General features: G+C 40.0%; 1 protein-coding gene across 1 annotated transcript; it reads right to left on the reverse strand.

Moving 5' to 3' along the window:
• Nucleotides 1–60,348: 60,348 nt before the first annotated feature.
• Nucleotides 60,349–119,444, reverse strand: LOC108176237 (uncharacterized). Its single transcript, XM_089325251.1, has 4 exons — nucleotides 118,741–119,444; nucleotides 69,249–69,375; nucleotides 68,912–69,004; nucleotides 60,349–65,080 (listed from the first exon to the last, which is right to left on the reverse strand). The coding sequence occupies exons 1-4, from the start codon at nucleotides 118,765–118,767 to the stop codon at nucleotides 61,824–61,826; spliced, it is 3,504 nt and encodes a 1,167-aa protein (XP_089181377.1). The 5' UTR covers nucleotides 118,768–119,444; the 3' UTR covers nucleotides 60,349–61,823.
• Between the last annotated feature and the right edge of the window lie 9,205 nt (nucleotides 119,445–128,649).

The raw sequence follows: 128,649 nt of genomic DNA on the forward strand, positions 1-128,649 counted from the left end.
TAATCATTGTCCAGTTCTACGGCAGAGAGAGGTCCTAGGAGGGGGTTGTGCTGCTGGGAGATTCTTTCTCCACAGAATTCTGCACCCCTCAGAAGCCATAAGAAGATGAGTGCAGGGCAGGCATGCAGAGATGGGGAAGGTGGTGAGGGCTCTGGAGGCTGTGGTCCCATCTTGCTACTGGCACAGCGCTTCCCTCAGCTCCTCTGTCCATAGTTTCAGGGCTGGGCTGGCACCTGGACTCCACAAGTCTTGAACCTTCCTGGCAGGGACTTTTTGGCCCAGGAGTCCGGGAGTCATCTCTGGGCAGCTGTGTGGTGGTAGCCTCGCATTTTCCCTGATAGTGCAGTGGGGACCAGATGATCACTAGAGAGAATCCAGGCTGCGTGATGGGGTTCATGCAGGTGAGGGGCTGTCATTTATGTGGTGCCTGGCTCCTCTTTTCTTCCCAGGGTGACCTGATTCCCCAAGTTTTCGGAATACATTGGAAGCAAGGTCTCAGTCCCAGACCTTGATCTCTCAGAATAGCTGTGTCTGGGATCTGACCTCATTTTATGTTGCCAACATAAGTTCCATAGACTAGGTAACTACAGTAAATTCTCATCCACCATTAGCTGCAGACAGGCATTAATCTAAACTCTGATCCAGAGATTAGCCATTTTTTGAATATGATAAAATGTGTGGGGTTTTGCTTCTGATTTCTTCTTTTTTAAAAAAATATTTTGACTTTCATTATTTTTGTGGTCTTTCATTTCTTAATTAATTTTTATTGCCAAATAGTATGCCATTATAAAAGATATACTGAACTCTGTTTTTCTTGCACATTAGTATTTGGGTTGCTTTCATGGTTGGCTTTCATGAATATTGCTGCAGTGAGCCATTATGGGCATATAAATTTTGTATCTTTTAATGGCCTACCTGGGAGATAACCTGCTGAGGCCATAAATAGTCCCATGTAGAACATGCTGAAAAACTGTCAAATTATTTTTCATAATGCCTGCACTATTTTATTTAGGTATATGATGGTTTCATGTTCTTAATGTCCCTGTCAACATTTATCCATGACTGAATCAGTCATTTTACTATATATGAATTTATATCTTCCTGAAGATTTGATTGCATTTCAAATGACTACTATTTTTTGCTGTATTAAAATTAAATCTCTTACTGAAATCACTGCTTTGTTTTAAAAATTGCATGTTCTTATATTTTGTATTTTTTCAAATATGAAATCCAAGTTTTTTTAATTTTTCTTAGTGGTATTTTCAGTTTGATGCTACATTGAATGTTAATGCTAATTGTACTTTCATAATGTTTATTTATGATACACAGAAATATATTTGATACTTATATCTTTATTTTATAATCTGAACGTCACTGAGTTTTACTTTGGCATTTTTGTGAATACCTCAGAATGTCTTTTGCTTGCAAGATATGTCTTAGGTGTTACAAATCATGTTTGTCCTCTTGTATGCAATCTGGAATTTTTTCTTTGTGTGTGTGTGTGTGTGTGTGAGTGTGATTTTCACAAGTTGTATGAAAAAAAAAATTCTCCACAGTCAAGACAAGTGCTATTCAAAGTCATGAAATCTTAAAATGTTAATTCTACTTCTATAGATTACCATTTAGGTGTTCTATTAGTTATCAAATATCAGAGATTTTATTTGTCCTTTTGGGGCTGGCTTATATCACTAAGTATGATGTTTTCCAATTACATCCATTTTGTTCCAACTGAAAGGATTCCGTTTTTTTTAACTGCTGTGTAGTAAGTGTTCTGTGGTGTACATACCCCATAATTTATTTCATCTTTAGTTGATGGACATTTGAATAGATTGCATATCTTATCTGTTATGAATTGAGCTGCAATAAATATGGGGGTACAGGTACTCTTGCATATGTAAATTTCATTCCCTCTGGATAAAAATCCCAGGAGAAGAATGGCTGGGTTATATGGTAGTTCTATATTCATGTTACTGAGGTATCTTGATACTGTCTTCCAGAGTGGCTATACCAGTTTACAATTCCACCCACAGTGGATTAGAATACCTTTTTCTCCACATTCTCACCAGAATTTGTTGTTTGTTGATTTCTGTATAAAAGCCATTCATATGTGGGTGAACTGAAACTTCATTGTGGTTTTGATTGTATTTTCCTGATAGCTAGTGAATGTGACCATTTTTTCATGTGTCTATTGGCCATTTGGATTTCCCATTTTGAAAAATGACTGTTTAACTGGGTTTTGTGTTTTGCTGTTGTGGTGTTTCCTGATCTGTTTGTAGATTCTGGTTATTAATCCTTTATCAATGGCATGGTTTGCAAATAATTTCTTCCATTCTGTTGGTGGCCTATTCACTTTGCTGAGTGTGTGTTTTGTTTGTTTGTTTGTTTGTTTGTTTGTTTGTTTGTTTTTGCAGTGCAGAAATTACATCTCAAATTGATGTGATCCCATTTGGCAATTTTGGTTTTGATTTGCTGAGCATCTGGGGTCTTTTCCAAGAACTCTTGGTCTATGCCAGTGCCTTGTAGGGTTTCCCAAAGAATTATTTAATAATATGATGATATTGAGTCATAGATTTAGGTCATTAATACATTTTGAGTGGATTTTTTTGTAGAGAGTAAGGTAATATTCGTGTTTCATACTTCTGCATGTGGAATCCCAGATTTCCCAGTACCATTTGTTGAAGAGAATATCCTTGTCCCAGGGATTGATTTTAGCTCCTTTGTCAAAGATAATTTGGTTGTAGATGTGTGGATTGATTTTTGGAGTTTCTATTCTGATTAATTGGCCTGTCCATCCTGCAAATTCTTGGATGTTTTGATTATAAATGTCATGCAGTATATCTTGCGTCATAGAAGGAGTTTAGCAGGATTCCCTCTTTCAATTTTTTTGAATAGGTTTAGAAGAATTGGAGTTTTTTCTTTAAATGTCTGGTAGAATTCAGCAGTAAAGCCATCAGTCCTGTGCTTTTTTTTGTTGGGAGGGTCTTTATTACTGATTCAATTTCTATCTTGTTTTTTTTGGTCTGTTTAGGTTTTCTGTGTCCTCATGGTTCAATTTAGGTAAGTTGTATGAGTCCAGAAAATTAACCATTTCTTCTAGGTTTCCTGATTAGTTGGCATACTGTTCTTTGTGGTAATTGCTAATGATTCTTTTTATTTCTATGGTATCCACTGTTACATTTCCTTTTCCAGTTCTACTTTTATTTCTTTGTATTCGTCCTCTTTTTTGGTTAATTGGGCCAGTGTTGTTTCAATTTTGTTTATTTTTTCAAAAAACCTGCTTTTCATTTTGCTGATCTTTTGTATTCTTTTTTGGGTTTCAGTTTTGTTTATTTTTTTTCTCTAGTTTTAAGGGTTTTTTTCCTCCTACTAATTTTGGGTTGTTTTATGGTTGCTTTTCTAGGACCTTGAGATGCATTGATAGCTCATTTATTTGGTTCCTTTCCAATATATTTCTTTTTTTAAGATTTATTTATTTATTTGAAAGGCAGGGTTACAGAGAGGCAGAGTCAGAGAGAGAGAGAGGTCTTCCATTTGCTGGTTCACTCCCCAGTTGGCCGCAAAGGCTGGAGCTGCTCTGATCCAAAGCCAGGAGCCAAAAGCCAGAAGCTTCCTCCAGGTCTCCCACATGGGTGCAGGAGCCCAAGCACTTGGGCCATCTTCTACTGCTTTCCCAGGTCATAGCAGAGATCTGGATCAGAAGAGGAGCAGCCAGGACTAGAATTGGTGCCCAAATGGGATGCCGATGCTTCAGGCCAGGGCATTAACCCACTGCACCACAGTGCTGGCCCCTCCAATTTCTTGAAGTAGTGACCAGTTGCTATAAACTTTCCTCTTAACACTTCTTTTGCTGTATCCCAGAAGTTTTCATATATTGTATTGTCATCTTTATTCATTTCAGAAATTTTTTTTCTATTTTTATTTCTTCAGTGACCCACTTTCATTCAGGATCATATTGTCCAGTCTCCATGTGTTTGCATGTGGTCTAGAGATGCTTGAGTGGTTGATTTCCAGCTTCATTCCTTTGTGGTTATAGAAGAAGCATAGTATGATTTCAGTTTTTTTGAATTTGCTGAGACTTGCTTTGTGGCCTAGTATGTGGTCTATCCTAGAGAAAGTTGCATGCACTAGTGAGGAGAATGTATGTTCTGCATCTGTAGGATGAAAAATTCTGTTGGAACTGATGCTGGGGCATAGCAGGTAAAGCTGCCACCTGCAGTGCCAGCATCCCATACGGGCACTGGTTTGAATCTAGGCTGCTCCACTTCTGATCCAGCTCTGTTATAACCTGGGAAAGCAGTGAAAATGACCCAAGTCCTTGGGCCCCTGAACCCTCATGGGAGACCCGGAAGAAGCTCCTGGCTTTGGATCGGCACAGCTCAGGGCATTCCAGACAATTGATGAGTGAACCAGCAGATGGAAGCTCTCTCTGTCTCTCTCTCTCTGTCTCTCTCCTTCTCCTTTTCTGTGTGTAATTCTTTCACATAAGTAAATAAATCTAAAATGAAAAGTTCCGTAGATATCTGTTAGATTCTTTTGTTCTATAGCGTCTATTAGCTCTGTTGTTTCTTGCTGATTTTCAATCTGGTTGATTAGTTCTTTGCTTCAAGTAGAGTGTTAAAGACCCCATTACTATTGTATTGGGGTTTATGGCTCCCTTTAAATCCATTAACAGTAGTCACATATTCCTGTTGAATTGACACCTTCTTTGTCTCTTTAAATTTTTTTATGTTAAAGTCTATTTTGTATGATATTAGGATGGCTATACCATCTGTTAACATGGAATAACTTTTTTCATCTGTTTACTTTCAGTCTGCATGTGTTTTTGTTTGGGGGATGTGTTTCTTATATGCAGCAATTAGATGGGTTTTGTTTTTTAATCCATTCAGCCACTCTGTATCTTTTAACCAGAGAGTTGAGGCCATATACATTCAAGGTGAATATTGATAAGTAACAACTTGGCCCTGCCATTTTTCCATAAATATTCATATTGTTTACTTTGGCTTTCCTTTAAACTTTTACTTGGAGATTTTCTGGTTTCACCTTTTGTAGCGATGGCTATGTTTCTGTGTATAGCATACCCTAAAGCATATTTTTTATGGCTTAGGGGCAGTGACAAACTCTTGATTTCTGATTGTTATTAAAGTTCTTTATTTCACCTTTATTCGTAAGTGAGAGCTTTGCTGAGTATAGTATTCTGGGTTGACAATTTTTTTTGCTTAAGACTTGGAATACATCTTGACATTCTCTCTTAGCCTGTAGGGTTACTGATGAGAAGTCTGATGTGAGTCTAATTGGAGATCTTCTGAAAGTAAATTGGTGTTTCTCTGGTGCACATTTTACAATCTTTTTTATGTTTTACTGTGAAGAGTTTGACTACAATATGTCATGGTGAAGATCTTTTCTGGTCATGTCCATTAGGAGCTCTGTGTGTTTCCTGTACTTGGACATCCCTTCCTTTCTCTAAATTAGGGAAGTTTTCTGTAATTATTTCATTAAATAGGCCTTCTAATCCATTCTCTATTTTTAAACCTTCAGAAATTTGTAAAGGCTGTATGTTGGGAGATTTGATAGTATCAAATCTCTGATACTGTTTTTAGCTTTTTAATTTCTTCTTCCTTTTTTTCTTTTTTTCTGACTGTAAATTTTCCAGAGACTTGTCTTCTAATTTGTATATTCTTTCTTCTGCCTCATCAAGTCTATTCCACTGCCTCATTGAGAGGCTTTCCACTGTATTTATTTTTGTCCCTTGAATTCTTCATATCCAATAATTAATTTGATTTCATTTTAAAATCTCAATTTCATGGGGAAACTTTTTTGTCATGTTTGGATATTAGTTCATGAATTTGTTCTTGATTAATTACAGTTCTATGATTAATTTTTTGAATTCCCTTTCTGCTATTTCTTCCATCTATTCTTCACATTCTATTATTTAAGAGTTTTGTTCTTTTGAGATCCTCATGTTGTCTTCCATATTCTTGTTTCTTGAATTGTTTCATTTATTATTAGGCATTTGTGGTGATACTTGTTAGTTGTTTTTTTTTTCCTCTGTGATGTCTTTTATATTTGGACTCTGCTTCTTTGGCTTAGAAGAGTGTTCTTTCAGTGAATACCTAGAGTTGAATGCTGGGTGTGGTCAGGGAGTTCTGCACAGTGTTTCAAGTGAAGGGAGTGTCCAGGGTGACACCCAAGTTAAGTGTGGTAAATCTCTTTTTTTTATATGAAGGAAGATTTGTCCTGCTCTGTTGCCATATTCTTATGCTCACCTCCTCTCCTCAAAGGGGACCAATGCCTGTGCATGAGCCCCAGTGGGCTCATCCTTGCTGCCACAAGAACAACACAAAGAATCTAAGCAGTCCTCCCTGTGAACATGTATTCTGCAGCAATGACCCTCACCAGAAAATAAGGTAGCTATGAGCATGTAGAGCCACCCACATTAATGCCCAAAGTCTCAGTCACAGCCTGCAGCCTCCCACACAGCCACAGTGTATTCACAGGCCTGTCACCCAAGGATCCCACAGTCATGTTCATCCAGCACCCTGTCTGACCTGAAATTGGAATAATAGTTATTAGAGACTCTTAATTATGGGGGTGGGCTAAAGAATGGTTAGATAAGGAATATCAAAATATAGAATAAATAAATTTTAATGTTTCACAGCACAGTGGGTGACTAGAGCTTATAATGAGGTATTTTGTATTTAGTTTTATGAAAAAAGATATATTAATATGACAAAATGGATTCATGGCAATGATTATAGCATGGGGAAAGTGGTATATGATAATGTGCATGATAAAATCATAAATCAGTATTTATAACTATACACAAATAATATGTCCATGCAATTTTTATACTGTTTCTATATTACCTTCTGTTGTCAGGGACATCAAACAAAGTCCACTATAATCAATGAAATCAAATTGAGGAGTCTTTAGTAGCCAGCTGGTGGCTGTCCTGCTCACAGAACAAGTCCAGAGAAGATAGCCCTGAGTTGCATTTTTTGGGGAATTATTTTTTGACAGGCAGAGTTAGTGAGAGAGAGACAGAGAGAAAGGTTTTCTTTTTCCATTGGTTCACCCCCCAAATGGCCACTATGGCTGGCACACTGTGCCAATCTGAAGCCAGGAACCAGGTGCTTCCTTCTAGTCTCCCATGTGGGTGCAGGACTGAAGGACTTGGCCATCTTCCACTGCCTTCCTGGGCCACAGCAGAGAGTTGGACTGGAAGAGGAGCAACCAGGACAGAATCCAGCACCCCAACTGGGACTAGACCCAGGGTGCTGGCGCCGCAGGTGGAGGATTAGCCTTGTAAGCCATGGCGCCAGTGGGGGAATTTTCAAAGGCAAAAACTACTGTCTGGCAAGCAAGCAAGCAGTTGTACAGAAGCCAAAAACATGCTGGTTACAGGCATATAAACAAACCACACTCAGGTATTATATCTATCCTATGGAAAAATTTTCTTAAGTCATTCTGTCCCAAATTTCCTAAGTTTCCAATTTTTTAAGTCACCCTGTAACATTCCCCACTGGTTTTATTTGGGAGTCAAGTCATCAATTCTTCTTGGTTTAGGAACTACATTGTGTTCTAAGTATCATAAACTTAACTGCTTTTAGTTGGCTAAAACATATTGGGCCCAGCAATTCATAACACAAGGGCCTATTAGTAACCTGTGTATTATTAGAATCAGTGGACATGCCAGTTCTGATTGGAGAAATGTTAACTAGGGTGTACAAGAGAGTAAACTTCTTTTTTGACAGGCAGAGTTAGTGAGAGAGAGAGACAGAGAGAAAGGTCTTCCTTTTCTGTTGGTTCACCCCCCAAAAATGGCCACTACTGCTGGTGTGCTGTGCTGATCTGAAGCCAGGAGCCAGGTGCTTCCTCCTGGTCTCCCATGTGGGTACAGGGCCCATGCACTTGGGCCATCCTCCACTGCCTTCCCGGGCCACAGCAGAGAGCTGGACTGGAAGAGGAGCAACCGGGACAGAATCTGGTGTCCCAACGAGGACTAGAACCTGGGGTGCCAGTGCTACAGATGGAGGATTAGCCTAGTGAGCTGTGGCAGTTTTGGCTCACCTCTATATATATCTTTATTATGCTAATATAAGTTAATCCTAGCAGTATGAATTTATGGCTATCTGGATTGTCTTTATCATTGTAAAATAATTAAATCCCTTGAAAAATTTTTTTAAACTTTTATTTAATGAATATAAATTTCCAAAGTACGGCTTATGGATTACAATGGCTTCCCCCCCATAACGTCCCTCCCACCCACAACCCTCCCCTTTCCCACTCCCTCTCCCCTTCCATTCACATCAAGATTCATTTTCAATTATCTTAATATACAGAAAATCAGCTTAGTATACATTAAGTATGGATTTCAACAGTTTGCTCCCACACAGAAACATAAAGTGAAAAATAATAGATGATTTTTTTTAAATGATGATGAAATCAGAGCAGGCCTATTGTCATGTTTAATCCCAGTGAGAGTCAAGTTGGAAATTGATAATTTCTTTTTTTTTTTTACAGAGGATCAGTTTAGTATGCATTAAGTAAGGATTTCAACAGTTTGCACCCCCATAGAAACACAAAGTGAAATATATTGTTTGAGTACGAGTTATAGCATTGAATCTCAATGCACAGCACATTAAGGACAGAGATCCTACATGAGGAGTAAGTGCACAGTGACTCCTGTTGTTGACTTTACCAATTGACACTCCTGTCTATGGCATCAGTAATCTCCCTATGCTCCAGTCATGAGTTTCCAAGGCTATGGAAGCCCTCTGAGTTCTCCGACTTTTATCTTGTTTAGACAAGGTCATAGTCAAAGTGGAGGTTCTCTTGAAATTTTTAATTATTTCCCTGGGGATATTCATGAACACAGTTTTCCAGAACCATCTTAGAAAAGACTGAGCATTAACCATTTTCTGGTAAGATAATTTTTCCCTGAGGCCAGCACTGTGGCGTATTTGGTAAAGCTGCCATCAGCAGTGCCAAAATCCCATATGGGTGGCAGTTTGAGAACCTGGCTCCTCTACTTCTGATCCAGCTCTCTGCTATGGCCTGGGAAAGCAGTGGAAGTTGGCCCAAGTCCTTGGGCCCCTGCACCCACTTGGGAAACCCAAAGGAAGCTCCTGACTCCTGACTTCAGACTGGCGCAGCTCTGACCGTTGTGACCAATTGTGGAGTGAACCAGTGGATGAAAGACCTCTCTCTCTCTGCCTCTCTTTCTCTCTGTGTGTAACTCTTTCAAATAAATAAATAAATAAATCTGGATTTTTATAGGACCATTAATTTACTGTTGATATTTGGAAGTTTCAATAGAGTACTTCTATATTTTGACATCTTTCCATCATGGTAATTTAGAAAGTAGCAAGATATCTGTTTCACTTACATTTTGCAATTTCTTATCTTATTTTCATTTGTAATATATTTGCAGAAGACTATTTTGTGGTAAATTTCCTTATATGTGCTTGTTATTCTATTATTCCTCCTAAAAATTACTAATTTCTCAAATAATCACTGTTTTAATTCATTACATATGCACCCATTCTTTTTGTTTGTTCTTTGAATATTTAAATGTAACCTATGCATATATAAATATAGTATAAGGCAACTCTAACTCTAGGGTAACTGTAGTCATTTTGGTTGTTTTTTGTGAAGTAATCAATACCCTGAAAAATCTGTATTCATCCTGGAAATGTCATGTATACAGTTTTGCAAGTGCCACACTAGGCCAGTCTGATAATTCACCATTTTAAAGAAACAGGATTTTTTTTTAGTTTTTCTGGATGTTTATTTACAATGAAGTTTTTTTTTTTTGCTTAATATCAGATATTTATTCCTTAGCTTCCTACTATTACTAAAATCTACTCTATAAGTGGCTCCTCATACAGTTTCCATTTCATAGAAATTCTGTCCTGTAATAGTTAACTTTGAAATGTCCAGTGCTGGGGATGAGAATGCTTCAAGCATAGCTTGGGATCATGAGATCCCAGGGGCCACCATTTTAAGGTTGTTCTCCCCACCCCCAGCTGCCACACAAACAGCTGCAAGTAACACAGGAAGCATTTCTGCAAGGCCATCCAGGTTGAACAGAGAGCACCACACTTGATTCAAATTACACGTTCAGTACTATACCGTACACATCCCGCATTACACATGCTTAAAATAATGTAAGTATGCATAGTGACATAATGAGTCTCACTTTGAAAGTAAATTATTAGCAGGCAAATACATATTTAAAACTCCTAAATAACACCATTTTTTTCTGAAGTTAACAGTGTTGCACATGGACTGCTGCAGAAGTCCTGGGCATGCAGAAAGAGGCGGAGAGAATAATCATGTGTTAACATGGATGTAGGAAGTGTTCCAGCCAAATCTTATTCTAAAGATGCCCCTGCAAAACCAGAGCCAGTTTCCAGGCTGAATGGGGTTCTAAGGGATGGAACTGTGCTTTCACATAGGCAGGTGTATGCACTCTAATTCCCAGGGTAACTTCAGCCTCTGGGGGCAGAGAAGCTGGCAACCCCTTGCTCAAATGTGTCTGTCAACCCTTGGAATTCCACACAGGTCTGCAGGGCTGTGCTGGGCTGATGGAAATCCTTTTGACCTGGTAGACCCAGAGGCACCACAGCTATAGTTTGGCAGTAACCTCCAGCTATTGCAGCTTTCAGACTAAATGTATAATTCAGACTTCCCCCAGGAGAATGCTTACCAATTAAATACGTTTGTATTTGTTTGTGATTTTAAAATTATATACAAAATAGCAAAGTTTGTAACTAATAGCACCATAAAAACATGCATGATGATAGAAAATAAAATAATAAAATGAATTCTTTTTGAATCAGAGCAATGTTTCCTGCCACTAATGTCAACAAAGTAAATCATTTTAACTGAATTTGGGGGAAATTAGATAACTTTCTGGAGCAAAAATATTCTTGTAGGGAAAATATAACCAAATTGGATCATGTATGAATACATGTATACATATGCAAGGGCAATTTTAAAAGGTGGTGGCAAATGGAAGTAAAAGCTGTGTTTATTTTGATTGAAATCCAAATTGAAAACCAAATGTTAAAACTCATGCAAATAAGTTGTTCTTCAAAAAGTTCATGAAAAATGCAATCAAGAAAAATACCATTCATGGGTTCAACAATATTTTAACAAAATAAACTTCTCTTTTGTTTTCCATAAACTTTTTGATGTATCCTCATATAAATATAATTATATAATTATATATTTATATATACACTTTTATTACACATCAGAGTGAAAAAGTGTAGGTATTCATACAGCTCCCTCTTCAGAATAGTTGCAGGCTTTCAAGTAATGTAAAACTATTTACAGACAGAAAATCAGGGGCAAAAGAAGGCATCTAACTCTTATTGATGGGTCAACTGGGTTTCAAAAATCAGAGGACAGTACTGTGTATGTATTAGGACAGTAGAGCATACATGAACACCTGAGAAATAAGATAGCTACAGTTTTGAAGCATCTCTTCCTGTTATCTGATTTTAAAAGGAATGCCCATCCCCCTGGAAAGAAGAGGGTCAGTTAGTGAAATGCAAACAGATGTTGCCCTTGGCTGTCCATTTGCTTGGCATATTAAGTTAATTTTTGACATCCTTTTTTACAGATTTATTTATTTATCTGAAAGTCAGAGTTACACAGAGAAAGAAGGAGAGGCAGAAAGAGAGTATTCCATCTGCTGGTTCACTTCCCAGGTGGCCACAATAGCCAGAGTATGCTGATCTGAAGCCAGGAGCCAGGAAATTCTTCTGGGTCTCCCACATGGGTGCAGGGGCCCAAGGACTTGGGCCATCTTCACAACCACTATACCCTGGACATGACCTCTAAGCTTGGGCTCAAAACATACCCACCACTTATCCAGGGGAAACCCTCCAAGACCAGCAAAAAAAAAGCTACCATCAAAGTAAGAACTACTAAAACCAACTGAAACTGTTGAGACTGAATATCTAAATAGTGGAAATGCAAATGAGGCTGCCAATGGTGCAAAAGAAATGAGAGCTCCTAAACACTTTAATTCTAAGATGTTAAGCAAAGCAATCATCCCATCACTAGACAGAAGTAAGGAAGGTAAGGAAAAAGGAAGTTCTTGGACCAGTTTACACAAAAGGCCCTCTGCCATTATTGATTCTAAACTTGCTTGGGGGAAGGGTGGTAGACAGGAAATGGGGCATGTTTAAGCCCAGAACACATTGTCTATTTTTTAAGTTATTATTTGATAGATAAAGAGAGACAGAAATATCTTCCTTCCATTGGTTCACTCCCCCAAATGGCCACCATGGCCAGAGCTACACTGATCTGAAGCCAGGATCCAGGTGTCTCCTCCTGGTCTCCTATGCAGGTGCAGGGACCCAAGCACTGGGCCATCCTCCACTGCCCTCCTGAGCCACAACAGAGAGCTGGATTGGAAAAGGAGCAACTGGGACTAGATCCCAGTGCCCATATGGGATGCTGGCACTGCAGGTGGAGGATTAATCAAGTGAGCCATGGTGCCAGCCCCACATTGTCTACTATTAAGGTATATTTATTGTAACATTTTTATTTATTGGAAAGGCTGAGTGACAGAGACAAAGAGAACTTGCATACACTTGATCACTTTCCCAGATGCCTAAAACAACCAGGCTTGAGTCAGTCCAAATCCTGAGGCATAGAACCCTATCTGATCTTCCCACTTGGGTGTCAGGGATCCAAATGTTGATCCATCACTTTCTGTCTCCAGGGTGTACATTTTCAGGGAGCTGGATCAGAAACACAGGTGGGACTTCACCCCAGGCACTCCAATATAGTATGCAGGTATTCCTATTGGTGGTTTAATATGCTATACCACAACACCTGCCCCCAGGACACATTATATTTGAGTGAGATTTTTAATCAAACATCAAAATGAGAATATTAATAAATTAAGATTTTAAAATGTTAAGGCCAGAGCTGTGGTACAGCAAGTTAAGCCACTGTCTGCAGCACCAGGATCCCTAAATGGCACTGGTTTCAGTCCCAGCTACTCCATTTCTGTTCCAACTCCCTGCTAATGTGCCTGGGAAAGCAACAGAGGATGCTCCAAGTGCTTGGGCCCCTGACCCCATGTGGGAGCTGCACCAATCCAAAGCCAGGAGCCTCTTCCAGGTCTGCCATGTGCGTGCAGGGGCCCAAGAACTTGGTCCATTTTTTACTGCTTTCCCAGGCCATAACAGAGAGATGGATTGGAATTGTAGCAGCTGGGGCTTCAATTGGAGCCCATATGGGATCCTGGCTGTGTAGGCGGCACCTTCAACTACTATACCCCATATTAGACTTTAAGGCAAAAGATGCCACTAAAAATAAACAGGAAATATGAAGTAGCAAAATGATCATCCAATATGTATTAAATATGTAGTTATATATGTATATATATTTAACAAAGCTTTTTAAAATTAAATAAAATGGACAAAAATATATGGACAAATAAACCATAAAACAACAGTGCTCCAAGATGCCAATATCCATCTTTCAATAATGGAAGTACTACTACCAAAAAAGCCTGAAAAGGATATAGAAAATTTACACTCTATAACAATAAAGTGTTTATCTTATACCATTCAATAATGCATTGCATTTGAGTATGTATGCAACATTTGCCAGAGAAGATTGTTTACTAGATCATGTAATAGCCTAAATAAAGTTGAAAGGATTTAAACCATAAAATATTTCCTCTGGCCATGAGGGATTTCAATTGAAAAATTAGGGATGAGTTGCCTGGTAGTTAAGATATCATTTGGTATGCCCATTGTATATTATATTACCTAGGTTCAAGTCTTGGCTCTGTTTCCCTTTCCAGTTCCCACCAATGTGAATGCTGAGAAAAAGCAGTTAGTAGCTCAAGCACTTTGGTCCTTGCCAGTTATGTGAGGAACCTGGATTGAGTTCAGTATGGCTTGAAAAGGCTCAGCTGTTACAGGCATTTGAAGAGCAAACCAGCAGATGGATAACACTACCCATGTTTCTGGCTCCCAAAGAAAACAACTTTTGAAAGCCTGAAAATCAAAAACAAAAGGACATTTGAGAGGTCGGAAAATACATGAAAAATCAGTAGCATATCCCTCAGTATCCAGTGGGTCACAGAAGAAATCACAATGGAATTAAGAATTTGCAGCCATTTGGGGAGTGAATCAGCAGATGGAAGTACAAACACTCCTTTTTTTCCCTCTCTCCCTCTTGCTCTCACTCTCTCTCTAATTATGACTTATAAATAAATAAATAAATAAATAAATAAATAAATAAATTAAATATTTTAAAGGCACAATGAGGGGCCGGCACTGTGGCATAGTGGGTAAAACCACTGCCTGCCATGCCAGCATAGCCTTTATGGATGCTGATTCAAGTCCAGGCTGTCTACTTCTGATCCAGCTCTATGCTATGGCCTGGGAAAGTAGTAGAAGATGGCCCAAGTCCTTGGGCCCCTGAACCCATGTGGAAGACCTGGAAGAAGTTCCTGGCTCCTGGCTTTGGATCAGTGCAGCTCCAACCATTGCAGCAGTCATTGAGGGAGTGAATCAGTGGATGGAAGACACCCCCCGCCCATGTAACTCAAATATATAAATAAATCTTTTTTTAAAAAAGGCCATGTTGAACAGAAGACATCCTAGGAAAAAAATTTTTTCCTAAGGATCAAGATCAAAATGAACATACAAGCTGGTTATCAACACCATCACAACATGCAATGTCTGTTGCCACTTCAATGCCACCTTCACTTGTGGTCACTACCAAGGGTTTGAACACACTGTGACTCCCTAGACAGCACCTACTACGTCCAAGCTGCCTGACAAAGTACTTAGTGATGCTACAGAGGAGGAAAAATTATTCAGAGAAATCTGTGTATTCTAAACAGTAAGAAAAATCAAACTATGCTAGAACCATGATATTCCAATATCTGGTATCCCCTATTGATTCAAATTTTGTGTTTGAGACAAGCCATAAATTATGGAAAATTCTAACACAGTAATAGTGGGAAACCTAGTACTATTGCTGGATTTACATATATCAGTTTTTAAGGTTTTTATTTATTTATTTATTTGAAAGGCAGAGTAAAGGTTAATGAAGATCTTCCTTCCATTGGTACACTCCCCAGATGGCTGCAACAGCCATGGCTAGGCCAGACTGAAGCCAGAAGCCCAGAGCTCCCTCCAGGTCTCTGACATGGGTACAGGGGCCCAAGTATTTGGGCCATCTTATGCTGCTTTTCCCAAGCCATTATATATTTTTCTAAGAAAATTTCATATATTTTCTTTGCTTTTGAGGACAGCTTCTGGAGTGATTGGATTTCTTTGAAGTCTTCACAAGCCAGCAAGAAGTCTGTTTTCTTCTCAAAATTGGGGCTTTTAAAGATTTGTTTAAAAGGCCCAATGAGAGAGAGAGAGAGAGAAAGAGACTCCCCAAATGACCACACCAGCCAGGGATGAGATAGTCTGAAACAACAGTCATGAGCTTTCTCTGGGTCTCCCACATGGATGCAGGGGCACAAGTACTTAGCAAATCCTCCACTGCTTTATAACTGGCACCCATATTGGGTGCTGGCATCACAGGCAGAGGCTTAACCCACTATACTATAATGCCAGTCTAAAGAAAGCTGTAAAGTTTTCCAAGGAAATGAGTTTAAATCTTTTCTTGACTAATCGAATTGCCTAGAACCTCTAGTGCAATGTTGCATAGAAGTGGTAATAGGAAACATCCCTACTTTGTTCTAATGAATTACATCCTTATAAATGCATTGAGATGTGTTTGAAATCTAGAATATAGTGTGTATTTTTGGGAAATCAGATGGCATTCAAATTTCTCTTCAACATTTATTTTGTTGAATGATTCTTTTCCTTGCAGTTCTGTTCATGTTTGGCTACATATATTTTGAAGGTTTGTTATTAGTAGCATGAATGCTTAAGAATATTATGATCTCATAATTAACTGCCCCCTTTATAACTGACAAATACACTCAGCATTAATCATATCCTTTCTTTTGAAACTGATGCTGCCCTACACTGATAAGATCTCTTCTGACTAGTGTTAGCAGATGGTCCTTTACTTTTAACACATAAATGTTTAATACATACTCATTCTGAGTACACACATTTGTGTCTTGTTTTATATTCATTCTGCAGAGCTGTAAATTTAGGGGTGTTTTCAAAACATTTACACTTAATCATATTATTTATATGTTTGGATTTAAGTCTTAATATTTCATTACTTCTTTTGTATTTTATCATAAACTACTTTTGGTACACTTCTTGTTTTTTGTTGATATTTGTGGGTGCTTGGAATAGCTCCTTTTTGTTATTCTGGTGGGTGATTTATACTTATGGAACATGCGCTAATGTTTATCTTATCATAATCTACCTTCAAATGATTTCATAACATTCACAATCTGATTTTTGAGTTTAGTACAGGGAAGGAACATATATGATGAATCTGAAGCACCAAACTCATTTAAAATGTGGCTCTATTATTCTTGGTCAAATGTATCCAAGCAGAAAATTATTTTATTGTAGCTTTAAATTGAGCAAACACACATATACATATGCACCATACATTCAAAATGCAAATACACAATTAGCAAACCCCAATCCATTTATCAAAGTGCATCAGTGTAAGAGCTTACGATTACTGCCATAGAACAGTCCCTTTCTTTAAATTTAACCTAGAGATTTATTTTTTACCAAAATGACACACAGTTTATATCTTTTTTGCAAAATATGCAGGTACCATCAGAAAGCACAATTTAGTTAATAAGTTACACTATCTAGGTAATTGGGTAAGAAATGTCTTATTCATCAAATTAAACAGGAATTGAACCTAGTTTGAGTTACCTCTCTAGAGAAATAGAAGAGTTTCAATAAAATTAAATGTATACAATTTTATTTCAAATACATTGTGAGTTATATCTAAATGTGTACACTACAACATAATACATAATTGACAGATACTTGAATACTTTTATATAGGAAAATGTGAATAGATAATAATAATAATCACTAACATTTATTTTATATAAGAAAATGTTTTCAGCATTATATTTCCAGGAAAAAATGAGATTGCTCCTATTATGTTAACTTTAAAGAATATGGAACTGAGGCAAGAAAAGGTAAGTAACTGGTTTGCCCAAGGATATATAATCATGAGGTTGCAAAGCTTCAGACTTGGTGTGATCTGAATGAAAGCTATTTTTTTTAATTCAACATTTGGTCTATTTCATATATCCATTAAAAGGATATTTTTAAATATATTTTTATTTTTCCCCCAAAGAAACTTTATTTAAGGAACAAAAAAATCATGCATTTTTAAGTAGAACTTTAGAAATACAGTGATTCTTCCCACCACACCCACCCTCTCACCCACTCTCCCACACTTCCTCCTCCTCTGTCTCCCATTCCCAGTCCCATTCCCCACTAAGATCCATTTTTGATTAACTTTATACACAGAAGACCAACTCTATACTAAGTAGAGAGTTCAACAATTTACATGAAAAAAACAACTGTTCCTCAATGGCTGAGACAATAGCTATTCAAAGTCATTGTATCTTAAAGTTAATTTGATTTTTTTTCCTTTTTAAGAAACTTAACTTTAAAGAAGCACACAAGAATGATATATATTTTGCGAGCACTTTCACATAATAATAATAATACAACTCTTTGGGGACAGAGGTCCTGCCCGAGAAGTTAGTGCACAGTGACTCTGATTGTTAATTTAATAATTAACACTCTTATGTATGACATCAATGATCATTCAAGGCTATTTTTTAATTTTTATTTATTTTTTAATGAATAAAAATTTCTTAAGTACAACATTAGGAATAGGAAGCCTTTTGAATCCACCAATGCCACCAGTATTTAGACAAAGCCATAAGCGAAGTGGAAGTTCTCTCCACCTTTCCAGAGAAAAGTACCTCCTTCTTTGATGACCACCTCTTTCCAATGGGGTCTCACCCACTGAGGTCCTCTATGTAGGACATTTTTTTGCCACAGTGTCTTGGCTTTCCATGCCTGAAATGCTCTCCTGGCTTTTAAGCCAGACCAGAATGCCTTAAGGGCTGATTCTGAGGTCAGAGTTCTATTTAAAGTGATTGTCATTCTATGAGTCTGGTGTGTGGATTGCTTCTCATGTTGGAGCACTCACTCCTTTTTACTTCTATTCTTACCTGACATTCTATCCTAGCCATAATATCACTTTAACACTTAAGATGGAATTTTAGGGGCTGGCACTCTGGAGCAGCAGGTTAAAGTTCTGTCCTGAAGTGCCAGCATCCCATGTGGGTACCAGTTCCAGTCCTGGCTGCTCATCTTCAGATCCAACTCTCTGCTATGGCCTGGGATAGCAGTAAAAGATGGCCCAAGTCCTTGCACCCCTGTACCTGCACTTCAGATCAGTGTAGCTCTGGCTTTTGTGGCCATCTGGGGAGTGAATCAGGGGATGGAAGACCTTTCTCTCTGTCTCTACCTCTCTCTGTAACTTTGTCTTTCATATAAATAAAATAAATATTTTTTTAAAAAAAGAGGGTATTTTTGCCAGGCATCTCAGGGTATTTGGGGTCCTATGGCAAGATTTTAATTGTACCCTTAGAAGTAAGTTCATAGGAGTATATGCAGAACTACACAGCTTTACAGTTACAACATTCAATTACAACTTTAAGAACATGAAGATTCTTCCCACCATGCTTGCCCTCCCACTCATACTCACACCCCACTTCCTCATCCCTCTTTTATTCCCACCCTTATTTTTTACTGAGATCTTAATATCAAATAACACTTTCTGATAAACCTATGAAAACTGCAGATGAACTTTGCTCAAAAGCAAATAAAGGGTCTGACACTGTGGCATAGCAAGTAAAGTTGCTTGCCTCCAGAGCCAGCATCCCATATGGTGTTGGTTCAAGTCCAGCTGCTCCACTTCTGATCCAGCTCTCTGCTATGGCCTGTGAAAGCAGTAGAAGATGGCCCAAGTCCTTGGGATCCTGAACCCCTGAAGGAGACCCAGAAGAAGCTCCTGGCCCCTGGCTTTGGATCACTGCAGCTCCAGCCATTGTGGACACCTGGGGAGTGAATCAGTGGATGAATGACCTCTCTCTCTCTCTGCCTCTGCCTTTCTGTAACTCTGCCTTTCAAATAAAGAAGTAAATCTTAAAAAAAAAAAAAAGAAACAAGTACTCAGAACCAGCATGTGGCATAGTGGGTTGTCGCTCCCCATCTTCGTGGAGGAACGACACAGGACCCTGCGCTGTTCTTTTGTCTGCTCAGCCCTTCCTGGGTTTGCTGCTGGTTCTTCCCGGGTTGGCTACCGACCCTTCCACCTCCGTGGAATGGCGGTTCCCCCTAGCCACTTTCCCCACTTCCGCGGGGGAGCGGCACACCGCCGGCCGGCTCTCTCCGGGGCTGCACAGGTGTTCCTTCAGATGTTCCCGGTGCATGTTGTCTCTCTCCTCCTTTATAGTCCTCTTCCACCAATCCCAACTCTGCTACCCACACGCTGAGTACACTGCTCTCCTCCAATCAGGAGCAGGTCCTACAGTTTATTGGTTGAACTGGAGGCAGCTGTGTAGAAGCTGTTACTCTCTTCTCAGTGCCATATTGTGGGAGAGCAGATGCATAGAATAAGTCTTAATTCCAGTAACAGTCTAGTCCGAGTTGCTCCCAGTTGCTCCCCACAGTGGGTAAAGCCACAATCTTCAAATTTAGCAAAGATATGCCTTGTTAGATGAGTGTACTTTGTGTAGTTCTTCATGTCAGTGTATACAATTTAGAAATTGATTACAGCAGAAAACACATATGAATGTGTATTTTAGAAAACTTGTCCTTTAGAAAAATTTTAGACCTACAGAGCTAAAGAAAAAAAAGGTACAAATGTGAATTTTTGAATAAAAATATAGCTTTCATGAATGCATGGTGTTATAAACCATACTAATATATCACTGAGAACAAAAAATAAATTGGACTGTCTTATTTTTTTATTTGAAATCTAGGGACAAAACATCCTTTACTTTTCCTGCAGAGGAGGTAAATTGTGTTGTGATATCAAACTCATTCAAAGTTTAGATACCACAGGGGCAAGTTGTTTGCTCTAATGGCAACAAATCTGTTTGATCATTTACTCCATATATTCCACTACCTTTAAATAATAATACATGTAATAGTATATCATGAAGAAAATATATTTATGCCTAAAAATACAAGTTCAACTTTACAAACTGTTAAACAAAACTTAAAATTGTATGTTTTTCATATTCTGACGTAGAACATTATTCTTTCCTTCCCAATAAAAATGTGTTACAGTTTAATGTTTTCAGAATAATGAAAGTATATAAAGTGAAATACATTTTAAGGAGAGAATTCATAATGTTCATTTTGAACCACTTATAATGTTCATTTTGAAACACACTTTTCACTTCTTTGCATTTTAAAATTGCAACATGATCTATATATAAATATTTTCATCTATCCTTACTGGTTATTGCAAATTACCACCTACCAGAATTAATTGCTTCCCAACCACTTACAATTTATTTCTTCACTTCAAATAAAAATAGTTGATTATATCTCTTGAGGAAACAAGTAAATAAAATAACTTGGCATCATTTTAAAAAATTACAAAATTAAAGTCCATAAGAACTCTAAAACCACAGCAGAAATATTCTATAAACATGTACTCATGCATATTGTTCTTACAATAAATTCATACCCATGTCATATGAGTGGAATTCCTTGCTCAATATCAAAATTTTCACATTCTTCTCATTATTCACTTTAATACAGTGACTGTAGCTGGACCCAAGAAATTCTTTTTTATGATTTATTGACTTATGTGAAAGGCAGAGTTACAGAGAGGCAAAGGTGGAAGTGGTGGGAGAGAGGTCTTCTATCTGCTGGTACACTCCCCAGGTGGCTGCAATGGTGGGAGATGCACTCATCTGAAGCGAGTAGCCAGGAGCTTCTTCCAGGTCTCCCATGTGGGTGCACGGGCCCAAGGATTTGGGCCATTTTCTACTGCTTTCCCAGGCCATAGCAGATAGTTGGATTGGAAGGGGAGCAGCCAGGTCTCAAACCACCACCCACCCATGTGGGATGCCAGCACTGCAGGCAACAGCTTTACCTGCTGTGCCACAATGGTGGCCCCACACAAGTGATTTTCTACAATTAAAAGAAGAAATTTGGGTATGATCACTTTTCTAGCCTTCTTGTTTTTTTGGGGGAAGAGTATTTGAATTTAGACTGACAAGGATTCAGCCCACTCCACAAAGAAAAATGCCTAAATATTAGAGCATTGCTCCTGACCTCTCCTCAGTTGTTCCTCTATATGGGATTTCTTAATGTCTTACATGATTGGAGATATGGGAAGGAGTAATTGAGCTACCACACCACATTTTGTTGTACTTAGGATGTTTTTAGGATGCCTACAAATGAACATGAGTTCTTGTCTGCCCTCATTTATACTGTAAATTTAGCAGAAAATCTGTGCTCTGTTAGTGACTAGGTAAGCATATAAGGTACTGCAGCAACAGAAGAGAGTCTTTTTTGCTAAGCACCAAGACTAATAACTCTGTGGGCTATAAAGCTCACATTTCCTTCCATGTCTAGTTTTGAATCATTCAGAATGCAGAGAAAGTAGGAATGTAAGTTATGAACACTCTTCACTGCCACAAATTTTATGATACTCATGAGTTTATATTCATGAATGACTTAAAATTTAAACAAAAATACCATAGTAAATTTTGAGGGATTCATCAATATCTACATTTCTAATTAAAGTACACATCTATAATTTTATCTACTTACACATGATTTGACAGAAATTATTTATCTGGGATGGGTATTTAACAATGCCTTTTATAATTTTAATGTTGTATAAAAAATTAATCCTTGAAACCCTTGTGAAGTTGATGATAAAAACATGTTTACCAAAAAATTAAATACCTTGGAAAAATTTAACTAAAGATGTGAAATTAAAAAAATTAAAGAAAAAAAAAGTATAACACAAAAATTGGAAAAATCTTCCATGTTTGTGGATTGGAAGAATTAATATCATCAAAATGTTCAAACTAGCCAAAGAAATTTATAGATTCAATGAGATCCCAGTAAAAATACCAAGGACATTATTCTCAGATTTGTATAGAAACACTAGAGAACCCAAATAGCTAAAGCAATTTTAAACAACAAAAATAAAGTCAGAGTCATCACAATACTAGATTTCAAGATGTACTACATGGCGGTTATAAACAAAACAGCCTAGAAGTAGCACAAAAATAGACATGTACACCAAAGAAACAAAATATAAACCACAGAAGATAATCCATGCATCCACAATAAATTAACAAGCTGAAAATCAATCCCTGAAGAAAGGACTGTCTCTTTAACAAATGGTGCTGGAGAATTTGGACCTCTACATTCAGAAGTATGAAATAAGACCTGTATTAACACCCTATACAAAATAAACTCACAATTGATCAAGGATCTACATCTATGACCTGATATTATCAAATTACTAGAGGAAACCATTGGGGAAACTCTGCAAGACATTGGCATAGGCAAAGATGTCTTGGAAAAGACCCCAGAAGCACAGGGAATGAAAGAAGAAAGAGCCAAAAGCAAAGAAGCTTCTGTGTTGCAAAGAAAACATTCAGCAGCAAAGTGAACGTACAGAACGGAAGAATATAGTTGTACTCTATATAATTGATAAAGGGTTAATATCCAATATCTATAAAGACCTGAAGGGACTCAACTACAATAAAACAATGTAGTTAACAAATGTGCTAAGGACATGAACAGAAATTTTTCAAAGGATGCAATATAAATGACTGAGAGACACATGCAAAGATGCTCAGTATCTCTAACCATCAGGGAAATGCAAAGAAAACCACCATGAAGTTTCATTTCATCCCAGTTAGAATGTCTATTATCCAAAAACCAAAAAATGATAAATGCTGGTAAGGACGTGGGGGAAAAAGTTACCCTAATACACTGTTGGGAAGAACGTAAAGTGGTACAACCATTATGGAAGACAGTAAGGATGTTCCTCAGAAATCTGAAAGTACATCTACTACATGAAATCAGATGAAATCAGCCTACAGGAGTTATTTGTACCCCTCACATTTATTGCAGCTCGATTAAAAATAGCTAAGATATGAAATCAAGTCAGATTTCTATTAACTGATAACTGGGTAAAGAAAATGAGTAGCATGGAATACTACCCAGTCATAAAAAAGAATGAAATCCTGTCTTTGCAATGAATGGATGCAACTGGAAAACATGATGCTTATTGAAATAAGCCATTCAAGAAACACAAATATCATGTTTCCCCTATTATATGCTATTAACATAGGATACAAATGAATGCAATGGACATATGATTTGATTATTGTTTTTTTACCCTTGTATATATTCTAGTGAAACTGTGGTATTTGTACTTTTTACTTTCTGAATATTATGGTTAGTGCTGCACTACATCTGAGATTATAAGGGAAGTTATGAAATTAAGTTTTTTCAAGTTTATAATTTTGCAAAAATTAAAGAAAGAAAAGAAGGGTGAAGAAGGATTGAAGGAGAGAGAGATAGAGGGAACTACGGTTATCTTCTTAGAATTGTACCTAAGAAATACATGAAATCTGTTCTAAACTTAAACATCTCCAGCCAGCTGATCTTCAAAAAAGTGCTAAGAATATACACTGCAGAAAGGACAGTCTTTTCAATAAATGGTGCTTGCAATATTGAATACCCACATGCAGAAGATTTAAACTTGCTCTTATCTCTCCTCATTTACCAAAAAAATGAACTCAAGAGTGTTCATTTACCCTAATCATTAAGATACTAGTGTCTCATATCAAAGTATCTGAGCTAGATACCAAGTTCTGACTTCTGACTCCAGTTGCCTGCTAATGCAGATGCTGGGAGGGAGTCGTGATAACTCAAACTCTGGGTTCCTTCTACCACAAGGGAGAGCTGGATTGAATTCCACACTACTGATTTCTGTTTGGCCCAGTCCTGGCCTTTGTGGGCATATGTGGAGTCAATCAACATGAGAGCACTCTCTATCTGTCTCTTTCTCTATGTCTCATTGCTCTCAAATAAATACTCTTTAAAATTAATTAAAGATGATTTAAAGACTTAAATGTAAGACCTGACTATTTGGAGAAAATGCTTCAGGACATTTGAATGCACAAGAATTATGGGGATTAGACACCAAAGGGCAGCAAGGAAAAAAAATAGTCAATTGGAAATTTTTCAAGTTAAAAAGCTTCAGCACAGCAAATAAAATAATCAACACAGCAGCCAACCTATGAAATTGGAGAAAATATTTGCAAACTAGACATCTAGTAAGGGATGAACAGCCAGAATATATATTTATAAATATGTATATATATTAAAGAAATTTTAACAACTCAACAAAAAATGAGGAAATTTTAAAACTGGTAATAGAGCTAAATGCTCATTTGTCAAAGAAGACATACAAATGGCCAACAAGTACAGGAAAAAATGCTCAGCATCACTAATCAACAGGGAAACACAAATAAAAACCACAATTAGATACCAAGTTACTTCAGTTAGAATGCCTATTATCAAAAAGACAAAACAGTGACTGGTATTGTCGCACAGCAGGTTAAACCATGTCCTATGACACTGACATCCCATATGAGCAACAGTTCAAGTCCGTGTTCCATCCAGTTCTCTGCTAATGAGCCTCAGGAAGCAGCAGAGGTTGACTCAAGTACTTGGTCCACTGCCACCCTCATGGGAGACCCAGATGAAGTTCCAGGCTTCTGGATTCAGTCTGGCACAGAAACAGCCATTGTGGTCATTTGTGGAGTGAACCAGCAGATGAAAGATTCTGTGTGTCTGTGTGTGTGTATGTGTCTTTATAATTCTTCCTTTCGAATAAACAAGTCAATCTTATAAAAAATACATGTTTGAAGCCAGCACCATGGCTCACTAGGCTAATCCTCTGCCTGTGGTGCTGGTACTCTGGGTTCTAGTCCCAGTTGGGGCACCAGTTCTTCCCTGGTTGGTTGCTCCTCTTCCAGGCCAGCTCTCTGCTGTAGCCCGAGAAGGAAGTAGACGATGGCCCAAGTGCTTGGGCCCTACACCTGCATGGGAGACCAGGAGGAAGCACCTGGATAGGCACAGCACGCCAGCCATGGTGGCCATTTGGGGTTGAACCAATGGATGGAAGACCTTTCTCTCTGTCTCTCTCACTAACTCTGCCTGTCAAAAAAAAATTCATGCTTGATGGAATTGCATGCAAAATTTAACAAAAACTTGTAAAACTCAGGAACAAGAAAACAAATGCAATTTAAATATTGAAAGTGGGCTGGCACTGTGTTATAGCAGGTAAAGGCACCACCTGCAGTGCAGACATCCCATATGGGCTCCAGTTTGAGTCTTGACCATTCCACTTCTGATACAGCTCTCTGCCATGGCCTGGGAAAGCAGTAGAAGATGGCACAAGTGCTTGGACCCCTGCATCCATGTGGGAAACCCGCAAGAAGCTCCTGGCTCCTGGCTTTAGATTGGGACAGCTCTGGCTGTTGCAGCCATCTGGGGAATGAACCAGTGATTGAAAGACACCTCTTCTCTTCTCTTCTCTTCTCTTCTCTTCTCTTCTCTTCTCTTCTCTTCTCTCTCTCTCTCTCTCTCTCTCTCTCTCTCTCTCTGCCTATGCATGACATGGCCAATTTCAGTTTCATGAAAACTGAGGAACTCAATAGCAAAACCTGCCCAATTCAGTAAGAGGTGGAGCTCACTTGTGCTTTTCATTCCTTCCCAGCAGATGTCTCCCAGACTAGTTTCCATTACAGAGAAGATTCCTTCTTTGCAACATTTTATGTTTTCAAGTGGGAAAGCTGCTTTCATTTTACAACCACAATGCTCTTGGCAAGGGCCTGTAATGGGAGGATTGAAGAAATGCTGAGATCCCTTTCAATGCCAGCTCAGTAAAGTAGAATAAACAGGAAATCAGATGTCATTTAAGGAATTTTTTCCCAAATGTACAAGGTTTTATATATATATAATATATTTTATTATATTTATATAATTATATATTATATAATATTCACTATAATATTATATCAATATATTATATAATATTTATTTTATTTTATTATATATATAAAATAAAAGAACAAGCACTTGCCAAAAACAAATACAATGCCAATCTTTTTTGCAAGTTTAAATATTTCTTTTATAAATAATCTACTTTGAATTAAAAAGTTAACAAAAAAGGTGTGAGATCAATCACAGAGATTCCCAGAGAGCTACATTATTAAAATACTCTAGAAATCTCAACCTATTTACTGAAGCTTATTTTTTATTTTTTTTAACTTTTATTTAATGAATATAATTTCCAAAGTACAGCTTATGGATTACAATGGCTTCCCCCTCATAACGTCCCTCCCACCCCCCACTCTCTCTCCCCTTCCATTCACATCAAGATTCATTTTCAATTCTCTTTATATACAGAAGATCAGTTTAGTATATATTAAGTAAAGATTTCAACAGTTTGCACCCACACAGAAACACAAAGTGAAAAATACTGTTTGAGTACTAGTTACAGCATTAAATGACAATGTGCAGCACATTAAGGACAGAGATCCTACATGAGGAGTAAGTGCACAGTGACTCCTATTGTTGACTTAACAAATTGACATTCTTGTTTATGGCCTCAGTAATCACCCTAGGCTCTTGTCATGAGTTGCCAAGGCTATGGAAGCTTTTTGAGTTCGCTGACCCTGATCATATTTGGACAAGGTCATAGTCCAAGTGGAAGTTCTCTCCTCCCTTCAGAGAAAGGTACCTCCTTCTTTGATGACCCGTTCTTTCCACTGGGATTTCACTCGCAGTGATCTTTCATTTAGTTTTTTTTTTTTTTTCTTTTCCTGAGTGTCTTGGCTTTCCATGCCTGAAATACTCTCATGGGCTTTTCAGCCAGATCCACATGCCTTAAGGGCTGATATGAGTCTGCTGTGTATCCTGCTTCCCATGTTGGATCGTTCTCTCCCTTTTTTATTCTATCAGTTTGTATTTGCAGACACTAGTCTTGTTTATGTGATGCCTTTGACTCATAGTCCTATCATTATGATCAATTGTGAACAGAAATTGATCACTTAGTGCCAATCTTAAGTGATTTGGAGTGCTAGTTTGTTGTGTTTCATATCTCAGCATATCAATTATATTCTTTTGTATGCATCAAATATTACATAAGAATGTAAAATGTTTAGTCTTTACAAAAGAGAAGTAAATATAAGAAAAGTAAATATTACTAATATGCAGGAGTACATATATATTATTTGCAAATGGTTCAAAGCTTACAAGGCCCATTATTAATGGGATAACCACACATGTGAATTATGGCTTAGCAACATAGAGTGTAAAGGAAGTTACATATTATATTAAAAACGCACGTGCAAATGCATACCTGTCTCTCTCAAGTGCTCAGCATACACTGCCTCAGAAGCAGGAGGCATGAAGCTGTAGCAGTTTGAATATACACAGCATACTGAAATCTCTCAAGCATAAAAACTGCACCTAATTTGCCATAATAGTTTCTTTCTTCAAGTATTTGGATCTGAACTCAAGCAAAGAAAATAATGAACACCAATGATTTTCATACTATGAAAATAGAAAGAGGTTAATAGTTGAAAAAATCTTGAAAAATATGGAGTTTATGAGAATGAAAAATGCATTTCATAAAAAAGGCCATCGCGGATCTATTTCATCGTGGCTCTATGTTTCTTTTTTTAATTTAAGATCTCTCTCTTTTTCTTCTCCCTCCCTCTTTGTAACTCTGCCTTTTTTTTTTTTTTTTTTGACAGGCAGAGTGGACAGTGAGAGAGAGAGCCAGAGAGGAAGCTCTTCCTTTGCCCTTGGTTCACCCTCCAATGGCCGCTGCCAGCACGCTGTGGCTGGCGCACCGCACTGATCCGAAGGCAAGAGCCAGGTGCTTATCCTGCTGGTCTCCCATGTGGGTTCAGGGCCCAAGCACTTGGGCCATCCTCCACTGCACTCCCGGGCCACAGCAGTGAGCTGGCCTGGAAGAGGGGCAACCGGGACAGAATCCAGTGCCCCAACTGGGACTAGAACCTGGTGTGCTGGTGCCACAAGGTGGAGGATTAGCCTACTGAGCCACGGCACTGGCCCTCTGCCTTTCAATTAAATAAGTAAACCAATCTTTAAAAAAAGATGGACAGATATGGCTGCACATACCCAAAGGAATAGATACACAAAGGGAGAACATTGGATACATGCACTCTCCAAGTGCAGGATTTGACTGGTACTGAACAATCAGTGGTAGGATGACAGCTGTACTGCAGTTATTTTCAGATCAGTGGCAACCCTCATTTCCACAATCCAACTTGCAAAAGTTAGAATTTAGAATTCTCTTTTCCCACTCAAGGATTACCTGAGCCACATGTACTGAAAAGGAACTAAGAGGGAGGATCTTCAAGCACATGTAGTCATCATTCAATTTTAAAGCCAGAGCTTTAAATGCTAAGGTTAGTCTGAATGATATCAGGCCATTTTAGCTTCTTAGGGAACATATTCTATATCTTTATTTTTTAAGAAAGATTTTATTTAAGAAATATAAATTTCATAGGTACAACTTTTGGAATATAGCAATTCTTCCCCTCATATCCACCCTCCCACTCCCAGGTCATCCCACCTCCTACTGTTTCTCCCATACCATTCATCATTAAGATTAACTTTTAATTATCTTTATATAAAGAAGATCAACTCTATACTAAGTAAAGATTTTAACAGTTTGCACCCACACAAACACACAAAGTATAAAGTACTGTTTGAAGACAAGTTTTACCATTAATTCTCATCATACAATTCATTAAGGACAGAGGTTCTACATGTGGAGCAAGTGCACAGTGACTCCTGTTGTTGATTTAAAAATAGACACTCTTATTTATGATGTCAGTGATCACCTGAGGCTCTTGTAATAAGCTGGCAAGGTTATGGAAGCCTTTTGAGTCCACAAACTCCATCAGTATTTAGACAAGGCCATAAGCAAAGTGGAAGTTCTCTCCCCCTTAAGAGAAAAGTATGTCCTTCTTTGATGGCCCCTTCTTTCTACTGGGATCTCACAGAGATCCTTCATGTAGATCATTTTTTTGCCACAGTGTCTTGGTTTTCCATGCCTGAAATGCTCTCATTGGATTTTCAGCAGCTCTATGTTTTTAAGAATTATAATTCTTGGGGCCAGCACTGTGGCACAGTGGGTTAATGCCCTGGCCTGAAGTGCTGGCATCCCATATGGGTGCCGATTTAGGTCTCAGTTGCTCTACTTCCAATCCAGCTCTATGCTGTGGCCTGGGAAAGCAGCAGAAGATGGGGCAAGTTCTTGGGCCCTTGCACCTGTTGGGAGACCAGAGGAAGCTCCTGGCTCCTGGCTTCAGATTGGCACAGCTCCAGCTGCAGCGGCCATCTGGAGAGTGAACAAGCGGATAGAAGAACCTTTTTCTCTGTTTCTCCTTCTCAGTGTCTGTAACCCTAACTCTCAATTAAATAAAATCTTTAAAAAAGAAAGAATTATAATTCTCTATACACCCATGCAAGTAAAGCCAGAACAAGCCTGTGACAACATCTGAGAACATTTGTACTATGAGGTTCCTGAGTTAAAGGAATTTAAGTAAATAGGTGTGATTGGATTCCAATGAATCTTTATTTACAAAAAGAGGTGTATTTGGCCTACAGGAACTACTAATGTGGTGAATCTTCCTTTTTCAGAATATCTTGCATGCATGTCATTACCCACTTTATGGATACCATTGTGTGCCACACCACATTTTTCAAGGGGGTATTCAAATAAAACTTTCAAATCTTTAATTACAAAATAAGGTTTCTTTCTGCTTTTTTCTATCATTTTTAAGTAATTCAAAATTTAAATATGATTAAGAAATTTTATACTTGACTGGGTAGAACTACCAAGTCTTTAAGCTTTTCAAACATTTTATGGTATCTACAAATCTAAGCAAGATGATAAATAGTATACATAATACATATTTGGGAATTTTGAAGAAGTCGTTTTATTCTTTAGCTTTAGATATGCATCATTTAGTACCTTGATCTGCCTTTTACTGCTATATATTCATTTCATAGTTTAAAAGCTTTGAAGTATTGCCAATATAATTTGTAACCATTATTTAAGGATTAGAAAACTCAGATAAAGTAAAATTAGATTGTGTATGATTACATCACTCAGCAATGATGACTGTGAAAGGACTGTCTTTACGCATTGTCTCAAATATCCTTTTCCTTTACTCCTGAACTGATTCCAGTAATTTCCACTCCCCTGACCATTCAAAATTTGTTCTCTCCAGGTTGACAGTTATTTTTATAAAATTAGAGGTCATCGGCCGGTGCCGTGGCTCAATAGGCTAATCCTCCGCCTAGCGGCACCAGCACACCAGGTTCTAGTCCTGGTCGGGGCACCGGATTCTGTCCCGGTTGCCCCTCTTCCAGGCCAGCTCTCTGCTGTGGCCAGGGAGTGCAGTGGAGGATGGCCCAAGTGCTTGGGCCCTGAACCCACATGGGAGACCAGGATAAGCACCTGGCTCTTGCCTTTGGATCAGCATGGTGCGCCAGCCACAGCGAGCCAGCCGCGGCTGCCATTGGAGGGTGAACCAATGGCAAAAGGAATACCTTTCTCTCTGTCTCTCTCTCTCACTGTCCACTCTGCCTGTCAAAAAATAAATAAATAAAATTAGAGGTCATTTCTTCAATGTTATTTTATATAACCTGCCAGCAGTATTGTTCTCAACATAAAAATCTTCTCCAAAATTGCTTCCTCATTTGTCTTCCAAAATATTTGCATCTAGGGAGTGATTTTAGCTCATTTGTCAAATGTTAGTTGGTTGTCAATGTGTGTGTTCATTTCTGGGGTTTCTATTCTGTCCCATTTGTTTACATGTCTATTTTTGTTCCAGTACTAAGCTGTTTTGATTACAGCAGACCTCAATTATGTCTTGGAATCTGGTATTCTGATGCCTCCAGCTTCATTTCTGCTTAAGATTGAGTAATTGGGATCTTCTTTCTTTCCATATGAACTTTAAAATCAGTATTTTCTATAATTGTGAAGAATGTCCTTGGTATTTTGATTAGGATTGCTTTGACTCAATCAATTACTTGGGGTAGTATGGACATTTTGATGATATTACTTTTTCCATTCTATGAACGTGAGAGATTTTTTTTCCAGTTTCATGTCCTTTGTTTCTTTAATTAAGGTTTTGTAATTTTCATTGTAGAGATCTTTCACATTCTTGATTAAATTTATCCCAAGGGTCTTTACTTATTTATTTATTTATTTATTTTGCTATTGTGAATGGGCCTAATCTTACAGTTCTTTCTCAGGCAAAGAATTGTTCATGTATAAGAATGACACTGGTTTTTGTGTGTTGATATTATATCCTACAAATTTTCTTAATTCTCTTATGAGTTCTAATAGTCTCTTAGTGAAGTATTTTGGTTCCTGTATATAAAGGATTATATTATCTGCAAACAGGGATAATTGGAATTTCTCCTTTCCAATTTGTATCACTTTAATTTGTTTTTTTGCCTAATGCCTGACTAAAACTTCCAGAAGTATACTGAAAAAGAATAATGAAAATGATCATCTTTGGTTCCAGACTTAATGAAATTCCTCACAGCTTTGCCTCATTCAAAATGATGCTGCCTATGGTTTAGTCATATATTGCTTTGATTTGTCAAGGTATGCTTCTTATATCCTGAATTTTAAAGGTTTTTATCATGAAAGGATGTCATTTTATCAAATGGTTCTCTGCATCTATAGAGAAAATCAAATGTATTTATTCTTCATTTTATTGATTTTAAATAACATATTTATTTGCATATGTTGAACTACCCCTGAATCCCTTGAATAAATTCTACTTTGTGTCTTATTGATGTATTATTGATGATTTTATTGATGTATTTCATACCATTTTGTTGAGGATTTTTGAATCTATGTCCATTACGGATATCAGTGTATAGTTCTTATTTATTGCATCTCTGTGCTTTTGTAATTGAGCTAATCCTTGTCTCAAAGAATAGATTTGGATTGATTTTATCCCTTTCAATTGTTTTGAATAATTTAAGAATGGGGATCAGTTCTTCCTTCAAAGTTTGATAAAATTCAGCTGCTTCTGGGCTGGCACTGGGGCATAGAATGTCAAGCTTCCACCTGCAATTTCTGCATCCCATATGGGTGCTGGTTCAAGCCTCAGCTGCTCCACTTCCAATCCACCTTTGTTCTAATGCACCTTGGGCCCTTCCACCCATGTGAGAGACCCAGAAGGAGTTCTGTGCTCTTGAATTTGACCTGGCCCAGCCCTGACCATTACAGCCATTTGGGGAGAGAAACAGCAGACTGAAAATCACTTTCTCTGTCTCTCTTCCTCTCCCCCATCTCTGTCTTTTAAATAAATAAATAAATAAATAAATATTTTAGAAATTAATTCAGTCTCTTCTATAAATGATGATTGGAAAGTTGGATTTCCACTGCTGTAGTTCAAAATCGAACCTATATCTTACTCCCTATACAAGAATCAACTCACAATGGATCAAGGATCTAAACCTCATACGTGAAACCATCACATTACTGGTGAACAACATAGGGGAAAAGCTATTGGCCTAGGCAATAAATTCTTGAATAAGATAGCAGAAGCACAAGTAATAAAACAAACACCAATAGACTAATGTGATTACATCAATCTAAGAAATTGTTTCATGAACCGGCCGGCACCGCGGCTCAATAGGCTAATCCTCCGCCTAGTGGTGCCGGCACACCGGGTTCTATTCCCAGTCAGGGTGCCAGATTCTGTCCTGGTTGCTCCTCTTCCAGGCCAGCTCTCTGCTGTGGCCTGGCAGTGCAGTGGAGGATGGCCCAAGTGCTTGGGTCCTGCACCCCATGGGAGACCAAGATAAGCACCTGGCTCCTGCCTTCAGATCAGCATGGTGCGCCAGCCACAGCGTGCTGGTTACAGTGGCCATTTGGGGGGTGAACCAACAGAAGGAAGACCTTTTTCTCTGTCTCTCTCATTGTCTATAACTCTCTCTGTGTGTGTCTCTTTCTCTCTCTCACTGTCTACTCTGCCTGGCAAAAAATAGATAAATAAATAAATAAATAAATACTTGCACTGTGGAACTCAGCACAGCAACTGCAGAAGCTGCCATTAACTAAAGTAGGGAAGACTACCTAAGGGACAGGTATGAGAAAGAATAACATTGGTAATATTTTGGACCTGTTGGGATTTAAATACACAATAGATAATCAAAGAGAAGTCTCAAGTAGACAGTGTGATATACCAATCTGAAATTAAGGAGGGGTTCCTGGACTGTAGATACAAATTAGGAAACCATTAGTACAAACAAGGTTATACAAATCATTAGAAAGGATATCAAAGATTGAGCTCTACAGCACTTCTATATTTAAAAAGGAGGAGATGAGAAATAAAAACAGACTATGATGAGTACACTAGAAAAGCAATAGGAAAACTAGGTGAGTGATAGTTTTCATGCTTATTTCAGAATATGTATGGTTGATAATGAGCAGCTTTTGCCATTTTTTATTTTGGATGATAGCCACTCTAACTGGGGTGAGGTGACACCACACTGTAATTGTTATTTGCATTTCCCTGATAGCAGTGATCCTGGAATTTTTTCATCTGTCTTTTGCCCCTCCCCTTTTTTAAGGATTTCTTTGTTTATTTCAAAGTCAGAGTTACACAGAGAGACAAGGAGAGGGAGAGAGAGAGAGAGAGAGAGAGAGAGAGAGAGAGAGAGAGGTCTTCCATCCACTGGTACACTCTCCAAATGGCTGCAATGGCTGGAGCTGAGCCAGTATGGAGGTAGGAGCCAGAAGGTTCTTCTGGGTCTCCCACGTGGGTTCAGGGGCCCAAGGACTTGGGCCATTTCTACTGCTTTCCCAGGCCACAGCAGAGAGCTGGGTCAGAAGTGGAGCAGCCAGGACTTGAACAAACACCCATATGGAATACTGGTACTGCAGGTGGTGGCTTTACCTGCTATGCCACAGTACTGGCCCCATGTTGGCCCTTTTTATTTCATCCTTTGAAAATGCTGTTTATGCCCTTGGCACATTTTTAACTGGATTATTTTGTTGTTGTTGAGTTTCTGCAACTCCTTATACATTCTTGATATTAATCATTTATAGGATGCATTTTTTCAAATATTTTCTCTCATTGTTTTGATTACCTCTTCACTTTGTTAATTATTTCCTTTTTCGTGAAACAATTTCTTTTTTTTTTTTGACAGGCAGAGTGGACAGTGAGAGAGAGAGAGACAGAGAGAAAGGTCTTCCTTTGCCATTGGTTCACCCTCCATTAAAATGCGAATATGGTTTACTGCCCTTGTCTATCCTCTTGAAGAACAGTGATTTTCTTACTTGATATCTATTGAATTTTTTACTTAGTGGAATTTTAAAGGTATGTCATTGCAAAAATTAAAAGAAAATTTAAGAAAAGAAGGAAGAGGGAGGATGGGAGCAAGGGCGAGAGATAGGGTTGGTGAGAAGTATTACTATGCTCCTAAATCTGTACATATGAAATACATGGAATTTGTTCACCTGATGTAAATAAAAAATTAAAAAAGAATTCTGTTTAGAACTTCAATTTCTTTATAGTTCATGGTTAGATGTGATTCTTTATTAAATGGCTCAGAAATAGAATTGCTTTCATTTTTTAAATTTGGAAGGCATAGAGACAAAGAGATAGGAATGTAATGAAAGAGCTAAACTCTTCATGTCCACTCCATGAGTGCCTAAACACTTGGGGTTAGGTCAGCAGAAAAGGCATTCAATCAAGGTCTCCTAGGTTGGTAGCAAGAGCAGTTATCTGTCTCCCAGGGTCTGGATTATCAGGAAGCTTGAGTCAGGTTCTAGAGCCAGAAATGAAACCCAGGTACTCTGACATGGGATGCAGGCATCTTAACTGCTAGGTTACATACCTGCTCCACAAATGAAATATTCTAGCACAATTGAACATTGAAATGCTGAACTGAAAGTTGACCTATCATAAATTTATGTGATAATAAACAGAAACACTAAGGACATGCTGAATATAATATAGCCATTTGTTTCCCTCCCTAGGACTCCTGGAAAAGGATGACATGAGGCAGCTGTGGGAATCTCTTTGGTGTAGACACTTGAGAATTAACTTTTTTTTATTGGAAAGACAGTACTGGGTTATGCTGCAAATTTGGGCTTTAGGTTTTGTAATTCACTTTCATGAAATTAATTTTATTTTCTGTTTAGAGTCCTGATGGTTTCTTGTAGTAATAATTATTCCTTTTTATGCAGAAGTGTAAGTTTACTTACTTAGAGCTTTGAATGTAGTAAATTATTCAAAGGAAATAGCTGCTGTCGAGAGCAGTGCATTTTTAGTAATAATGTCTATTACTGTATGAGTGTCTCTAGAGTAGTTGCCACAGACTTGGTGTTCTTTTCCTTTTGAGAATTACCCTAACAGTTGCCTTGGAAACCCCAGGAGGCCAATGAAGTGATCCTAACCACCCCCAAACTTAGAGAAAGCAAATGAGGACATTGATTTCATCCTGGAAGGTCTTTACTTGTGGTGAAGAAATGAGCAGAACTCATCCTACACTTTGGTTATTAACATCTGTTTTGTTTAGATAATTCTGATTTCACAAGCTGGGAATTTGTACAACTGTTGTGTGTGCATGTATATTTTGCTGCATCAAAGTAGCTGCTATATGTTATTCAGATTTGATTTTTTTATATTCTTAGTTATACTGTACGATTTGTGTCTAGTAAAATCTGATTCTTGCGTCACATGCATTTGGGATTGTCTTTTAATAAAGAAATAAGAATTTTAATTACTGTTTTCTGAAGGCCAACTTCATATGTATTTAAATTTCATAGTAACTCTGCAAAGTCGGTGTTTTATCTCTGCAGATGAGGAGACAGATGCTGAGGAGCAAGATAATTGGCTCAAAGTCTTGTTACAGACTAACATATTGTAGGACCTGGATTGGAACCAAGACTGGTGAGTTAAGTACATGTTGTCTCTACTACTCAAACCTGAATTACACACTTCTCCATATTTCTTTTTATTGTGCCTTGTCTTCACTCAAGTTTGGCTTACCAGTCTCTCTGGTCCATCCAGCTACAGAAGCTGGGGATGTTGAAGTAGGGCTTGGGGATAGGGTATAGGCTTCAGTGCTGCTGACCAGGGTAGGGGCCAGCCAATGAATGATGATGGCTACAGTTCAGCTAGGGGGGAAGTATGGCATCTGTTTGATGGCTGACATTACCAAGAAGGCACCAGACCCCGGACAGATGCTTCATGAGGTGGAGAACATACTTCAAGCATCATGTTGAAAAATGTGTTTCTCTTCTTGTCTCATTGGAGTCAGCCTAACTGGATTCTTTAGCTGTCTTTTCTTCCTGGGGCATCTCAGTTTCTGGGAAGCTTGTCTCTGAATTTTGGAAAGCAAGAACTTTTGGTGTGGACCATCACTCTTTCAGCTAGGGTTGGCTTTTGCTGGTTCAGAGCTTGCACTCTTGTCCAAACTCTTTTCTTCCTCAAACTGCCAGCTGCCTCCATGAAAAAAGGAAAAAATAGCAGCACCCTAAGTTCATTTTCTTATTCATTCCATGATACTATGTTATCTCTTTGTCCTAATGTAGTAAGTAGCTGATCTAATAATCTAACAAATTTTAATTGGCTAATGCAAATGTGTTAGAGGAAGACCTGACCTTTTTTTTAATAGGGAACTCTATGCTGTCTGTCTTGATCCAACTCCTTGGTGACATTAGCCATGAGAATTTTAATCTACAGGCTCTGGGAAGACACAAAACTCATGAAGTGTGGGATTGCTCTTGTCTTTTTTTTTTTCAGTGCCTGTTTGTTGAAGGACGTAACAGTGACTGTTGAATGACAGAGTGGCTGTTTTTGGAGGTAGAAGCACACAAGTATCTGAAAAACAGCATCTAAACAGGAGATGAAGTGATTTGCTCTTCACATTAGTTGGCAGGTGCATTCTTTTTCAGAGAGTGAAGATGATACAGAATCCAAGTTAGAGAGGGCAGTTTGTAAGGGAGGGAGGTGCGGTCGGGAAAATGAGCTTAGGGTGAAGCCTTTCTAATAGTATTCTCACAAGCATGCATCCAGTAAAAGCAATTTGAAAGATGAAATTTAGCCATCCCTTAGCGTTATGTATATGACAGTGTCATTGACCCTGTTATCATAAACAGCTATGATTTTTCAGGGTGCTGTATAATAGTTTTTTATACTCTAGGGAAAATGAGAAGACTTGGTATATGTACTTTAGAAAATAAAATATTGCCGGCGCCGCGGCTCACTGGGCTAATCCTCCTCCTTGCGGCGCCGGCACACCGGGTTCTAGTCCCGGTCGGGGCGCCGGATTCTGTCCCGGTTGTCCCTCTTCCAGGCCAGCCCTCTGCTGTGGCCAGGGAGTGCAGTGGAGGATGGCCCAGGTGCTTGGGCCCTGCACCCCATGGGAGACCAGGAAAAGCACCTGGCTCCTGGCTCCTGCCATCGGATCAGCGCGGTGCGCCGGCCGCAGCGCGCCGGCCGCGGCGGCCATTGGAGGGTGAACCAATGGCAAAGGAAGACCTTTCTCTCTGTCTCTCTCTCTCACTGTCCACTCTGCCTGTCAAAAAAAAAAAAAAAGAAAAGAAAATATTGGCAATCTATACAGATTATCATTTTTATTATAAAATTTAAGATTTAAAAGCCATGTTTCTTTCCACTGTGACTATTATGGACATTCATTGGTTGTTCAATAAGTATTTGTTGAACCCAATAATAAACAATTGAACAGATGAGTAAAAGCCTATTGATGAATTTCTTGAGAAAAAATAAATCAAGGATTGGATTAAGATGGAGGAACAGAGGGAGCTTACTGTTGTAGAAGATAGTATGAAAAAAGTGGAGAGAGTACAGTCTCAAGGAAGAGTTAGGGAAAAAATGGCAGAGGAAACTCCACACAAATTAGAGGGACACTATGGACCATGTGCAGGGTGCAGACATGCACAACTCAGAAACCCAGCAGCCAAGAACCTCAGCGGCAGCTCAGGAAGTGAGACCAGACTGGAGCAACCCAAGCCACTGGTGATAAAGTTGCAGAAAGATCCTGGGGGGAATCCAGCTAGGAGCCCTAGGTAGGACAGTGTACCTGCCATGTTTCTGTCTCCCTGACCACCCTGAAACTGGAATTCTGTAACAAGCTGATAGAGAGCAGGCATCATTTTGGACATATGTAATAGATGCACCAGTGTCTGCACACCCAGCAAACAGCAGAGCAGAGAAACTTGAATTTGGTGGGGAGAACTGATGGGGGGCTGGATGCTCATGACTGTGGGAGGCTTGTGTGCTGGGACTGTGAGAACACTGATGCTGTGTGGGAGGGCTCAAGGTGTGGCTGGGACTTTGGGCAGTCACTGTGGGAAGTTGCATGTACTCAGGGCTCGCTGATAACCTGGTGAGGATCACTGGATATCTGTCTCCCACATATGTGCCAGGGGGTCAGAATATGTGTGGAATCCACTGCTGCTTTCCCAGGAGCATTAACATAACTGGTTTAGAAGTGTAGCAGCCAGAATTCAAATCAGCACTCATATAGAATCCCAGTAGTGTAGGAGATGGCTCAACCCATTATTTTTTTTTAACTTTTATGTAATGAATATAAATTTCCAAAGTACGACTTATGGATTACAATGGCTTCTCCCCCATAACGTCCCTCCCACCCGCAACCCTCCCCTTTCCTACTCCCTCTCCCATTCCATTCACATCAAGATTCATTTTTGATTCTCTTTATATACAGAAGATCCATTTACCATACATTAAGTAAAGATTTCAACAGTTTGCTCCCACACAGAACCATAAAGTGAAAAATAATAGATGATTTTTTAAATGATGATGAAATCAGATCAGACCTATTGTCATATTTAATCCCAGTGAGAGTCAAGTTGGGAATTGATAATTTCTTTTTTTTTTTTACAGAAGATCAGTTTAGTATGCATTAAGTAAAGATTTCAACAGTCTGTACCCCCATAGAAACACAAAGTGAAAATACTGTTTGAGTACGAGTTATAGCATTAAATCTCAATGAACAGCACATTAAGGACAGAGATCCTACATGAGGAGTAAGTGCACAGTGACTCCTGTTGTTGACTTTACAAATTGACACTCCTGTTTACGGCATCAGTAATCTCCCTATGCTCCAGTCATGAGTTTCCAAGGCTATGGAAGCCTTTTGAGTTCTCCGACTCTTATCTTGTTTAGACAAGGTCATAGTCAAAGTGGAGGTTCTCTCCTCCCTTCAGAGAAAGGTACCTCCTTCTTTGAAGACCTGTTCTTTCCACTGGGATCTCACTCACAGAGATCTTTCATTGATGGTTTTGTTTGTTTGTTTGTTTGTTTGTTTTTTTCCAGAGTGTCTTGGCTTTCCATGCCTGAAATACTCTCATGGGCTTTTCAGCCAGATCCGAATATGCCTTTAGGGCTGATTCTGAGGCCAGAGTGCTGTTTAGGACATCTGCCATTCCATGAGTCTGCTGAGTATCTCGCTTCCCATGTGGGATCACTCTCCCCTTTATTTGTTCTATCGGTTAGTATTAGCAGGTACTAGACTTGTTTATGTGCTCCCTTTGACTCTTAGTCCTTTCATTATGATCAATTGTGAACTGAAATTGATCACTTGGACTAGTGAGATGGCATTGGTACAAGCCACCTTGATGGGATTGAATTGGAGTCCCCTGGTATGTTTCTAACTCTACCAATTGGGGCAAGTCAGCTTGAGCATGTCCCAAATTGTACATCTCTTTCCTCTCTTCTTCCCACTCTTATGTTTAACAGGGATCACATTTCAGTTAAATTTCAACACTTAAGAATAACTGTGTATTAATTACAGAATTAAACCAGTCATATTAAGTAGAACAGACAAAAAAAAAAAACTACTAAGAGGGATAATGTATTAAGTTGTTCATTAACAGTCAGGGCTATGCTGATCAAATCACCATTTCTCATAGTGTCCATTTCACTTCAGGAGGTTTCCTTTTTGGTGTTCAGTCAGTTGTCACCGATCAGGGAGAACATATGGTATTTGTCCCTTTGGGACTGGCTTACTTCACTCAGCATGATGTGTTCCAGATTCCTCCATTTTGTTGCAAATGACTGGATTTTGTTGTTTCTTACTGCGGTATAGTATTCTAAAGAGTACATATCCCATAATTTCTTTATCCAGTCTACTGTTGATGGGCATTTGGGTTCGTTCCAGGTCTTGGCTATTGTGAATTGTGCTGCAATAAACATTAGGGTACAGACTGCTTTTTTGTTTGCCAGGTTTCTGAGGAATCTCCAGACTGACTTCCATAGTGGCTTGACCAGTTTGCATTCCCACCAACAGTGGGTTAGTGTCCCTTTTTCCCCACACCCTCACCAGCATCTGTTGTTGGTAGATTTCTGTATGTGAGCCATTCTAACTGGGGTGAGGTGAAACCTCATTGTGGTTTTGATTTGCATTTCCCTGATGGCTAGTGATCTTGAACATTTTTTCATGTGCCTGTTGGCCATTTGGATTTCCTCTTTTGAAAAATGTCTATTGAGGTCCTTGGCCCATCTCTTAAGTTGGTTGTTTGTTTTGTTTTAGTGGAGTTTCTTGATCTCAACCCATTATTAAACAACAGCTGCCTCTCCTGTCTTCTGTGGTGAACTATTTCTAACATGCTTACTATTTTAGAATTAAGGGTTGTTTTGTTGGCATCTTATGTATTGCACTATAAAATTTAATTTATCAGGTATATTTTTCCTTTTTCTTTTTTTTAAAAAGATTTATTTATTTACTTGAAAGTCAGAGTTACACAGAGCGAGAAGAAGAGGCAGAGAGAGATAGGTCTTCCAACTGCTAATTCACTCCCCAGTTGGCTGCAATGGGCAGAACTGTGCCTATCCAAAGCCAGGAGCCAAGCATTTCCTCCGGATCTCCCATGAGGGTACAGGGGGCCAAGGATTTGGGTCATCTACTACTGTTTTACCAGGCTATAGCAGAGAGCTGAATCAGAAGTTGAGTAACTGGTACTCAAACTGGTGCATATATGGGATGCTGGTACTCTAGGCAGAAGCTTTACCCACTATGCCAAAGAGCTGGTCTCATAGTATATTTTTCAAGGATTTTTTTTTGCTTTGACTTTCATTCTTTAAACAGCATTTTGAAAAGAAGTTTTTTGGGGCCATGCTATGGCATAGTGGGTAAAGCTGCTGCCTGCAGTGCCAGCATTCCATATGGGTATGAATTTGAGTCCTGGCTGCTCCACTTCTGATCAAGCTCACTGCTATAGCCAGGGAAAGCAGTAGAAGATGGCCCAAGTGCTTGGGTTCCTGCACCCACATGGGAAATCCAGAAGAATCTATTGGCTCCTGACTTCAGATCAGCCCAGCTCTGGTCATGGTGGCCATCTGGGGAGTGAACCAGCAGATGGATGATCTCTCTCTCTCTCTGCATCTGCCACTCTGTAATTCTGCCTTTCAAATAAATAAATGAGTCTTGAAGAAAAAGAAGTTTTAGACTTTGATTAAGTGTAAATTATCCCTCTACTCAATTATAGATTTTAATTTTTTCTTGTATCTAGGAAATCTTTGCCTAAATTAAAGTAAAAAAAATTTCTTCTATGATTTTTCTTTCTGGAAGTATTGTAGTTTTCAGTACTACAGTTAGATCTGTGGCATATTTTCTTTTCAATTTTGTAAATAGAAGCTATTTTATTGGAAATTAGTATCTCCTTGTGCTAACACCAAGTGTTGAAAATGCTATACTTTCTCCCCTGCACTGCAATAGTGCCTCTGTAGAAAACCTGTTCACTGTGTTTGGATCTTCTCTGGAACCTCTTTTGTGTTCCAGTCATCTGGCTTTCTGTATGACAACAGCACACTTTAGATTAGTATAAATTTATAACACTTAAAAATCATCCCTTTGATTTTATTATTTTTCAGAGTTATTTTGGCTCTCCTAGATTCTTTGCATTTTCATATGCACTTATATTAGCTTGTTACTTTAAAAATAACCAGGTTGCTAAATGAAAGATCTCTGTGAGTGAGATGCCAGCAAAAAGAATGGGCCATCAAAGGAGATACCATTCTCTGAAGGGAGGAGAGAACTTCCACTTTGATTATGGCCTTATCTAAATAAGGTTTGAATTTGTGAACTCAAGAGGCTTGCATAGCCTTGGCAGCTCGAGATAAGAGCCTTGGGTGATTACTGACATCATAAATAAGACTGTCAATTGTTAAATCAACAATGGGAATCACTGTGCACCTGTTTCCCATGTAGAATCTCTGTCCTCAATGTGTTGTACTATGTGAATTAATGGTAAAACTACTACAAAGGCTGGCGCCATGGCTCACTGGGTTGATCCTCTGCCTGTGGCACCAGCACACTGGGTTCTAGTCCCAATTGGGGTACTGGCTCTGTCCTGGTTGCTCCTCTTCCAGTCCAGCTCTCTGCTCTGGCCCAGGAAGGCAATGGAGGATGCCCAAGTGCTTGGGCCCTGCAACTGCATGGGAGACCAGGAGGAAGCACCTGGCTCCTGGCTTGGATTGGAGCAGTGTACCGGCTGTAGTGGTCATTTGGGGGGTGAACCAATGGAAGAAGTACTGTCTTTTTTGTTTTGTTTTGTTTTGTTTTGTTTTTTAACTTTTATTTAATGAATATAAATTTCCAAAGTACGACTTATGGATTACAATGGCTTCCCCCCCATACCGTCCCTCCCACCCACAACCCTCCCCTTTCCCACACCCTCTCCCCTTCCATTCACATCAAGATTCATTTTTTATTATCTTAATATACAGATCAGCTTAGTATACATTAAGTAAAGATTTCAACAGTTTGCTCCCACACAGAAACATAAAGTGAAAAATAATAGATGATTTTTTTAAATGATGATGAGATCAGATCAGACCTACGGTCATGTTTAATCCCAGTGAGAGTCAAGTTGGGAATTGATAATTTCTTTTTTTTTTAACAGAAGATCAGTTTAGTATGCATTAAGTAAAAATTTCAACAGTTTGCACCCCCATAGAAAAACAAAGTGAAAATACTGTTTGAGTACGAGTTATAGCATTGAATCTCAATGCACAGCACATTAAGGACAGAGATCCTACATGAGGAGTAAGTGTACAGTGACTCCTGTTGTTGACTTTACCAATTGACACTCCTGTCTATAACATCAGTAATCTCCCTATGCTCCAGTCATGAGTTTCCAAGGCTATGGAAGCCTTTTGAGTTCTCCGACTCTTATCCTGTTTAGACAAGGTCATAGTCAAAGTGGAGGTTCTCTCCTCCCTTCAGAGAAAGGTACCTCCTACTTTCAAGACCTGTTCTTTCCACTGGGATCTCACTCACAGAGATCTTTTGCCAGAGTGTCTTGGCTTTCCATGCCTGAAATACTCTCATGGGCTTTTCAGCCAGATCCGAATGCCTTTAGGGCTGATTCTGAGGCCAGAGTGCTATTTAGGACCTCTGCCATTCTATGAGTCTGCTGAGTATCTCACTTCCCATGTTGGATCACTCTCCCCTTTATTTATTCTATCAGTTAGTGTTAGCAGGTACTAGACTTGTTTATGTGCTCCCTTTGACTCTTAGTCCTTTCATTATGATCAATTGTGAACTGAAATTGATCACTTGGACTAGTGAGATGGCATTGGTACAAGCCACCTTGATGGGATTGAATTGGAATCCCCTGGTATGTTTCTAACTCTACCATTTGGGGCAAGTCAGCTTGAGCATGTCCCAAATTATACATCTCGTCCCTCTCTTATTCCCACTCTTATGTTTAACAGGGATCACATTTCAGTTAATTTTCAACACTTAAGAATAACTGTATATTAATTACAGAATTAAACCAGTCATATTAAGTAGAACAGACAAAAAAAAATTACTAAGAGGGATAATGTATTAAGTTGTTCATTAACAGTCAGGGCTATGCTGATCAAGTCACAGTTTCCCATAGTGTCCATTTCACTTCAACAGTTTTCCTTTTTGGTGTTCAGTCAGTTGTCACCAATCAGGGAGAACATATGGTATTTGTCCCTTTGGGACTGGCTTATTTCACTCAGCATGATGTGTTCCAGATTCCTCCATTTTGTTGCAAATGACTGGATTTCGTTGTTTCTTACTGAGGTATAGTATTCTAAAGAGTACATATCCCATAATTTCTTTATCCAGTCTACCGTTGATGGGCATTTAGGTTGGTTCCAGGTCTTAGCTATTGTGAATTGAGCTGCAATAAACATTAGGGTGCAGACCGCTTTTTTGTTTGCCAATTTAAATTCCTTTGGGTAAATTCCAAGGAGTGGGATGGCTGGGTCGAACGGTAGGGTTATCTTCAGGTTTCTGAGGAATCTCCAGATTGACTTCCATAGTGGCTTGACCAGTTTGCATTCCCACCAACAGTGGGTTAGTGTCCCTTTTTCCCCACATCCTCGCCAGCATCTGTTGTTGGTAGATTTCTGCATGTGAGCCATTCTAACCGGGGTAAGGTGAAACTTCATTGTGGTTTTGATTTGCATTTCCCTGATTGCTAGTGATCTTGAACATTTTTTCATGTGCCTGCTGGCCATTTGGATTTCCTCTTTTGAAAAATGTCTATTGAGGTCCTTGGCCCATCTCTTAAGTGGGTTGTTGGTTTTGTTGTTGTGGAGTTTCTTGATCTCTGTAGATTCTGGTTATTAACCCTTTATCTGTTGCATAGTTTGCAAATATTTTTTCCCATTCTGTCGGTTGTCTCTTCACTCTCCTGACTGTTTCTTTTGCAGTACAGAAACTTCTCAATTTGATGCAATCCCAATAGTTGATTTTGGCTTTGACTGCCTGTGCCTCCCGGGTCTTTTCCAGAAATTCTTTGCCTGTGCCAATATCTTGAAGGGTTTCTCCAATGTTCTCTAGTAACTTGATAGTGTCAGGTCATAGATTTAGGTCTTTAATCCATGTTGAGTGGATTTTTGTGTAAGGTGTAAGGTAGGGGTCTTGCTTCATGCTTCTGCACGTGGAAATCCAATTTTCCCAGCACCATTTATTGAATAGACTGTCCTTGCTCCAGGAATTAGTTTTAGATCCTTGATCAAATATAAGTTGGCTGTAGATGTTTGGGTTGACTTCTGGTGTTTCAATTCTGTTCCATTGGTCTATCCATCTGTTTCTGTACCAGTAGCATGCTGTTTTGATTACAACTGCCCTGTAGTATGTCCTGAAATCTGGTATTGTGATGCCTCCGGCTTTGTTTTTGTTGTACAAGATTGCTTTAGCTATTCGAGGTCTCTTGTGCCTCCATATAAATTTCAGCACCATTTTTTCCAGATCTGAGAAGAAGGTCTTCGGTATCTTGATTGGTATTGCATTGAATCTATAAATTGCTTTTGGGAGAATGGACATTTTGATGATATTGATTCTTCCAATCCATGAGCATGGAAGATTTTTCCATTTCTTGGTATCCTCTTCTATTTCTTTCTTTAAGGTTTTGTAATTTTCATCATAGAGATCTTTAACGTCTTTGGTTAAGTTTATTCCAAGGTATTTGATTGTTTTTGTAGCTATTGTGAATGGGATTGATCTTAGAAGTTCTTTCTCAGCCATGGTGTTGCTTGTGTATACAAAGGCTGTTGATTTTTGTGCATTGATTTTATGTCCTGCCACTTTGCCAAACTCCTCTATGAGTTCCAATAGTCTCTTAGTAGAGTTCTTTGGGTCCCCTAAATAAAGAATCATGTCATCTGCAAAGAGGGATAGTTTGACTTCTTCCTTCCCAATTTGTATCCCTTTAATTTCTTTTTCTTGCCTAATAGCTCTGGCTAGAACCTCCAGAACTATATTGAATAGCAGTGGTGAGAGTGGGCATCCCTGTCTGGTATCAGATTTCAGTGGAAATGCTTCCAGCTTTTCCCCATTCAATAGGATGTTGGCTGTGGGTTTTTCATAGATTGCTTTGATTGTATTGAGGAATGTTCCTTCCAAACCCAGTCTGCTTAGAGTTTTCATCATGAACGGGTGTTGTATTTTATCAAATGCCTTCTCGGCATCTATTGAGATAATCATATGGTTTTTCTTCTGCAGTCTGTTAATGTGGTGTATCACATTGATTGTCTTGCGCACATTAAACCATCCCTGCATACGAGGGATAAATCCCACTTGGTCTGGGTGGATGATCTTTCTGATGTGTTGTTGCATTCTATTGGCGAGAATTTTATTGAGGATTTTTACATCTATGTTCATCAGGGATATTGGTCTGTAATTCTCTTTCAGTGCTGCATCTTTTTTCGGCTTAGGAATTAAGGTGATGTTGGCTTCATAGAAAGAATTTGGGAGGATTCCCTCTTCTTCGATGGTTCTGCATAGTCTGAGAAGACTTGGAGTTAGTTCTTCTTTAAATGTCTGGTAGAATTCAGCAGTGAATCCATCTGGTCCTGGGCTTTTCTTTGTTGGGAGAAGAAGTCCTTTCAGTTGGATAATGTTTGCATTATGGATTAGTCCAGATGTATTCTTCCTCTTTGTCTTTTGAAAAGTGTGTAGAATTACATTAGTTTTTCCAACTTTTTCTCCAGTTTTATTGACGTCTTCATCCTATCACAATGAAATTGATTATGAAAACAGGCTGGTGTTCAGACATCGGGACAGACAAGTGCTTTTGGGTGCTTGGCTCAGGGGCAGTGGTGTGGCTTCTTTATGTTGACACTATCCTTGCTGACAGAGGCCATGCCATGCACTGAGCAGTGCTGTGGGGCCTGCTTTGCCATGTCTGAGATTAATTCTAGGCAGCCAAAGGATGAGCCAAGTTTTGCATGGAGCTAAGGCCTCACAGCTAGCATGATTCACGTAGTAACTAGTCCTGAAGTGAGAAATCCTCTGCCTGCAACAGGAAGTCCACCAGAGGCACACTCACTGTCCTCTGTGAGACATGGGGAACTCCTGGCCACACTGCCATGGGTCCTTGCCCCTTGTAGAGACTCCAGCTCCAGGCTCCACTTCTGTCACTGTGGGACTGTCCTTGTTCTCTGCAGTGATGCTGGCAACCCAGTTTCCAGTAACAGAGAATGGGGAGCCATGCCGGGGTCATGCTGAGGTCAAGGTGGTCAAAGTCAGAGGGGCCTGTGGGTCCATGCAGGAGGTGCTGCAGATCCTCAGGCTACATTTTACTGATTTTCAAGTGCAAATGATCTATGGCCTGACCAGAGTCACTCCATTTTGTTCCTGATTGTCCTCTATTTGTTTCTAACCAGTCCCACAACTGCTAGCTACTCAAAACTAATCTTCTGAGAGGTTTTTTGTAAGCTTATTTACATTAAGTACTGGGAAACTTGTTAATATCCCCAAGATAAGCATAATGTTGCTTGCTCTAGCTCCTGTAACAAATGCTTGGCTTTGTAATTAACTTCAACAAGATATGGTTTTGGCCTTTAGAAGCTTAACCTTGAGCTCCTTCAGGGCAGTATGATTTGGAGAGCACACGCCCCTGTGCAGCCACTGGCTTTTAGAAATAAAAGGCTCCATAATTAGGCCCTGAGACTTCAGCACTTCTTAATATTTCTGAAATTAATAATCTGTGTGGGTTCTTGCCATGAATTCAGAGACAAATTCTGAATACTGGCTCAAATAGACCAGATGATAAGCTGAGTTTTTAAGCTTTTATTCAGTGAGAGAAACACATAGGAGAGTGAGGGCTCTATCTAAAGGAGAAAGGAAAGTCTAGAAATTAAGTAGGGGCCATACCAAGCAGGGAGCAGGCCAAGAGCTGTGGACTTGTCCTGTGAGGCCCACACCATCGGGGAGAGTGAGGCAATGGTGTTCTTCCACAGGAAGCACCGGGGACAGGCTTCAGTGTACATGTCCACCTTTATTAATGACCATGTACACTTTCAAAGGGCAGGCAGAAGGGGCGTAACTAATTCAGGGCAACCCTAACTCTTTAGGAAAGAACCAACACTGGCACCAATATGCATCTCCAACTAGCTTGAAGGTCTCATAGTTAGGATAACTTTCCAGGTGGGCCTGGACCACCTGCAGCAACAGTTTCCCTAATTAGCAGAAGGTGGGGGTGGGAGAAAATGTGCCTGAGGCTCCCACCTCCCACCATCAAAAAGGCTAGCCACATGGGCTAGGCAGAAAGTCTCACAGGATCACCCACATCTCCCCCCTTTGTTTTAGGGCAAGTGTGACTCTGCTTAGCGTGGCACAGCAACAAGCCGCAGCCCACAATAAGCTTTAAATTAAATTGAAGAACGCCTAGCATGGGGATTAAGGGCAGGGAGGAAAAGAAGGGCAAAGGGAAAAAGGCCAGGCCCACCATGTTTCAGGCCTTTGTAATTGGCAGGCGGTGCACAGGTATGGGAAAGCAGGGGCATGAGATCACACGGGGGCTGGGGACAGTGTGATGAGGGCGTAGCCTTCCAGCTCTTGTCTGATGATATATGACTGCCTGCACAATCCCCCCTTCAGAGACTCCATTCCCTTAATCCTAGGGATGTTAAAGGATGTAGAATCATCACATCTTCTATAGCTGCTTCCTGTTTATGAGGGATGTAGTGCAGGCCCTGCCTGTCCTTGGTTTGGAAGTCTCTGCCTATCTCATCTAACAAATTCTCTTTGTGAACTGGAGCAATCTTGGTCACCACCAATGTCTGTGTCCCCTGTATGGTCAGTGACTCCCAGAAGTTGTTGAGTTCTGGAACATATAAGTTTGTTAATTAGTATGAGCAAAACTGGAACATCACCAATTGTAAATGGAGTGCCCCTTTAAGATGAAAAGACCACATCCTACAGACTCCCAGATAGTGGGTGGTGATACATTATAAACCCATTTAGCTTGAGTATAGAGAATTATATTAGAAGAACATATTAGGAGTTTTTTTTTAACTTTTATGTAATTAATATAAATTTTCAAAGTACAGCTTATGGATTACAATGGCTTCCCCACCCATAATGTCCCTCCCACCCGCAACCCTCCCCTTTCCCACCCCCTCTCCCCTTCCATTCACATCAAGATTCATTTTCAATTCTCTTTATATACAGAAGGTCAGTTTAGCATACATTAAGTAAAGATTTCAACAGTTTGCTCCCCCATAGAAACACAAAGTGAAATATACTGTTTGAGTACTAGTTATAGCATTAAATCACAATGTACAGCACACTAAGGACAAAGATCCTACATGAGGAGTAAGTGCACAGTGACTCCTGCTGTTGACTTAACAAATAGACACTCTTGTTTATGGCCTCAGTAATCACCCTAGGCTCTTGTCATGAGCTGCCAAGGCTATGGAAGCCCCCTGAGTTCACGGACTCTGATCATATTTAGACAAGGCCATGGTCAAAGTGGAAGTTCTCTCCTCCCTTCAGAGAAAGGTACCTCCTTCTTTGATGACCAGTACTTTCCACTGGGATCTCACTCGCAGAGATCTTTCATTTAGGTTTTTTTTTTTTCCCCCAGAGTGTCTTGGCTTTCTATGCCTGAAATACTCTCCTGGGCTTTTCAGCCGGATCCGCATGCCTTAAGGGCTGATTCTGAGGCCAGAGTGCTGTTTAGGACATCTGCCATTCTATGGGTCTGCTGTGTATCTCACTTCCCATGTTGGATCGTTCTCTCCCTTTTTTATTCTATCAGCTAGTATTTGGAGACACTATTCTTGTTTCTATGATCCCTTTGGTTCTTAGTCCTATCATTATGATCAATTGTGAACAGAAATTGATCACTGGGACTAGTGAGATGGCATTGGTACATGCCACCTTGATGGGATTGAATTCGAATCCCCTGGTATGTTTCTAACTCTACCGCTTGAGGTAAGTCAGCTTGAGCATGTCCTGAATTGCACATCTCTTCCCTCTCTTATTCCCACTTATATTTAACAGTGATCACTTTTCAGTTAAGTTTCAGCACTTAAGAAGAATTGTGTATTGATTACAGTATTCAACTAAAAGTATTAAGTAGAACAAACAAGAAAAAATACTAAGAGGGATAACATATCAAGTTGCTCATCAACAGTCAGGGTGAGGGCTGATCAAGTCACCGTTTCTCATAGTGTTCATTTCACTTTAACAGGTTTCCTTTTTGGTGCTCAGTTAGTTGTCATTAATCAGGGAGAACATATGGTGTTTGTCCCTTTGGGATTGGCTTATTTCACTCAGCATAATGTTTTCCAAATTCCCAACAGGGATCACTTTTCAGTTAAAATTTAAACACCTAAGAATAATTGTGTGTTAATCACATTAGGAGTTTTATTGTTAATAACAGAGAGAATCAAAGAGGCAGGTACACCATGCCTGCCTTCAGGAGCAGTACTCTTGAGGTGAGGAAAGCAAAGGCTTTACTTTTCTTTTTGCTTAAGTTCTCTGGCTTACAGGAATAATCAGGCATGTCTTTTGAGTACACCTGTGAGGACTTGAGAGGTAGACATTTAATCCTAATTTTACTGAGGTAGTCATGTTCAGTAGCACCTGGTAAGGTCCCTTCCATTTAAGCTGTAGCCCATCTGAAGAGGATCTTTCTATGAATGGCTTGTTCAGGGAAAGGTGCTGAAGTTGGTTTGTAGAGGGTCAGCTTTCAGAGACTGGGTCCAGGGTTTGGCATTTCAGGCTGCTATCCACACAGGCTGCAGAGTAATCTCTGGAAAGCACAAGCAAAATGTTTGCCCATCATTATGAGGGGATCAGGCCCCTTCCATTGTTGGGTGGTTGGGTCCCTCCATCAAACCAGAGGCAATTGGGTTGCACCTGTGAAAGGTCTCCAGTGTCTCACTGCTGGTTGCTCTCCAGGGGGTGAGACCTGTAAGAACTTTACGGTGAAAGGAGCAAAGTTAACACACTGATAGTGGGGGTACCGTACTCTCCCCTCTGTTTTTTAATCATAGTCTTAAGGTCCTGCATGGGAAATTAGTGCACAGTGACTCCTATGGTTAATTTCACAATTCACACTCTTTTGTGTGCTGTCAGTGATCACCCAAGGCTCTTGACATGAGCTGTCTAGGCTATGGAAGCCTTCTGAATCCACAAACTCCATCAATATTTAGAGAAGGCTGTAAGCAAAGTGACAGTGCTCCCTTTGAAGAGAGTACATCCTTCTTTGATGACCACTTCTTTCCACAGGAGTCTCACCCAGGGAGACTATTCATGTATGCACACCTTTTTGCACAAGTGTCCTAACTTTCCACACCTGAAATGCTCTTTTGGGCTTTTTAGCCAGACCAGAATGCCTTTAGGGATGACTCTGAGGTCATTGAGTGTTACTAAGAGCAATTGCCATTCTATGAGTCTGCTGTATGGACTGCTTCCCATGTTGAAGCATTTACTCCTCTTTAATTCTATTAATTCTATTGATATGATCACTTTAACAATTAGTGCCTCCTATATGACCAATCTAAAACTTAATGGAATCAAATACAGTCACTTTTAAACTTAATCATATATATATATATATATAAATATGTTAAAACTTAAGATGTCACTTTCACCATCTAGCCCAAGGGGATTTGGGATCCCATGGTGAAGTAAATCCAGCTGCGAAATTATGATTTAAGCTCTCATTTTGGCTATGTTGTTACACAGAATATGTTAGTCACTCCTTTCATAAGATCTAAAAATCAAACTACATCTTGAGGAATCCCTCAGGATAGAGTCAGTGTCCCATCTTAAAGAGAATAGAGAAATGTGGGAGCAAGTCAGGCTTGCCAGAATTCCCACTGACAATGTCAAATGGACTCTTAGCAAGTGGTTTTAACCATTAAATAATAGCTTATAAAATATTTACTGTAGGTCCAATGCCTTCTATAAATTTTAAGAATACATGTTTTTAAATATATCTTAAATATCTAACATGATGTGGCTTGTTTAAACAGCAAACAGAAACATAAAACATTTTTTAGTTTCTTTCTATCGACAAATTTAAAACATTTGACAAAGAGATTCAGGTCACATGAATCAAATGTATCTTCAATTAATTTTAACTATTAAATTTATGAGCAATCTTTCCTTTATAAACCAATTAAGACAGAGCTCAAAATAAATTTTCCCATATAGACATACAATATGTACACACACATAACACAACATACAAGGTAGAACAATAAAGAAGTTTTAGTAATAGTTTCCTAAAATCTTTAGCTTTTTTTTATTACCAACCAATTAAAATTACTTTCTGTTCTTGGTCAACTTGATTAACCATACTTTCTTCCAGTTGGAACCTGTAGTGCATTATTCACTTCATCTGTTTACAGAACAATTCAAAACTACTGAATTCAATAGAAGTGGCTGGGAAAAAATCCATCAGAACCTATAGGAGGGCAGCTAAACACAGAACCAACAATGTTTTAGTTTAGAGCAGCAAATCTGATATACAAAACTGTGGATGAGAAAAGACTTTAAATAGCTATGTCTAACATGATAAACTCATTAACCAACAAGAGGCATTTGCTTACTTTACACAGTATTTTCAAAAGTACCTGTAGGATTTTACAAAACATTTAATTCTTTTAGGCCTCTGGGCCTTTCTCATTAAGATAACCATCATGTCTAGTAACACAAGATCATTAGACTTTTTAACTTTCAGACATTTGTATCAGTGGCATTTTATATTATCAAAACTTAAAATTTAGCATGACTTCACATTTTAACAATGCCTGTAATATAACCTAAATAGCCTGATTGATTAGCTGGTGTCTCTTCAAGATGAGAGACATATATCCTTTGACATTTCCAGAAACCTAACTGGAAATATCAAAGTCCAAATTATTTGGAACTTTGATTTTTTTAAATGCCTGTAAAAGATGACAAGATGTCTTAAAATATCTGGTTAAAATAAGATCCTTAACATCATGACAAAGTATAGACCAGATTTGATCAACTCATAACTCCTTTAAAACTCAGTTATTTTAAACAATTAGAACTTAAGAGGCATTAAGAGAACATAATAGATTACTTTAAAATAACACAAAATCTGTCTCCTTGGTTGTTCAAAAGTCAGAAATAAAACCTTAAATTTAAGACCTGGTGCATTGAATCAAATCCCATAATTTGGAACAGTTTTAAGAGTCAGAACTAGGGAAGAAAGAATAGCACCTGCATGGGAGACCAGGAGGAAGCACCTGGCTCCTGGTTTCAGATCAGCACAGCATGCTGGCTGCAGCGCGCCAGCCATAGTGGCCATTTGGGGGGTGAACCAATGGAAGGAAGACTTTCTCTCTGTCTCTCTCTCTCTCACTGCCTAACTCTGCCTGTCAAAAAAAAATCAACAAATGACAAAACTGATGAGAATGTGGAAAAAAGTTACCCTGGTCCACTGTTGGTGGGAATGTAAACTGGTACAAGCCACTGTGAAAGACCGTATGGAGATATCTTACAAATCTGATTATAGACCTACCATTTGATCCAGTCATCCCACTCCTTGGAATTTACCCAAACCAAAAGGAATTAGAATATGCAAGAGTTATCTATAACCCCATGTTCATTGCAGCACAATTCACAATAGCTGAGATCTGGGAAGAATCCAGATATCAATCAATTGTTGACTTGATAAGAAAATTATGGTATATACACACTATGGCATACTACTCAGTTATTAAAAAAAAAAGGAAAGAAAAAGAAACCCTGTCTTTTGCAACAAGATAGAGGAAACTGGAAACCATTATACTTAGTAAAATAAGTGAGTCTGCGAAAGACAGATATCATGTTTTCCCTGATCTGAGGTAGCTAATAGAGTACCTAAAATGTAATGTATTGGAGTTAGATACACATTTTGAGATTTGATGATTGTTTAGAGCCCTTGTCTCTTCCATTGAGGAACAGTGATTTTTTTTTAATTTATTTTTTTGCTTCATACTATTTGCTGACTTGTTGAACTCTTACTTAGTATAGGGTTAACTATACAATCATTAAGTAAACTGAAAACAGATTTTGTAAAAGTTAAGTGGGAATGTGAGAGGGAAGAGGAGAAAGGGTTGGAGTGTGTGTGGGAGGGAGGGTATCGGGGGAAGTGTCACTTACATTCATTAGTCTGTATATATGAAATATATCAAACTTATATTAAATAAAATTTTAAAAGGAAGTAAATATTTAAAATTCAAAAAATTTATACCAATAACAAGGAGAATTTTAAAGGTGTTTATATATAATATATATGTGTGTGTTTATGACATTACAATATAAATGTACATATATATAATTTGCAATATAAATATATAGAGAGCAACATTTTGAAATTTTTATAATGTATTTATCATCAGAAAAGAATAGCTCAGATTTCTGTAATAATCCAGTTTCTGATTACAAGAATGAAGAGTAAGCCACCAAGTTGTAGCTCATAAGCTGTTTCTCTGTGTCTCCAAGTCTACCAACCTCTAAAATTAAATAAACATACATAATTCTGGGATAGAAATCACATTAAGATCCCACTATTTTCCCGCATAATTTTCAGAAAATATGCTAGTATCTAGACACACAGTGGCAAATTTATCTATGTATAAAATATATGTATATTATGTTACATATATTCATATATATATATATATATATATATATATTACATTGAGGAGGAAGAATTATTACCCTTGGCTAAAATGGCCCTGAGACACTGTGTACCTGACAGTTTCCAGGGCAACTTACAGAATGTTGGGGGTGATGATGATCTTACAATAAAAGTGAAATCACCATGGCCACAGATTCACAGAGCTAGGATTGGCCTAGAATAAAATATTTGTGCAAAAGAGTGACTCCAGTGAATTTAAAAATTTACTTAAATTTTCATAATTAAAGGTTAATTTCAAGTTCCATGAATGTCTGTAAGGCGAAGAATGAAATCTCCTGCTAATGAGTGATGGAACTGGCCCTAAATTGTTCTCATATACTGTGAAAATAAAATTTGTACATCTTCCAGAATTTGATGGCCTTACAATGTTAAAGTAAATCATGGTAGACTGAAGTTCCCTGCACTAGAATTGGCATAAATTACGTTATTATTTATTGAGGTGGTAATAATAAATTTGAATCAACATGAAAAATAGAGAAATGTATTCAATATATTGACAGTTGTGTGTACAAATGGTAAATTTAGTAGAAGCAGGAATAAGGTTACAAGGCGATGTAACAGATATTAATAAAAATAGCCCTAAATACACATTTAAATACAGAAAATTTGTGCTCTCTTAAATCAAAGAAAGCTTATGCCATTGAATTCAGTAATTTTAAAACCAAGATAAAATTGTCTTGATCCAATGCATGGAAATTTTAAAGAGAATGACAATTTTGATTCTCGAAATATAAAGAAGCTATAAAAAAAGTGTCCTTGAAAGTGTAAAAGAATGTAATGTTCTAAAATTATTTGATAGGCCATAAAGATGGAGGTTGCTAAGACAACTTGAACATTATTTAGTGCATTCATGATATGAAAATGTAAGTGCCCAAAAGAATCATCATTCCTTGGCAGTGCTAAGATTGCTGTCCATGTGGATATTGACATACTCAGATGAAATTAATAAAATGAAAGACAAAAAATAGAAACCTGATGCACATGGAAGTTAAAACTTTGCCTTGCTGTTAGTAACAATGTGTATTTTAATGTGAGCCATAACTAAAAAATATGTGGATGAATATTTGGTGAAAAAACAGTCCAGAATAAACTGGAAAAATTACAGTATGATACAGACTTACAGTTTGGAAAATTTCCACAATCAGAAAATAATTTACAGTTCCAGGAGCATCTAGAAACATTAAGAAATGTATCCTATGCTGATGACCATGATGGTGCTGGCACTGCAATGTACTCAAATCCTATATGCATGACAGTTGCTTGGACAACTTCCAGCATTTAGAGTGAGTTGATGACCACACAATTATAAATCAAACCATGGTACCCATCATTTCCCTGTTAGGAATGTCACAAATCGGGTTATTCATTACACATGCAGGTGATAGTAGTAAATGACAAAATAAATATGCATTCCATGGAAGGCATTTAATTTTGATTATATGGTGTATAAATTAGTAATTTGGCAGAAACAGAGTCACAATCATAGAGAGATGGGCTAATAATTGGATGGTAGAGTAGGGAGGGAGCTTACTGCTCTAGCCCAGGAGAAGATAGTTTTAAAAAAGTGGAAATAGAGTAGTCTCAGGGAAGAGTTAGGGAAAAAATGACAGAGGAAATTCTACTGACCTGAGAGGGACATGGTGGACCCACATGGAGGGCATGGTGCCCACTGCTCATGACTCCAACAGCTGAGAACCTATGCACTCGAACTGGAAAGTGAGGTGAGACAAAACCACAGTAGCCTGAGCCACCAGCAAAAATGTGGCAGGAACCTAGAGGGAATGAGGCTTAAATATCTGAGGGAAAGTGTGCCAGCCAAACTAGAGGAGAGAAAAAAAAGGGACAGTACAGACACATTTCTCTCTCTCCAATCACCTCAAAAGGCATGCAATCTGATAGAGCAGGAGCCATTTTGGACATACATAACATCTGTGCCAGCTTGTGTCTACACCAAGCAAGCAGCCAAGTGGAGACTCCTGATGCTGGTAGGGAAAAATAACAGGAAACTAGGAACTTGTGACTGTGTGAAACTTCTGAAGCAGGACTGTGAAAAAATAAAAAACTGAGGGTGTGTGGGAAGATTTGCAGTGTGACTGGGACTTTGAGCACTCTCAGTGGGAGAGGCCACAAGCTTGGGGGTTCCTGGTTACCTGATGAGAGACATTTCTGGAGAATCTGAATTTATACTGAGGACTACACAGATCCTTTGTGTGGTTCTTTGGACAGAGCAGACAAATATTATACCTACTGGGGCTAGTACTCAGGCACTGGTCTCCATTGAGGAGAAGAGCCCAACTGAGCAGAATATACTTCCCTTCTGATTAAAAAAAAGGAAAAATAAGACTTAACATGCCAAACTTGGGTGTGTCACCTGAGGCACACCCTTAACCCTGGAGACTGAAGAGTTCTCTGGCCACATCCACTACAAGCCTCCAGAGATTCAGTGAAAGCAGAAAGACCACTTATCTACAGTACAAAAATAAATCCACCACAGTGGAATAAAAAAGAAGAAATCTTGCTGGTCTGGACAAGTGGTGGCAAATTCTTTCAATTTCTGTTTGTTATGAAAGGTCTTTATTTCACCTTCATTCACAAATGAGAGCTTTGCAGGATATAATAATCTGGGATGACAGCTTTATTCTCTTAGGACTTGGGCTAGATTTTGCCATTTTCTCTTAGCCTGCAGGGTTTCTGATGAGAAGTCTGCTGTGAGTCTAATTGGAGATCCTCTGAGAGTAATCTGATGTTTCTCTCTTATGCATTTTAGAATCTTCTCTTTTTGTTTCATTGTGGCAGTTTGATTACAATGTGTCATGGCAAGGTTGTTTTCTGATCATGTCTATTCAAAGTTCTGTGTGCTTCCTGTACTTGGATGTCTCTTTCTTTTTCCAAACCCGGAAAGTTTTCTGCTAGTATTTCACTAAAAATGCCTTCTAATCCTTTCTCTCTCACCATGCCTGCAGGAACTCCTAGAACCAGAATGTTGGTCTTATTTTTTTTTTTATAGTATCCTGTAGATTCCCAACAGTCTTTTTTAGATTTCTAATCTCCTGTTCTTGTGTTTGGTTTGACTGTATACTTTCCTGTACTCTGTCTACTAAGTCTGGTATTCTCTCTTCTGCCTCACTGATTCTGTTTTTAAGGCTCTCCACTGCATATTTTATTTGTTGTATTGAATTCTTCATTTCATTTTGATTTCTTTTTAATATCTCAGTTTCATGTTCTGTTGAATTCTTCATTTCATCTTGATTCCTCCTGATAATTTTTATTTCATGGGAGATATTTTCTTTCATGTCCTTCATGGATTTCAGTAGTTTGTGCATTTGCTTTTGATTACTTCTATGTAACCTTATGACCAAATTTTTGAGTTCTATTTCTTGCATTTCTTCTCTCATCATCTTCATGACCTAGTATTGGAATGTCATGTTCTTTTGGGAGCATGATGATGTTTTCCTTATTCTTGCTTCTTGGATTTTTGCATTTGTGGAAATACTCATCTTTTTTTTTTTTTTTTCTGGCAGTTTTTATCATTGTATTATGACTGTAGATAAATGGACTTTCTGCTTTCACTGAATCTCTAGAGGCTTGTAGTGGGTGTGGCCAGAGAGCTCTGTTCAGTTTTCAAGGGTAAAGGGTATGCCTAAGGTGACACATCCAGGTTTGGCATGGTAAATCTTTTTTGAATCAGAAGGGAGTTATATTCTGTTCAGCTGAGTTCTTCTCTTCAATGGAGACCAGTGCCTGAGTACTAAATCAAGTGGTATAATATTCACTATGTCCCAAGAACCACATAAGGATCTGTGCTCTCAATGTGGGACCTCTGTCCTTAGTGAGAATTAACAGTAAATCTAGTCTTCAAACACCTGTTTAGCTGGGAGCCTAGGAAAAAGTGCTCAGGCAAGTAATAATGTGAAAAATTAGTTCTAAGTAATATGAAAGATAACCCAGACAAAACAGCAGTCCAGCAAATCATTCAACCTCACTGAAACTACCAGCAGCTACATCATTCATTTTCTATTAAATCTGTTTATAATAAGATTTAATTTGATGAACACTTGCAAGAAACTGTGGGGACTTAAACAGGGATGAAGAGCTATTTCTTATGGGTAGTGATGGAGTTGAAATGGATTAGTTGCACAGCTATTATCTAGATGGGAAATAAAAGAGCTACTGCAGCTAGATGCATCATAGCATTTGTAGCGCTGTTATCATGGGATAGCCAAGCAACCTAGGAAAAGTGTTCCTCCTGAAGGTATCCTGAGGAACTAACTGAATGTAAATCAGATTTATATTAATCCAGAAAGGACTTTCTAAATTGGAAGGAATAAAAATACACATTTTCAATAAAAATGAGGGCCACCTGCAGGAGCAGGGAATAATGCAACAAAAAAAGGTTGTAAAAAATTATGTTAAATTAATACAAAAATGTACTACAGGGGCCAGCACTGTGTCACAGCAGGTTAATGCCCTGACCTGAAGTGCTGGCATCCCATATGGGTGCTGGTTCGAGACCCGGCTGCTCCACTTCCAATCTAGCTCTCTGCTATGGCCTGAGAAATAGTAGAAGGCCCAAGTGCTTGGGTCCCTGCACCTACATGGGAGATCTGGAGGAAGCTCCTGGTTTTGGATCAGCACAGTTCTGGCCATTGTGGCCAATTGGGGAGTGAACCATTGGATGGAAAATTCTCTCTCTCTGCTTCTGCTCTTTCTGTGTAACTCTGACTTTCAAATAAATAAATCTTTTTTTAAAAAAATACTACATTTATGCTCCTGCTTCTCTATTGCAATGGGTACCACATGGATAGACTTCATTCTATGTTCTTGTTTCAAGGCAATTAGGAATAGGATGAAAAAGTGTAGAAAAGTGGCATCATGAATGAAAAAGGCATTATGCACTCAGTAATACAGGAAAATTCAGATGAGTGTTGCAACTTATAGGGTTTGAGGTTGTCCCTTAAAAGAATGAGGGTAATGTGTGTGGCAACATCTACTTGCATATTCAAATAGACCTTGGGTAGTGGAGTCTAATCCAGATGTGCACACAGATAAGTTGAAATTTCTCATGGGTATATAGGTCACCGCACACTCATTCCCTTGTGTTGCACACAACACTTATTATCCAGGGCCAGGGTACACTATTATGGCTGGAACATGTGTCACTTGATATGCCTATGGTCACATCACTGGTTTGCACTACAATAATGAGGGGAAAGAATCCTGGGTGGCCAAAAAAGCAGCTATAAAACAAGTAACTTTGTAATTGATGAAGATGGTATTCCAAATAACTGTTGAAATAACTGTTACTCAACTTTTAAATATTTATTAACAAAATTTACACAAGAGAGCACAGTTCAGTTCATATACTTGATTCCACTCAGAATAATGAGAAACCAAAAGTTCCGGTTGAATAAGAGAAAAATTTCTGAAGAGCGGTTAACCACTCTCTGTCACAATTCATAATGAAAACTGCCCAATACTCACTAAGGTGTGATTCCACCAAAGAATTCTTCCAAACAAGTTATATTTCAGGGACTTCTCTCTGCAATCTTGCTATGTTTTGTGGAAGTTTGCCTAATAATAAAGGTATTTCCTATTACAATAAATCATAGGATTTTTTCTTTCTGTGAGTTGTCAGGTAACCATTGACAGGTGACATATGGTACATGACTTTTCTATGCATGTATGTTTTCTCATTTTGGAGTCTTCATGTGAATTGATTAATGGCAGAAAAATTTTTTCACATTCATTAAATTGACATTTTACTGTATGAATTCTCTGGTGTTAGTTGATGTTTAATTTCTTTTTTTTTAAGATTTTTATTTATTTGACAGGTAGAGCTATGGACAGTGAGAGAGACAGAGATAAAGGTCTTCCTTCTGTTGGTTCACACCTCAAATGGCCACAGTGGCCAGAGCTGCACTGATCTGAAGCCAGGAGCCAGGTGCTTCTTCCTAGTCTTCCTTGTGGGTGCAGAGGCCCAAGCACTTGGGCTGTCTTCTATTGCTTTCCCAGGCCACAGTAGAGAGCTGGATTGAAGAGGGGCAGCTGGGACTAGAACTCGCACCCATATGGGATGCCAGCATAGCAGGTGGAGGATTAACCTATTGCTCCACGGCGCCGGCCTGATGTTTAATTTCTGGCTATGGTTTTTTGAGTTCTATTGCACTTGAAGGATATCGCCTTTCTTGAGTTGCATATTTATGCAAACCTGAATTCTATGAAAATATACTTCCACATTCATTACACTCCTAAGAAACCACTTGTGTGAATTTTCTGATGTATAATGCCATTTCTGACAAATGGCTTTTTGTCACACTGATAATATTTCTGAACTTCTTCATTTTCTTTAACAATTTGTGTTATTTATTTGAAAGTCAGAGTAAGAGAGAGACAGGGAAGCAGAAAGAGGTCTTCCATCTGCTAGTTCACTCCCCAGATGGATGCAGTGGCTGGAACTGCAGTGATCCAAAGCCAGGAGTCAGGAGCTTCTTCTGGGTCTCCCATGTGGGTGCAGGGCCATCTTCTACTGCTTTCCCAGGCCATAGCAGAGAGCTGGATCAGAAGAGGAGCAACTGGGACTAGAACCAGTGCCCACATGGTATGCCAGCATTTCAGGACAGGGCTTTAACCTACTGTGCCACAGCGCTGGTCCCAACCTTTCTTCCTTATGGGAGTGCCTATTGTATGGGATGTAATTTCCAGCAAAAGGCTCTGTCACATGGTTATGTTGACTTTGGAAAAAGTCCTTCACATTCATTATATCCTTAAGTTCTCTCCCTTGTTTGATCTACATGTTATGAGGCATTCCTTCTGAAAAAAGGCTTTCCCACATTTATTACAAGATTTCCACTATGTAATAAATTCTCTGATGTTATATTGTGTGATTTTGGCAGAGTTTTCCAACATTCATTCCATTCATAAGGTTTCTCCCCCATGTGAATTCTGATGTTTTATGAGGTGTTACTTATGGATAAAGGCATTATATCCAAAGTGTTTTCCCCCATATGAATTAGATGATGTGCAATGAGGGCTGAATTATGGGGAAAAGCTTTCCAAGTCATTATGTCCAAAAGGTTTCTCTTCATGTGCATTTTCTGATGCATTCTGAGATGTGACTTATTGCCAAGGGCTTTTCTACAGTCATTGCATTCATGAAGTTTCTCCCTGGTGTGAATTCTGTGGTGTAATATGAGCTATGATTTATAACATGATTTATAAAGGTTTTTCCACACTTACTAGATTCATAAGGTTTCTGCCCTGTGTGAACTGTTTTGATATGAGTATAACTTATAGAAAAAGGCTTTTCTGCAGTCATTATTTATGAGGTTTCTCCCCTGTGTGAATTCGCTGGTGCACGATGAGGTGTGACTTTTGTCCAAAGGTTTTCCACAGTCATTACATTTATGAGGTTTCTCCCCTGTGTGAATTCGCTGATGTTTCCTGAGGCCTGACTTGTATCCGAAGGCTTTTCCACAGTCATTACATTTATGAGGTTTCTCCCCTGTGTGCATTCGCTGGTGCATGATGAGGTGTGACTTATGTCCAAAGGCTTTTCCACAGTCATTACATTTATGAGGTTTCTCCCCTGTGTGAATTTGCTGGTGTATGATGAGGTCTGGCTTTGATCCAAAGGCTTTTCCACAGTCATTACATTTATGAGGTTTCTCCCCTGTGTGAATTCGCTGATGTTTCCTGAGGCCTGACTTGTATCCGAAGGCTTTTCCACAGTCATTACATTTATGAGGTTTCTCCCCTGTGTGAATTCGCTGATGTTTCCTGAGGCCTGACTTGTATCCGAAGGCTTTTCCACAGTCATTACATTTATGAGGTTTCTCCCCTGTGTGCATTCGCTGGTGTATGAGGAGGGATGACTTGCGTCCAAAGGCTTTTCCACAGTCATTACATTTATGAGGTTTCTCCCCTGTGTGAATTCGCTGATGTATGAGCAGGGCTGACATTTGTCCAAAGGCTTTTCCACAGTCATTACATTTATGAGGTTTCTCCCCCATGTGAATTTGCTGGTGTCTGATGAGGTCTGAGTTTTGTCCAAAGGCTTTTCCACAGTCATTACATTTATGAGGTTTCTCCCCCATGTGAATTTGCTGATGTTTCCTGAGGCCTGACTTGTGTCCAAAGGCTTTTCCACATTCATTACATTTATGAGGTTTCTCCCCTGTGTGAATTCGCTGGTGTATGATGAGGTCTGGCTTTCGTCCAAAGGCTTTTCCACAGTCATTACATTTATGAGGTTTCTCCCCCGTGTGAATTCGCTGATGTTTCCTGAGGCCTGACTTGTGTCCGAAGGCTTTTCCACAGTCATTACATTTATGAGGTTTCTCCCCTGTGTGCATTCGCTGGTGTATGAGGAGGGATGACTTGCGTCCAAAGGCTTTTCCACAGTCATTACATTTATGAGGTTTCTGCCCTGTGTGAATTTGCTGGTGTATGATGAGGCCTGACTTGTATCCAAAGGCTTTTCCACAGTCATTACATTTATGAGGTTTCTCCCCTGTGTGCATTCGCTGGTGTATGAGGAGGGATGACTTGCGTCCAAAGGCTTTTCCACAGTCATTACATTTATGAGGTTTCTCCCCTGTGTGAATTCGCTGATGTATGAGCAGGGCTGACATTTGTCCAAAGGCTTTTCCACAGTCATTACATTTATGAGGTTTCTCCCCTGTGTGAATTTGCTGGTGTCTGATGAGGTCTGAGTTTTGTCCGAAGGCTTTTCCACAGTCATTACATTTATGCGGTTTCTCCCCCGTGTGAATTTGCTGATGTTTCCTGAGGCCTGACTTGTGTCTGAAGGCTTTTCCACAGTCATTACATTTATGAGGTTTCTCCCCTGTGTGAATTTGCTGGTGTATGATGAGGTCTGGCTTTTGTCCGAAGGCTTTTCCACAGTCATTACATTTATGAGGTTTCTCCCCTGTGTGAATTCGCTGGTGTATGAGGAGGGATGACTTGTGTCCAAAGGCTTTTCCACAGTCATTACATTTATGAGGTTTCTCCCCCATGTGAATTTGCTGGTGTCTGATGAGGTCTGGCCTTCTTCCAAAGGCTTTTCCACAGTCATTACATTTATGAGGTTTCTCCCCCGTGTGAATTCGCTGGTGTATGATGAGGTCTGGCTTTGGTCCAAAGGCTTTTCCACAGTCATTACATTTATGAGGTTTCTCCCCTGTGTGAATTCGCTGGTGTATGAGGAGGGATGACTTGTGTCCAAAGGCTTTTCCACAGTCATTACATTTATGAGGTTTCTCCCCCATGTGAATTTGCTGGTGTATGATGAGGTCTGGCTTTCGTCCAAAGGCTTTTCCACAGTCATTACATTTATGAGGTTTCTCCCCTGTGTGAATTCGCTGGTGTATGAGGAGGGCTGACTTTTGTCCGAAGGCTTTTCCACAGTCATTACATTTATGAGGTTTCTCCCCTGTGTGAATTTGCTGGTGGATGATGAGGTCTGGCTTTCGTCCAAAGGCTTTTCCACAGTCATTACATTTATGAGGTTTCTCCCCTGTGTGAATTTGCTGGTGTATGAGGAGGGATGACTTGTGTCCAAAGGCTTTTCCACAGTCATTACATTTATGAGGTTTCTGCCCTGTGTGAATTCGCTGGTGTATGAGGAGGGATGACTTGCGTCCAAAGGCTTTTCCACAGTCATTACATTTATGAGGTTTCTCCCCTGTGTGAATTCTCTGGTGTACTATGAGGTCTGACTTCCACAGAAAGCCTTTTCCACATTGAAGGCATTTATAAAGTTTCTCTCCTGTGTGAATTCGCTGATGGTTTATGAGGTATGACTTCTGTGCTTTTCCACAGTCATTACATTCAGAAGGTGAATTAAAACTGAGTGATTTTCCACAAGGTTTACATGTGTAAACTTTTTCCCTTGTATTTAGTCTCTGGTTTATTACAAGATGTGACTGGTGAATGACAGGTTCAACATACATAATGTACTTATAAAATTTCTTTCTTGTGTGAGTTTGTTGATGCATATTGAGGCTAGAATTTTCATGGATAGCTTTTTCTATTTGTGTTGCTTTTCCAAAAGTGACAGTTGACTTATTATGGTTTTCTGCCATATGAACCCTCTCAGATTTACAGAACATCTTTCTTGTGAAGACTTTTGCTTGTCCAGTGAGTCCAAATGGCTGCTTCATGATGTGAATATTGTCAAGCTGACTAAGAGGCTCACAGAACTGGAGAGATTTTCCAGGTATCTTAGTGTTATCAAATTTCTCTCCAGCCTGTAGTTGATCAGGCCCACTGGGGGGATACACAGTGTGACATTTATTGCATTCCTCAGGCTTCAGTCCTGAATAGATTCCCTTTTTAATAATCAGTGTTGGAACATGGCTTGAATTTAAACTAAGTGTTTTTCTTAATTCAATTCTCTTGAGAGCTGATGTCTTGTTACTTTTCATAAAATCCTGATTCAGATTTTTGTCCTGACTTTCCTGGTTGATCCTAATCAGGTCATCCCTTTTCATGACCACTGAAATGAGAAAAAGCAATCATGTCACTGAATCACATGTAACTGTTTCTCCTGGCATACTCATGTAAAGGGAATGAAGTTACTTGTTATCCAAGTGGCATAAGATGTTCACAAAATCAGTATGAGGTACTTATTTGTGACCATTATATGGTTTTTCTCCTTAATACATTAATATACCATAAGGTTTCCCAATGTTCAAACATGATCCTTTTTACTATGAGAATTTGTCAAGGATGGTAGAATGACTTTTGTGCTATGATGTGTGGGATGCCTGCATCTCAAAACAGTGTCAGTTTGAGCCCTGGCTACTCTGCTTTCAGTGCAGCTCTCTGCCTATGTAAACTGGAAGGAACCAGATAATGGTTCATGTGCCTGGGAACCTGTGAGAAACTAGGGAAGACTAGAGGGATTCTAGAGTTTTGGCTTCAGACTAGTTAGACCTAAGTGTTGCAGGCATCTGGGAAGTGAGCTAATAGAGGACCTCTTTCTCTCTCTCTCTTCTCTCACTATCACTCTGCCTTTCACAAAGATGAAATAACTATAAAATATTTTAAAGAATGGGCAAATATGTAATAAAAACATTCACCCACTACCTAGCAACCATTTTTTTCCCTGTGCTTTTTCTCCAGTTTATTTTTTATAAAAATTGTGTGCTTTTTGCTTCTCTGATATCTCAACCATAAACATGAAAAAGTTTTACTGATCATTTACTTGCAGGTGGAGAAGAGTGAAATGTGCCTGTACTTTAAGCAGGACAACATTTAAGGAGTAGGACTTAAATCTATGAGTGTCTCATGCTCAGTCTTCCTAGGTAAACGTCATTTGTGGGATTTTTCAAATGAAAAATGACTTTGTCTCTACTCTATGACAGCTTCCCCAAATTCCTAAGGACACCCAACACCTTCAGCTTCTCAGAAGTACAACAGGTACAGAAAATTCCCAATATACCACTTTAGTTAAACACTCCCAATCAGTTTGAAGAATTTGTTTCTGCAAACCAGGATGTGCTCATCTTCTTTCAAAAGTGGTTTCTAACTCATTCTGAAATCATCAGTGCTGGTTACCTCCTCTAAAGTCTTTCTAGAAACATTCCTGTGTGATAATTTGAATTTCTGGAGGCATTTGATCAGTTGCCTCCTATTTTCACTGAAAGCTTCATTTCCTATGTTTTTCTTATCTTTTTATTTGCTTATTTTTCAATGATACTGAAAATAAGAGAGAAATCATACTTCAAACTCCACCCTTAAAGAAATCTGAGCCACTCAACATAACCCCACGAGGCTACTTGACCTTGGGTCTCAAAATCTCATTACTTTCTTGGTGAGTCTAGGATCACTTATTTTCATGTTGTATATAAGTTCATGCTTAGTTTAGGATTTCTTTTTTCTTTTTTTTTTTTTTATTTTTTTATTTTTTTTTATTTTATTTATTTATTTTTTTGACAGGCAGAGTGGACAGTGAGAGAGAGAGACAGAGAGAAAGGTCTTCCTTTGCCATTGGTTCACCCTCCAATGGCTGCCGCGGCCGGTGCGCTGCGGCCAGCGCACCGCGCTGATCCGATGGCAGGAGCCAGGAGCCAGGTGCTTTTCCTGGTCTCCCATGGGGTGCAGGGCCCAAGCACCTGGGCCATCCTCCACTGCACTCCCTGGCCACAGCAGAGGGCTGGCCTGGAAGAGGGGCAACCGGGACAGAATCCGGCGCCCCGACCGGGACTAGAACCTGGTGTGCCGGCGCCGCTAGGCGGAGGATTAGCCTAGTGAGCCGCGGCGCTGGCCCTAGGATTTCTTTTTTCAAAGATTTACTTTATTTATTTGAAAGCTAGAATTAAAGAGAGAGAGAGAGAAGTCTTTCATCTGCTGGTTCACTCCCCATATGGGAACAACAACTAATGCTGGGCCAAAATGAAGTTAGGAGCCAGGAGTGTCTTTCTTGTCTCCCACATGGGTACAGGGGGCCAAGGATTTGGGCCAACCTCTGCACTTTTCTCAGGTGCATTAGCAGAGAGCTGGATTAGAAGAGGACCAGCTGGGACTTGAACTGGCACCAATATGAAATGCTAGTGTTGCAGGCTGGAGCTTTAACACACTGCACCACAGTGTCATTGCTAGCTTCATAATTTCTGATGTCACAGCACAGAGGCTTACTCATGACCACCTTTTATTTATTTATTTTTTAAGATTTATTTATTTGAAAGTCATTGTTACAAGAGAGAGGAGAGGCAAAGAGAGTAAGGTCTTCCAACCAATGGTTCACTCCCCAATTGGCCACAATGGCCAGAATTGTGCTGATCTGAAGCCAGGAGCCAGGAGCTGCTTCTGGGTCTCCCTCAGGTGCAGGAGTCCAAGGACTTGCACCATCTTCTACTGCTTTCCCAGGCCATAGCCAAGAGCTAGATGAGAAGTGGAGCAACTGGGTCTCAAACTGGTGCCCATATGGGATGCTGGTGCTTCAGGCTAGGGTGTTAATTCACTGTGCCACAGCACCGGCCACATGACCATCTTTTAGCATTTACTTATTTACTTACTTGAGAGTAAGAGAGACAGAATGAAAGATAAAGACAGACTGAAACAGAGCTTTGCCAACTATAGGCTCACTCCTCAAATGTTTCCAACAGACTATAATTTTCTTATTTATTTTAGAAGCACAGAGGGAAAAAAAGAAAGAGACTAAGAAAGAGAGAGTTCACATTTATTGATTCAGTCCTGAGCAAGTTCTATGCCTAGACAAAATCATGAGTGGGAACTCAATCTGAGCAATGAGTTAGAAATAAGTTTCCAGGGACTGGCATTGTGGCATAGCAGGTAAAGCCACCACCTGAGGTGCTGCCATCACTTATGGGCACCAGTTTAAGTCCTAGCTGCTCCACTTCTGATCCAGCTCTCTGCTATAGCCTGGGAAAGCAGTAGAAGATGGCCCAAGTCCTTGGACCCTTGTACCCATGAGGGAGACCTGGAAGAAGCTCCTGGCTCCTAGCTTCAGATCAGTACAGCTCCAGTCATGACAGCCAGCTGGGAAGTGAACCAGTGGATGGAAGACCTCTCTCTCTCTTTCTCTCTCTGCTTCTCCTTCTTCTCTCTCTCTGACTTTCAAATAAATAAATAAATATTAAAAAAAAAAAAACAGAAACAGGCCAGCACCATGGCTCAATAGGCTAATCCTCTGCCTGTGGCACTGGCACACCTGGTTCTAGTCCCACTAGGGGCACTGGATTCTGTCTTGGTTACCCCTCTTCCAGGCCAGCTCTCTGCTGTGGCCCAGGAGTGCAGTGGAGGATGGCCCAGGTCCTTGGGCCCTACACCCACATGGGAGACCAGGAGAAACACCTGGCTCCTGGCTTCAGATCAGTGCAGTGTGCCAGCCACTGTGTGCTGGCCGCAGCGGCCATTGGGGAGTGAACCAACGGTAAAGGAAGACCTTTCTCTCTCTCTCTCTCTCACTGTCCAGTCTGCCTGTCCAAAAAAAAAAAAAAAAAAAACAGAAACATGAATATTAAAAAAAAGAAGTTTTTTAACAAGCACTGAAGGAACTAATAAGTGCATGAAGGAAAAGGTATGAAAGTGTAGAGAAGGACAAGTTAGAATTGGGGGAATGTATCAAACCTAGATAAAAGCCTTAGTAACATCAGAAAATGACTGGATTTTTTTTTTTAATCAAAGTACATCTTCACTAAGAACAAAAGTTAGAAAGATACTGGTATCTCTAAATGCCTGTGTCTGATGCACAAAACCAGCTGTCATCAGGAGTAAGGCTTGAGAAAAATTCATGGAAAGAACACCAGTCAACATCTACACACTCTGCCTTGGCCTCCCTGTCTCTTATGTGCAGACTGACCTGAAAGGCTCTGATTCAAGCATTCATCCATCATCCATGGCTCTTCTCCTCGCTCCAACTTGAAGATCAAGTCAGGTTTGGTAATGCAGTGCCCTATTAATGGAAACAAAGTAAGACTTTGTAAACTCACTATCTTGGGTTATTTAAAGGACTACAGCTTGGTTCAGGAGCTATGCAACAAATGTTCCAATTTGAATCTTTTGTTAGATGGTAGATATTCAGATTATTCATGGACTCAAATTCTAATCCTGCCCAATATTAAACATTATAAAGTGTTCCCTTATTTGTCAAATAGCAAGAAAATGTTATCACTGGGCATGTGATGGGTGTCACTCACCCAAGGAGAACAGGCTGCTGTAGGTCTCCAGCATCACATCTCTGTACAGGATTTTCTGAGCATTGTTCATTTTCTTCCATTCCTCCCACGTAAAGTACACAGCCAGGTCTTCAAATGCTGTCATTACCTATAATAATACACTTCCAGTCAACATGTTAGCTCTGTCACAAAATAAACACTGACAGTTGTGTATGGATATGAAGGAAAAAAGGAAGGATATGGTTTCACATTAGACTTGTGGAGTGTTTAGAAAGCCACATGGAGCATTCAACAGAGTCAAACCCATGATCTACAGGCTGTGAGAAATGCCCAACCTAGAGGGAAACAGGAGGTTCAAATCACAAATGCCACATCATTCAAGGGGAATTGCACAGCAGGCTAGAAGAGGGGCAATACTGACTCTTGACTGGGCAATGTTAAGGAGAAGTATGTAGAAGCATTGAGAAAAAAGGCAAGAAACCATCAGTGAAACTATGATGGGAATGAACAGAAAACAATTTCCAGGAAAACACCATGCATATCATTTCCAATATATCAGAGAAAAAATATATTAAAAGACAGGGCAGACATTTAGCTTAGTGTTGTTTATGATGCCACCTCAGAGTGTCCATGACTTCCGATGCCAGCTGTAGTTTCTAGCTCCCAGATAATGCAAACCTGGGGAAGCAATGGTGATGTCACCAATGAAGGAGGCCTAGATTCCATTCCTCAATCCTGGCTTCAGTCCTGCCCCACCTGTTTGGTATGGTTATCTAGGAAGTGAATTAATGTGTCAAAGCTCTCTATCTCTCAGTCCATCAACTTTTTTCTCTATCAAGCTAATAAATATTTTTAAGAGAGAAAATATAGGTAAGACAAAGAATACAAATTAGCTTTTGCCCTTGTCTATGATTATTCCAGTGATAAACAATTGAAATAACATTATACCTAATTAAAGTGAAAGCAATGGAAATACTTGCCCAAAACATTCAAATGATAAACATTTGAAATAACATTATGATAATTAAATGAAAGCAATGGAATTATTTGCCCAAAAAGAGAACCTGGAAATGTCTGCAGTACAATCTGCATTTGTGACTCACTGAGAAAAATGCTTAGAGATTTGTTTCAGAACTTGCAATAGTCACCAGAATTGTGATCCAGCAGGCTAAGCCTCCACCATCAATGCTGGCATCCCATGTAAACAGAGGACTTGACTCCTTGCTGCTCCACTTCCAATCTAGTTCCCTGCTAATCTGATTGAAAGAGCAGTGAAAATGGCCTGAGTATTTGGACCCTTCCACCAATGTGGGAGACCCATGGAGTCCCAGGCTCCTGGCTTTGGCCTGGCCCAGTCCCAGCCATTGTGGGCATTTGGGGAATGAACACTAGATAGAAGATATATCCTTTTGTCTCCCTGTCTCTCCCAATCTCTGCAAGTCCACCTTTCAAATAAATAATCTTAAAAAAATAAATGAGCCTCCAGTAGATTCTTTTCTCCACACATTCCTTATCCTATTCCAGAATCCAATTCAGCTTTTCAAAGGTATTAAGAACTCCATTACTCTAACAATTTGAAAACAAACTTAACTGATTTGTGTTCCAGCACTAGGTAACTCTTCCTCTTGCAGAATGCTAAGTGTTTACTTCATAGGTAGCACTAAAACACTGTTCAGTACATCATCTATGTGTAGAATGTTTCAGACATGACCCCAAAAATGTAGCATATTGTGCTTAGTTTCAACTCAATTCATGTAACAAATATATATTTTGCTATAGCAACAGAAAGACAAGAGATCAAACTGCATTATTATAGATGACAGTAATGTTTCATAATCATGCCAAATTCATAGTTCATTTCTGTATATTCTGTGATAACAAATTTTATGTTTATTTTTCTATTTAAAAATTTTTTAAATATTTATTTATTTATTTGAAAGTCAGAGTTACACAGAGAGAGGAGAGGCAGAGAGAGAGAGAGGTCTTCCACCTGCTGGTTCAGCCCCCAATTGGCTGCAATGGCTGGAACTGCTCCAATCTGAAGCCAGGAACCAGGAGATTCTTCTGGGTCTCCCACATGAGTTCAGGGGCCCAAGGACCTGGGCCATCTTCCACTGCTTTCCCAGGCCATAGTAGAGAGCTGGAACAGAAGTGGAGCAGCCGGGTCTCAAACCAGTGCCTATATGGGAAGTCGATGCTTTAGACCAGGGCATTAACCCACTGAGCCACAGAGCCAGCCCCATATTTTCCATTTTAATTAACTAGTATACTGGGACTGGCACTGTGGCTAGCAGGTAAAGCCACTGCCTTCAGTGCTGGCATCCCATATTGGTGCCAGTTCAAGTCCCAGTGGCTTCACTTCCAATCCAGCTCTCTGCTATGGCCTGGGAATTCAGTAGAAAATGACCTAAGTCCTTGGGCCCCTGAACCCATGTGGGAGACCCAGAAGAAGCTCTTCACTTCTAGCTTTGGACCAGTGCAACTCCGGCCATTGTGGCAAACTAGGGAGTGCACCAGCAGATGGAAGACTCTCTCTCTCTCCCCCTCTGCCTCTCTGTAACTCTTTCAAATAAATAAAAAAAAGTCTAAAAAAATAAATAAATAAACTAGCATTAAACACCTAAAATGAGTACTGACAAGCTGGGGAATAATTAAAAAAAAAAAAAACACTTACAGGTGATATATTAATTTTCTTTCCTCTTAGAAACATGTGGAGGACCCAGAATCATACCTGGGAGAGAAGGTGAATGGCAGGAGTTCAAAGAAAACTCTAGAGGCCAACGCTGTGGCATAATGGGTAAAGCTGCTGCCTTCAGTGCCAGCATTCCATATGGGTTCTGGTTTGAGTACTGCCTCCTCAACATACAATCTAGCTTTCTGCTATGTCCTGAGAAAGCAGTGGAACATGGTCCAAGTCCTTGGGCCACTGCACCTGCATGGGAGACCCAGAAGTTCTTGGGTCTTGGCTTTGGATTGGCTGAGCTCCGGCCTTTGCAGTAATTTGGAGGGTGAGCCAGCAGATAGAAGACTTTCTCTCTCTGCAACTCTTTCAATAAATAAATGAAATCATAAAAAAAAAAACCTCTGGTTTCCTTCTGCACTGAACAGTGGGGAAAAAAAGGATATAGTAGAATGAATAAAGAAGAATAAATACATTAACCAAGAAAACATCAGCTTCACTGTGGAGGAATAAACCTCTAAAAATAGAAATACATAGGAAAATGCACCCACCTATATTAAGTGGCAGAGATTAAACAGAAGTTATCATTGGTTTAAAGAAAGCATTATCTAAAAATTTTGTAAAATAATAATGTAAAAGTAAAAAGAAAAGTTGAGTGTTCAAATGAATAAGGTTATCAGAGATAAACATTATGTTGTTATTAAAGTTTATACTAAAGAAAGTTAACAAATACACATAATGTATATTTAATGCAGTGCACTTTACCAGTAATGATTCCAAGTAGCACCTTTCCCTGTATTCATCCCTTCACAAAACCCTGGATTGGGGGTGGCACTGTGGCCTAGCGGGTAAAACTGCCACCTGCAGACTGACATCCCATATAGGCACTGGTTTGATTCGCAGCTGCCCCACTTCTGATCCAGCTTTCTGCTATGGCCTGGGAAAGCAGTAGAAGATGGCCCAAGTCCTTGGGCCCCGGTACCCATGTGGAAGACCCAGAAGAAGCTCCTGGATCCTGGCTTTGGATTGGCACAACTCTGGCCATTGCAGCCAACTGGGGAGTGAACCAGCAGATGGAAGAGCACTCTATCTCTCTCTCTGCCTCTCCCTCTCTCTGTGTGTAACTCTTTCAAATAAATAAATAAATCTTTTTGAAAAAGACCATGAATTTCACCATTTCAATTGATTTACCCCATGAGATACCAGTAAATGTGATAGAAAGACAATTTGTAAAATATTTATTTATATGAAAGAGTTGCACAAAGAGAGAAGGAGAGGCAGAGAAAGAGAGAGAGAGAGAGAGAGAGAGAGAGAGAGAGAGAGAGAAGGAGGAATAAAGAGAGGTCTTTGAACTGCAGGTTCACTCCCAGATAGCTGCAATGGCTGGAGCTGTGTAGATCCAAAGATATGAATCAGGAGCTTCTTTCAGGTCTCCCACAAGGGAGCAGGGGCCAAAGGACTTGGGCCATCTTCTACTGTTTTTCCAGGCTGTAGCAAAGAGCTGGATCAGAAGTAGAGCAGCTGAGTCATGAACTGACACCCATATGAGATGCTGGCACTGCAGGCGGTGTCTTTACTTTCTATGTCACAGAACCAGCCCCAGAAATAGACAATTTGTAAAGTATTTGCCTTCTCAGATTTTCTTTTTATGACAGTTATCTTCTGAAAAACCCTGGGGCCTGCCTGTTGAAGAGATAGTATGTAGGCTGGTGCCGTGGCTCACTAGGTTAATCCTCCGCCCGTGGCACTGGTATTCCAGGTGACAGTCTCAGTTGGGGTGCTGGTTCTGACCCAGTTGCTCCTATTCCAGTCCAGTTCTCGGCTGTGGCCTGGGAAAGCAGTGGAGGATGGCCCAAGTTCTTGGGCCATGCACCCACAAGGGAGACCAGGAGGAAGTGCCTGTCTCCTAGCTTTGGATCAGCACAGCATGCTGGCCATAGTAGCCATCTGGGGGGTGAACCAATGGAAGGAAGGCATTTCTCTCTGTCTCTCTCTCTCTCACTAACTCTGCCTGTCAAAAAAAGAAAAAAGAGATAATATATAGCCAAGATTCACCACAAACCCCAGACACTTAAGTGAAGCCTCAATCAGTTCCCCAAATGGCTAAACTCTCATTTCTGCTCCTGGACTGATCATAGGAACTGCCCAGCTGAGTACAGCCCAAAACACAGAGTCAGAACTGCAAATCAAATGGCTATTTGTTAAGCCATTGTGTTTTCTGATTTGTCCTACATCAAATGCTGATATATATCAGTAAGTATGGCAGAAAGTTGAATTACATGTAAACTACAATGCATACAACTTCAAAATTTCATTTGGAAGTTCCCAACGGCCAACAGGCACATGAAAAAATGTTCAAGGTCATTAGCAATCAGGGAAATGCAAATCAAAACCACAATGAGGTTTCACCTCACCCCGGTTAGAATGGCTCACATGCAGAAATCTACCAACAACAGATGCTGGCAAGGATGTGGGGAAAAAGGGACACTAACCCACTGTTGGTGGGAATGCAAACTGGTCAAGCCACTATGGAAGTCAGTCTGGAGATTCCTCAGAAACCTGAAGATAACCCTACCATTCGACCCAGCCATCCCACTCCTTGGAATTTACCCAAAGGAATTTAAATTGGCAAACAAAAAAGCAGTCTGCACCCTAATGTTTATTGCAGCTCAATTCACAATAGCTAAGGCCTGGAACGAACCCAAGTGCCCATCAACAGTAGACTGGATAAAGAAATTATGGGATATGTACTCTTTAGAATACTATACCGCAGTAAGAAACAACAAAATCCAGTCATTTGCAACAAAATGGAGGAATCTGGAACACATCATGCTGAGTGAAGTAAGCCAGTCCCAAAGGGACAAATACCATATGTTCTCCCTGATCGGTGACAACTGACTGAACACCAAAAAGGAAACCTGTTGAAGTGAAATGGACACTATGAGAAATGGTGACTTGATCAGCATAGCCCTGACTGTTAATGAACAACTTAATACATTATCCCTCTTAGTAGTTTTTTTGTCTGTTCTACTTAATATGACTGGTTTAATTCTGTAATTAATACACAGTTATTCTTAAGTGTTGAAATTTAACTGAAATGTGATCCCTGTTAAACATAAGAGTGGGAAGAAGAGAGGGAAGAGATGTACAATTTGGGACATGCTCAAGCTGACTTGCCCCAATTGGTAGAGTTAGAAACATACCAGGGGACTCCAATTCAATCCCATCAAGGTGTCATGTACCAATGCCATCTCACTAGTCCAAGTGATCAATTTCAGTTCACAATTGATCATAATGAAAGGACTAAGAGTCAAAGGAATCACATAAACAAGTCTAGTACCTGCTAATACTAACTGATAGAATAAATAAAGGGGAGAGTGATCCAACATGGGAAGCGAGATACTCAGCAGACTCATAGAATGGCAGATGTCCTAAATAGCACTCTGGCCTCAGAATCAGCCCTAAAGCCATTCAGATCTGGCTGAAAAGCCCATGAGAGTATTTCAGGCATGGAAAGCCAAGACACTCTGGAAAAAAAAAAAAAAAAAACCCTAAATGAAAGATCTCTGTGAGTGAGATCCCAGTGGAAAGAACAGGTCTTCAAAGAAGGAGGTACCTTTCTCTGAAGGGAGGAGAGAACCTCCACTTTGACTATGAGCTTGTCTAAACAAGATAAGAGTCGGAGAACTCAAGGGGCTTCCATAGCCTTGGAAACTCATGACTGGTGCATAGGGAGATTACTGATGCCATAAACAGGAATGTCAATTTGTAAAGCCAACAACAGGAGTCACTGTGCACTTACTCCTCATGTAGGATCTCTGTCCTTAATGTGCTGTACATTGAGACTTAATGCTATAATGAGTACTCAAACAGTATATTTCACTTTGTGTTTCTATGGGGGTGCAAACTGTTGAAATCTTTACTTAATGTATACTAAACTGATCTTCTGTAAAAAAAAAAAAAAAAAGAAGAAGAAATTATCAATTCCCAACTTGACTCTCACTGGGATTAAACATGACAATAAGTCTGATCTGATTTCAAAATCATTTAAAAAATCATCTATTATTTTTCACTTTATGTTTGTGTGGTAGCAAACTGTTGAAACCTTTACTTAATGTATGCTAAACTGATCTTCTGTATATAAAGAGAATTGAAAATGAATCCTCATGTGAATGGAAGGGGAGAGAGAGTGGGAAAGGGGAGGGATGCTGGTGGGAGAGACGATATGGGGGGGGAAGCCATTGTAATCCATAAGCCGTACTTTGGAAATTTATATTCATTAAATAAAAGTTAAAAAAAAAGTTTTATAAAAAAAAGAATATAGGAATGTAGATATTTCAAAAGCAAATACAAAGAAGTATTGATGGATTGTTAATACTGATGGACTCTGTTGTATATACATGCTAGTTAATATTCTATTTTTCACTTTTCATTTTTATCTTGATTTTTAAGGTATTTCTATTGATCAATAAAAACACATCTTAATCCCTATAAACAAACAAAAAAAATTTCATTTGGAAGTTCCCATAAAACAGGGCTAGCATTGTCACATAGCAAGTAAACCTGCCGTCTGCAATACAAGCATCCCATATGAGCACTGGTTCATGTTCTGGCTCTACTGCTTTTGATCTAGCTTCCTGCTGATAGCCTGAGAAAAGCAATGGAAGATGATCCAAATACTTGGGCAAATGCTACCAATGTGGGAGATCCAGGTGGAAATCTTGGTTCCTGACCTCATTCTTTCCTGGCCCTGCTCAATGCAGCCATCTGTGATGTGAACAAGCAGAAGGGAGATCTCTCTGGGTCTCTCCTCTATATACAATATTTTCAAATAATTTTTTTAAAAAACTTAGAAAAAAGCTCCTATAAACACAATCTTTGCCTATCAATTAGACCTTAGAAAAGCTGCTACTAAAAAAAAAAAAAAGAGTCTTGGGATTCATAAAAATAAATTATTTGGAGACCATAAGGTTGTTCTTCACATTTCAGCTTATATATGGTCATTGTGTTCTTTTGGTTTATATTTTAAGAAGCTTATTATATGAAATCTAATTTAATATAATTTTACTATCTCAGAAGGCAGGATAAAGGTTCACAGTAATTTTCTGTAGCTGCATGTATACTGCATATTGTTCAAGAAGAAATTACTGAAAGGGGGAAAATTTTTATGATATGCTTTTTTTTTAAAGATGTATTTATTTATGTGAAAGTCAAATTTATGCAGAGTGAGAGAGAGAGAGAGAGATCTTCCATCTGATGGCTCGCTCTGCAAATGGCTGCAATGGCCGGAGCTGCACCAACCAAAGCCAGGACCCAGGAGCTTCTTCCAGGTCTCCCACATGGGTGCAGGAACCCAAGGACTTGAGCCATCTTCTACTGCTTTCCCAGGCCATAGCAGAGAGCTGGATCAGAAGTGGAGCAGCTGAGTCTTGAACCCGTGCCAATATGAGATGTGGGCACTTCAGGCCAGGGCATTAACCCACTGTGCCACAGCACTAGCCTCATGATATGCTTTTTGAAGTCATACACTCCAAACATTGCATTAGTAGCAAAAGGAAGGCATGCTCATGAAAGTTTTCTAAAGCAGTACTATTTGAACTGGTGAAATTTCTGAAATGGATCTGAAAAATAAATGTTTTTTAATTAAGTGTGGCAAGATAGAGAACATTAGGCAGAAGTTAAGGTGCTGGCTATTTACAAATCATGTGACACTACACAAAGCACTTTTCTCCTGAAATACAATTTATTTCATCTTTTTTACAGAGATCCTGGCAAAACTTCCTTGAGCTACCAGGAAGGACTATTAGAATACAGGGGGCAGGAGTCCTCCAAGATGGTGGAATAGGGAGGGAGCACACTGATAGTCCAGGAAGAGATAGTTTAATAAAAGTGGAGATACTTTAGTTTCAGGGAAGAGTTAGGGGAAAAAACTGCAGAAGAAACTCTTCCAGAACTAGTGGGACAAGGTGGACCTATGTGGAGGGCACGGGTGCCCATGGCTCGGGACCCCAGCTGCCGAGTCTACACGCCAGTGCTGGAAAGGGAGGTGAGGCAAAACCTCAGTAGCCCAAGACACTGGCAGGGAAGTCGCAGGAAGAGCCTAGAGGGAATGAGGCTTGAAGCCCTGTGGGGGAAAGTCCACTAGGCTAACTAAAAGAGAGAAATAAAATAAAATAAAAATAAAAATAAAAATAAAAGGGACCAGTATGGACATGATTCTCTCTCTCCACTCACCTTACAAAGATGAGCAAGATAAAGAGCAGGCACCATTTTGGACATAAGTAAAAGCTGTGCCACCTCAGGGCTGTGCCCACCCCCAGCCAAGCAGAAAAACCTGACTCTGGTGCAAGAAATAAAAGGAGGTTAGGACCTAGTGATGTGTGGGAGCTTATGAACTGTGACTGTGAAAAAAAAAATTGAGGGTGTGTGAGAGAACTCATGGAGTGCCTGAGATGTGAGTACTCTGGGGAGACACCGCAAACTTGCTAACCTTGGCATCCTGGTGGAAGACTGCAGGGGAATCTGAGCTTACACTGAGGACTGCACAGATCCTTTGTGTCGTCCTTGGGACAGAGCAGATGAATATTATACCCACAGGGGCCAGAGCTCAGACACTGACTGCCTTCAATTCCACTCAGCTGTGTGGAATTATTTCCCTTCTTAACAAACAAACAAACAAACAAACAAAAAAAAACAGAGAGAAAGAGAAAAAATTTAATGTGCCTAACCTGGGTGTGTCACCCTTAACCCTGAAGAATCAAACAGAGCTCTCTGGCCACACTCATCACAAGCCTCTAAGGATCCATCAAAAGCAGACAGTCCACTTAATTGAGTCATAGTATAATAAGAAAAACCACAACAGCAAAAAAAAAAAAAAAAAAAAAAGAAGAAGAAGAAGAAAACCAAAGAATATCTCCATAATGCCAAGCAAGAAATGCAGAAACTGAGGAAACAAGAACAAGGAAGACATTATGATGCCCCCAAGTGAACAAGACACTCCAAGCCAAGATTATAAAGGTGATGAGATAGAAGAAATGCAACAAATGGATTTCCAAAAATAAATGATAAGAACACGTAGAAGTTCTCAAAAACAAATTCTTGAACTACAGAAATCCTTACTGGACAGGGTAGAAAATCTCTCTCATGAAAATGAAATCTTAAGGAAAAATAAAAATTAAATGAAGCAATTAGTAGAACATGAAATTGTGATAGTGAAGAGAAATCAAAATGAAATGAAGAATTCAACAGATCAAATGACAAATGCATTTGAGAGCCTTAAAAAGAGAGACTACCGGACTTAGAAGACAGAGCACAGGAAAGCATACAGTCAAACCAAAGAAAAGAAGAGGAAATTAGAAATCTAAAAAATATTGTTGGGAATCTACAGGATACTATTAAAAAAGCCAACATTCAGGTTCTAGGAGTTCCTGAAGGCATGGAGAGAGAGAAAGGACTTTTTAGTGAGATACTAGCAGAAAACTTCCTGAATTTGGAGAAGGACAGAAACATCCTAGTACAGGAAGCTCATAGAACGCCTAATAAACATGACCAAAAGAGATTTTCGACATGACACGTTGTAATCAAACTCACTACAGTGAAACATAAACAAAAGATTCTAAAATGTGCAAGAGAGAAACATCAGATTACTCTCAGAGGATCTCCAATCAGACTCACAGCAGACTTCTCATCAGAAACACTACAGGCTAGGAGGGAATGGTGAGACATAGCACAGGTGCTAAGAGAGAAAAATTGCCAGCCCAGAATATTATATCCTGGTAAGCTCTCATTTGTGAATGAAGGTGAAATAAAGACCTTTCATAGCAAACAGACATTGAAAGAATTTGTCACCACTCGTCCAGCCCTGCAAAAGATACTTAAAGATTTGTTACACAGAGAAACACAGAAACACAGCCATAAATATGAAAAAAGGTAAAGGAAGAAAATCTCCCAGTAAAAGATCACAGGAATTTCAAAGCATATATTAGAAATATCTTTGGGAAAATGGCAGGGCAAAGTTACTACTTATCAATAGTCACACTGAATGTTAATGGACTCAAATCTCCAGTTAAAAGACATGGACTGGACGAAAGGATTAAGGAAAAAAACCCATCTATTTCCTGCCTACAAGAAACACATCTTTCCAAGCCAGCCCCGTGGCTCACTAGGCTAATCCTCTGCCTTGTGGCACCTGCAAACCGGGTTCTAGTCTCAGTTGGGGCACCAGATTCTGTCCCAGTTGCCCCTCTTCCAGGCCAGCTCTCTGCTGTGGCCAGGGAGTGCAGTGGAGGATGGCCCAAGTACTTGGGCCCTGCACTCCATGGGAGACCAGGATAAGTACCTGGCTCCTGCCATCGGATCAGTGCGGTGCACCAGCCATGGCGGCCATTGGAGGGTGAACCAACAGCAAAAGGAAGACCTTTCCCTCTGTCTCTCTCTCACTGTCCACTCTCCCTTTCCAAAAAAAAAAAAAAAAAAAAAGAAAGAAACACATCTTTCCAACAAAGATGCATACAGACTGAAAGTAAAAGGTTGGAAAAATGTATTCCATGCCAACATAAACCAAAAAAAATAGCAGGTGTAGCCATATTAATATCAGACAAAATAAACTTTAACACAAAAACTGTTAAGAGACAAAGAGGGGCACTATATAATGATTAAGGGAACAATTCAACAGGAAGACGTAACTATTATAAATGTATATGCACCTAATTACAGGGCACTGGTTTATTTAAAAGATATGTTAAGGGAGTTAAAAGGGAGACATAGACTCCAATATAATAGTATTGGGGGACTTCAATACTCCACTCTCAGAAATAGATCAACACGACAGAAGATCAATAAGGAAACAGCAGATTCAATTGACACTACAGCCCAAATGGATCTAACAGATATCTACAGAACTTTCAATCCTACACTTAAAGAACTTAAATTCTTCTCAGCAGTGCATGGAACCTACTCTAAGACTGAACAAATACTAGCCCATAAAGCAAGTCTCTGCAAATTTAAAAGAATTAGAATCATACGATGCAGCTTCTCAGACCATAGTGGAATGAATTGGAAATTAGCAACTCAGGAATCCCTAGAGCATATGCAAACACATGGAGACTGAACAACATGCTCCTGAATGAACACTGGGTAATTCAAGAAATCAAAAGAGAAATCAAAAACTTTCTGAAGTAAATGAAGATAACAACAAAACATATCAAACTTCTGGGATACAGCAAAAGTAGTGTTAAGAGGAAAGGTTATAGCAATAGGTGCCTACATCAAGAAATTGGAAAAACACCAATAAATGAGCTTTCAATTCATCTCAAGGATCTAGAAAAACTGCAAAAAACCAGACCCAAATCTAGTAGAAGAGAAATAATTAAAATCAAAGAACAAATCAACAGGATTGAATAAAAAAAAATTACAAAAGATCAGCCAAACAAAGAGCTGTTTTTTTTTTTCAAAAAATAAATAAAATTGACACCCCATTGGCCCAACTAACTAAAAAAAGAAAAGACCAAATCAATAAAATCAGATAGGAAAAAGGAAACATAACAACAGATGCCAAAGATATAAAAAGAGTCATCAGAAATTACTACAAGGACTTGTATGCCAGCAAACAGGGAAAACTCAGAAATGGATAGATTCCTGGACACAGGCAACCTACCTAAATTGAACCAGAAAGACCTAGAAAATCTAAACAGACCCATAACTGAGATAGAAATAAAGGCCTTCCCAAGAAAGAAAAGCCCAGGACCAGATGGATTCGCTGCTGAATTCTACCAGACATTTAAAGAAGAACTAACTCCGATTCTTCTCAAACTATTCAGAACAATTGAAAAAGAGGGAATCCTTCCAAATTCTTTCTATGAAGCCAGCATCACTTTAATTCCTAAGCTGGAAAAAGATGCAGCATTGAAAGAACATTCAGACCAATATCCCTGATGAACATAGATGAAAAAACCTCAATAAAATTCTGCCTAACAGAATGCAATAACACATCAGGATAATCATCCACCCAGACCAAGTGGGATTTATCCCTGGTATGCAGGGATGGTTCAATGTTTGCAAATCAATCAATGTGATACACCACATTTAAAACTGCAGAAGAAAAACCATATGATTATCTCAATAGATGCAGAGAAAGCATTCGATAAAATACAACACCATTTCATGATGAAAACTCTAAGCAAATTGGGTATAAAAGGAACATTCCTCAATACAATCAAAGCAATTTATGAAAAACCCATGGCCAGCATCCTATTGAATGGGGAAAAGCTGGAAGCATTTCCACTGAGATCTTGTACCAGACAGGGATGCCCACTCTCACCACTGCTAGTCAACATAGTTCTGGAAGTTTTAGCCAGAGCCATCAGACAAGAAAAAGAAATTAAAGGGATACAAATTGGGAAGGAGGAACTCAAACTATCCCTCTTTGCAGATGATATGATTCTTTATCTAGGGGATCCAAAGAACTCTACTAAGAGACTATTGGAACTCAAAGAAGAGTTTGCAAAGTAGCAGGATATAAAATCAATGCACAAAAATCAACAGCCTTTGTATACACAAGCAACGACATGACTGAGAAAGAACTGCTAAGATCAATCCCATTCACAACAGCTACAAAAACAATCAAATACCTTGGAATAAACTTAACCAAGGACGTTAAAGAGCTCTACGATGAGAATTACAAAATCTTAAAGAAATAAATAGAAGAGGATACCAAGAAATGGAAAAATCTTCCATGCTCATGGATTGGAAGAATCAATAGCATCAAAATGTCCATTCTCCCAAAAGCAATTTACAGATTCAATGCGGTAACAATCAAGATACCAAAGACATTCTTCTCAGATCTAGAAAAAATGGTGCTGAAATTCATATGGAGACACAGGAGATCTCGAATAGATAAAGCAATTTTGTGCAACAAAACAAAGCCGGAGGCATCACAATACCAGATTTCAGGACATACTACAGGGCAGTTGTAATCAAAACAGCATGGTACTGGTACAGAAACAGATGGATAGACCAATGGAACAGAATTGAAACACCAGAAATCCAAACATCTATAGCCAACTTATATTTGATCAAGGATCCAAAATCAATCCCTGGAGTAAGGACAGTCTATTCAATAAATGGTACTGGGAAAATTGGATTTCCACATGCAGAAGCTTGAAGGAAGGCACCTACTTTACACCTTACACAAAAATCCACTCAACATGGATTAAAGATCTAAATCTATAACCCAACATCAGCAAATTATTAGAGAGCATTGGAGAAACCCTGCAAGACATTGGCACTGGCAAAGCCTTCTTGGAAAATACCCCAGAGGCACAGGCAGTCAAAGCCAAAATTAACATTTGGGATTGCATCAAATTGAGAAGTTTCTGTACTGCAAAAGAAACAGTCAGGAAAGTGAAGAGGTGACCAACAGAATGGGAAAAAATATTTGCAAACTATGCTACAGATAAAGGGTTGATAACCAGAATCTACAAAGAGATCAAGAATCTCCAAAACAAAACAAACAACCCACTCAAGAGATGGACCAAGGACCTCACAGACATTTTTTTCAAAAGAGGAAATCCAAATGGCCAACAGACACATAAAAAATGTTCAGGATCACTAGCCATCAGAGAAATGCAAATCAAAACCACAATGAGGTTTCACCTCACCTTGGTTAGAATGGCTCACATACAGAAATCTACCAACAATAGATGCTGGCAAGGATGTGGGGAAAAAGGGACACTAACTCACTGTTGCTGGGAATGCAAACTGGTCAAGCCACTATGGAAATCAGTCTGGAGATTCCTCAGAATCCTGAATATAGCCCTACCATACAACCCAGCCATCCCATTCCTTGGAATTTACTCAAAGGAAATTAAATTGGGAAACAGAAAAGCAGTCTGCACATTAATGTTTATTGCAGCTCAATTCACAATAGCTAAGACCTGGAATCAACCCAAATGCCCATCAACAGTAGACTAGATAAAGAAATTATGGGACAGGTATTCTATAGAATACTATACAGCAGTCAAAAACAATGAAACCTGGTCATTTGCAACAAAATGGAGGAATCTGGAAAACATCATGCTGAGTGAATTAAGCCAGTCCCAAAGGGACAAATATCATATGTTCTCCCTGATCTGTGACAACTAACCAAGAACCTAAAAGGAAGCCTGTTGAAGTGAAATGGACATTTTGAGAAACAGTGACTTGATCACCCCTTTTCCTATCTATTGATGAACAACTTAATATTTTATCCCTTTTAGCACTTTTTTGTTCTACTTAATACTTTGGTTGAACTCTTTAATTAACACACAATTATTCTTAGTTGTTTAACTTTAACCTAAAAAGTGGTCCTTGTTAAATATAAGAGAGCGAATAAGAGAGGGAGGAAATGTACAATTTTGGACATGCTCAATTAGATTTGCCCCAAATGGTAGATTTAAAAACGTCCCAGGGGATTCCATTCAATCCCATCAAGGTGGCATGTACCAATGCCGTGTCACTAGTCAAAGTGATAAATTTCAGTTCACAATTGATCATAATGATAGGATTAAGAGTCAAAGGGATCACATAAGCAAGACTAGTATCTGCTAATAGTAACTGATAGAATTAAAAAGGAGAGAATATACATTCTCCTCACTAGTGCATGCAACTTTCTCTAGGATAGACCACATACTAGGCCACAAAGCAAGTCTCAGCAAATTCAAAAAAACTGAAATCATACTATGCTTCTTCTATAACCACAAAAGAATGAAGCTGGAAATCAACCACTCAAGCATCTCTAGACCACATGCAAACACATGGAGACTGGACAATATGATCCTGAATGAAAGTGGGTCACTGAAGAAATAAAAATAGAAAAAAAATTTCTGAAATGAATAAAGATGACAATACAATATATGAAAACTTCTGGGATACAGCAAAAGAAGTGTTAAGAGGAAAGTTTATAGCAACTGGTCACTACTTCAAGAAATTGGAGGGGCCAGCACTGTGGTGCAGTGGGTTAATGCCCTGGCCTGAAGCATCGGCATCCCATTTGGGCACCAATTCTAGTCCTGGCTGCTCCTCTTCTGATCCAGATCTCTGCTATGACCTGGGAAAGCAGTAGAAGATGGCCCAAGTGCTTGGGCTCCTGCACCCATGTGGGAGACCTGGAGGAAGCTTCTGGCTTTTGGCTCCTGGCTTTGGATCAGAGCAGCTCCAGCCTTTGCGGCCAACTGGGGAGTGAACCAGCAAATGGAAGACCTCTCTCTCTCTCTGACTCTGCCTCTCTGTAACCCTGCCTTTCAAATAAATAAATAAATCTTAAAAAAAGAAATATATTGGAAAGGAACCAAATAAATGAGCTATCAATGCATCTCAAGGTCCTAGAAAAGCAACCATAAAACAACCCAAAATTAGTAGGAGGAAAAAAACCCTTAAAACTAGAGAAAAAAAATAAACAAAACTGAAACCCAAAAAAGAATACAAAAGATCAGCAAAATGAAAAGCAGGTTTTTTGAAAAAATAAACAAAATTGAAACAACACTGGCCCAATTAACCAAAAAAGAGGACGAATACAAAGAAATAAAAGTAGAACTGGAAAAGGAAATGTAACAGTGGATACCATAGAAATAAAAAGAATCATTAGCAATTACCACAAAGAACAGTATGCCAACTAATCAGGAAACCTAGAAGAAATGGTTAATTTTCTGGACTCATACAACTTACCTAAATTGAACCATGAGGACACAGAAAACCTAAACAGACCAAAAAAAACAAGATAGAAATTGAATCAGTAATAAAGACCCTCCCAACAAAAAAAAGCACAGGACTGATGGCTTTACTGCTGAATTCTACCAGACATTTAAAGAAAAAACTCCAATTCTTCTAAACCTATTCAAAAAAATTGAAAGAGGGAATCCTGCTAAACTCCTTCTATGACGCAAGATATACTGCATGACATTTATAATCAAAACATCCAAGAATTTGCAGGATGGACAGGCCAATTAATCAGAATAGAAACTCCAAAAATCAATCCACACATCTACAACCAAATTATCTTTGACAAAGGAGCTAAAATCAATCCCTGGGACAAGGATATTCTCTTCAACAAATGGTACTGGGAAATCTGGGATTCCACATGCAGAAGTATGAAACACGAATATTACCTTACTCTCTACAAAAAAATCCACTCAAAATGTATTAATGACCTAAATCTATGACTCAATATCATCATATTATTAAATAATTCTTTGGGAAACCCTACAAGGCACTGGCATAGACCAAGAGTTCTTGGAAAAGACCCCAGATGCTCAGCAAATCAAAACCAAAATTGCCAAATGGGATCACATCAATTTGAGATGTAATTTCTGCACTGCAAAAACAAACAAACAAACAAACAAACAAACAAACAAACAAAAAAAACACACACTCAGCAAAGTGAATAGGCCACCAACAGAATGGAAGAAATTATTTGCAAACCATGCCATTGATAAAGGATTAATAACCAGAATCTACAAACAGATCAGGAAACACCACAACAGCAAAACACAAAACCCAGTTAAACAGTCATTTTTCAAAATGGGAAATCCAAATGGCCAATAGACACATGAAAAAATGGTCACATTCACTAGCTATCAGGAAAATACAATCAAAACCACAATGAAGTTTCAGTTCACCCACATATGAATGGCTTTTATACAGAAATCAACAAACAACAAATTCTGGTGAGAATGTGGAGAAAAAGGTATTCTAATCCACTGTGGGTGGAATTGTAAACTGGTATAGCCACTCTGGAAGACAGTATCAAGATACCTCAGTAACATGAATATAGAACTACCATATAACCCAGCCATTCTTCTCCTGGGATTTTTATCCAGAGGGAATGAAATTTACATATGCAAGAGTACCTGTACCCCCATATTTATTGCAGCTCAATTCATAACAGATAAGATATGCAATCTATTCAAATGTCCATCAACTAAAGATGAAATAAATTATGGGGTATGTACACCACAGAACACTTACTACACAGCAGTTAAAAAAAACGGAATCCTTTCAGTTGGAACAAAATGGATGTAATTGGAAAACATCATACTTAGTGATATAAGCCAGCCCCAAAAGGACAAATAAAATCTCTGATATTTGATAACTAATAGAACACCTAAATGGTAATCTATAGAAGTAGAATTAACATTTTAAGATTTCATGACTTTGAATAGCACTTGTCTTGACTGTGGAGAATTTTTTTTTTCATACAACTTGTGAAAATCACACTCACACACACACACACACACACAAAGAAAAAATTCCAGATTGCATACAAGAGGACAAACATGATTTGTAACACCTAAGACATATCTTGCAAGCAAAAGACATTCTGAGGTATTCACAAAAATGCCAAAGTAAAACTCAGTGACGTTCAGATTATAAAATAAAGATATAAGTATCAAATATATTTCTGTGTATCATAAATAAACATTATGAAAGTACAATTAGCATTAACATTCAATGTAGCATCAAACTGAAAATACCACTAAGAAAAATTAAAAAAACTTGGATTTCATATTTGAAAAAATACAAAATATAAGAACATGCAATTTTTAAAACAAAGCAGTGATTTCAGTAAGAGATTTAATTTTAATACAGCAAAAAATAGTAGTCATTTGAAATGCAATCAAATCTTCAGGAAGATATAAATTCATATATAGTAAAATGACTGATTCAGTCATGGATAAATGTTGACAGGGACATTAAGAACATGAAACCATCATATACCTAAATAAAATAGTGCAGGCATTATGAAAAATAATTTGACAGTTTTTCAGCATGTTCTACATGGGACTATTTATGGCCTCAGCAGGTTATCTCCCAGGTAGGCCATTAAAAGATACAAAATTTATATGCCCATAATGGCTCACTGCAGCAATATTCATGAAAGCCAACCATGAAAGCAACCCAAATACTAATGTGCAAGAAAAACAGAGTTCAGTATATCTTTTATAATGGCATACTATTTGGCAATAAAAATTAATTAAGAAATGAAAGACCACAAAAATAATGAAAGTCAAAATATTTTTTTAAAAAAGAAGAAATCAGAAGCAAAACCCCACACATTTTATCATATTCAAAAAATGGCTAATCTCTGGATCAGAGTTTAGATTAATGCCTGTCTGCAGCTAATGGTGGATGAGAATTTACTGTAGTTACCTAGTCTATGGAACTTATGTTGGCAACATAAAATGAGGTCAGATCCCAGACACAGCTATTCTGAGAGATCAAGGTCTGGGACTGAGACCTTGCTTCCAATGTATTCCGAAAACTTGGGGAATCAGGTCACCCTGGGAAGAAAAGAGGAGCCAGGCACCACATAAATGACAGCCCCTCACCTGCATGAACCCCATCACGCAGCCTGGATTCTCTCTAGTGATCATCTGGTCCCCACTGCACTATCAGGGAAAATGCGAGGCTACCACCACACAGCTGCCCAGAGATGACTCCCGGACTCCTGGGCCAAAAAGTCCCTGCCAGGAAGGTTCAAGACTTGTGGAGTCCAGGTGCCAGCCCAGCCCTGAAACTATGGACAGAGGAGCTGAGGGAAGCGCTGTGCCAGTAGCAAGATGGGACCACAGCCTCCAGAGCCCTCACCACCTTCCCCATCTCTGCATGCCTGCCCTGCACTCATCTTCTTATGGCTTCTGAGGGGTGCAGAATTCTGTGGAGAAAGAATCTCCCAGCAGCACAACCCCCTCCTAGGACCTCTCTCTGCCGTAGAACTGGACAATGATTAATATGTCAAGATCCCACGTGATTATGTAATATTTACTCCAACGCCACTGATTGGACAGTTTAGATAGCATGTACAACATCACAAAAGATACAACCAATCACCATCCTCACAGCGCTGACGTGCCAGATGGGAAAAAATAAGAGGAGAGTCCTGGGTTCAGTACCAAAACTTCATTCTCCATGGCTCTGCCCTGCCTGTAGTGGGAGGGCTTTTCACCCCTGGTCCTACCTCCTGCTGGGCTCCCTCCTGCTTTCTGGTCCCTGTCACTCAGAGGATCCTACCTAGAGGTCACAGCACCTGTTTCAGGTCAATTACAATCTAATGGCTTTTTACTGGCATCTGAACCTTTCTTTTCAGCTTACATGTGACACATTTCTCTGTTGAGACTGTTGGGCACCAAAAAATATGTTGTGCCCAGATCATTAGAACCCCGCAGAGACCCCCAGAGAGTCAATCACACTGAACTGCAAAAGCAAGGTTTATTCAGGAGTACAAGCCGCGACAGGGACCCCATCCAACCAACTGGCACAGTGGAGGAAGGAGTGAGGCCCCGGTCTTTGGGAGAGTTTTTAAAGGAAAAAAGGGCTACATCAGCAGGAACAAAGAGTTACATACAGCATGGAAGCTTTGGGCGCAGGGAGTTACTTTGTTTAGCAATCTCTACTGTGCTTTCCTTGGTCTACCGAGCTAGGTGTCTCTGGCAAGCTTTGATATCTCCAGAATGCCTGAATGCCTGCTTTTATAAGGACTCAGGTCTGCTATGGGAAACAGAGGCTGCTTTTTTTATTGTTTTAAAATGGAGTCACTTTGGTTCTTCAGAGACATTTGTGTTTTTTTTTTTTTTCAAATAGTGACTTGAAGAACATTTAAAGACATCGCATTATTTACTCATTTCCCTTTCTCTTTTCAATTTTTTTCTAATTTGCCTATTGTCTTAATTTTCTATTCACTTCCTGCTCATGTGTGTGTGTGTATGTGACTGTGTATCTTTCCAGTAATCTCATTTATAAGTTGTATTTGTTTTTATATTTCATGGATTAGCCATTATATAAACATCATCCAATATATTCATATTTTACTGCTCAGAAATTGACATTTAAACCTTATATTTCCTTTTTTACTGTAATATTTCACTGACTATTCCTGCAGTTGAAGAGAGATAGTGCAGGCATCAGGGACTAGGTTTACCCCTAGAGAAAACAATTTCAATGACTCTGCATTAGTGGTGTTTGTTGTAGGTTCCCTTCTCTGTTGATTAGATTAAGACACTGGATTGTTGTTGTTTTCTTTGTTACTCTGTATTCTTTTTTTTTAACTGGCATTAATAGTCCTTTTCCTACAGAAACTCATGAGTTGAGGGTACTTCAAAAAGTTCATGAGAATATATTTGTGAGATAACTAAACATGGATTTCAATTTTTATACCAAATAAATTTATCATTTAATTCAATTTCTCATGAACTTAAAGTATCCTTTTATATGGCATTGGTCCCAAAAAGACAAGTACCATTGTTTCCCTGATCTAAGGTATCAAACAGAGTACAAAAAAATGTATAGAAGTGAAATTGCCACTTTGAGATTGGATGATTATTTACAGTCCTTGTCTATACTGTTGAGGAACAGTGTTTTTTCCTTCTTACTATTTATTGAACTCTTTACTTAGTGTATGGTTATTCTTATGGGTATGAAGTAAACTAAAAGTAGACCACTGTAAAAACTGAGAGGGAATAAAACAGGGAGGAAGAAAAAGGGTGGGACTGTGGGCAGGAGAGAGGATAAGGTGGGGAGTATCACTATGTTCCTAAATCTATATATATGAAATTTGCTTACCTTAAAAATTAAAATAGTCTTTTAAAAAAAAGAAAAATTCAGCTTGTATTGGAATAAATTTTCTGAATTTTTTTTAATCTTCCCCAATTCCAACATCCAAGTCTAAATTTATTATTTAGTAGGACTAGGAGAGACTTAAAAATTTATATTTCAAACAAATTCACAAGTAGGGCTATGTTCCTTGTCTGATGAGCACACTTGCAGAACCACTAAATTGTGGTGATACCCATGTCATTTAAAAAAAAAGTTACTATGTATAATTACAAAGCCAACAAGTACAAAAGAACATTAAATATCTTGTTATGGTTTATAGTAGCTCATTAACCAGGATCCACTGAGATTCTCATTCTATTATTTGAAAATAAATGTAAACACTACCAGTCTCCTTTGATTCCCAGAGTTACATGAGAAACATATGCACAATACACCTCACAAAATACAAGTTGCAAAGGGAGGAATAGCACACTTCTTGCAATTTTGCTTACTAAACTTTTGAGTAATTATTTAACATACAGGAACCTTGATTTATATTTTTAAAAAAGTGATCGTATAGCTACATGTATATACGAGTATTAGTTGAGATATATCTGCTGATACTAAGCAGTCTATTCAAGTTGAAAAATAATGATACATGGGCGGAGCCAAGATGGCGGAATAGTGAGGGCGCGCACCGATAGTCCGGGAAAATTTAGTTTAATAAAAGGGGAGTTACGGTAGCCTCAGAAAAAAGAACCAGGAAAATATTGCAGGGGAAACTCTTCTGGATCGAGTGGCTGTGAATTGGAGGACCTACTGGGAGAACAAGGTCACCCACCACGCGGAAGCCAAGCCGCGGGACCAAGGCGTGGAAGCCAAGCCGTGGGACCGAGGGGCAGAAGCCCCAGGGTCTGCGCGCCAGTGCTCAAAGGGGAGTGCATGCCACACAGACAACAGCGGGGAGACTTGGGACGCTCAGGGCTCCGAGTCCACACATCGGCGCTGGAAGGGGAGGTGAGCTCAATAACCCGAGACATTGGTGGGGAAACGGGGGTCACAATCTAGAGGGGGGTCAGAAAGTGCAGCAAACTCACTACCGGAAAGAAGGAATAAAAAGCTTCGGGGTTTCTCTTCCCCCTAACCTTGCAAAGGTTGCAAGGCTGCAAGGCTTGAAGAATTCCCAAGAGACAAAGAGCAGGCCCCCTCTCTGGATTTACATATCAATGGGGGAGAGCTAAGGAACTGAGTCACTATAATTCAGTAGCCTAGGCAACCCAGTGGGAGTCCAGAGGAGCCTAAAGGGACTCTGGGACTCTGCGGGTAGAAGCCAAAGACTGGAAGCGAAATACCATCAATTCTGCACAGCAGTGCCGTGCGGTGTTACTTACCCCCTGAATAAATAAAATACATAAATAAATAAAAAGAGAGAGATTTACCATGCATAACCTGAGGGTGTCACCTTTGCACACCCTTAACCAGGAAGAACCAGGCAGAGCTCTCAGGCCGCACCCATCGCAAGCCTCCAAGGCTCCTCCAACAGCAGGCAGTCCACTTAACACGGACACAGTATAAAATAAAAAAAAAAAAAAACGCACAGTGATGCAAGAATTAACTATGCCGAGTAACAAACACAGAAATCGAGGGAACAAGATCAACGATGACACTATGATGCCTCCAAATAAGCAAAACACCTCAAGCCAAGATTATGAAGATGATGAGATAGAAGAAATGCAAGATACGGATTTCAAAAAATTTATGATAAGAACATTTAGAAGTTTTCAAAAGCAAATCCTTGAACTACAGAAATCCTTAATGGACAAAATTGAAAATCTCTCTCGTGAAAATGAAATTTTAAGGAAGAGTCAAAATGAAACTCAGAAACTAGTAGAACAGGAAAGTGTTATAGTGAAGAGAAATCAAAATGAAATGAAGAGCTCAATAGATCAAATGACAAACACATTAGAAAGCCTTAAAAACAGAATGGGTGAAGCAGAAGAGAGAATATCGGACTTAGAAGATAGAGCACAGGAAAACATACAGTCAAACCAAAGAAAAGAAGAGGAAATTAGAAATCTAAAAAATATTGTTGGGAATCTACAGGATACTATCAAAAAAACCAACATTCGAGTTCTAGGAGTTCCTGAGGCATGGAGAGAGAGAAAGGATTAGAAGGCCTTTTTAGTGAGATACTAGCAGAGAACTTTCCAGGTTTGGAGAAGGACAGAGATATCCTAGTACAGGAAGCTCATAGAACCCCCAATGAACATGACCAAAAGAGATCCTCACCACGACACGTGGTAATTAAACTTACCACAGTGAAACATAAAGAAAAGATCCTAAAATGTGCAAGAGAGAAACGTCAGATTACTCTCAGAGGCTCTCCAATCGGACTCACAGCTGACTTCTCATCAGAAACACTACAGGCTAGGAGGGAATGGCGAGACATAGCACAGGTGCTAAGAGAGAAAAATTGCCAGCCCAGAATATTATATCCTGCCAAGCTCTCATTTGTGAATGAAGGTGAAATAAAGACCTTTCATAGCAAACAGAAATTGAAAGACTTTGTGGCCACTCGTCCGACCCTGCAAAAGATACTTAAAGATGTGCTACACTCAGAAACACAGAAACACGGCCATCAATATGAAAGAAGGGAAAGGAAGAACACCTACCAGTAAAAGAGCATGGGAAGCTCAAAGCATATACTAGAAAATATTTCCGGGAAAATGGCAGGGCAAAGTCACTACGTATCAATAGTCACATTGAACATTAATGGTCTGAATTCTTCAGTTAAAAGACACCGTTTGGCTGACTGGCTCACAGAACACAACCCAACTATTTGTTGCCTACAAGAAACATATCTCTCTAACAAAGAGGCATGCAGACTGAAAGTGAAAGGTTGGAAAAAGATATTCCATGCCAACAGAAACCAAAAAAAGCAGGTGTAGCCATATTAATATCAGACAAAATAAACTTTAATACAAAAACTGTTAAGAGAGACAAAGAGGGACACTATATAATGATTAAGGGTTCAATTCAACAGGAAGATGAAACTATTATAAATGTATATGCACCTAATTACAGGGCACCGGTCTATTTAAAAGATATGTTAAGGGACTTAAAGGGAGATTAAGATTCCAATACAATAGTACTGGGGGACTTCAATACTCCACTCTCAGAAATAGACAGATCATCCGGACAGAAGATCAACAAGGAAACAGCAGATTTAATTGAGACTATTGCCCAAATGGATCTAACAGATATATACAGAACATTCAACCCTACATCTACAGACTTCACATTCTTCTCAGCAGTGCATGGAACCTTCTCTAGGATTGATCACATACTAGGCCATAAAGCAAGTCTCAGCAAATTTAAAAGAATTAGAATCATACCATGCAGCTTCTCAGAAAACAGCGGAATGAAGCTGGAAATTAGCAACTCAGGAATCCCTAGAGCATATGCAAGCACATGGAGACTGAACAACATGCTCCTGAATGAACACTGGGTCATTCAAGAAATCAAAAGAGAAATCAAAAACTTTCTGGAAGTAAATGAAGACAACAACACAACATATCAAAACTTATGGGATACAACAAAAGCAGTATTGAGAGGCAAATTTATAGCAATAGGTGCCTATATCAAGAAATTGGAAAGGTACCAAATAAATGAGCTTTCAGCGCACCTCAAGGACCTAGAAAAACTGCAGCAAACCAAACCCAAATCTAGTAGGAGAAGAGAAATAATTAAAACCAGAGAAGAAATTAACAGGATTGAAACCAAAAAAACATTACAAAAAATCAGCCAAGCGAGAAGCTGGTTTTTTGAAAAAATAAACAAAATTGACACCCCATTGGCCCAACTAACTAAAAAAAGAAGACAAAAGATCCAAATCAATAAAATCAGAGATGAAAAAGGAAACGTAACAACAGACACCACAGAAATAAAAAGAATCATCAGAAATTACTACAAGGACCTGTATGCCAGCAAACAGGAAAACCTATCAGAAATGGATAGATTCCTGGACACATGCAATCTACCAAAATTGAACCATGAAGACATAGAAAACCTAAATAGACCCATAACTGAAACAGAAATTGAAACAGTAATTAAGGCCCTCCCAACAAAGAAAAGCCCAGGACCAGATGGATTCACTGCTGATTTCTACCAGACATTTAAAGAAGAACTAATCCCATTTCTTCTCAAACTATTCAGAACAATCGAAAAAGAGGGAATCCTCCCAAATTCTTTCTATGAAGCCAGCATCACCTTAATCCCTAAGCCAGAGAAAGATGCAGCACTGAAAGAAAATTACAGACCAATATCCCTGATGAACATAGACGCAAAAATCCTCAATAAAATTCTGGCCAATAGAGTACAACAACACATCAGGAAAATCATCCACCCAGACCAAGTGGGATTCATCCCTGGTATGCAGGGATGGTTCAATGTTCGCAAATCAATCAATGTGATTCACCACATTAACAGACTGCAAAAGAAAAACCATATGATTATCTCAATTGATGCAGAGAAAGCATTTGATAAAATTCAACACCCTTTCATGATGAAAACTCTAAGCAAATTGGGTATAAAAGGAACATTCCTCAATACAATCAAAGCAATTTATAAAAAACCCACAGCCAGCATCCTATTGAATGGGGAAACGTTGGAAGCATTTCCACTGAAATCTGGCACCAGGCAGGGATGCCCACTCTCACCACTGCTATTTAACATAGTTCTGGAAGTTTTAGCCAGAGCCATCAGACAAGAAAAAGAAATCAAAGGAATACAAATCGAGAAGGAAGAAGTCAAACTATCCCTCTTTGCAGACGATATGATTCTGTACTTAGAGGATCCAAAGAACTCTACTAAGAGACTATTGGAACTCATAGAGGAGTTTGGCAAAGTGGCAGGATATAAAATCAATGCACAAAAATCAACAGCCTTTGTATACACAAGCAACGACACGACTGAGAAAGAACTGCTAAGATCAATCCCATTCACAATAGCTACAAAAACAATCAAATACCTTGGAATAAACTTAACCAAGGACGTTAAAGATCTCTACGATGAGAATTACAAAATCTTAAAGAAAGAAATAGAAGAGGATACCAAGAAATGGAAAAATCTTCCATGCTCATGGATTGGAAGAATCAACATCATCAAAATGTCCATTCTCCCAAAAGCAATTTATAGATTCAATGCAATCCCAATCAAGATACCAAAGACATTCTTCTCAGATCTAGAAAAAATGATACTGAAATTCATATGGAGACACAAGAGACCTCGAATAGCTAAAGCAATCTTGTACAACAAAAACAAAGCCGGAGGCATCACAATACCAGATTTCAGGACATACTACAGGGCAGTTGTAATCAAAACAGCATGGTACTGGTACAGACACAGATGGATAGACCAATGGAACAGAATTGAAACACCAGAAATGAACCCAAACATCTACAGCCAACTTATATTTGACCAAGGATCCAAAATCAATCCCTGGAGCAAGGACAGTCTATTCAATAAATGGTGCTGATGAAGCAACTTTCCCTGTAAAACAGTGCACAGCTCCATTAGGAAGAAATTTGCTGGAAAATCAACCTCTTACGATACAGCGAAGATACATAAAACTTGTCTAACCACATGAAGTGCTCGCATAATATTCCAATTCCTCATTAATTCCTGGCTTGGCAAATACATTTGAAAGAAACATACTATAACTTGGCCGGCACCACGGCTCACATGGCTAATCCCCCACCTGCGGCGCCAGCACCCTGGGTTCTAGTCCCAGTCGGGGTGCTGGATTCTGTCCCGGTTGCTCCTCTTCCAGTCCAGCTCTCTGCTGTTGCCCAGGAGTGCAGTGGAGGATAGCCCAGGTCCTTGGGCCCTGCACCTGCATGGGAGACCAGGAGGAAGCACCTGGCTCCTGGCTTTGGAACAGCACAGCGTGCCAGCCATGTCGGCCACTTGGGGTGTGAACCAATGGAAAAAGGAAGACCCTTCTCTCTGTCTCTCTCTTTCTCTCACTCTCTCACTAACTCTGCCTGTCAAAAAAAAAAAAAAAGAAAAAAAGAAAAGAAAAGAAACATACTATAAGTCGAGAAATTAAAATGTGGAAAGAATTTTTGGGAATTGTCATTATATATTAATATTTTTTAAATTCTCATAATTAAATTGTGGTTCTAAAACCTCAAATACTTCTACAGATACTTAGAAAAAACCTCCAAGGACTCTCTTTAACTTTAGTGTTTAAAGAAGAAAATAATAACTTGAATAAATCATTTTTAATCCTTTAAAATGATGCTTGATCTTACTTATTAAAATAATTTATGGACCATCAATGGATCATATTTTACAGTAAAATAGTAATAATTTGGTGCATTAATATGGCTGGAAAACAGGGTGAATGCCTTGTAAAGTCTTTGTGAATATTTTAAACTGCACTATCTAGAAATTCTTTACCCAAAACATCCTGAATTCATCTATCCATCACATCCAGTTATCTGTATATTTTTAACAAAGCTATATTTTTAAAAAACCCACACTTAATTAGTGGTTTCTGACACAAATAAGGCCAGAGACAAATATTAGGGTGTCACGGAGCTCCTGCTTTTACTCCTCTTCTAGTCTAAATGAGAATTGCCATGAAATTATAGACAAACTCTTGAGGATTTGAGTGATGGTCTCATGGGCCATTGACTGTTGTCCCACAGCTACTGGTCATTTTTTCTATGTATAGTGTACGAATTGTGCCATGCAAATGCTTATATCAGCACTTATCTGGTAATCGCCTTTCAGTGACTTCATTCTGCAAATTGAAGGACCTCAGTCTTGAACTTCAATCTTACATAACTTCACCTCAGACCCAGAAAAAAATTATTACTTAGTTCCCAGCATCATACAATGTAAACAAAAGATGAAGTTGTAGGCATCAAACAAGAATAGTATCATGAAATAGTGAATTCCCTTGTCCTTTCTAAAAATTATTGCTCCCCATAGTGGTAGCCACACACTTCTGACAGCAGGAGTTGCTGATTTTAGAATTATGGTTGAAAATTCTGTGGATTTCCTGAGAAGAAAGTGGGAAGGTAGCATGCAACACTCAATTGTTGTTGATTGATCTTTTATAATTCATTTTCTCTCACTGATTTTAAATACACCTTTGTTTTTATTTAACAGGTAGAGTTATAGACAGTAAAAGAGAGACAGAAAGGTCTTCCTTGTGCTGGTTCACTCCCCAAATGGCCGCTGTCACCAGCGCTGCATTGATCCAAAGCCAGGAGCCAGGTGCATCTTCCTGGTCTCTCATGGGGGTACAGGGGCCCACGCACTTGGGCCATCCTCCACTGCCTTGCCTAGCCACAGCACAGAACTGGACTGGAAGAGGAGTAACCAGGACTAGAACCTGGTGCCCATATGGGACGCCAGTGCCACAGGTGGAGGATTAACCAAGTGAGCCATGGCGCCAAACCCTAAATACACCTTCTGACCAGCATTTGTAATTTCAAGCACTTAGAAATAGGAGCTCTAACACTTGATTTTACTGAATCAATAATGAAAAATATAGTCCCTAAGATATAAAGAGAGTGAGGATCACAGACTGAAACTAATTCAGGATCCTACAAAGACTAAATTTGAGGTCAAGCTTGAGCTACTTATCACTAATAGAAGCAACCAGTGTTATCTGATCAAGTTTTACTAGATGGGAATGGTATCCCATATTTGTGCCAGTTTGTGTCCCAGTCTCTCCACTCCTGATCCAGCTCCCTGCTATTGAACCTGGGAAAATAGCAGCAAAAGATGGCCCAAGTGTGTGGGCCTCTGCCCACACCACAGTGCCAGCCCTAAGAAGTCTTAAAAACCTAAAGAAAGAAAATGTATAATATATCAATTATAGTTGTATATAGGTATAAATTTCTGAAAAGTACATAATTTCATCCTTTTAGTCATCTAAAACTTATTTGTAAATTATATAATTAAAAAAAGATAAAAAGACATTGATTCTTATGTCTCTTCAGCATAAGACATCAACTTTTCCAGGTTCTAGATGCATTTATTCACAGATTTTCATAGAAGTAATCAGTAATGTGGCTCAAATAACAGTCTTACCCAGGGAATCCCCCTAAATTTAAACAGGGTGCTCAATACCATTTTAGAAAAGTTCCAAAATATGTATCAGAAGAAAAAAATTATTTATTTGGTACATCTCATTTTAACTATAGTATTACCTAAATTTCCAATAGTCAGATGTACTCAAAAAATCCCACATGTGGGAGAGATGGCCTAACACAGCAAGTAATTATTAAAATATAAATGTTAAGCTACAACTTAACTAGGGAAATAACACTCCACAGGTCCCAAACTAAAATAATTAAGATGACATAATAAAAGGAAACTCAATGTCTTCATGCATTAAAATTTATTACATTAAACTTAATAAACAAAAAGGTGATTATTCCAGCTGTTTCCCACTTGGCAGCCCAATTTTACCTGTTGAATCTGGAAAAAAAGTAAATGGCACCCCATGGTAGATTGCTAAAATCTTAATGCTATATGCCATCGATTATGTCCACCATACTTTATATCTAATATTAACATATCTGATGCTTCTTAGTAGATAAATGACCTGTCTTAACTATTACAAAAGTGGCAAATGTGTTTTTGCTCAAAGCTTTTCCAACAGCTCCTCAGTCTAGTTTGCCTTCACTTTGAAAAGACACTTTTTCTAGGTTATACATGAGCATCTCATTGACTTGGCCATCAAACATAATTTTTGCAAAGAATTTAACTGTACCCAGCTTTTATCAGGAGCACAAGAATATATCACATTGATGACTTCCTCCCTTCATGAGACTATTTGACACACTTGTGAAGAACATACAATGCTAATACCTTTTAGTCCTTCCTGGGTTTTGGTGCAATGCATGCCTCATTTAAAAAATTAATTGTCATGGATGCTACAAAGCAGTCCAGCTTATATGCCCCCCCCTTCCAATGAAAAGTCAAATTGAATTCTGTAGGCACTATCCTTAGTGCTCTCAATGACTTCTTCACTCGAGGAGATCATATGCCTTCTAAATCCTCTGGATCATTTGTGATATCCATTACTTCTCAAGGGCTGTGATGCAAGGAATAACCTCTCTTGGAACCTTGCTATGTGCCAGTAAAATTAAATTAGATTTCTATTAATTGTGCTATACTGGAAAAACAGTCACCTACACACCTTGAGCCTGTGATTCTCCAAACCTTGTTATCTAGTAGGACTTTGGCCATGAATATAGAACAGTAAAACATGAGAATGGCTACTAAGGCCTCCTTAATAGATGATGGACCCAAACTTGACATACTCCATTTGGCAAAGGGGATGGCTTCCAATGTCTGCTGTCTATGTCCAGATGCCAGGGTACAGCAGGAGGTCACTATTCTAACAATAATAAAGAAAAACCATTTAAGTTCAGCTGGACACCATTCTACTGACTGCTGATTTCATTACTATTAATCTGGATGCTTTCACTGGTGACAATCCAGAGACCCAAAGTAGTCACAGCTGTTATCTGCTAACAAAAGCTTAAACCAAGAGTTATGGATTTATATCTGCTATAACACAATTCCTCAGAACCCATCTAGTCCAAACCTTGAGAGTTGGAAGCTGTTATACTTGGCCCACCCATATATAGGACGTTAATTGTGCCAGATGGGCTCTATATCCTTGTACTGCAAGGAAGATGTCATAGATATTGATGCTCCAAATTTATCCAGCTCCCTGCTAACGTGTCTGGGAAAGCAGCAAAGGCTTGCCCAGATGCTTGGGCCCTTGAACCCATGTGATATCTGGAAGAAGCTCCTATCTCATGAGATCAGCCTGGTCTAGCCCCAGTCATTGCAGCCATTTTGGAGGAGAACAAACCAGAAGGAAGATCAGTCTCTCCCTTTCTCACACTAACACTGCCTTTCAAATATATAAATAAATCATTTAAAATGTAATCATTTCAATAGATTCCTCAGTGCTCAATCATGATGACTTTTACTATCTTAAGGACATTTTCATTTCTTTTTTAAAGATTTGTTTATTTGAAAGGCAGAGAGGAGGACAGTGTGCTGCAGTATGCAAAGCTGCCATCTGTTATACTGGCATCCTATATAGGCACCAGTTCAAGTCACACTTGTTCCACTTCTGATTTAGCTTCATGCTAATGGCCTGATAGAGTGGAAGATGGCCCAAGTACTGGGGCTCCTGCCACCCCCATGGGTGACTCAAAAGACGCTCCTGGTTTCAACCTGGCCCTTCACCAGCCATTGGAGAAACCAGGGGTGTGAAACAGATGATGGAAGATCTCTCTATGTCTCTCTCTCTCTCTGTAACTGTGATTTTCAAATGAAGAAGTAAATAACTTTTAAAATGATTTTAGAAAGGGCAGAGAAACACACAGAAAGTGGGTGAAGAGAGAGAGGAAGAGAGGTCTCCCATATGTTGGTTCACTCTCTAAATGTCTGCAACAGCTATGGCTGGACCAGGCTCTCAGGTCCCCTAATAAGTAGTAGATCTTGCACTTAGGTGAAAGGAACTGAAGAATTTGAGCCACTACCCCATGCTTCTCAGAGATATTAAGCAGGAAACTAGTTTGGAAGTGAAACACTGAAAACTTAGATTAGCACTGCAATATAGAATGTGGGCATCACATGCAATGACCAACAAATTAGAAAACCTGGAAGAAATCAAGACACATGCTAGGTAAAAAAATTGAGCCATGAAGACATATAGAAAGCCTAAACAAACCAAAAACCAAAACATATTGAATCAGTAACAAAAACCCTCCAAAGAAAAGCCCAAGACCAGAAAGCTTCACTGCTAAATTCTACCAGACTTTCAAAAATAGAACTAATTGGCCAGCGCCGTGGCTCAATAGGCTAATCCTCCAGCTTGTGGCACTGGCACAACAGGTTCTAGTCCCAGTTGGGGCACCAGATTCTGTCCCAGTTGCCCCTCTTCCAGGCCAGCTCTCTTCTATGGCCCAGGAGTGCAGTGGAGGATGGCCCATGTGCTTGGGCCCTGCACCCCATGGGAAACCAGAAGAGGCACCTGGCTCCCGGCTTCGGATCAGCACGATGTGCCAGCTTCAGTGTGCTGGCCGTGGCAGCCATTGGAGGGTGAACCAATGGCAAAGGAAGACCTTTCTCTCTCTCTCTCACTGTCCACTCTACCTGTCCAAGAAAAAAAAAAACTAATTCCAATTCTCCTTAAGCTATTCAAAGCAATTGAAAGAGAAGAGTATTCCCAAACTCCTTCTATTTGGCCAGTGTCACCTTATTTTGTAAACCAGAAAATGATACAATAGAGAAAGAGAATTAAAGAACAATATCTCTGATAACCACAGATCCCAAAATTCTCAACAAAATACTAGCTAATAAAATCCAACAACAGATCATAAAGATAATTTACCTGGACCAAGTGGAATGTACCTATGGTATGCAGGGATAGTTCAACATATGCAAATCAATAAATGTGATATGTGACACTGGCAAACTAAAGAATAAAAACCACATGATGATGAATAGATGAAGAGAAAGTATTTGATAAAAAACAGCCTTTCATTATAAAAACCTTAAGCAAGTTGGGAATAGAAGGAACATTCCTTATCACAATCAAGGCCATATATGACAAATCTTCAACCAACATATTGAATGGGAAATCGTGGAAGCATTTCCACTAAGATCTGAAACCAAAGTTGCTCTCCCTCACTACTGCTGTTCAATACACTACTAACAGTTTTAGCCATGGCAATAATGCAAGAAAAAGAAATCAAAGGAAAACAAATTAGAAAGGAGAAAGTCCAATAATTTGTTTGCAGATGACATGATCCTAAATATTGGGAAACCAAAAGACTCCACCAAGAGATTATTGAAACTCACAAGAAAGTTTGGCAAAGTTGTAAAATATGAAATCAACACACAAAAATCAATAACCATTATATACACAAAAATGCCATGGCTGAAAAATAACTTATCAGATCAGTGCCATTCTCGATAACCATAAAATTTTTTATTACCTTGGAATAAATTTAATCAAGGGTGTGAAAGATCTCTATAAGAAAAATTACAAAACATTAAAGAAAAAAAAGAAAACACAAAAAAAGGAAAAATCTTTGATGTTCATAAATTGGAAGAACAAATATCATCAAAATTCCCATCCTACCAATAGAAATTATTTTTAATTTTACTTTGAAAATCATTTATTTATTTGAGAAGAAGTTATAGTCAGAGAGACGGAGAGACAAAAAGTGATGCCTTCTAACTGTTGGTTAATTCTCCAAATAGCTGTAATGGCTGGTGCTGGGCTGATCTGAACCCAGGAGCTAGGAGCTTCCTCCTCATCTCCTATGTGGATACAGGAGCACAAGCACTTGGGCCATCTTCCACTGCCTTCCCAGGCCATGAGCAGAGAGCTGGATCAGAGGACCAGCTGGGACCCAAACTGGCATCCATATGAGATGCCAATGCCACAGACAGAGGCTCAAACTACTATTCCACAGTGCCAGCCCCTCAAAAGCAATTTACAGATTCAACATGATCTCAATCAAAATACCAACAACATTCAGAAGGAAGACCTTTCTCTCTCTCTCTCTCTCTCTGTCTATAACTCTACCTGTCAAAATAAAAAAAAATAAAATAAAAAAATTTTAAAAATAAAAGAACATACAGCATCACCTGATGGTTCAGGAGCATGACAAGTAGGACCCTGTGGTGGCTTATTACTGAATAGTTGCTCAAGAATTGATCTGAGAGGTGTTTGTTGTCAGCCATTGTTTGATTATTATGTATTTCACCAAGGGGGTCATTTATATGCCATGCAAACTAGAATGAAGATTCATAATAAAACTCCTGAGTGTCATAAATTTTTATCAAAATTAACAGGTCAGTTTGGAGCTCTTAATAAATAGTTGGGGGGCTGGCACTGTGGTGCAGCAGGTTAAAGCCCTGGCCTACAGTGCTGACACACCATATGTGCTCCAGTTCAAGTCCCAGCTGCTCACTTCTGACTCAGCTCTCTGCTCTGGCCTGGGAAAGAAGTAGAAAGATGGCCCAAGTCCTTAGGCCCCTGCACACATGTGGGAGACCTGGAAGAATTTCCTGGATCCTGGCTTCAGATCAGCACAGCTCTGGCCATTGTGGCCATTTGGGGAGTGAACTAGCGAATGGCAGAGGCCAACTCTTTCTGTTAGACTGAACTTGGATGGGATTCAATTATCCCAATGAGAGACTTCAATGATGCAAAAAGCAAAGAGGTTTATTGTTCTAGCTTGATCTAGGGTCCACTCCTCCAATCATCACAGTGGTCATCTGATGAGGACCCATCCCATATACTTTGTGGGGTTTATATAAAGTTTTCAGAGACATTCTACATATTATAGCACCATTCAGCAAATCATCTCATTCTGTGGGAATTTAAAGAACATCTCTTAAAATTGATTAGTAAATCCAGTGATGGGAATAGACCTAGTAAAGTGGTTAGATGGTTTTGGGGTTGATGCTTTTTAAAATGATGGGCTAAAGTGTAGAGTCCAAACTGCTAGGGTGTATGTTCCAAACTACAGGGTTTTGGGATGTTATCAATCACCTTAATGGCCTAAAAAGACACCTGGAAAAGATTCAGATTCGTTTTGAAGCATTCATCAGTAGCCTCAACCAGTTTTATTGTCCATTTAATGGCTCCAATAATTTATGGGTACATAGGGCTGATGTTGGCAAGATCCTAAAAACACCCTTTGAATCCTGCTTCAGCAAATGAAAACACAGAAAATATATATTGGAAATAAGCTTTATTAATTTACATACATGAAGAGAATTTTTTAAAAGCCATAATATTTGGACAGATCATATTACTTTGCTGTAAAATTCTAAATCTAATGAAAGAGTCCAGAATTGTCTAGATTAGAGATTACCTTTTTGTTTTCCTTAAGGCTTATAAAACAAATACAAATGTCCTAAAGTGCTAGATTAACCTGAAAAAATTATGTTCAAAACACAATTTTTATTCATTAGAGTTTAACATTGACAGAAGGGAAAGTCATTCAGTAAAGAGGTAGAAATGCTTTCAGACTTAATATTAAGAATGTTGGTTTCCCAAATGCTTTTTGTTATCCATTCAGCTTAAGGTGAATTGGTATTTGCTGCATCAGCAGTCTGACTGCATGTCTTAGAGAATGAAAAATAAAGGTCTGTAGAGATGCCTGAAGAGTTGGTGCTTTTAAGTTAAGATTCTTCTCAGCTGCTGAGGAGTACGTTCCATCGAGTGCATAACTATGAATGATTCAGAAGATTTATAAGACTTAAGATACTCAGTTGTTAACTTTATGAATTTTGTGGGAAATTATGGACTTACTGGGTCACCTGAGTTTGCTGTGTTAAAAAAATGAATACAAAGATTCTTTTTAAATAAAACTTAAAAAAAGTATAGGCTTGTATTGAACAAGATGTATCTAAACTTCATAAAATGCTGTTATTTTAATACAAAACATACATAAGCATATGTTTTAAACATAAACAATTGATTATAAAAGCTTGTGTTTCTACTCAAATACACTTGTGAAAAGAAATTACAATTTATCCCCAAAATAATCTAGAATTTCCTAACAGTATCTAACTTAAATAATGAAGGAAAACATCCTAAAACATCTTTTGTTTGTGTGAACTTAATTACAGTACCTTAAATTAGCATTCTCCATCCCAAAGGTTATTAAAAGTTTTGAAAAGGAGATAAACTCCATGAGGTTGGTAGATTTTCTGTTCTAAATTCTTCATGTACTTGGGGCTGGTGATGTGGTGCAGAGGTTAATCCTCTGCCTGTGGTGCCAGCATCCAGTATGAGTACCGGTTCTAGTCCCAGCTGCCCCTCTTCCAGTCCAGTTCTCTGCTATGGCCTGGGAAAGCAGTGGAAGATGGCCCAAGTGCTTGGGCCCCTGCACCTACATGGGAGACCAGGAAGAAGCAGCTGGCTCCTGGCTTTAGATCCATGTAGATCTGGCCATTGCAGCCATCTGGGGAGTGAACCAATGGAAGGAAGACCTTTCTCTCTGTCTCTCACTCTCCCTCTGTCTGTAATTCTACCTCTCAAATAAATAAATAAAATCTTAAAAAATATATTCTTTAAATATTCATATTAATTACAACCTCTTATTTTAGAAAAATGAGGGTTAATGGTTTATGACTTCTGCTAGTCTGTGATTGTTACAAAGTAAAACTTCTAGTCAAGGTATGAATTTGTAAATTCCATATTGGCAATCAAATTATTATAACAAAAATTGTCATACTGAGTTAATAGTCTTTAAATAAACACAAATTAGGAGAATATTTATTTAGCAACTTAAAAACACCTGGCGGCTGGCGCCATGGCTCACTAGGATAATCCTCCACCTTGTGGCACCGGCACACCGGGTGCTAGTCCCGGTCGGGGCATCGGATTCTGTCCTGGTTGCCCCTCTTCCAGGCCAGCTCTCTGCTGTGGCTTGGGAGTGCAGTGGAGGATGGCCCAAGTGCTTGGGCCCTGCACCCCATGGGAGACCAGGAGAAGCACCTGGCTCCTGCCATCGGATCACCACGGTGCGCCAGCCACTGCATGCCAGCTGTGGCGGCCATTGGATGGTGAACCAATGGCAAAAGGAAGACCTTCCTCTCTGTCTCTGTCTCTCACTCACTGCCCACTCTGCCTGTCAAAAAAAAAAAAAACAACAACAACAACAACAAAACACACTTGGCTATCAAAATTATTCATATGCAGACAAGATAAGACTCCTTGTGGGGTAACCACATGCTGAATATCTGTTTTTTTATTTACATGTCACTGTCACAGGCTGAACAGCAACAGAACACAGTATGAGAATGATGAGCACTCCTCTAATTCTAGAGACATATGTGCCCTGTCAGGACTTCATTGGCCTAACTCATCAAAAGACTCAGGAATAAATGTTTCTGTTTTCAAGAGAATTGTGGGGCCGGTGCCATGGCACAGTAGGTTAATCTTCCACCTGTGGCACTGGCATCCCATATAGGCACTGGTTCTAGTCCCAGCTACTCCTCTTTCACTATAGCTCTCTGCTATGGCCTGGGAAAGCAGTAAAATGTGGCCCAAGTGCTTGGGCCCCTGCACCCATGGGCAACTAGGAAGAAGCACCTGGCTCCTGGCATTGGATCAAGCAGCTCCGGCTGTTGTGGCCATTTGGGGAGTGAACCAATGGATGGAAGACCTTTCTCGCTGTCTCTACCTCTCACTGTCTGTAACTCTGCCTCTCAAAGAAATAAATAAAATCCTTCAAAAAGTCTGTTAAAGTGAATTACAACCACCATTGTATGTTTTTTTTCACAACTTCAAGTGGACATAGCTCATAAAATAAAATAAATCATAGGCTGAGGCCAAGGCTCACTTGGCTAATCCTTCACTTGTGGCACCAGCACCCCAGGTTCTAGTCCCAGTTGGGGTGCTGGGTACTAGTCCCATTTGCTCCTCTTCCTGGGCCCAGGAGGGCAATGGAGGGTGGCCCAAGTGCTTGGTTCTCTGCACCTGCACAGGATAACTGGAGGAAGTACTTGATTCCGGGCTTTGGATAGGCAGAGCACTGGCCATAGTGGCCATTAGGGGAGTGAACCAATGGAAGGAAGACCTCTGTCTCTCTCTCACTGTCTATAACTCTGTCAAATATAAATAAATAAACAAAAAAAATAAATAAATAATAGTTTCATAAACACTAAAGCTTAGACAATTGGTACCAATGAATAGCTTCTTTCATAGTCTCTCTTTATAAATAATTAATAAACCAATTATTTTCTTCCTACTCTGCAAAGCCAGTCAACGTAATTGATTTCAAATTTAGAGTTTCCAAATCACCCAGAAATGCACAATGTTAATGCTTTTGCAGCGTTATAAGAGCATAAAATAATAGCAATTTTTAATTCTTGCACTTTTTGACATTAGAGAGTTCTAAGACATTAAATGGCATTTTTTTCTAACCCATGTAAGACTAACAATGTGCAGAAAAACATGAGGATTTTTGTTATGCAGATAAATAATTGTGCTTGCCTAGAATCATGCTTCAACTGTGGTTATTTTTCCTCTCCACTGAAGCCAGGAAGAAGAGAGTCCTGTGAAACTAATGAAATGCCCCTGGTGTTCTTAAATGATTACTTTTTGGCAGGAACTTCCAAGGAACAACACCACAGTCATAGTGAACTTTTTCTATGGTTGGAATCTTCTCTTTGCTTCCAGGAGACCAAGAGAAGCCACCTGGAGATCTCAGGGGAAGGCCACATGGGAATGGAGAGTCATTCATCTCCTCTGGAAGCAGCTGTGTCTGTGAAATTTTTTGCTCATAGTAAATTTGACAGGTCTCTATCCATTGATAAAGAAGAGACTCATCATAAAAATTAGTAATACATAAAAAAAAAAATCATTGAAATCTCATTTTTTTTTTTCTGCCACAGGCAAGTGGAACAACATCTCTCACAGTAAAACAGACTGTAAAGAGTCTATCCAATATCTCTGGCTCTCCTCACATTCTAAGGACAGACCTCAGAGAACTTCCAGCTGCCTCTTCCAGAAAGGTAAGTCAATAAATAAATTATTAATAAAAAGAAAAAGGAAGTAACTTTTTTTCTGTATTTCTGGATAGGATTCCTGTCTTTGAATCACTATCTCATGATTTTTATTCATTTTTCCTTCTTTGGAATTGGAGTAGGAGTAGGCAAAAACATGCATGAAAGAAGGGGGAAAAAGCTTAAAGTACTAGATTGTAAAGTAGGAACAAATGGACAGGAAGGCTGGAGGTGAAGGGGTAAAGACTAGGTTAGGGAAAAAAAGCCAGCTTATTAAATCCTTAAAAAGAGAAAGGAAGAAAGGAGGGGGAAATAGAAAAGTATGGTTATGTTCTTCTGGAATTACCATCTTATGCAATCTGTTCTCTGCATTAATAAAAATAAAAATGTTTAACAATTGAAAGTTCATTCCTTTATTGCATCACTACTGCCTCATTCCAACACTCTATGAAAGCAGAATCCAAAGGCAGGCATGGGTTGCAGGGTGGAAGTGACAGTGTTAGCTCTATTTCTCTAATGTCAACCTCTGCACCCCAACTTCTGATCCAGCTTCATAAAATAAACCACTTGGGGCAAAAGCTCAGAAAAAATCAATGTCCCCATTATTCTTTGCCTGTGAAGCACTCATAAAAATTAGCATGCTGCTAAAGAAAATGAGATTGTGGCCCAGCTATGTATAAAGAACGTAGGGATGCAAAGTCAGGAGGCAGTTTGGTGTTTTATGAGCACCCAAAGCGAACTGCAGATGATGGAAGGGGATGCATTACAGAATGGGAGCTGAGTAGGCAGCCCAGCCAGTAGTGACCACCAAGCCTTTAACCTGAGATTTGTGAGTATTTGTGAAGTGTACAAATGAGTTCTACCTATAACAACAGTAATTACGTTTGCCTTAGGACACAAGGCAAAGCACACTTTTTCCAATTTTTATCTGTTTTTCGTTTTATTTGAAAGGTAGAGGGAGATGGAGAGGGAGAGATTTCTTCCATTTTCTGGTACACACCCAAATGCTCACAACAGCAGGCAATGTTCAGCCTGAAGCCAGGATCCCAGAACTCCATGCAGGCCTGGGTGAGTTCAGTTGATTCTGAGGATACACAGTCTTCAGTGACACCTGTCTTTATAAAGACACATCTCAATACAAAATAAAACTCCCTACTCAGGACTCTTGAGATCCAAGAGAAAACTCAAATATTTTCCAGATGAGTGCAAAACAGAAATCTGGAGCCAACAAGTTCCCTGCCTACCTGAGAATCAGCCTGCTCACCAGGGAGATCTAGGGAAGAGGACCAAGCAAAGCTACTTGGGACCTGTGCCCAGAGTCTTATCTCTTGAGTGAGCATAAAGGCAGCCCAGTCATTGGGCACTGGCAGTTTTGGACCACCTTAATCCTGAAGTGGGTACACAAACTAGTCAACTCCAATTTGGGCTGAGTTATCAGACTGGCAGTCTGGCCAAAGATTGTCACCCATTAAGGAGTCTGGACACAGGAATGGCCAAAAAAGAACCATCAGGAGATGTGCACAATAGGAGTCAGAGAACTAAGTGGGTAATAAATGCACAGATCCTAGACCAAGGCAACAGGCAATGCCAACCTTCTCTTTTGTTGCAAAGTTTTATTTTATCTTAAAGGCCTTGAGAAACAGATCTGTAGACATCTCATGTGTAAAACAAACATGCATCATTCATAATTGGCCTATAAATATTAGCATTCTTGGCCTGATCAATAAGCCTCAGGAACTAGCTCAGGGAGGGGCAAGGAAAGGGAATCACTTCTGTCTCATTTCTAGGGAAGTACACATCCTCCATGAACTGCTTCTTACAAAATATTTCTCCAATTTTCCAGGAGAAATACATCAACTCTGAAAAGGCTACTTTTTTTTTTCCATAGAGCCCAACACCTGTCTTGGGAATCACCTGTGATGCCAGGTAGATGGATAAGAAAGCCAATTGGAATCATCTACTAGAAGACAAGATACTTTACCCAAATCACTATATTTTACTCTACAGAAAAATGTAAACTGAATCACAAAGAACTCCAGTCGATCAATACCCTGGTTTAAGCAAAGGGCATATTTGCATTACTCCAGATATGCAGGCCTCTCTTTCTGCTGTACCTTCATGTGCACTATCTGCATAGGGATACAGAGTGAGGGGGAGGCTGCAGCAGTAAAAATGGTCAATGTTTCAATTATGAAACTGATTTTTAATTATCTCAAATTCAGTCATAAAAATTCTGCTCTAAGCAAGACACACATAAAGCCAAGCTCATCCCTTTCTCAACAAAAATTTAATGCTAACTGCATATTTAGGAGTGTACTATTGCATTTAATTCCAGTACTTCTCTACATCTTATTTTTTAAGATTTTCTTTATTTGAGAGGTCAAATTATAGACAGTGAGAGGAAGAGACAGAGATAAAAGTATTCCACCTGCTGGTTTATTCCCCAAATGACTATAACAGATGGAGCTGCACTGATCTGAAACCAGGAGCCAGGAGCTTCTTCTCTGTTCCTTCTTGGGTACAGGGGCCTAAGCACTTGAGCCATCTTCTACTACTTTCCCATGTGAGAGCAGAGAGCTGGATCAGAAGAGGAGAATCTGGGACTAGAATGGTGCCCATATAGGATGCCAGTGCCACAGGCAGAGGATTAAACTACAAAGCCACAGTACCAGCCCCTCTACATCTTATAAGCACATCTTATCTGTAAGAAGAAAACTGAAAAGTGAGTCCAGTATATCACAAATTATGTTAGAAATTATCTCTAATTTAAAAAAAAAAAAAAAAAAGGAAAACCCTATAATAGAAACCTGCACAAATGACCTGTGTCCTATTACTTTATCCTTTGGAATACTTTTCAAGATTTCTTCTGGCCTTCCCATCTTCCCTTGTTCCTCATACCCTTTCAACATCACTGCCTCTCTGTCCCTGCAGCTCTCTCCCTTTGGAAGCAGTCTTGTGGACTGTCAATCATTATTTCAAAATGTATGTAGGAAGGGCCTGAATGGCCTTCTAATGTCCCTTAAATATTTCTATAAAACAGATGATAGAGGGGCTGGTACTGTGTCCCAGCAGGGAAAGCTGCTGCCTGCACTGCTGGCATCCCATGTGGGCACTGCTTTGAGTCTCGGCTGCTCCATTTCTGACCCAGCTCTCTTGTAAGGTCTGGGGAAGCAGTAGAAGATGACCCAAGACCTTGGGCCCCTGCACCCATGTGGGATAACTGGAAGAGGCTCCTGGCTCTTGGTTTCAGTTCAGGGTAGCTCCAGCCATTGCAGCCATCTGGGAGTAAACAAGAAGATGGAAGGCCTTTCTCCCTCTCTCTCTCTCTCTGCCTCTGCTTCTCTCAAACTCTATTTCAAATAAAAATAATAATAACAATAAAAATAATAATAACAATAATAATAATAATAATAATAAAAACAGACAGTAGAGCATAGTGGGAAAGCTGTTGCCTGTGATGCTGGTATTCCACATTGTGCATGAGTTCATGTCCCAGCTGCTCTACTTCTGATCCAGCTCTCTCATGTGCCTAGGAAAGCTACAAAGTTTGCTGCCTATGCTCCTACTCCCACATGGGAAATGTGGAAGAAGATACTGGCTCTGACTTTAATCCAGTTTCAACCCCAGGTGCTATGGCCATTAGGGGTGTGAAACAGTGGATAAATGATTTACATCTCTCTTTCTCTCTTTGTAACTCTGCCTTTCAAATAAATGAATATTTTTAATTTTTTAAAAAATTTAACAAATGGCCCTAAATATTCTGACTCATCTTGACATGTAACAAGAGCCAAGAAAGTTGCTGCTGACTTTATGTAGCGCCTCCTCAATTCATTCTATAAGAAAAAAAATATGTATTTCTTTTGCTGTCCAAGCACTCAAATCCAAAAGAAATAATACTACCCAGTACAGCTCTCTTTAAGGCTGCTCTTGCACTGAAGAGAAGTAAAGGAGCAAGGGGCCCAAACCCTGTGTGGCAGGCTGGCAGTCCCCTCCTCACTCTGCATCTCAGTTTCTGGTTAGAGATAGAGACAAAGGCAACTCCAGATACTGCAGTGGTACACAAACAGCCTCAATCACAGACACGCCTTGTGTGTGTACAACAGAAGGAAGCACAAAGCACTATGTAAGGGAGGAATACAATGAACAAAAAGGAAAGGATGTGAATGGACATAGCAAAGAATTTCCCAACTCTGCTGATCATGATCTCAAGGATGTCCAGGCCAGAATTCCATTTCACTTTGGAAAACCCACTCCTTGAAGTTTTCTCCACCTAGGTGTATTCTTCTGTGAGGAATCTGTCCTCCTGTGAGAGAGGGCACCACCACAAATTGAAAACCAGTCAAAAAGCAGAGTGATGGCTTTAATTCTCAGAGGTGAATGGACAACCACATCTATGAATTCTACATTAAAAAATAAGCTTCCTTCTGCTCTAGGAATCTATATAGGTTTGGGCTAAAATGAGAAACACAGAGACCAGCTGGGTCTGTTAGGTGAGAAGAAAGGAAGCTTGATTTCCAGTTGTTACTTTGTAGCATGTTAGTTTTGAGAGGATTTCATTTTCCACTTCTACTTGAAGAAATGGAAAGGTAGAACCAGTGCCAGCCTAACACACAGCAGCTTTAGCCACTGATGACATCACAGCTTGCTACCCAAAAGTGGCAGCCAAAATAAACTCAACAAATGAGAACCAAAATAAAACAGAAGAGTCTAACATAATACCAACAGTTGTTCAGCAGATATTACCCAGATCTTGACACACAAGTCACCAGGATAAAGGGTAGGGCTGGCTTTGTGGCACAGTGGATTAAACCACCACCAAATAAAATGCTGGGATCCAATATGTGTGCCCATCCTTTAAAAAAGATTTATTTATTTGAAAGTCAGAGTTTTGGGGGCCAGTGCTGTGGCACAGCTGGTTGAGATACTGGCCTGCATCCCATATGGTCCCTGGTTCAGGTCTTGGCTGCTCCACTTCCAATCCAGCTGCCTGCTAATGTGCTTGGGAAAGTGGCACAGTATGGCCCAAGTCCTTGGTCCCCTATATACACATGGGAGATCCAGAAGAAGCTACTGGCTCCTGGTTTCAGATCAGCTCAGATCTGGCCACTGTGAACCAGCAGACTGAAGACCTCTCTATCTGTCTCTATCTCTATCAGTAACTCTGTCAAATAAATAAATCTTAAAAAAAATCAGAGTTATGGAGAGGAGGGAGAGTCAGATGGGATGGCATTGTGGACTACCAGGTAAAGCTGCTGCCTGCAGTGCTGGCATCTGGTATAGGCATCAGTTCATGTCCTGGCTGCTCCACTTCTGATCCAGTTCTCTGCTAGTGGCCCTGGAAAAGTAGAAGATGGTCCAATACCTGGGTCCTTGCCACCCAAGTGGGAGACCTGGATGAAGCTCTTGGTGCCTGGCTTGGGCCTGGCCCAGTCTTGGCCATTGCAGCCATCTAGGAAGTAGACCAGCAGATGGAAAATCTCTTTCTCATTCTCTCCCTTTCTCTATCTCTGCCTTGTAAATAAATAAATAAATGCTAAGAGAGAGAGAGATCTTCCATCTGAGATGGCTGCCATGGCCAGGGCTGAAGCACACAGAAACCAGGAGCCAGGCACTTCATCTGGGTCTCCCACATGGGTTACAATGGCCCCAACACTTGAGTCATCTGCTGCTGCTTTTCTCAGACCATCAGCATGGAGCTAGGTTAGAAGTGGAGCAACTGGAACATGAACGGCTGGTCATCTGGGAAGCTGGCATTGCAGATGGTGGCTTTCCCCACTGTGCCACAATGCCAGCCCCATGAGTGCCAGTTTGAGTCACAGCTGTTCCACTTCTGATCCAGCTCCCTGCTAATGCAACTAGGGAAGCAGAAACAGATGGCACAAGTACTTGGGTCCTTGCACCAATGTGGGTCACTGGGTTGGACTTCCAGGCTGGGCCAGCATTATTCATTGCAGTCTCTTGAGTGAACCAGCAGACGCAAGATCCCCATCCTTCTGTCTCTGCCTCTTTCTCTGTAACTCTGCTTTAAAATAAAATTTTTAAATCTTAATAAAATAGGGTGAGAGAGTAGCCACAGTAAAGTAACAGAGCAAAGCTACAGTTGTGCTGTCCCTCAGCAGCCTTCTGTCTTAAGTGGGAAGTCTCCAGCTTACAGACACTGACATAAAAGACACATTCACAACACATTTCAAAACAAGAGATGAGAGGTTTACAAGGCATATTGACTTTATGATGACTTTCATTCAATAGGTACACTGGGTTTAGATATATGCCTTTTGTGCAGCCAAGTTAACCCAGGGTCTAATTCAAAGAGACGTAATGAGGAAGATATGCTGCCAGGGGAGAGAGCTGCAATGTCTCATTGCTCTTGTAGTATCATAAAGAGAAGGAAAAGGGCTACTCATGTTCATGGTTATAAGGAGGACAGAAGCACAAATATTTCAGAAGGGAGGAGCAAATTTCAAATATAGTTATTTTCAGAAAATAAAAGGAAGTAAATTTCAGAATATAATGTGGGGTAGAAACACACCATCAGCTCATCAATTCTCATAGGGATCCAGGAAAACTGCCCTGCCTACCCACAGACCAAATGTTTCAAAACACATTTTCTGATTAAATTCAGAAGATTACAGGAATCAGTATGCTGGGTGTTCAAATGCCAAATTAAGTTTTAGTTTCCACTACAGGCAGATGTAGCCAATCACTCAGATCATGAGAAAAACTTTTCCATAAGAAGGAACATGAAATATGCAGTCACACAGAATAACTGTGCTTAGTACTCAAAGTGAACCCCAGGATAAGCACCCAGAAAACCTGTTAGGTCTTGGGGCCAGCACAGTGGTGTAGCATGTAAAAATTTATTTATTTATTTAAAAGGCAGAGTTACAGAGAGGCAGGGAACAGAGAGAAGTTTTTCATGCACTGATTCACTCCCCAAATGGCTGCAATGGCCAGAGCTGGATCTATCTGAAGCCAGGAGCCAGAAGCTTCTGTCAGATCTCCCATGCGGTGCAGAACCCAAGAACTTGGGCCATCTTCCACTGCTTTTCCAGGCCACGGCAGGAAGCTGGATCTCAAAGAAGCACCCATACGGGATGCCAGCACTGCAGGTGGCAGCCTCACCTGCGATGCCACAGTGCCAGCCCTCAAAATAAACCTATTTTAAAAAACATTTTAACTGAGGGATGGAAGAGAGTTTGTTTATCCAAAGCAAGGATAACATAACATAACTACTACACAGAAGAAGCTCCTGGATCCTGGCTTTGGATCGGCACAGCTCCGACCACTGTAGCCAATTGGGGAGTGAACCAGCAGATGAAGACTTCTCTCTCTCTGCCTCTCCTCTCTGTAACTCTGACTTTCAAGTAAAATAAATAAATATTTTAAAAAAAGTAAGATAACTACTAGTACTCATTAACTTAAAAAATATAGAAATTTAATGAAACTCAAAATACAACCAAAACCATCATCTACTGCACATTATAATCTTTATTTTGAGAGTTATATTAGAAAAAATTTAACCCCTCCCCCTCTTTGAAAAATGCACATGGGACTGGTGTAGTAGGTTAAGAAGACCCTGGCAGTGCCAGCACCCTACATGGTCACTGGTTCAACACCTGGCTGCTTCATTTTCAATATAGCTCCATACTAATTCACCTGGGAAAGCAAAGGATGATGGCCCAAGTATTTGGGCCCCTGAAATCAAGTGTGAGAACCAGAAGAAGCTCCTAGCTCCTGGGTCCACCTGGCCCAGCCCAAGTCATTGTGGCAATTTGAGGAGTGAAACAATGGCTGTAAGACCTCTCTGTGTCTCTCCATCTCTCTGTAAATCTGCCTTTCAAGTAAATAAAATGCATTAAAAAAAACCCTATACAATGTAGTATTTTGGTTATTCCCTCATACAAGGAAAGCTCAGATAAACTGTAGAGGAATCCTCCTGGCTTGATGCAATTCAGAAGGAGGATTGCTTCTGTCACCCTATGCTAGACATCAGTGAGAGTTATTAATGGAAAGATGAATGGACACATCAGACTGCTTCCTCACATGGCACCTTTTCTTAAAGACATCACTGCTGCATTACCAGATTATGTCTCTCGTGAAATATGTCTCTCCTAAAAATTTTAAAGAACTTGCCAGAAACTTATTGCAGAGCAGGGAATGATGTGCCAAGGACAGTGAGTTAGCCTGAGTAGTCCAGGAATCCTGTTCTTAGCTGTTTTCAAGTTTGTATTAATGTACACACAACATAGTTGCTGAGAATGTGTCTTGCAGTTGTTTCCTGGGTGTGAAGCAGCTCTTTTCAGCAGAAACACATAACTGCTTGTCCACTCACAAGCACTGTGATAGGGAGTACATGGGAGAAAAGGTCAAAAACACACTGGGTTTGAGAGGAAGAATGCTGTCACCCTAGCAACCTCTATCCAGGATTCCCTTTCTATTCTTACTTCCTAGGTAACCTTACTATGCTACATGAGTTTCACAGATTAGTAATCTGGTGACAACAGGACTCAAACAGAACCTTTGAATCACTCAGTTAATCAAGTGAAAACTTCATTACACTGAAAGTTAGTCTATAGCAATAGTTTTCAGGGCCGCATCTCTCTTTTTTTCAAAGATGTTTTATTTATTTATTTGAGAGGTAGAATTACAGATAGTGAGATGGATAGACAGACAGAAAGGTCTTCCTTCTGCTGGTTCACTCCCCAGTTGGTCAAAATGGCCAGAAAAGCTGCACTGATCTAAAGCCAGGAGCCAGGAGCTTCTTCTGGGTCTCTCACATGGGTGCAGAGGCCCAAGCACTTGGGCCATCTTCTACTGCCTTCCCAGGCCATAGCAGAGAGCTGGATCAGAGGAGCAGCTGTGACTCAAACTGGTGCCCATATGGGATGCTGGCACCACAGGCAGAGGATTAACCTACTGAGCCACAGTGCCAGCCCAAAGCCACATCTTTTACCGTACTGTGTGGGCATCTCTGTGGGGGAGAGGGGCACATTTTCTCTTTTCTTCCTTACCTGTCTTCACATTAACACCTTGTACAAAGGCTTCCACAGACCAGTCATTTTGAAAATCTATCACTAATATCCTCCCATGTTGAAAATGTCATGGGGTTAAACACAGAACCCAGAATAAGAAAAGTAACTTGAAGCTGGTGTTGTGGCTGAGCGGGTAAAACCATATGGGTGCTGGTTCAAGACCTGGCTGCTCCACTTCTGATCCAGCTCTCTACTATGGCCTGGGAAAGCAGTGGAAGATGGCCCAAGTGCTTGGTCCCCTGTACCTGTGTGAGAGACCTGGAAGAAGGTCCTGGCTTCTAGCTTCAGATCCATGCACTTCTGGCCATTGTGACCATCTGGGGAGTAAGCCAGCAGATGGGAGCTCGTGCTCTCTCTCTCTCTCTCTCTCTCTATGTGTCTTTGCCTCTCTGTAACTCTGCCTTTAAAATAAATAAATAATTTTTTTTTTTTTTAAGTAACTGGCCAGCGCCGTGGCTCACTTGGTTAATCCTCTGCCTGCAGTGCTGGCGTCCCATATGCACACCGGATTCTGTCCCATTTGCTCCTCTTCCAGTCCAGTTCTCTACTGTGGCCCAAGTGCTTGGGCCCCTGCACCTACGTGGGAGGCCAGGAGGAAGCACCTGACTCCCGGCTTCGGATCAGCACAGTGCACCAGCCATAGTGGCCATTTGGGGGATGAACCACCAGAAGGAAGACCTTCCTCTCTAACTCTGCATGTCAAATTTAAAAAAAAAAAGTAACTGGCCCCCTTAATTAAAACCGTATGGACTGTAAGATAATCAGCTTGGTGGAGCATTGAGTGACTGTAAAGAACTAGACAAGAAAAATTGATACTTTTCTGTATTTATGTTTTCGTAGCTCTCCACTATGAAAATCCAGATTGAAGTAGCTCTTTATTAACTCACATGGTAGACTTGCATTAATTTCAGTTCACTTCTCACTTTGTAAAGGGATTAGCAGCAGGTAATAAAAGTTCGCATCCCTAATAACATGAGAAGAAAGAAGGGTTGAAGACAGAAATCAAAAAGCAGGAAAATAAATCAGCTACGTTTCCATGGCCTCAAGCTCCAGATTGAAAAAGTCTGTTAATTAAACACGGAGGAGTGATCAATCCACAAAGCTACTGCACAAGCTTCACGTGCTGCTGGGAAAGTCAGCCAAACACATAGCGCCCCAGCTGTCAGATGTGTCCGCGGGGTCCAGCATGGGGGCCAGGAGCCAGAGCCTACTCTGATCTTCCATCTCCACTTCTCCACTGCCTCAGGCTCTGGCTGAGGGCCACCAAGCCCCGCCCAGCTGGAACTACCAGGGGATATAGCCAGAGGCCCAGCCACAAGGCATTCTCTGACCCACCCAAAGTGGGAACTGGGCTTATTTAAATATAGGGAATGGGACTCCTTCCTTCGGTGTGCTCTCAACTGCCCTGCTTGTGCCGCTCCTCATCCAGTGTACTTTAAGGAGAATTTGAGAGAGGCAGCCCATGGGACCGGCCGTGCATCGGGAGACTGGGAAGCGGCAGTGGGAGACACAACACCTGGGCCCCAGACTTGACTCTGCCAGAGAAGCTCCCAGCATCACTGAGAAGCAAGTGATCGAGGTCTGGGAGCTGCCACCCACCATCGCACCCTCCCCTCTCCCACACACGCATAGATGCCCCTCCTGTTCTCCATACTTGCTGTGGAAAATCTCGAGAGCACATCCCCTTTCTTCAGGACACACGGGGAGCAAAGCGGAGAGTGTGGGACAGAAGTCGCTGGAACTTGGGGCCCACGGTGGCAGATGCAGAGGCACAGAAGCAGTGGGCGGCAGGTCTGGGGTGTGTGCTCCCAAACCACCTGCAATTGCACTTGCAAAGCAAGTCTCCCCAGTGAATGTGGGAGAAGGAGCAGCGCGGCCTCTCAGGGACCTCTCTGATCAATAAATGAACTTCTGTTCCCAACCTGGAACCACAGGGAAAGGCACGCGCATGCGCACGTTCTCCCACATGCACACGCACAGGCATTCAGAGCAGGAATGTTAGAGCACCTGGTGACTCTGGGAAATGGAGTCCAGGCCAGGGCATTCCTAGATAGACTTACTGGCCCTCTCCTAGGGCTTCAGTGTGGGGTGGGTGGAGACAGGCTGGGAACCAGAGAGCATTTGCTTTTGTTTACATCCCTCCTTCCCTTCCTTCCCACCCCAGATCTCAAGGGTCAGCTGCTGTTCTTCCTTTCTTGAACAAAATCTTAAGAAGTGACAGCCACTGCTGCTGAGTCCCAAATCCCGGTTCCCTCACACACGCTGTTTCCCTCAGGAAAATCCCCTGCTGCTTTATTCCTGGACAGCTTCTCTCAAGTAACGAATGACAAGGATTTCAATGTAACTCTCAGCACAGGTGTACACAGCATAGTTTAACATCTAGATTTGAGAATACAATTTTTACTTGTGTCTTTTATTTGTGGTTCCTTTCAAAGCATTTTACACCACCCTGTAATTCACCAAGTACAAAAAAAAAAAAAAAAAGAGAACTGGATACTAGATACAGGACTAACATTTTCAAGTATTTTCTAGGGGCCAGATTAACAGAGTAAATGCCTTACTTTGTATCAATTATACCTTAGGTTAATTCTGGAGACAGAATTCTCAATTTACGAAGAGAAAGCTGAGGTGGAAAGAGATTAGAATTGAATTTGCCCATGGAAGTATGGTAAAAAAGTCTAGGTTAAAGGCCAACCAACGTCAAATATTGGTTTAAGAAGTCTTTTAGGACCAGCACTGTGGCATAGTGGGCTAAGTCTCCACCTTCAGCACCGACATTCTATACGGGGGGCTAGTTCAAGTCCCTGCTGCTCCACTTCCAATACAGCTTTCTGCTGTAGCCTGGGAAAGCAGCATTAGATGGCCCAAATGCCTGGGACCCTGCATCCACATCAGAGACCCAGAATTTCCTGCCTCCTGGCTTTGGATCAGCTTAACTATGGATATTGCAGCCATTTGGGGAGTGAACCAGTGCATGGAAAACTTCTCTCTCTCTCTCTCTCTCTCTCTCTCTCTCTCTCTCTCTCTCTCTTTCTCCCTCTCTGCCTGTGCCTCTCTGTAACTCTGCCTTTCAAATAAAAAAAAATCTTCTTTAAAAAAAAGAAATATTTCTTTTATCTTGGAGCTCAGTTTCTAAAACCCCAGATTTCTCATCTCTAAAATAAAAAGTGAGGGGGAGGAAGAGTATCTACAATCCTAATCTTCACTGTAGAGAAACACATAGGATTATAAATTATCTAAAAAAGAAAGGAGGTTCAAAATTGCTATTGCTGTATGGTTATTTTTCTCATGCTTAATATCAAGATAGCATATAAATATTATGCATTCTTAGGTATATATGTGTGGTGTTTAATTTTTAAGATTTTAAGTAGAAATGTAAATGGAAGCAGGATGACATGGAGTTCTGTTTGTGATTACTTCTGTCAATTATAATTCATGGGATTAGAATTTCTGGATTAGGAATGCTTAAATGTATCCATTCATTTCACACTAATGTTTATTATGTCAGGTGATATTCTTTGTGTAGACTGCTTTTTCTTGCCAGATTGAAAATTCAGGAGGGCAAGAAACATGTTTGCTTTGACATTGAAACTCAGCATCTTTTATTTGAATGAATAAATGAGGCTATAAAAATTAAACAAATACAATTTCTGATCCCCAATAACTACCTAGTTGAAGAGACAATGAAATAGATATCTATTTGATAACACACACAATTAGATGAATGTATAATTTGTTGCTCAGAGACAACATTGCTAATAAAAGAGACATATTAATAATGACACAGGGTTGAAATGTATAAACAGAAACCATCCAGGGTCAAGCAGGTTAAATGTTCACCCTAGCTTTGTAAGGCATTCCATTCATTATTTAACAAGCATTTACTGAGCATTCTTTTGTGTGGTGTGTTGAAAGAACTACCAGCCACATGATTTTCCTAGTTATTGGAGTAAGAGAACCTGAGCAATCAGAAAAATGTTTGGATGAACTAAGAGGCTTTACACAAAGGTAAGAAAAACAAAAAGCAGAGAGGTCAATTAAAAAGTATATCAAAGGTAATTTAGTAGGACATGAACCAAGGTATGGTGGTAGTGGGAATGAAGAAGAGGCAACAGATTACAGGGAGATCTAAAAGGCAGAAACAACAGGATTTCAATGGTAGATGAAGGCAGAAGGGAACTCATGTGTAAATCTTCATTTGGATTTTATTATTTAATGGACAAGAAGTTCTCAGTACATTCATGTTCATCAGTAATAAAAGGCTACCTCCAACTGACTTATAAACTTCCCCTAAATCCAGCACACAATCTCATGGGTAGCTACTATCTATAAGCCTTATGTTGATCATCAAGCCAAATATTTTTAACTGCTACAATCTACAATGGTCCTCATTATGATGCAGTTACTTAGAAACTAGAAGACATAATCCATTTCTATAAGAAAGGTCTAAATAAAAAAGTAAAATTCAGGGGCTGGCGCTGTGGCACAGCAGGTTAACACCCTAGCCTGAAGTGCCGGCATCACATATGGGCCCCTGTTCAAGACCTGGCTGCTCGACTTTCAATCCAGCTCTCTGCTATGGCCTGGGAAAGCAGTAGAGGATACTTGGTCCCCTGCACCCACATGGGAGACCTGGAGGAAGCTCCTGGCTGCTGGCTTTGAATCAGCACACTTCTGGCCATTGTGGCCAATTGGAGAGTGAACCATCAGATAGAAGACCTCTCTCTCTCTCTCTCTCTCTCTGCCTCCCCTCTCTCTGTGTAACTCTGATTTTGAAATAAATAAGCAAATAAATATTTAAAAAAAAAGAGTAGTAATGGTCAATATTTATAAAAAGGTCAGCGCCGTGGCTCAATAGGCTAATCCTCCAACTTGCAGCACCGGCAAACCGGATTCTAGTCCCGGTCGGGGCACCGGATTCTGTCCCGGTTGCCCCTCTTCCAGGCCAGCTCTCTGCTGTGGCCAGGGAGTGCAGTGGAGGATGGCCCAAGTCCTTGGGCCCTGCACCCCATGGGAGACCAGGAGAAGCACCTGGCTCCTGCCTTCGGATCAGCGCAGTGCACCGGCCGCAGCACGCCAGCCACGGCAGCCATTGGAGGGTTTAACCAATGGCAAAAGGAAGACCTTTCTCTCTATCTCTCTCTCTCACTGCCCACTCTGCCTGTCAAAAAAAAAAATTATAAAAAAAAGTTAAGTTAAAAAACCCACAAAATCATATATTTCAAAGCTAAATTTGGAATACCTCCCTAATTCACAATTTATAGATTCATCAACCTTAGGTAACTAAAGCACAATTAAGCAGGAATGAAGTAAAAAAAAAATTCCTTGGGGAGAGGCCAGCACTATGGCATTGGGGGTAAAGCTGCCACCTGCAGTGTGGCATCCCATATGGGCATCGGTTCAAGTCCTGGCTGCTCCACTTCTGATCCAGCTCTCTGCTATGGCCTGGGAAAGCAGTAGAAGATGGCCCAAGGCCTTGGGCCCCTGAACCCATGTGGGAAACCTGGAAAAGGCTCCTGGCTCCTGGCTTCAGATTGACACAGCTCTGACCATTGCAGCCAATTGGGAATGAACCAACGGATGGAGGACCTTTCCCTCTCTTTCTTCCTCTCCTTCTCTCTCTGTGTAACTATTTCAAATAAATAAATAAATCTTTAAAAAAAATTTCCTGGAATAGCCAAAATGCACATTATAAAGTCCAAGTAAGGTGTCTAGCCACTGGCTCACCATCATGACTCATAAAAACTCGCTGTCCTGGCTACTCTGATATGAGTGGATGGACACAAAGCAGAAAAGAAAGCAATAGGTTTGAGCAGTGAATAAATGGAAAGGGCTCCAACAACAATGCTGCAGAGCTCTGTGGCCCCTAACTGAATGGGATATGCAGGCAGGCATCTCCTTAATTTCTGCCATGCTCTCAGTTGTCATAGGACCATAGAACTGAGCACAAGAATCAGAGCTTTCAAGGCCAACATCCACAATTCACTTAGTGATAGTGGAGCGCTGTAGCTTCGCTTCATGAGTACAACTAAACCTCCACACTTGATATGTCATCCTGTTAGGATCCACTGCAACTGGAGAGTGTATGGGGTCAGAGGGAGTAGAGGAGCATGGTCTGTGGGTCTCATGGTGGTGGTAGCTGTGCAGAGGGAGGGGTGGAGGAGGAGAAGAGCAAGAGCCCCTAGCACTGTGGGAATGAGGAGCAGAGGAGGAAGGGAGACAGGGGTGACTTGTCTGCATTATGCCTGGTACTCTCCTGGGTATGACTGATGCAATACAAATAATGTGAATATCATGATTACCCTAAAGGTGATTTCAGTCCTGGTGGACAAATGACAAGGACATAGATAATTAAAAACAATGTGACAAAAGTTGTGGGTGCAGAATACAATCACCTACATCATTTGTGGATGCCATGCCCATCAGGCAGGAACCACCAGGTTAAGGTCAGATCTCAGGGCTGGCATTGTGGTGTAGAGGGTAAAGCTATCCCCATCAGTGCCAGCATCCCATATGGGCACTGGTTCAATTCCCAGCTGCTCCACTTCTGATCCAGAACTATGCTGTGGACTGGGAAAGCAGATGGCACAAGCCCTTGGGCCCCTGCACCCTCATGGGAAGACCTGGAGGAATCTCCTGGCTCCTGGGTTCTGAGCAGTGCAGCTCTGGCTATTGCAGCCACCAACTGTGAAGTGAACCAGTGTATGGAAGACCTCTTCTCTCTCTGCCTCTCCTTCTATCTCTGTGTAACTCTGACTTTCAAATAAATAAATAAATCTTTTTTTTTAAAAAAAGAGTCAGATCTCAGAGGTAGCAGAGCCCAGAAATTACACCATTGTATGAAATGAAAATAGGCAGATGGTAGGTAGAAGCTTGGTAACTAAAGCTGGGATCAGCACATGGATCTTGACTGGCAGGCTGTCAAACCAATCATCAACTTGGACTAGGCTGGGATCTCCCAACTTCTATCCTAGTGCCCATGTCTTGGCAGAGAGGCATAACCAAGAAAGAGAAAATCATCTCTGGCCTTGGCTGAGGGGACTGTGGGAGCTCCCCACATTTGAAGCCAGAATCTTTTTAATCCTGAGATTTCCTCTTTCATAGGAAGGCTCTTTCCTGACCTTGTCTTCTTAGCATAAACCTCTCAAGCCACCAGACCTCCCATAGCCCCACATCACCGGGCACATGTGAATGTGAATGGCTGAATGAAGAGAATCTTGATGTATCATGTAAATGGAAGACTCATGAATCTATTCTCACCTTATGGGTGTACTTAAAGGTGAGAAAACTGAGGCAGGTGACTTTGGTCATGTTCAACCATAGTGTCCTCCTTACAAAGCAAAAAACAAAACAAAACACAGAAAATCCTGTTCACACTTCAGGAGTGCCCAGCCATCCACCCCTGAGTACATGCTCCTGGAACAATGACAAATCCCCTAAGACCAGAGTTGGGCAGGCACTGTCTTGACAGTGTAGAAAACATTTGGGGAGGAAAGGCCCTGCCCCTCTAGAGTCCATTGGTTAAAGGATCCAGCAGAAGACTCAGAGGCTTGCCACATCACACATCTGCCCACAGAGTAGGATGGTCACAGATGTGCTGTGAGCTGTGGCCTCGTGGTACTGGCTGCAGCTGTTGACACATCAGGGATGACTGGTGGCAGTGGTTTGAACTAATCCTGCCTCTGTCTGGCCAGCATTGCAGTATGCATGGAGTGAATCTGCTCCTGGAGTGCCTGATGAGGCCAAGGGATGTGTGTAGACCTACAGTCAGAGGAAGTATGCAGCACTGGCCTCAAGGTTGGAAAGTAGCCATAGCAACAATATTTTCAGAAGGTGATGTGGCAGGGGTAGCCCTGCAAGGCAGGGTGGACTCCTGACTACATGTCCATCCCCTTATGCTGTCTGAACTTAGAGGAGCCTGAATTGAGTACAACAAGCTGGGTGGGTGATATTGAGAGACCACCAGATGAGATTCTGGTTAATGTATGCAGGTTATGGGTCATAATGACAACTTAATGTGCAATGTTGGGTGCTGTCCCATGTGTTCACTCACATGCTTGATATGAATGAGGGTCATACAGAGGAAGAGTGGGCAATGGGATTTTCTTTTCTTTCTTTTTTTTTTTTTTCTTTTTTTTTTTTTTTTTTTTTTTTTTTTTTTTGACAGGCAGAGTGGACAGTGAGAGAGAGACAAAGAGAAAGGTCTTCCTTTTGCTGTTGATTCACCCTCCAATGGCTGCCGCAGCCAGCGTGCTGTGGCCGGCACACCATGCTGATCCGATGGCAGGAGCCAGGTGCTTCTCCTGGTCTCCCATGGGGTGCAGGGCCCAAGGACTTGGGCCATCCTCCACTTCACTCCCTGGCCACAGCAGAGAGCTGGCCTGGAAGAGGGGCAACCGGGACAGAATCTGGTGCCCAGACCGGGACTAGAATCCGGTGTGCCAATGCCACAAGGCGGAGGATTAGCCTAGTGAGCTGCAGTGCCGGCCGCGCCATGGGATTTTCAAGAAGAACCTGTGAGCAAGTGAAGAAGGCTGATTTCTTGCCTGGGGCTACTAGAGAAGAAGAAAGGTTTGCAGGCTAGAAAATGAGCAAAGAGACAGGAAACACAGCATCTCCTTTGCCCCTTCCCCAAGATGCACACCCAAGGTGAGCAATTGCCTTCCTCTTAAATCTGAATTGGTGCCAGTAATGATGTTGGAACTTGTGAATAAAGGGCCTAATGTGGCTAATATTCTGCTTATCTTTCCTACACATGGCCGAACAAATGATATTTGCTTAAAACAAATATAGGCATGCACATAGCTTGAGACTTGACTGAGAGTTCTTGCAAAATGTAAGTACTCCTTGCTGACTTGAAAGATGCTAAATGTGTGGCTCCATATTGGGGATTGGGAGTTCTGTCATTAGAGCTGGATTTTGCCATTGGTGGTGCACATCATTTTCTCAACTAGGTCTCTGACAACTCCTACGGCATTTACCCTTGCTAGACATTTCCTCAGGTTCCCAGCTGAAAGGCAGCCAAACATGAATCCCATTATTGAAAGACTGACATCTGTGGTCTCTTTGCGTGAGACCCTCAGCTGTCAGGCTGGAAGAGCAACAGCATCTCTCCACAAGAAACACTGGAGACAGGCCTGATGAGCCTGTCTGTTTTTTAGCAATCAGGCTCAGAATTTATAGGGGAAGAGGGGAAGAAAAAACCTTGGGTGGCAACAGCAAGTCTATAGAGCAGAAGGGGCAACATGCCAAAAGGCCTCCAACTAATTGACTTATAGGTCACTTAGCACACATAGACCCCTGGGCTCCTTTGTGCAACCAGCCCATGTCTGGGAGTTGCTTATCAGCTCTCTGTTTATGAACCACAAAAGCATAGCCACAAGGCTTCCAACAGGAAGAGGGGATGGAGGAAATGGGCCTGGAGTTCTTGCCACTTGCCATCAGCCAGGCTGTGGGATCCCTCCTGGGAGGCATAGCGCACCATGCCCTCTCAACCTCCTGCATGGGCAGGGTAGGCAGTCCCATGGGATCACCCACAGAAATCTATCCGAACTGCAAAAGATTGTGATTGGCTAAATTTTATTATAGAATTTATATCAGAAATTTCCCACCAAAGTCTGCTTTATTCTGACTTTGTCATACACAGTGATGGAGAAAGGACAAAAATCCTTATGTCCATGTTGATCTCTCACCTACACAACAAGCAGTCCCCTGTTTCTCTGTCTTGCTAATACAGCCTCTCCCCCGCCCCACCTTGACCAGCCTTGCCCTGCCTCAACTTTTAGACACAACATTATGTGAAAACTCTGCTATCAGCCTGAGATCTCCCCCACTCCTCCCAAGCTGTATCCCTCTATCTCATTGCTCAGCCTCAGAGCCCAGCCTCAGCCCAAACTCCTCCCAGCTCACACTGTGACCTCAAAGGACCTTTAAATCTAGCCCAAGCTCTTCTCTATCTCAGCAGCCCTGCTTTAGTTCAGACCTCCAAGCTCCTTCCCACCACTTTGTGCTATATAAAGCACCAGTCTGTAAGACAGGGGGTTCTCTCTTTGCTGTGTTTACTGGGAACTCTCTGCCATGCATTCACCTTGGAGTGAATCAACCTTCTGAATAAACCTGGTCTGCCTGTGGCTCCATGCTCTGTCTCCTCTTTCTTGGCACACAGCTTGTCTTATTTTGTGGACTTGTGCATGGAGATTTAAAATTACTACCCCAATCCCCGACCATTTAAAAGCTAATTTATAAACATGGACTTGGAATGTGGCTCCATTAATGTGTGTCTGTGATCTTAGAAGTTCTTTTGGCTGCTTTTATTGGGAGGTGACTGTCAGGAAATAAACTGCTAGGAAGAGATTGATGAGATTTCCTTTGAATTCTGTGGTGCTTCACTGAAACTTGGAACACTTTGGTGATCTAAGATGAAAAGCTCATTAACAATTCTTGCTCAAAGATGCTAAAAATAATCAGCTATCTAGATCATAGACCTTGGGTAAATGTTCTCTCCAATTTGAAATTTCTTTTCTTTTCTTTTCTTTTCTTTTCTTTTCTTTTCTTTTCTTTTCTTTTCTTTTCTCTTCTTTTCTTTTCTTTTCTTTTCTTTTTTATTTGACAGGTAGAGTTACAGACAGTGAGAGAGAGAGAGAGAGAGAGAGAGAGAGAAAGGTCTTCCTTCTGTTGGTTCACTCCCCAAATGGCCACAATGGCTGGAGCTGCACCAATCTGAAGCCAGGAGCCAGGTGCTTCTTCCTGGTCTCCCATGCAGGTTCAGGGGCCCAACCACTTGGGTCATCCTCCACTGCTCTCCTGGGCCACAGCAGAGCTTGACTGGAAGGGGAGCAGCTGGGACTAGAACCTGGTGCCCATAGGGGATGCCAGCACCGCAAACAGAGCATTAACCAAGTGAAATTTCTAGAGAAGACTTCTCTTAAATGTTTTCAGCATTGATGTTTTCAGAAAGGAAATACAAAGAGCTACCCTTTTCCTTTGACTTAGCTGAACTTAGTTGTGGGAAGGAAGGGGAATGTGGAACCCAGTGACTGGTGATGTCTGGAGACCTAAGCTCCTAATGGCTACTTCCATGATTTCCTACAGCTTTTAAATCTGAGTGAAATCAGGTGAGAAACTCTAGTGTGCAAGCAAAGCACTCTGACAATCAATATGTGGTCCACAGTAGAGACTAGGGTACCTGAGGAGTCAAATAGTCATTTTTCAGCATGGTGATTGCCTTAGAGCCATGAGCTTCAGCCCCCTGGGTGTAAGAAATTCCCAATTTTTGGTCCCCCAAATCCAGAGAGGATTCGGTACAGCTCATGACAAGAGAAGTTTTGACCAAACATGTGAAGCCCTTTTTGCATTCTTGATAGGATTTCTCAGGATCAAGGTTCTAAGCATTTTGACCTTGAGATTTCTAGCTGGACCCTTGGATATGTCAAAGGATAATTTTGTATTTTCTAAAAACACTTGAAATAAGTTTAGCAGAAAATATTCTTAAATACAGATCTTAGGCTACTTTAGACACTAATTTCCAGAATGCTGCGGCAAAGAAAAAAACTAAATATCCCAT

This window comes from Oryctolagus cuniculus, chromosome Y, assembly GCF_051225735.1.
Source record: "Oryctolagus cuniculus isolate XC-2025 breed Fujian yellow rabbit chromosome Y, ASM5122573v1, whole genome shotgun sequence".
NCBI classification, from domain to species: domain Eukaryota; kingdom Metazoa; phylum Chordata; class Mammalia; order Lagomorpha; family Leporidae; genus Oryctolagus; species Oryctolagus cuniculus.

Excerpts from the sequence above, each read along its gene's own strand:
- LOC108176237 (XM_089325251.1), bottom strand. The coding sequence starts at position 118,767 with ATGTGCTCTCGAGATTTTCCACAGCAA. Across the intron at positions 69,376-118,740 it reads CTCGAGATTTTCCACAGCAA|GTAATGACAGCATTTGAAGA; the intron begins GTATGGAGAACA and ends GTATTATTATAG. Across the intron at positions 65,081-68,911 it reads CTTGAATCAGAGCCTTTCAG|TGGTCATGAAAAGGGATGAC; the intron begins GTCAGTCTGCAC and ends TTCTCATTTCAG.